Source organism: Sminthopsis crassicaudata, chromosome 2 (assembly GCF_048593235.1).
Source record: "Sminthopsis crassicaudata isolate SCR6 chromosome 2, ASM4859323v1, whole genome shotgun sequence".
Lineage (NCBI taxonomy): Eukaryota > Metazoa > Chordata > Mammalia > Dasyuromorphia > Dasyuridae > Sminthopsis > Sminthopsis crassicaudata.
The window spans coordinates 646826693-646939449 of NC_133618.1; the positions used below are offsets into that span (position 1 = coordinate 646826693).

A 112757-nucleotide genomic window follows, 5' to 3' on the forward strand; every position below is an offset into this window, starting at 1 on the left:
TCCCTTCCTTAAAGTTAATGGAACTTTACAGGAGAACACATGAGTGGGTGAGTGGAAATGGTTAAATAATAAATGAAAAGTTACAGATTTACAAATGTCTCAACAGCTGAGTTGAAGCTAGTGCTGTTCACTAAAGCATGGTACAAAAGCAAGATATTTCTAGGATGTTATTTCCAAGGTTCACTTCCCTACCACTAGCCTCTCCCATCCCCATTCCTGCTCTTGAAGTATTTTTCTTCAGGGTGTGATTCCTCCCGCTTGAGTCAAGACATTTAGAAAGTTTACCACTTCCTCAGATTTTTCCTCTCCTTGTTTCTTTGAGTTTCCTCTCCAGGCCTCCCTAGCTTCTAGGCAACCTTGTCCCAGGACTGCTTCCTCTCTTCTCAGCACTCCATCCTTCCCTTACTCTTTGCCCTAACTAGCTCTTCAGGATCACTGGAACCTGAACCATTCCTCCTACCTTCTATTATTTTCCCCAGATGCAAAAATTGTAAATTCCAACCCTGTGATGAACAAATATTGTAATTGGATTTGTCTGTCACTATAAGAGACAAATTGAATGTAACTTTATTTAGAGTAAAATTTAAGATATTTTTGAAACTTAGAATTTTGAAGAAATAAAAACTTGTATGCCCAAAGTTGGACCCCTACTTCTTCATAAGTTGCTTTATTTTAAAGATATATACAAAGCTGTTTCTCTGTTTTTAAAGCTATTACCCCATAATAAATAGGAGTGGAAGGGATGACAATTATGAGTTTGCTGCTTTAATGCTTTGCATACAGCTTAATAAAAATGAATATTTATAATTTGATGCTAAAAATCAGCTTTTAACTTTCAAAATATGCCAGGAGTGTTTTATATTCCTGGCATACACCCTTCCTTAAAGTTAGTGGAACTTTACAGGGGAACACATGAGTGGGTGAATGGAAATGGTTAAATAATAAATGAAAAGTTACAGAAATGAAAAGTTACTATACACCCAGAAATCATTCAAACATCTTTCTCCCTCTGGAGAAATCCAAGTCAGATAAAAGAATTATTCTGTCTCCCTAAACTGTAGAACATGGACAATACCTCAGGAAATAGCTTGATTGAGTTCAGCACAAGCTTTGGGTAATCTATACTAAGATTGCAGATTAATTTCGGTGGCCTTATTAGCTGAGAATTCTCAATTAAATTCACCAGACTAACCCAATGGCATCTTGCCAGGCCAAGAGATCTTTGAAAGGGGTCACATAGAAGGATTGTGGTTGTGAACCCTGCATAATTGCTCATCTTTCAACAAGTGACTTGAATTTCACAGGCATGCTGTGAACACACAGACCATGAACCTGACTTGTTTCTTGACTCCCATTCAATTTTGCTAACATCACATTGCCTCAGATATTTATAATTACATCTGGATTATTTCACTGATTACCTGGAAGACAATCATTATTATCTTATTTGAGCATGTTTTCACTAAAGGTTGATTGGATATTTAATTTTTTTCAAGATACTATGAGTTAACATTAAAGGGTCTGGTTTTTGGAGTCAGAGAATGTGTCTGAATCCTAGGTCAGAGGCTGATTATATGACCTTGGGTATGGCACAAACTCTTGGGCCTCAAATTTCCTCATTCATAAAAAAGATAATTGAACTCTAAGCTTTCTGCTAATTTTACATAAAAGTAAAGCATTGTTAGAAAAAGCCAGTTTGGTTATTAATATTATTTTGGTGAGTTCTTGGAATGTGATAAATAAATAGGATTCAGTATTTGGGATCCTTACCATTCTGTTAGAATGTTTATGAGGTTAGAACAAGGATTCTATGTGTTCTTTCTGATTTTTTCTGATTTGGAGGCACCATTCTTAGATTTGTGAAAATGGACATTCTGACTCTTCGACAGATAATTTCTTTTGAAACATATCATTTTAGGTTTTTTGCCCTCATTTTAATAATATATTTCCCCAACATTTTGAAATAGACATATTCCTTAAAAATATATTAATTAGAATAAAAAAAGGAAAAAAATTCCTTCTTGCATATTTCTAAAACTTCTTTGGTTCTAAGTATTTGAAACTTATTTTGTAATGTTTTTAAAAAGTTGTTAAAACATCAAATAATTTTTAAAATTATATATTAATATTGTTAATACAAATAAAAATTATATTTGTGGTTTCAAATAAACTTGATGACTACCATGATGGCAACTGCAGCTCTAAGTGAAGGAAACTAAAAAAGGAGTGCAGATGTTTTATTACACATTAAATAATACAAAACTTGTAGAAAAGCTGAAAAAGAGTTTTATTTTAGTCTATGAATGCAATCCTAATGGAACATGAAAAAGAAACAAAGTGATGTTACAGGTTTTCAATGAATTCTAATTCTAAAGACACTTATAAGTACCTTTTCCTTCCCCTCATTAATTCCTATATTAATTTAAACACTTTCCACCTTTAGATACAACAATTTCAAAATCAAGATTTACTGGTAGCTATTGAAATTTTAAAATAAAAATACGATTCTTAGTTTTCCCATTTATCTCCACAATTTATTATTATTTTAAAATGCTATTGCACTATGAAAATACATTCTGGCTCTCATTTTCATGCAACAAAGCCAATGGATAATAACTCCAATAGAAATATAACCTAGAAACAATACTTAGGCAATACAAAATATGTTTTTTATTTTTGTACCATTAAGAAATAGTTCTTTCAACATAGGGTAGTTTACCTCTCAGACCTGTGGAAGAGGAAGGAATTTATGACCAAAGAAGAACTAAAGATCATTATTGATCACAAAATAGAAAATTTTGATTATATCAAATTGAAAAGTTTTTTGTACAAACAAAACTAATGCAGACTAGATTAGAAGGGAAGCAATAAACTGGGAAAACATTTTTGTAGTCAAAGGTTCTGATAAAGGCCTCATTTCCAAAATATATAGAGAATTGACTCTAATTTATAAGAAATCAAGCCAATCTCCAATTGACAAATGGTCAAAGGATATGAACAGACAATTCTCAGATAAAGAAATTGAAACTATTTCTAGCCATATGAAAAGATGATTCAGAGAAATGCAAATTAAGACAACTCTGAGATACCACTTACATACCTGTCAGATTAACTAGAATAACAGGGAAAGATAATGCCGAATGTTGGAGGGGATGTGGGAAAACAGGGGCACTGATACATGAATACATCCAGCCATTCTGGAGAGTTATTTGGAACTATGCTCAAAAAGTTATCAAACTGTGCATACCCTTTGATCTAGCATTGCTACTACTGGGCTTATATTCCAAAGAGATCTTTAAGAAGGGAAAGGAACTTATATGTGCAAGAATGTTTGTGGGAGCCCTCTTTATAGTGGCCAGAAACTGGAAACTTAGTGGATGCCCATCAATTGGAGAATGGCTGAATAAATTGTGGTATATGAATGCTATGGAATATTATTGTTCTGTAAGAAATGACCAACATGATGATTTCAGAAAGGCCTGGAGAGACTTACATCAACTGATGCTGAATGAAATGAGAAGGACCAGGATATCGTTGTATACTTCAACAACAATACTATATGATGATCAATTCTGATGGATGTGGCCATCTTCAACAATGAGATGAACCAAATCAGTTCCAATAGAGCAGTAATAAATTGAACCAGCTATACCAGCAAAAGAACTCTGAAAAGTTAGTATGAGCCACTACATAAAATTGCCAATGCCTCTATTTTTGTCTGTCTACATTTTTGATTTCCTTCACAGGTTAATTGTACACTATTTCAAAGTCCGATTCTTTTTGTACAGCAAAATAAGTGTATGGACATGTATACATATGTTGTATTTAACATATACTTTAACATATTTAATATGTATTGGTCAACCTGCCATCTGGGAGAGGGGGTGGGGGGAAGGAGGAGAAAAATTGGAACGAACGGTTTTGCAATTGTCAATGCTGAAAAAAATTACCCATGCATATATCTTGTAAATAAAAAGCTATAATAATAAAAAAGAAAAAAAAATCATCTGAAAAAAGAAATAGTTCTTTCTAAATGGCACTTTTGTCTATTAGCATCAGCCTTTACTTTCCTTTTTTTTTTTTTTTTTTTTTTTTTTACAAAGATGTTGAATATGCAGGACAGTCTATATTCTGTGTTTTCAAATAATTTTTATCACTTCTAAAATTAAGATAACTTCATTAATTCCCATGATTGCTTCTTCAAAAGAATTTCTAAATGATGATTCAGGAAACTCAAGCCTTAATCATACTACATATTTTTCAACAAATATTACCTTCTCTTTATTTTAATCTTCCTTTGCAAGTACCACATTTCATCAGAAGTATCTGGGTGTGGCAAAGGAATAAAAAAAGTGAATCAGAGATATAGAATAGATATTTAATATGCAGTTTTAATAATTGTAGTAACCTTTTTAGTGATGTGAATATTTAAATTTTTACATAAAAATTCACTATTTTGTTAAAAAAAAGTTGGGAAAATTTCAAAGCAATCAGGCAAAATCTGGGTATAGACCAACAGACAGACAGACAGACACACACACATATATGTATGTATGTATGTATGTATTAAGCAACTGGGGTTAAGTGACTTGTTCAGGGTCACACAGCTAGGAAGTATTAAGTCTCTGAGGTCAAATTTGAACTCAGATCCTCCTGACTTCAGGTCTGGTGCTCTATCCACTGCACTAACTAGCTGCTCCTATACCAATATCTTTTAAAATAGTATTTTATTTTTCCCCAAAATAGATTACAAGATAATTTTTAACTTTCATTATTTACAAGATTTTGAGTTTCAAGTTTTTCTCCTTCCTTCTCTCCCCTTTCTACCAAAATGACAGGCAGTTTGATATCAGTTAAATATATGTATAGAGAAATATTACCATTTACTAAGATAAAGTCAAAATAAATGTATGATCTACACATAAAGGGTGATATCATAAACAGATTAGAAGAATACGAAACATGTGACCTGTCAAATTTATTGACAGAATTTATGAATAAATAAGAGATATATAGTATTGTGAGATATAAAATGAATAATTTTTATTACATTAAATTAAAAATTTTATACAAATAAAACCAATGTATCAAGATTAGGAAGAAGTCAGAAAATTGGGGGGAAATTTTATAGACAGTTTCTAAGGTAAAGGTCTCATTATTTCAAAATGTAAGGATTTTTTAGATTTGTGAGAATATGAATCATTCCCTAATTGATGAATACTCAAAAATATGAATAAACTGGTTTTTGAAGAAGATCAAAGCCATAGTCATATAAAATGTTCTAAATTGTTATTGATTAGAGAAATTCAAATTAAAACAACTTAAATTACCAACTCACACTTATATTATCTAAAATGCTAAAAAGGGAAAATGACAAATGTGGGAAGGATTATGGAAAAATTGGGATATCAGAACACTGTTGGTAGAACTATGAACTGATCCAAGCTTTTGGAGAACTATCTAGAATTATGCCCAAAGAGCTATAAAACTCTATTCTTTGAGTCAGGTGTATTTCCCAAAACAATCAGGGAAAAAGGAAAACATCATATATATGTGTGTGTGTGTGTGTGTGTGTGTGTGTGTGTGTGTGTGTGTGTGTGTGTGTATGACTGTATTTATAGCAGGCCTTTTTGTGGTGGCAAAAACTAGGAAACTGAGGGGGTGTCTATCAAGTGGGGATGATTAACCAAGTTGTGACATATGATTGTGATGGAATTCTCTCATGCTGTAGGAAATGATGAGCTGGTTGATTTTAGAGAAATGGGAAAAACTTGCATGAAATAATAGTAAAATGAGTAAAACTAAGAAATGTTACTTTAAGTAACAGCACTATTATTCATAGAGTAACTATGCAAGAATAAGCTATTCTGAGCTGTAACTACTTTACCATATAGTTGCCCCATGTTAAGTCTTAGAGCCTTGATTTCTCTATCTTTCTAATGCATAGGTTTGTCTAGAGAATTAAATTTGTCTAAAAGTGTAATATATTGCCTTAGCAGGTAATGAGTTTTTCATTTCTGGAAATCTTTAAACCAAAAATGAATGATCAGGTCAAGAATTATTTTTAGAGGGACAAGAAGGCCTTTAACATCTTTGCTGACTGTAATTTTATGGTTTGGTAAGTCTGTGAATGTGGGAAAAGCAAATAAAAACCTTGCCCTGCTGTCAGGAGATCTGATGATTGTTTGAAAGTCCAATTGGGTCAGAAAAAAGGTAAATAACCTTAATGGAGTACACCAAAGGGATAAAGTGAAGGGTAGTGAAAAGAAGAATGATTTAGTTACACTGGCAGTGGTCAATGGGAGCTGAGGTCAAATACAGGTGATTCAATAATAAAAAAAATGCTTAATTCCTTAAATATTCTAATCTCCTTGCTCAGAGGATTAATTCATAGAGAGATATCATGATATGGTGGAAAGGATTTTGGCTCAAGAAGTCAGAGGAAGTAAAATTAAATTTTGTAACTGATTTTTACTACCTGTGTGACAGTCACTTTAGCTTCCTGGGATTCAATTTCCTCATCTGAAGATGAAACAATAGAACTAGATACCCTCTGAGGTCCATTTTACTTCTATCTGGATCTGTAATCTATATAATAAAAGAAGATGCAAATTTGTTTATAATCTTCAAAAAAATGAAAAGGGGAGAGGTATAAGTCTTGAATTAGGTAAGCATTTTTCAGGTTTTCAGAAAAAAGAGGGGAGAGTTATATTATAGACACTTAAAACTAATGGTCCCCAAGGCTTATCAGAGAGCCAGAAATGCCCAGTTTTGAGGTTAATAATAATTGAAGGTCCCTACAAATAATGATATATGGCAATGAAAAGGGAGACATAATTTGAAGGTTTTTATTTTATTTTTTCAATAGCTTTCCATCATTTTTCTATGTAAAAATATTAATTATTGAAAGAAATTTCACTTTCATGCACATCATGACCCATTTTCAAGCACCACCAGATCAGAAGTAGACAAGTATTTTTAAAGTTCAATTCTCCAACAGTTGTTTCATGGTGGAATAAGTCCATAGTAGAGTCCAGAGAAGGTCAAATAATACAATCAGAGTTCCAGTCTTTGAGTTGAAAGTGATTTGAGCAATCATTTAATGCAATTTCTCACTGACTTCAGAAATCTTCCCTATACATCCTTCACAGGGGATCAGTCTCTATGTGAACACTTCCCCAGATAATTTCTCATGACAACCAAGAGAAGTTTGACGACTCTAATGATTAAAAACTCAACTTCGTATTGAGTTGAAATCTCTTTTCCTTCAATTAACTTTACAGAAATTGCTCTGTGGTTGATATGTTCTTAATGGGGATATTCCCATTTCTATCATGACCTCCTAACTTATTAGCTTCTCACTTTTCAATATAACAGACCTTACTTTCTGCCCTAAATGCAACCTATTCAACCACTCCCTATTCAGCCAATCTCTTAGTTTCCTTGAATCATATTAGTTTCTGTGTCTAGCTTTAACTCCATTGACAAACATTAGAGAGCCTGGTAGCTGTGAGCTGAACTGAAGAAAAATCAAAGCTACCTGTGTGAGCAATGTTCCTGCTCCAGCTATGCTATTAACATTTAGATTATAGACTCACAAAATTATTTTAAAGATAATCTAGTCTGAAATTTTGTAGATGAGGAAGATGGAATCTAGAGTGATTACATGATTTGTCCTGGGTAACAAAGGTAAAACATTGTAGATAGCAGATTTGGAACTTGGGTTGTATAACCTTCTATTCTATACTTTGTTTGCATTATGCTATCTCCAAGTACATTTTGATGAATCCTTGATGATCCAAAGGTGGTAGAAGAGACATAACAAGCCTGCCCTGGATCATTTTGGCTGAGATGTGTTTGAGAGATCAGAGTTAGTGCCACTTAGAAAGGTATGAGGAAAGAGTGGGTTAGAACCCAAGGAGAGAATGCTCTAGTACCATAGAGTGGACTGGATATCTTGAGGTGAGAGTCGCATATAGGGTTAGTTGTAAGTGAGTTGTCCTGAAGTGCATTTCAGTCCTTTAGATGCAGATCCCTGAGGGGTTTTTGAATGTGGAGAATATAGCTCCTGAGCCTTGTGCAAGTCAGTGACAGGAATTGAAATCAGTCTCACTAGAATATAGTTTAAATACTTTACCTCTTTGCTTTTTGAAAATTGAGAAAATATTTTGTTTGTCTCTAAATCTTTGGCACCTCTCTATTATCAATAATGTCAGAGATGGTAATCATAACTTTTTGTTTTCTCAATAACCTGACATTTAGTTCACCCAGGTCTGGTAACTTGAACATTTGATGACTAATTATTATTTATTTATTTATCTTAGATTTCATTTCCCTGTTAAAATTTTTTGTTTTATAATTCCTAGACTAAAGATTATTCTCCTTTGTAGATAAAACAAGGAAAATACAGCTTAGATACTTCTGACTTCTCTCTGTAGATGTATCTTTAATAACTATTTTTTTCTATTTATTTTATGATCATCCCTTTGCTTAAACTTCAGTCTAATCTTTTAAAACTGTTCTTTGCATTCAAATTTAATCTCAAATCTTAATGGATTATTCTTATGGAGCAGTACCATGTTATTTTTTTCTTTTAAATAATATTTTATTGCTAAATTGCACATAAAACAAAGTTTAGTATTCATTTTTAAAAGTTTTGAATTCCAAATTCTGCCTTTTGCTCCCTCTCCTCTTCCCTATTTGAGTTGGAAAGCAATGTAATAAAGACCATACTGTGCAATCATGTAAAATACATTTTCATGTTAGTAATTTTGAAGAAGAAAACTGAAACCCCCCCAAAAAAAAAGAGAAAAGAAAATGAAAAATAGTATGGTTTGGTCTGTTTTAGACACCACTAATTATTTCTCTGGATGCAGATAGGACTTTTTTATTATGAGTTCATTTGTATAGTCTCTCATCATTGCATTACTGAGCATAGCTAAGTCATTCATAGTTTTTCTTGTACAATATTGTTATTACTTTCTACAATGCTCTCTTTTTTTCTATTTGCTTCGTTCTGCAACAGCTCATATAAACCTTTCTGGGTTTTTCTGAAATTATACTGTTTATTATAAGAAATAATGATCATTTCTTATACCACAATTTGTTCAGCCATTCCCCAATTGATTGGGTTCCCTTCTATTTCTCATTCTTGACCACAAAAAGATCTGTTATAAATATTTATTTTTTGTAAAAATAAGACCTTCTACATACTTAAAAATATCTTTGGCATACAGACCTAGTCATTGCAGAACTATATTTTGTGTACAGTCATCTTTCCTTTATCTTTTATAATAACTCTTTGTGAGATAAAGACTAAATCTCTGATTTCATTTATCCAGTTCCTGTGCACTTCATCAAAATAATTATCCTGCTTTCCCATTTTCCTTTTTTTGAGTTGTGCTAGATCATTGAGCTCAGAAAAATCTGAATTAAAATCTTGCCTCACTCACTTATTACCTTGTAATTCTGGGGAATTTCCTCAATATCTCTCAGCTTCAGTTTCTTCATTAATATAATGAGATTAATAATAGCATTTGCCTCCTATTGTTGTTGTGAAGGGGAGATAATATGTGTAATGTGCTTTGTAAAGCACTATATATATATATATATGCTAGCTATTACTACTATTACCATTCACAACTTCAGAATTTTATTCATTTTGGTTTTTCTTTTCGTGATAGCTTCCCTTCTAGAGTTTTTAAATCATGTTATCTTCTTTAGAGTTCTCTGGGCTCTGATATTTGTTCTATCATAATCAAAGGTATTAGTTGCTGTTTGAGGGGCTTCCTTCTCTTCCTGCTGAATTCTAAGATGAAATGCTGGTGTCTCCCAAGCATCTCATTATTTTCCTTCAGCAACCAGATTTTCCCTTGTTGGTAAGAACCAGCTTTGAAAAGCAGCTATGATAATTGTTTCATTTCCTAAAAGGTATATTAAGTCAAAATAATGGAAGAATAAAATAGAATGTAACTTATTATGAATAAATGGAAATTAAATTAACTATCCAAATATAGGACTTGGACCTTTAACTAGGCAACAATTCATATGAAAAAGATTTGCAATTGTTGATGGACTACAATCTTGTTATGAAGCAATAATATTACTTGATTGCCAAAAAAAAATTGTTTCTATTTTAGATAGCCTAATAGAAACAATGTGATCAAGACATCATAGTAGTTGACATTTGTATAATCCTTGACACATATTATCTCATTTGAGCTTAACTCCTAGCTTGTGATATAGGGTTTAGAGTTATTATTATCTTCATTTTATAGATGAAGAAATTGAGACTCAAAGAAAATAAAGATTTGCCTGTGGTGATGAAGGTAATATTAAGCATCAGGAGTGAGTCTTCTGCTTTCAAATTTCAAACCTATTACATTATAGTATGGTATCTCTCCAAGTTAAAAAAGGGAAATTATAAGGGTCTTCCTATATCGGACCTGAATCTATTATATGTGGAACATTATGTTCAGATGTAGACAAAACAGTTTTAAGAAAGACCTTTTAAGCTTGAGAGTATGGGAAAAAATGGAAAGTATGATGAGGGGGTCTAAAAGCCATCCCAAATAAAATCAGCTCAAGATCCTTGGGATGTTGAGACTAGAAAAGAGAAAACTTAAGGGTAGTATATATTTTTGAACTGGTCATAATGATGTTGACCTTAGTATGTAGCAAAATTATAAAATACATTTTAAACAAATATTGAGAATCTAAAAACTAAAATAATGATTACTAGGAACCAACATGAATTTACTATGAATAGATACCAGGCTAATTTCATTTCCTTTTTGACAGCATAACTAAGCTTTTGCATTTGGAAAATATCAATATTTGAATTTCATCAAGCCTTGGACAAAGTCACTAATTGTAATGGGTTACCTTTCTGGAGGTCCTCCGGACGGGCCTTAGTCTCAGCAGAATAGTCACCACAAGGATTGAGAGGAATAATCTAAAGTTTTTATAGTTTCCTTCACAGTCTGTCTTCTTTATAGTCTGTGTCTGTCAGTCTGACCCAGTCTTGATCTTAGTGGAGGAGTGCAGGAGGCAGGAGAGTCACCAGAAGGATGGTCAAAGGTGAAATATCTCATTTCTAGTCCTTTCAGCTCCTAAATATCCTATTACAATTATATCATTGCAGACTATTAAATATGTGTGAACTAGAGAACCATTATATCACCATACTAAGTTTATATATGAACTAGAGAACCATCATCTCGTCATTTCCACTGAATTAACACCTTGTTGTAAGCATCCTTGTTTCAAGTATAATTCTCCAGAGTTCCAGCCCTCTACAACTAATGATTGCTTACATTTCTTATTCCCTGCAGTTATTTGGTCAAATTTCTCCTTTAAATAAATTCCTTACTTAGCTGCAATTAGATTTAATGTTTGGAAAGGGGACGAGGAACAAATGAATGATTTCTAGAATAGCAGTGAAAAAATTTGGAGAAATCTGTTCATGTAGAAAAGATATAGGAAGCTTGATATGTGTGCACAATATAACATTGCTGCAGAAATTACCATTTCTATCGTAGATAAGACATGGAGCAGGAGAAATAGCACCCTTACCTCGAGTGATTTTTTAAAAAGTTGTATGCAGGAGTTGTATGTAGTCAACAGTTATAAGTAGACGATAGGTTATATTTGCCTTGTATAGTTGAGAAGACAATGATTCATAGCTGGAAATTTTTTGGTGGAGGGGAAAAATTTGGATTCATTATAAGAAATAACTTTTGAAGAAGAGCTGGCTAGCAATAGAAAGAGCCTTAGAACATATGTAAGTAGCAAAGTTTCCACTTTAATTGAAGGTTATAAGAGTGTTTCTGCCTCTTTGGGATTATTTTCCATAGACCAGAATGTGACAATTACATTTAGACTTGGGAAAATCACTAGAAGGGTAATGTGTGGGGAAGAGTATATGACACAAATCTCATGAGCAAACACCTGAGCTCAGTCTTAAAGTTTTATTGTTTACCTTTTGCATATTTGTTGATGAGATCCTTCAGCATTCTCATTTCTTCACCATCATCATTCTGATGATGGTATTGATAGTCTTAATAGCATGCAACTTGACACTGTCCTTATTCTTTCCCTAAACACCATTTTTGTTAGTGACTTCAATTAATACTTTGAAAGTAGACTTATGAAATTGTGTATTATATAGGGCTGGGATGATTTTCTGATCCAGGGATTTTTAAACATTTTCAACTTGCAATCCTTTGTCATATAAGAAATTTTTATGTGATATAGGCTATATAGGTATATAAAATAGATATACAAATCAAACATTTACTGGTAATGATCATAAAAAATTACTTTTTAAGACAATTTTTGATAAACATGCAATTTTATCATTTATTAGAGACAAAAGTAAATTTCCATAGTAATGACATGGACATGTTTGTTTATTTTGACACAAGCAATTAAATCTTGGTGAGGTTTTTGATACGTATTTTTTACGATCTCACATTCAGTTATGTGATCCCATATAGGATCTCAACCCACAGTTTAAGAAGTTTTGCTCTAATCTATGTTATGACAAGGTAAACTTTGAAAAAAATCTCAATAGTCTACATAAAGAATCCAGTGCTGATCAAAAATATTTATTAAACACCTATAATAGGCAAGCACTGGGTATACAAAGAAAAATGCACTCTCAAGGAGTTTTATAGAGATTAGTATTGAGGCTTAAAGTGAAATCACAAAAAGGATGGTTAGAATGAGGGATATATAAACTGGGGAAGATAAGACATGGGGCAGGAGAAATAGCACCTTTACCTTGAGTGGTTTTTTTTAAAAAGTTGTATGCAGGAGTTGTATGTAGTCAACAATGATAAGTAAAAGATAGATTTTATTTGCCTTGTGTAGTTGAGAAGACAATGATCCATGGCTGGAAATTTATTGGTGGAGGGGACAAATTTGGATTCATTATAAGAAAGAACTTTTGAAGAAGAGCTGACTAGCAATAAAAAGAGTCTGCCTCAAAATGTATCACGATTTCTATCATTCCTATAAGAGTGATATGAGCACCCATTGTGGAGGGAATTTGCACTTTGTCCACTAGCTTTATTCATCTTTCAAATTTAGTCATTCTACAATTTCTTTGATCCATGGTATTTCTAAATATCATACAATAATATGCGATATTGAAATGTTTTCTCTTTAAAGTATTATCTTTTTCAATAAGCTGAACCTACAATGTTTAGAGTCTTAAAAGAAATGGATTTTCTACCTTTGGCCATAGCCCATCTTTGTAGCTTTTATAAGATTCTTTCTATTGGTGTCTTATGTATTTCCTTAAAACATAGTCCAAAAGTATTGGAGGGGATTCCCCTATCAAAGTCCTCTTTCATTATCTACAGGTCTTATATTTCAGCCTGGTGGGAACTTTTGTTTTAATTAAGTTTCTTGAGCATATAAGGTCAAGAAAATTAATGATGAATGTGTTTTAAGGAATCAAGGCAAAAGCCAAGTTTTGTACATATCTTATAAATGAATCAAAGTCCCTGCCCAGGAAATCCTTTAGTAGGATGTCAATAATATCAGAAAATGGAGTTGCCACTAAAAATGTATGGTACAGCCTAAAGTTCACAAACAACTGGATATTTTTCTGTACAAGATCTATCATTCCATGTGCCACTGATTTGGAGTTCAACACAGTCTTCATTTCCAGCGTTGTTGGGTTCTCCACGTCCCCAATTAGTATAGCTGACAATTTGTCCATTCTGATACCTGAAAGTGCCCTCAGTAACCTCATCACTTATGCCCAGGTAGATGTACTTGTTGAACTTTTCAGCCAATTCTTGTAGGGCTTTGTTTTCTTTGGCATTCCGAGGGGCTGCCAGCTGTGCATTCCTTTGCGAACATAATTTCTTTCCTTCTTCAAATGTTTCTTCAGTTGCTACTACCATATAAAATGTCTGGCCCACAATTTTTATGTCAGACAATGCCAAAACTGTAGAGGAGAAAGAAAGAGACATCCAGTCACATCTTGTTAGAACATAGAATTCCTGCTAATATCCAGAAAATTGGTAGACATTAAGCTTTAAACAAGGAGATCTTCAGGACACATAATAGTGGAAGGAGACTTGAAACATGAGTCCACATGTTTGTTGCCATACCTTTCAACCTAAGGATAGGAATTATAATTACGATCTCATCTGATGTTTTTATTGTCCACAGAATGTGTCTTGCCATAGTTTTCCAATGACTAAACAGATCCTTAAAATGTGGGATAGTAGTTCAAGCCATAGACATTCCAAACCTTTCAAAGATGTCCTTGGTGTTTGCAGATATTTGGAAGAAAGTCAGATATTTACCATCCATTGGAACTTGATGTTGTATGAGGAAGAGAAAAGACTGATCTAGACTGAGGAAAGAACACTGTACTTGGGAGGCAGGATAATTGTGCATGATCTTAGGCAAGTCAATGTACTTCTAAAGGCTTCAATTTTCCCAATGGTAAGAGGAAGGTAGCGGAATGAACCAGGGTTTTTAACCTTTTTGACCTCTTCATTTCAGAAGCAAAATCTCTGAGACTGAGATATATAAAAATGAATTGTTCAAAATCACCAACCTAGAGCATGTCTAAGGTCAAATTTTAATCAAAGTCTTTTTGACTTCAAGTCCAATACTTATACTCCAGAACATAGCAAAGCTTCCACTTTAATCGAAGGCTATAAGAGTGTTTCTGCCTCTTTAGGATTATTTTCCATAGACCAGAATGTAACTGTCACATTTAGACTTGGAAAAATCACTATAAGGGTAACATGTGGGGAAAAGTAGATGACACAAATCTCATGAGCAAACACCTTAGCTTAGTGTTAAAATTGTATTCTTTACCTTTTGTGTATTTGTTGATGAGATCCTTCAGCATCCTCATTTCTTCCTGCAATGCACTCACTTGAGCCTTAAGTTGAATCAATTCTAAATGATAAAAATGGTTTGTTATTTCCATTGGATTATATGTAATGCTTCTGAGAGACCAAGGATATTGGATTTCTTTTTGTCTAGTGAGAAAGACATAACCTGTTCACAGGGCAATTCAGTACCAGGACCACTCAACATTGGAACAGACTTGGCCCTGAAATAAAAGACTTAAGAAATTTGGAAATGTAAAAGAGGGAAGGATTCAATCTTTTTGTGTGTGTGTCAAGTGATGTGATTTTTCAGCTTGTGCAACAATACTAGATTTTTTTTACTTTGACCATGTCCTTATCCTAACACCATACTTTTAGAGGTTCTTCATTACTTACATGCTTAAGTCCTACTTTATTATTTTATCCTTCAAAGCTGTCTGCTATTGGTAAGTTGATAGCAGACAGCTTTGAAGGATAAAATAATCAATTTACCAACTCTTATCTAACCCATTCATCTACTTTCCCTTACACCTTTAACTCTGGTCAAATCAGTGTACACATTATTCTTTCATGGCTCTCTCCTTATCTTTATTGATACCTAAAAGGCATCTGCTTTCATTGCCCTTCCTCATTGTCCTTCCCATCCTTCAAGATCTAAAAACTTCAGAAAGACTTCTTGTAATTATTTCTATTTCTATTTTTTAATTTATGGAACAAATAATCATTTTATAATAGTATAACAAAAAAAAGATGAATGCACCCGAAACTGCAAATCTATTATGCCTAATTTCAATTTGTTATTCCTTTTATATACATACACACATGACTCACCTTGACTATCTCCTTTGTCTCCTTTTGGTCCTTTGGGTCCCAGAGGACCCTGATCTCCTTTGATCCCCATGGGGCCAGCTTTTCCAGGAGGACCTAGTATTCCTCTCTCTCCTTATCATCACAGTAATTTGAGAGAAAAGACAAGAATCAATAGTTGAGTTCTTTTTCCTCATAACTATGAGCAGGCTGAGCTTCTGCTTTGGAAATATACCCAAGGCTTATGAGGAGCCTGAAGAAACTGGCCCACTGTGATTGGGTTTTTAGGATCTAGGAATGTCTATGGAAAGCTGAGATAAATGAGCTTGTCCGATGAATCTTCAGTTGCTGTTGTTTTTTCTCAGAACACTGGGATCTCCATTCTCCATTCTTCCTTTAAAAGGTAAAGAAAGGAACCCTCCCCCCCAAAAAAACAAACAAACATATCTTCCCATGCTCTGGTAAAAGGAGGGAGAAAAAGCAGGAGTGGGAGATGCTGCTACTAAGTTCTTTGAGGCAGGGACCATGTCTTGTCAGTCTTTGTTACTTCACAGTTTTGGGCAAAATGTCTTACCCTGAGTAAATGTTCAGCAAATGACATTTCTATGGTGCATTAAAATTGCAAAGATTTCTACATACATCATCCTATCTGTGCCTCACAAGATCACGGTGTGGTAAGTACCAATGGTATCATTGCCCCAATTTATAAATGAGGAAAATGAGGCTCAGAGATTATTTTCTGTGCATGGTCTCAGATCTCAACTTTTAGGTACAGGATTGGGATCTAGAGGTTCCTTCTCTAACACTCTTTCTGCAATACCATTACTATAGTGAAGTCACTCAAGGAGATCTGATTTACATACCTTGGTCTCCTTTTTCTCCTTTTGGACCTTGGCTCCCATCTCGACCTGGTAACCCATTGCTTCCAGGCAAACCGCAGGGCATAATATTGCATGTGTTGGGTTTTGGTTCACATTCACATTCTTCAGAGGCCATAGTCAGTGATAATGCCAATATGAGAAATTGAAGAGTAGCAAGGAGGTGCATCTTCTCAGACTTGGAACTGAATGGAACAAAGAGGGAGTGCCATCATGCTAAGAAGAACCTCTCCTTTTCTTCATTTTCAGAGACCTTTCTGACTCATCCCACCTACAATCCAATTATAGTTATAGAGATGGCTCTTATTCCCAATATCAGAATTACCATTCCTTGACTTCTTGTGTCTTTATTGCCAGGGATTATGAGCAGAATTAAAGATTGTGTCTATGACATTCTTCTACCTCTTAAAAATTCCCCTCTCCTTCATTTTCCAGGTAACAAATAATAATCAAAAATAACAACTAGCATTTTATGGTAGCCAAATACTTTACAAATATTTTCTCATCTGATTCTCGTAAGTACTATTATTTTTGTCATTTTTACAGATGAGCAAACCAGGGCAAGCAGAAGTTAAGTGATTTACCTAAACTCACATAGTTAAGAAATGAGATCCTATGGAGCACAAGTCTTCTTGCCTTCAGGCCCAGCACTCTATCTACTGCACCACAAATAATAATTTTTATAACATATAACAAAAAAGATGATTGCACACTAAACTATAAATCTATTATATTTAATCTGCTATTCCTTTTAAATCTCTTTTTCTCTCTCTATATATGTATATATGTATATATATACATATATATATATATATATATATAATTTAAATTTATTTCTTTTCCTTTCTTCCCTCCCTGACCACTCCCTCACTTCCTTTGAGATGGCAACCATTAAAAACAAATACTTGTACATATATGTAAAAACATTCAGTACCTATTTCTATGCATTAGCTGCTTCTCTGGATGTAGATTACATCTTTTACAAGTCTTTTGTATTAAATTTGGACATTTATAATAATAAAATGACATGATATCAATGTTATTTTTAAAATAATATTGCCATTAATATATGCATTGTTCTCTTGGTTCTGCTCATTTTTCTTTTCATTTTTCCTTGTAAGTCTATACATATTACCTCCTCAGACAGACTTTCTGTGATTTCCTCTGCTGTTAATGTTTTCTCCTCAAATATTTCTTATATAATTTGTTTAATCTCTCTTTTGAACCTTTGTGTTTTCTATGCATTAGTGTACAAGTTGAAAGTATAAGAATCGGTGATACAAGTAGCAGTGTACAAGATCTTTGGAAGATCATATTCATATTAATGAATATTTAGAAAAAGAAATAAGGAACACAGAGCTCCAGGTCTATTTATGAGGAAAAATGAAGGACACAGGCAAAATACATTGTAAAAAGAATTAATTTGGAACCTTCTAATTCAAATAATAAGACATGGATGATGTGGGTACCCAGCCAATGAAACAGAAAACAGTGGGCTAAAAATTGTGGCAACCAGGACAGGTAAAGATTTTGTTCTGAGCCCCTCAGGAAATGTTGGATTATACTGAAAAAAAAGAACTGAGACATTGTGCAGGGCTGGTGAGACCAAGCACATGGACATCGAAACAAGGAAGTGTTAGGTTCCTTACTGGTGGTAAGTCAGTACTTAACAATTCTCTAACTCAGAATTCACACCTTTAGTTCACACCTTTAAAAGGAGTTTACACCTTTAGACTTCTGAAAGGAGTTTACACCTTTAAAGGAGTTTATACCTTTAAGGAGTTAGTTCATTGGTCCCTTAAGGAGACAGGATTCAGGAAGAGGGGGATTTGAGATTCTACTGTGGTGCTGATAATTGGACAAGAGCAGATTCACAAGTCTAAAGAAAAAGCCTACTCATGGACACTTCCAGGAAACCCACAATCCCACACTCTTAGAGTCAGAGTCTGATTCATTCCCAGTCTACCTTCGCTCTGGCTGGAGCCTCCAGAAGCCTCCCAAGAAACCTGAAGGATTGACAGAAAAGAAACTTCTTCCCAGAGAAGGATTATAATTGAGTGACGACAGAACACTACAAGTAAAGGGTGCCCTTATCGAGGAATCTAAATTCTATTCACAAGCTAGAACTTAATTAAATGTTTTGTGTGTGTGTGTGTGTGTGTGTGTGTGTGTGTGTGTGTGTGTGTGTGTGTTTTCTTGAGAAAGTGAATAGGCTATGACCAAATTTCTGGGGAAAAGGGAAAAGTTCACCCAAGAGCAGCTGTAACTATTTATTCCTAATGGGGCCTGTTCTTAATTAGTGGATTAAGTAACCTATTTAATGCTTAATATCTCTAGCACCTGATCTGGTTGCTTGAAGTGGGCTAGGGACCCTTTGAAAGAACCAAACCTGATTCTGATATTTCTAGAGGTCTTTTAAATAGGTGCTAAAGCCATTAGTTGGAGGAACTTGAAATTGAATTTCATCAGCATGGCAAGAGAAAAGAATGATTTCTCAATTGATACCTGATTAATATGTCGATGTAAACATGACTAGAAATTTTTAATGCAGTCTCCAAGGGAACTCTAATGAAGTTCCAAGGTTTTGTCCTTGAACTCTAGTGTTTGATGGATCTCTTCACTCTTTGGATAAAGGGATTGATAGAAAACTTTCAAAGTGCAAAGAAAACACACAATTGACAGGAAAAGAGAATGTATTGGATAACAGAGTCAGATCAAGCAGATCTTGTCGAAAAAAACATTGGTCTTCATCCATTAAAATGAAATGTTGTAGGGATAAACTATCTAAAACTAAAATGTTGTGAAGGATGGGCTGATTTGCCTCAGAAATCCTCATTAGGAGTTCTCTATACCACTGGAATTATAGATTCATTTCCTATTCAGAAATGTGATACCTGATTAAAGAAAAAAATCATCTCCATAGGACATCTTCATAGGAAAGAATAGGGGGCAGCTATGGCTGCCCAAAGAACCAATGCACACCTCGGCTGAATTAAGAAAGGACCAGTGTTGATTAAAAATGAGGGAATGGACAGTCTTACTGTTCTTTGTCACAATCAAACCAGAAGTAGAGTATCATATCCAGTTCTGAATGCTATGTTCTGAGAACCAGGAGAAAGAAGGATTCAAGAATATATGAAGCTAGGACCAGATGAAGGACCTAGAGAAGTTCATCCTGTAGAAGAGAACACTTAGCACATGTGAGGGTTTGTCAAGTGTGTGAGAGGCAAGTTTGCAGTAGAGAAGCTAAAATAATTCTACTTGGTGTCTGAGAGTAGAACTGGAATTTAAAGGGGTGGACATTGCAAAGGTGGAGACCTGGGATCAATTTAGGAACATACTTCTTAAAAACAGAAGCTATTTCAAAGGAGAAGGTTTTGCTTTGGATAATAATAGGGATCTCATCATTGAAGGTCTTTGGACAGAGGGCTGTAACAAGAAGAGGTAAGGTGACCTCTTTGGGATATCAGTATTCACATTGTAAGGCTATATACATTTGTGAACTAGATTGGGTCTTAGAAATGATATAGTACAGTCTCCTCAGTGTTTATATAAGTCATGTCTGACTTTTGCTTATTTGAGGTTTCTCCCAAAAAAAGACATGGGGAGGGGGGGGTTTTCTATTTCCTTCTTCAGTTCATTTTACAGATGAATAACTGAGACAGAAAGGTTTAAGTAACTTGTCCAGTGTCATTTAGCTAGTGTCCGAGGCTAGATTTGAACTTATGAAGATGAATCTTCCATTTCCAGTGCTCTCTCCCTTGCTTCATCTCACTGTACACAAGAATAAGTTGATGAGCAAAGTTCACTTAAAATCACACAGGCCATATATGAAAGGTAGATCAGGAATCAAATCCAGGTTTTCTGATTCAAAAACCAGTGTTCATTACTTAAGTTCAAGTGAAAAAAAAGAAAAAAAAAAGAATGAGAAAGGGGTGGGGAGAGGAACCTTTTGATTATCCCCAAGATTAGTCTAGATAATACCCTCAGAATTATTTTTTTATTAGAAGAGGTGTGTGTGTGTGTGTGTGTGTGTGTGTGTGTGCGTGCGCGTGTGCATTTGTGTGTGTGGTAGGGGAGACCTCACCAGCATATTTTCTTTCATATTGGTTATTTATTTGAAATTATATTCTTGGCCATCAAGCATCATGATAAAGTGGGGTTATCCTTGCTTAAGACTATGTTTATCTATGATTATTAATGATATGCTTTTTTGGCATTTTAAGAAAAGCAAATTTAAGGTCCTCACTGTGAACTTCTCAGATGACTGTGCACACAATCACTTTTCTGGTAAGTCTTATTAAGAGTCTTTAATTATTAGCTTCTTCATTTGTAAAATAGAATTAATGGTGCTTGGAAAAACTATCTCATAAGCTTGTTTTGAGGTGAACATTTTGTTTTTAAAGTTTTTTTAATTTATGGAATAATTCAAATATTTACATAACACAGTATAATAAAATGATTAACTATGAAACTGAAAATTTATTATGTATAATATCCTATTCCTTTTAAAATATAATAAAGTTTTCATAATTTTTTCCTTTTTTCCCTCCTCTTTTTGTCCTACATTTGGCTACTATTAGGTAAATATAGGTGTGCATATATACATATATATATATATATATATATATATATATATATATATATATATATATATATATATATATATATATATATATATAAAATGATCTATTATATACCAAATGAGTATATATGTAAAATTATTCTATACATACTTCTATCAGTTTTTTCTCTGGATATTGAAAGCATCTTTCTTCATATGTCCTTTACAATTAATTTAATAATTTACAGTTTACAATAATCTAATAACATATTTGCTTAAAGACATTTTAGAAGACATAAGTTCTTTTCTTTTTTCCCAACCATTTTTGGAAATAGACCTAGTAGTGGTATTGCTAAGTCAAAGGATATAAATTACATTTGTTGTTTTCCCTCTTAATCATTTTGGCAGTGTAAAATGGTATCTCAAGGTTGTTCTAATTTTTATTTCTCTAATTAATAATGATTTAGTGCATTTTTTCTTCTGACCATAAACTGTTGTGATTTCTTCATTGGCAAACTGCAGTTTCATATCCTTTGACTATCTATAGGAAAATGATTTTTTATTATAGATTTAATAAAGTTCTTTATATATTTAAGATATAAGAACTTTATCTTAGAAAATTTATAAATCCCTCCCTCATTTTTGTTTTCCTTCTGATCTTGGCTACATTTGTTATTTATTTGTACAAATACTTTGTAATATAATAAAATTACCCATTTCATACTTAACTTTGCTTTCTAGCTTTTTTATTCATATAGTGTTCACCTAACTATAAGTCAGATCAGTAATATATTTCATATTTTTAGAATTTTCTTGTAATTCTCTCTCTTTATATATAGGTCATCCATTATGACTTTTCTTGGTAAATGGTATAAGATATGGGTCTATACCCAGTTTCTATCATACTGTTTTCCAGTTTTCCATACAATTTAATTTGCAGAATAATGAATTCTTATCCCTAAATCTTGTTTTCACACTTGAGAAATATGTTAAAATAGTCCAGCACACCTGATTTATATCATAATGTATAATTAATCATAATGTATAATTTTTGCAATATGTTGTTGTAATCTTTTAGCTAAATTTTTGTTTGCAATTTTTACATTCGTATTCATCAATGAAATTGGTCAATAATTTTCTTTCTCTGATTTAACTCTTCCTGGTTTAGATATCAATATCATATTTGTGGGTCAGGACTTTGTAAAATATAAAGTGTCCTATGAAAACAACTCTTATCATGGTTAGTCTTGTTCTAATTTGGGAACTAAAAAAGCCTACTTTCTTATGAATGATTCTCCCTCTCAATTGGAGTAGCAACCTGCTTACCCTTCTATTTGTTTTGTTAATTTTTGCTTCCTTTTCCCCATCAATTTTCTTGACCATCATCAACCACTTAAGACACTTAGCAAAAAGGAAGATTTTTATGTTCTTTGTTGTCCTCCATTACCTAGAAAAGCTAGCTCCTGTTTTCCCTAGTTTTCCCAAGACCCATGTCTTAACTCTCCCGTTCCTGGAAAGGTAAGCACTATGTCAGACGCTTCTGGATCTCTGTTCTTCTGTTTCCACGTACTATCTCAGTCTTTGAAGTGTCAATCGCTTCCTGGTCTCCTGGCTAATATGGTCTTATTTAAAGCAATTTCTTTTCTCTTCAGTTCTTAGAGAATTGACTGTAGGCACTAAACAAAACAAACGTTTTTTTTTTTAATCTTGTCATCAAGATAACAATCACTGTGTTGTAGATTATATTTATTAAAGTAGCTCTAAAGTAAATGAGTTGAGAGAAACATCCTTTGGAAGTATTAAAAGAAAGACAGGAGGTATTAGTAGGAATGCTTGTACCTTGTGGCTTTTGGCATCCTTGTAGCAATGTGGTATCAGTCTTTAACCGGTAAAACCATGCTTGTCTTCTTTTATTCTGAGTTGACTTCCTGCCCTTTGACTCACTGTCACAGGAACTCAAAGTATTCTCTACTCAGCAAAAGCCCAGATGTCCAAGTGGCACCTATAACATTGATGGGCTATTGCTATCTTATTGAGTGAGCAGCAGAAATCCCAAAGCACAAAGGTCTTAAGCCATTCTTGGAAAGGAAGTTGGGTAATTGGTTCAGGGTCATCTTTAGATGATGAGATGCACTTTTGGGTGACATCCCTGAAGACGAACTTTGAGATATGGAATGGGGCATCTGGGTTCTGTTTGCTTTCTGTGGAATAAAATGGAGCAACAATAGCTCTGTGTTATCACTTGCAATAACTTCTGCTACTGCAGCAGCAGCATCAAAAGTTGCTTCTCTGTTTTCAGGTGATGTCTTCAATGATCAAAGAAAGATAATGTTTGATTAAGAGTTTTATTAGAGTTTACTGAGTAGGTGTGTTGCATGGTCAGATCTGAAATTTAGGAAAATTACTCTGGAGTGGAGAAAATTACTCTTGAAGTAGGGAGACAAATTAAAAGTCTATAGCAAGAGTCCACAATAAAATGATGAAAAGCCCCAGGGTAAAATGATGAAAACCCTGGATTAGGGTGATGGCTGTATAAGTGAAAATGGCAAATGTAAGATTTGTTGTGAAAGCAGAAAGGAACATATGGAACAATAGATTAAACACCTGAAATGAGTGTGGATAAGATTAAATTTTGCATATCTCCCAATAATAATAATATAAAGCTATAATTGTAGTTTTAGAATTGGAAGAGACTCAGTATTCATTGATTCTAACTGCCTCCTTTCAAGTGAGGAAATTCAGACTCAGATATAGCAAGTGATATAATTGCCAAGGTCACACAGGCAGTCAATAAACATTTATTAAATGTTTGCCTTGTGCCAGGCACCCTGCTAAGCACTGGGGATAAAAATAAAAGTGAGAAAAGACAGTCCCCATACTTAAAGAACTTAAAACCTGAAGGATAGTAATTGATAGAAATAGGATTTGAATTTAGGTTTTCTGATTCCAAACCCCAGCTTGCAGATTTGAAATCCCTTTTCTATTCTAAAGCCCTCATTTTAAATGTAGGATATAGTTGCTCTTCATATAGTTTGTTTATTTCACAAAATTTATTTTGTAAGTAAGTGAATATATTATTCAGAATCTTCTCTGCTCACACTTCTCTAAGGAAGGTCTTTGATACCTACCAGGCAAGAAATAAGACATTGGTACCAGGAGATTCACCATTTCTCCACCTCTAGATTGACCTGTAAAGTATTGCTACTTTAGGAGGAATATATTTTAAGTTTAATCTGTATGCCTCATCACTATCCCTTAATGGGAAATGAAACAAATTTCCAAAGGCTTAATTCCCTTCCCATCAATAGCCAGCCACACAAAGACATATATATAGTGAATAGCAACCCAAAACAACAATGAAAACATCAGTCCAATCTGACAAAAAAAAAGGAAGCCAGAAAAGTTGTACAGATTAGAATATGTCAGACAATGTGCTGAGTGAATTTCAAATTAAGCATAAAAATTCAAGAATCTCTGACCTCACCCAAGGGACAATTTCTGGAAGTTACTAATATAATAAACTGATCATGGATACATGACTGTAGTTCTCTCTCCTCTCCGAGGTGGCTTCTTCTCAGAGTCTTTTTCTCCTTCCAAAAACCACTTCATGAGGAGACTCTGAAATCTTCTGTGTTCTCTCTCTAGAACTCAGAAACACCAAACCTTGAACTCTAAAACAACCAAAATTTGAATTTAGCATGATATAAAGTGAAAGTTGGTGGAACCCTCTGCTGTCTTTCAGGGTACTATGGTTAAAACACTTTGAGGAAACAATGAAAAGGCATGGGCAATGTAGAAGAAGGGTACTGGAAGTATTCTGAGAAGAAGTGCTATAGCTGGCTTGGAGTAGGAAAGCAGAATGATTCTTTGGACAAAACTGTTTATAGGCTTGGGATAAAAATATGGGGAGTGAAGGATGGAGTCTTGAACCAATCAGCTGTGTCCTGGAATTAACTGCTGTCAACTATTTGATGACTTCTCTTTACTTTTTATTGTTGTAATTGTTGAATTATTTCAATTGTGTTTGACCCTTTCTGACCCCATTTGGGGTTTTTTTTTATAGAGATACTGGAGGGGTTTCCTATTTATTTGTCCAGCTTATTTTATGGATGAAAACATCCATAAAGGCAAATAGTTTCGATGACTCACCCATTGCTGCACAGCTAATAAATAATTTAAACTCAGTTCCTTTGATTTCAGGCCCAGTGATCTCTTTATTGTGCCACCTACCTCCTTTATTTTAGTTTTAACAGCTTTATTATGCCATCTGTCAAATGTATAGTTTTGTCCAAAAGATCTCAAAGAATTTTAAAATTAAAGATAAAAGTGGAATATGTTGCCTAAGGAGGTAATGAAAATTTCATTTCTGGAAATCTTTAAACTGAGAAAAGATGACCAGATATCGAGTATATTGTAATAAGGATGCTTTTTTTTCAGGGACAGGAAAGGGGCTGAAGTCCTTTCTGACTGAGGTTCTGTGATTTAGTAAGTCTGTGAACATGGGCAAAGCAAATAAAAACCTTGCTCTGCTGTCAGGAGATCTAATGATTATCTGAAAGTCCATCTGGACCAGAGCAAGAGTTAAATAAATTCAATCCAAAACACCAGGGGGTTAGGGTGAAGCTTAGGAAAGAGAAGAGTGATTTAGTTGCATTGATAGAGGTCAAGTAGATATTAAGATATTAAGAGAATACTTAGTTCCTTAAATATATTTCAATCTCCTTGCTCTGACGATTAGAGGGGTATCAAGACATGGAGTAAAGAATATTGGTTCAGGAAGTCAGAGGCCCAGAGTTTGAATTCTCTAGCTATGTGACCTTATGCCAGTCATTCAACTCCCTGAGCCTCAGTTTCCTTATCTGAAAAAAGTTGAACTAGATAACCTCTGAAGTTTATTTCACTTCCATCTAGACCTGTGATCTATAGAATTTAAAAATTGTAATTCATTCATAAGCTTCAAAAAATTAAGGAGAAAGAGAGATGTGTCCCAATTTTGGAATTATGCAAACATTGTCTAAGTTTTCAGAAAAAGAAGGGAGAGAAGTAGATCTCAGGAATTTAGAGACCAGTGGTATTTAGGGACTCCCTAAGGATTGCCTACAAATACCTGATTTTGAGGTCCCTGGTTAGAACATAAAATTGAATATCCCTACAAATAATGATCTATTGCAACAAAAAGGAGACATAAAGTGAATGTTACCTCGTTTTCAATATTTAAAATATTTTTCTTTTAAAAATATTAATCATGGAAGGAAAATCCAGTTTTCCTACAATTTCCAAGCCTCTTAAGTCTTTTGAAGCAGTACTAGACTTAAGATAGACAGCTATTGTTCAAGTTTCAATTCTCCAACACTGATTTCAGAGTGATGCAATGATCATTTTTTCAATTGGTGAATTTCAAGCTTCTTTTGAGGTTGAAGATTATCCTCAAATGGTTGACAGGGATGGAATATACTTCAAGGAAGAGAGGAGACCAAAGGGGCAGATTGAACTTCCAGATGAGGAAGCTGCTGTGGCATGGTAGGCTCAATCCAAAATTAAATAATAAATAGGGCACTCAGGCCAAATAATAGAATGTGTGCTTCTGAATCTTTTGGATGGAATCTTGATGCTGCTAACCCAAGACTTATAGCAAACCTGCCCTTTGTCTTTATGGTCAAATTGTATTTAACATATCATAATGAGTATGAAGTAGTACCATTTAGAAAGGTGTGAAGAAGAGCGGGTTAGAACCTGTGAAGAGAATGGCATGGCTATAAAGTACTCTAGTGTGGATTGTCAGAACCAGATCCACATGTGGAGTGCGAGACTTGAGTTTGAGTGGGGCATCAACTTTAGGTGGTTACCCCTGAAGTACATTTCAGTACTTTGGGTACAAATCCTTGAGGGATTTTTGAATGTAGAGAGCATGTTAATGAACCTGGTAGAAGTTAGTGCCAGGAATTGAAGTCTACTATTATATAGTTTAAATACTTTAGCCCCTTTTTCCTTTTGAAAATTGAGACAAAGGAGCAGCTAGGTAGTGCAGTGGATAGAGCATTAGTCCCGAAGTCAGGAGGACCTGAGTTCAAATTTGGCCTCAGACGCTTAACACTTCTTGGCTGTGTGACCCTGGGCAAGTCATTTAACCCCAATTGCCTCAGGGAAAAAATTGAGACAAAATTGTATTTGTCCTCTAGGTCTGTGACACTTCTCCATTCTCCAAAAATCTATCAAAGGTTTCTTTTAGTCTCTTGGTAATCGATATTTCTATTTTTTCAATACCTTGTCATTCATTTCACCCAGGTTTGGGAGCTTAAACTCATAAGGACCACTACATTAATTTCTTATTGATCTCCCTGTCAAAAATTGTTTTATTTTTCCTAGTCCAAAAATTCTTTTTGTGTAGATACAAGAAGAGATATACAAATGATGTCTTTCTGACTTCTCCCTATAGACTATTATGATTGATTTATTTACAATAACCATTGGTTTTATTTCTTCATTGATCATCCCTTGCCTCCACCCTAAATAAAAAAGCCCTTTTAATTTTTCTCAAAATTCATACTCAAGACAAATGCATTATCATTTTAAAAGGTGGTGTACACACTACACACCACTCGGATTGGCTAAAATGACAGGAAAAGATGATGAATATTGGAGGGGATGTGGGAAAACTGGGACACTGATACATTGTTGGTGGAGTTGTGAACTGACTCAACCATTCTGGAGAGCAATTTGGAATTATGCCCAATGTGCATACACTTTCATCCAGCAGTATCTCTACTTTGTATCCCAAAGAGATCATAAAGAAGGAAAAATACCCACATGTGCAAAAATGTTTTTGTACTCCTTTTTGTAGTGGCAAGAAACTGGAAACTGAGTAGATGCCCATCAGTTATGGAATGGCTGAATAAGTTATGATGTATGAATGATATGGAATATTATTGTTTTATAAGAAACGATCAATAGGATGATTTCAGAGAGGCCTGATTAGACTTACATGAACTGATGCTAAATGAAGTGAGTAGAATCAGGAGAACACTGCACATGGCAACAGCAAGATTATAAGATGATTAATTCTGATGTACATAGCTTGTTCCAAAGGTCTTGTGATAAAAAGAGCCATCTGTATCCAGAGAAGAGGACTGTGGGGACTGAGTATGGATCACAAAACAGTACTTTTACTTTTTGTTTGTTTTTTGTTTTGTTTTTTTGCATTTTGTTTTTTTTTCTTATTTTTTCCTTTTTAATCTGATTTTTGTGTGTGTGTGCAACATGATAATTGTGGAAATATGTGTAGAAGAATTGCATATGTTTAACCTATATTGTATTACTTGCCATCTAGAGGAGGGGGTGAGGGAAGGGAGGTAAAACTTTGGAACACAAGGTTTTGCAAGGCTGAATGTTGAAAATTATCTATGAATATGCTTTGAAAATAAAAATTTTAATAAAAAAAGAAAAAGAAAGGTGATGTACAGTCACCTTTTCCCCTGTCTTTTGTATTTATTCTTTGTAAAAATTAGGATTAGACCTGTGATTTCTTTCATATAGGAAACTTCCAGTCCCTGTGCACTACATCAAGATAATTTTCCTGTTTTCCCTTGTCTTCCTTGTTCAAATTATGCCATGGCTAGAGCATTGAGCTTGGGAGTCAAAAAGACCTGAGTTCAAATCCTGTCTCAGTTACTTACTATTTTGTGGCTCTGGATAAGTTTCTTAATATCTATCAGCATGACTTTCTTCATGCATATAATGTATTGTAACAAGACTATTGATCTCATAGGTTTGTTGTTAAGATCAAATAAGATAGTACATGCAAAGTGCTTTGTAAAATGTTATATAGTACTGTCATTACTATTATTATTTACATCTTAAGAATTATTTTTTACAGTAGTTTCCCTCTAGTGCTAACTTCCCTTTTAGAGTTTTTGTATCATGAGTTCTTCTTAAGACTCCTATGGATGCTCTCTCAAAATCTAAGGAACATATTAGCTGATGTTAGATGTGCCTCTCCTCCTTCTCTCTCTCTCTCTCTCTCTCTCTCTCTCTCTCTCTCTCTCTCTCTCTCTCTCTCTCTCTCTTTCTCTCTCTCTATATGTATATATATATATATATATATATATACATATATATGTATATATTTGCAATGATGCTGTTACTAGGTTACTAGGATGAATATTTTGAAAATAGGCTTATCAGCCATTCTCCAGTTGATAAATGGTCAAAGGATATGAACAGACAATTTTCAGATGATGAAATTGAAACTATATCCACTCATATGAAAGTGTTCCAAATCACTATTGATCAGAGAAATGCAAAATAACTCTGAGATACCACTACACACCTGTCAGATTGGCTAAGATGACAGGAAAAATAATGATGAATGTTGAAGGGGATGTGGGAAAACTGAGACACTGATACATTGTTGGTGGAGTTTTGAAAGAATCCAACCATTCTGGAGAGCAATCTGGAATTATGCCCCCAAAGTTATCAAACTGTGCATACCCTTTGATCCATCAGTACTACTACTGGGCTTATATCCCAAAGAAATACTAAAGAAGAGAAAGAGATCTGTATGTGCCAAAATGTTTGTGGCAGCGGTTTTTGTAGTGGCTAGAAACTGGAAAATGAATGGATGCCCCTCAATTGGAGAATGGTTGGATAAATTGTGGTATATGAATGTTATGGAATATTATTGTTCTGTAAGAAATGACCAGCAGGATGAATACAGAGAAGCTTGGAGAGACTTACATAAACTGATGCTGAGTGAAATGAGCAGAACCAGGAGATCATGATACATTTCAACAATGATACTATATGAGAATGTATTCTGATGGAAGTGGATATCTTCGACAAAGAGAAGATCTAATTCAGATGCAATTGATTAATGATGGACAGAATCAGCTACACCCAGAGAAGGAACATTGGGAAATGAGTGTAAACTGTTTGCATTTTTGTTTTTCTTTCCAGGCTATTTTTACCTTCTGAATCCAATTCTTCCTGTGCAACAAAAAATTGGGTTCTGCACACATATATTGTATCTAGGATATACTATAACATATTTAACATGTATGGAAATGCCTGCCATCTAGGGGAGGGGGTGGAAGGAAGGAGGGGAAAATTCAGAACAGAAGGGAGTGCAAGGGATAATGTTATAAAAATTATCCATGCATATGTAGTCACAAATGTTATAATTATAAAATTAATAAAAATAAAATAAAATAAAACAAAAAGAAAATAGGCTTATCAAATTGTAAGTTACATAGAGTTCAGATAGTTCTCAATTTTACCATATGACAAAAATTTGAAAAGATCTCAGCAGGTTTAAAGAAAGAATCAAAACAATCAGTTGATCAACAAGTATTTATTAAACTCCTAGTATGTGCAGGCACTAGGAATACCAAGGCAAATGTGCACTTAAGAAATTTATAGAGGGCAGAGCCAAGATGGTGGAAAGGCTTCTTTCTGAATTTCTTCCAGGACCTTCAACTAATTACCAAAATCAGCCTCTATATTAGTTCTAAACCAGCAGAATTTGTGAATTTTGGGAGTGCAGCAAATTAACAGTAGAAGTTAATTTCGAAGATCGCTAGAAAATGTCTATTTTGGTTGGACACAGAGGGAGGGAGGCCAGATGCAGGACACCAGCACATGCTGTGCAGACCTGGGGCAGTGCAGTCTCTGCAGGGCAGTGCAGACTCTTGGCGGTAGAGAATCTACAGGGAGGACTCTACCACAGGGCTGAGTACTCTGCCCTGTTTGCCAGCCAATGGATCAGCAGAGAAGTTATAAAATATCCAACACAAATGCAGAAGGTAAAAAGTGAACTCAGAAAGGTCAGAATCTCATGGGATCTGGTCACACCCACTCAGCACCAGGAATGAGTCAGCACTGACCCAGCACAGTGGCTGCCACTCTGTTGCCACTCTGCTGTTGCCTGGAAGGGAAGCTTGGAAAACTTTCCTTGCCCTAAAAGCAGACCCCAACTTTTAAAAATAATGAGTAAAAAGGTAAAGCGAACTCTAACTATAGACAGCTTCTATGATGAAAGAACAGATTTCAAACCCTGAGGAGACTAAAAAGCAGATTGGCTCCAGATGAAGCTCCAAAGGATGATATGATGTGGTCTCCATCACACAAGGCTCTCCTAGAAAAAATTAAAAAGGATCTCAAAAGAGAGCTAGAAGAAAAATGGGAAAGGTGGCAACTTTTCTTTCAATTAATTCTCTTAAAGACATAAAGTCAGCTAAATTTGTAATGAATCTTATTTAAGAGATCAAGACAAATGCCAAATCTTGCCCTTACCTCATAGATGAAGACAGAACCCCTACACAGGAAATTCTTTAAGAGGGTGTCAGCAACACCAGTCAACACAGTTACCCCTTTAAAACTTTGGTATGACCTAAAATCCACAAACAATTAGTCTTTTTTCTGTACATGATTTATCATTCCATTGACCATTGGTGTAGAGTTCAACACAGTTCTCATTCCTTCCACCATTGGGTTCACCATTTGCCCAATTTGTATAGCTGAGAGTTTGTCCATTCTGATACTGGAATGTACCTTCATTCTTCTCATCACTCATACCCAGATAGATGTTCTTGTTAAATTGTTCAGCCAGTTCTTGCAGGGCTCTGTTTTCCCTGGCATTCTTGGGGGCTGCCAATACACCACTCCTTTGTGAACATATTCTCTTTCCCTCTTCAAATGTCCCTTCAGATGTTGCTACTGCAAACCATTTATCGTCCACAGTTTTGGCACCAAGCAATATCATAACTATAGAGAAGGAAAGAAAAGTAAAAATATGTTGGAAATACCCTGTGTCCCAGAATTAAGGCCCCCAAAGCAGGCTCTGCACTGAGCTTGGCATAAAAGTAATCCAGTTCCTAATATGGAGGTACTTGTTCAATTAACATTAATTGGTGTCAGAAGTGGGATTGGACATGGAACAGGGCCAAATGGATTTTCATGTGTAAAAGTGGCCCTTAGTCTCAGAATCATTAAGCCAACTTCTTAGGATAAGGGGACTTCTGCATTGAAGCATCATTTTCCTCATTCTGAATTTAAACTTCTGTTTGTAACCTAACATTCCTGTCTCTTACCAGCTCTTATTTTTCTGTAGAATGACACACCTCATCTGGTGAGTTCTCTTTTCATTTGTTCCTGCTCCAATTTTGGCTCAGTCTTTGACTGAGCTTGTATTTCTTTGTGATGAAAACTCTGGAGTCCTCTTTCTTCATCCAGTTTATCCTCAATTACTCTGATAAGAATTTTTTACATGGCTAATTGGCTTAATTGCATGCCTTTACTTTTTTTCTGCATGGGTTTAGTAAATTTGTAAACTTATTTAAGTCTAATTGCTTATGCCTCTGAAATCCAGTTGAATATAGCATTATTTTGTTGTCATTTTATCTATTTTTTATATTTGTAAAATGTATGTCATTTTTTGTGCTTTGAGTTAGGTTTTGTTATCTTGAAAGATTAAAATGCAGCCAGCCAGAAAAACTTTCAACAGTTGTAGAGAAAATAATACTATGTATTTATTAATACACCAATACTGTCATCTCATCATGCCTGCCTAAGATGGAATAGTATATGTATATATACTTGCTTACATATATGTATATATATACACATATATATTTTAGAATGATGTACAATTACTTGAATGAATATTCTTGGAGCCCAGTCAGTTAATATCTCTAGAACAGAGCAGGGCCAGCCTTTGGCTGGCCCTGACCAACTATTTGCTTGGGAGAATCTAGGTGCCCCTGGCTGCATTTGCTATGGCAATATGAGAGGAGGGAAGTGGTTAGCTTTTACCTCTGATGAGCCCATTCTTATTTGTCAAACTTATTAGCTTAATTTTGAGCAAGTTATTTTATCTCTGTTTGCCTCTGTTTGTAATGATATGCACCTTCCATATTTATTGTTGTGGCACCAAAAATGATATAATATATCATTATATATATTATATATTCAGTATATATATTATATATTCAGTATAATATATAATAACTATAAAGTGCTTAACAAAGTGACTGGCATATGCTAGACTCTACATTATTATTATTTCTCTAGTTGAATGTAATTTTTTCCATGTCTAAACCACTCTAAAGTGACTTTAAAATGTCAAAGACAATAAAATCAATAGTTTTTAAATTTGATAATTTGGAAATTCAACTGATGTCATCTGAAATTTATTGTTTGTGTTATTATTGTATTTCTAAATTTATATTGTGAAATTTGAGAGATCATTGTAACCAAGAACGTGTTAGACAAAACTTCCCTTTTAATTTGGATGTTATTACATATGAAATGAGCTTTTAAAGCATGTGATAAAAATAAGATATTTGAAAATGCTAAATATTTAATGAGATATGTTTAGTTATAAAACAATTACTACTACTACTACTATTACTACTTACTATAGTCACAGATTTTCATTTGAAAATTTTGGCTATTTTAAAAGTGTATAAGTATGTTAAATATATTAAATATAATATATCATGTATGTATGATATACAACATAATAATATTAAATGTGATATATAATAAGTATATTAAAGATATAGTTTCAACATATTAATGGTACTGGATAACTACATGAAACATCCATGGCTATCCTTTCTACATGCTCTGTTCCCTTATGTTAATCCTGTGCTTCCATTAGATGGGACTTGATTTTAATGTTTAAATTTTCTTGATTACTTTGCTGACATGTAAGTCTCTCTTCTCAGAACTACCCCCTTGTGATCCCTCTAAGTAGCTTTATCTGTACCTGACTTAATGTAATTGTCCAGTTTGGAAATTGTGAGAAAATCTTTATTGCATTGCTTAAACTTATCCATGTATGGCTGTGAAACTATATCATCTGAGGAAAGCCCTGCTCCTGAGTGGACTGACCCAGAAGCAGCCAATATCCAGATGAGAAAGTTGTCCCAAGTTTCCAGAAGAGGGCTGAGTCTACTGTTCTCGCTTTATTTTTTATTTTTCTTTGTCTCTCTTTTTTGTTATGTGTTCAAATACCAAGCCCTGATTCAAGTACATTCTTGCCTCCTACCCTAATCTCTTTTCAAATAGTGGCTATTAATGAAATTGAAATACAATTTCCATATAGCTCTCACTAATACTAAGGGATTTAGCTGTACCTATTTCCCAGGATCATCCATCACATTTTCATCATCTTTGTTCCTTGTAAATGACAGGTATTGTACTCCTTTCCCCCTCATAGAACTCTGGTTCTATATTATGCAGGTTAGTCATGACTCCCAAGATTCGAGACAGTGACTCTTCCCATAAAACCTAAGAATGCCTGTATTATCCCACAAAATTTCAACCATGAGAACTGTCTCAATTGGGTTGTAGATCAATCACTTTCACATATATAAGTAGCCCCTAAGCTCAGCAATGTTACATTTTCCACTTAAGATGGATCGAGGAGTCTTTTGCCTGAAGACACTATTTTCCTCACTCTAAAATTAATTAAACATGTTTGTGTTCTGAATCTTCTATCTCTAGCCTATTCTGTTTGGTTTTGGTCACCTGCAGATTAGATGTAGGTTCCAGTGTCATTCACAGAAGAGAGATTCTAGTTACATCTTGTTAGAATATAGAATTCCTGCCAACATCCAGAAAATTGGTAGACATTCTGCTCTGGACACATAGAAGGAGACTCAAAACATGATTCCATATGATCCCTGTCATACCTTCCAACCTACCGACAGAAGTTATAGTCAGTATCTCATCTGTTTTTTGTCTCTTGCCTATAAAATGCATCCTAGTATGCTTTTGCAGTTAACAAACAAATCCTTAAAGTATGTTATACCAATTCAAGCCATAGATATTACTTCTTCTTGTACAAGCTTGGGAAGCAAAGTGCCTGTACTTAGTACTTTCAGGTATCTGGAAGAAAGTGGTTGTTTATCATTCACTGGTACTTGGTGTAGTATATGGAATGGAAAGGACTGGACTAGAAAAAAAAAGAACACTGGACTGGGAAGGTAGTCTAATTATGCATGATCTTAAGCAAGTCAATGCATTTCAAAGGCTTTAAATTTCTCATTGGTAAGGGGAAGATAACAGAACTGAGCCAGAATTTTTAACATTTTTGTGTATCATGGTCCCCTTATCTGAGAAAAGATGCATAAAATAAAATATTAAAGATTACAAAAGAAACTATACTATATACAGTTATCAAAATAATTTTCCTTATAAATTATTATAATAAAGGATTTTTTGGATCTCAGGTTAAGGAGCTTCTAGATTAGATGATCTCCAAAATGATTTATAAAATCATGGTTCTAGAATTTAGCTAATTCTTCAGAATTAGCTAAAACTTGTCAGAATTTGTGGCTTGAGGAGGGTACCAACAGGTCATCAGTACTGTATTTCCAACTATTCTTCTTCTTTCTTTCTTACTTCTCTGTGAATAAAGTTTTTACTACCTTTCTGCAGTTTTGTCTCAGAACCTCTAAAACTTTTGGTGAAACTATTCTCAAAAATCATAGAATCATTGCTGCATATCTAGAAATAACTGAAGCAGACAGTGTTACTTCCCTTATTTTCAATCCACAGGGTTTAAGACCTAAAGGTGTAAAAATATTGCTCAAAATCACAAAGATAGAAAACATTTAAGGTAGAATTTCAACTCAAGTCAAACAAGTCAAACATTTATACTGTAGGACATGGGTAAGTAGCAAAGCTTCCACTTTATTTGGAGACTATAACACTGAATGATTCTGCTTCTTTAGGACAATCTTCCATATAAAGAATGTGATTGTCACATTAAGGTTTGGGAAAATTATAAGGGCAATGTATAGAGAAAGATGAATGACACCTCAGCTCTCAGTCTTAAAAGTTTATTCCTTACCTTTTCTATATTTCTGCATGACATCCTGCAGTGTCTTCATTTCTCCTTGCAAAGCAGTTATTTGTGCCTTGAGTGGAATAAGTTCTGAATAACAAAAATAGTTTGTTATTTCCATTGGGAATTATTTAATGCTTCTGAGAGATTAAGGATATTGAATTTCCTTTTATCTAGTGAGAAAGACACATCCTGACTACTGGGGAGCTCAATACCAGAACCCATATTCCCCTCCAACAATGGAATATATCTGGCCCTGAAATAAAGGACAAGTAATTTGAGGAGGATAAAAGGATTCAATCTTTTCCCTTGTGTCAATTGATGGGATTTCTTCACAAGACAATTACACAGAATCTTCCAAAGGCCACATCAAGGTGGATCTCAGATATAACAAAAAACTACTTCTCCTTCCCATCTTCCATCCATTTTCTAATTATAGTTAATACCCTGGCCTGAGATTAATAAGGTTTCTTCCATGCATTTGCAATCCATTTTCTCTCTCTTTATTACCTACTCATTATTATATCTCTATCATTCTAGTTTAGGTCATGAGAAGTTGTAATTATCTACTAAACTTCTATCCTTTATATTTCTATCCTCTTTTCCTCAATTTTGTCATCCCTTCTTTTCCTCTTTCCCAGTCTGTGTTTCTACAGTCTCTACTAGGTTTTTTTTTCTATTTATTTTGATCATGGTCTTCTCCTAATACCATATCTTTAGAAATATCTCATTACCTACAGGTTTAGATCTTAATTCATTATTTTGTCCTTCAAAACTGTTTGCTATTAACTTATCAACTCTTTTTTAACTCATTCATCTGCTCTCCCTTGCACCTTCAACTCTGGCACATCAGTCTTCACATTATTTTTTTCATTGCTTCTTCTTTGCCTTTATTGATGGCCTAGAAAGGCATCTATTAAAATGCCCTCCAGATTCAAATTCTAGCACCTTTAAAGAGCTTTCTTATAGTTTTTATTAGTTTTATTTATTTTATTTTCAATTTATGTAACAAGCATTTATATAACATAGTATAACAAAAAAGATGATTGCCCAAATTATATGTATTTATATTTATGTGTATAAGTTATCATATAAATTACTTTCTTATTTTTCTTCCCTCCCAGTTTCCTTCCCCATCACCCTGGAGATGGCTACTATAGAAAACAAATATATATATATATATATATATATATATATATATATATATATAAATAATTTCATACACATTTTTGTCAGCTCTTTCTCTGTATCCACATAACACTTTCTTATGTCCTTTGTAGTAAAGTTGAGTATTTCTAAAAGTCAAAATGACTTAACTGACAGTTATTCTCAAAAAACATTGCTATTTCTGTATACAATGTTTTCTTGGTTCTGCTCATTTTTGTCTTCATTATTTCATAGAAGTATATGCATGTTTTTTCAGGAACACTGGGGTGATCATTTCTTATAGCACAGTATTATTCCTTCATTTACTACAATTTGCTCAGTCATCCCAATTGACAGGCATGTCTACAGTTTCCAGTACTTTGCTACCACATATTATTTCAGCCAAGCTACCTTACCATTTTTCTATATTTCCAAAGAAAACATTGCATATATCAAAGAGGTTATCAGTTATTTTGTTTCATTGTGTCACATATGTCAGCTCCACAGTTAGACTAAGATTTGAAGGAACTGAATCTTTGCCTACTAGAATAGACGCTGGATAAATACATATTGAACTATGTTGAGTAGTATAAAAATCATTTGCCTTTTAATTCTTCCTTTATACATATATATATACACATACACATATACATATATATATATATACACATACACATATACATATATATATATATATATATATATATATATATACATACATACACATACACACACACACAAACACACACATATATACTATTCCTTCCACTTGTCCCATTGTATCCCTGTTCTCTTCCAAGCCAAATATATAACTTACCTCCAACTTCTCCTTTTTCTCCTTTTGGTCCTTTGGGTCCCATAGAGCCCAGATCTCCTTTGATTCCTGTGGGGCCAACTTTTCCAGGACGACCTAGTCATCAGAAAAATTGGAGAGAAAAGGTGAAAATCAAGGCTTGGACCCCAGGAAAAAAAGACCTTTTCATGATCTCATGAGGGAGATAGCAGAAGTGTGAACCCCACTACCAAGTTTTTTTTTTTTTTGAGGCAGACACCTTATCTTATTAATCTTTATACTACACAGTTTTGTACACAATGTCTTGACTCAAGTAAATGTTTAGCAAATGATTGTTGAGTGGATGAAGATAATAATGATAAATGACATTTCTATGGTGTACTAAAAGTTGCAAAGAACTTTACATACATCATCTCATCTGTGCCTTACAAAGTCACTGTGAGGTAAGTACCAATGGTATCATTGTTCTCAATTTATAAATGAGGAAAATGAGATACAGAGAGGTTGGTTTTTGTTCATGATTACAAAGATAAACTTTCAAAGACAGATTTGGAATCCATTCAGAGATCTTTCTGCCTCTATGACTTCTACAATACTATTCCCACAGTAAAAACACTCAGGGAGTTTTGATTTACACACCTTGGTCTCCTTTTTCTCCTTTTGGACCCTGACTCCCATCTCGACCTGGTAATCCACAGGACACAATATTGCATGTGTTCTTTCTAAATTCACATTCAGATGTTCCTTCCTCAGAGGCCACAGTCAGTGATAATGCCAGAATGAAAAACTGGAAAATACCAAGGAGATGCATTTTCTCAGACCTGGAACTGAATGGAATAAAAAGAGAATGCCGTCATGTTGAGAATCTTCCTCATTTTCTTCATTTCCAAAGACTCTTTTAACTTATCCCAGATGCAATCCAGTTGAAACCATCTGTGTATTTCTGAGTCTTGGCTTGATTTACACAACTATCTGTTATTCCCCATGCAAGAATTCCCATTTTTTGATTTCTTGTGTCTCTATTGCCAGTAGGATTTGGGAGAATTAAAAATTTTATCTATGAAATACCTCTACCTCCTTAAAAACATTCCCCTCTCTTCCATCTTCCAAGTCACAAATAATAATACAAAAATAAAAACTAGTATTTATAGTATCTAAATATTTTACAAATATTTCATTTGATTCTCTCAGTAAGTCTAGAAAGTACTATTATCATTGTCATTTTACAGATTAGGAAACTGAGGCAAACAGAGGTTAAGTGATTTACCTAAAGTGATTCACACAGATAATAAGTGTCTGAGGTCATATGGAACACAAATTTTCTTGACATCAGGCCCAGAGCTCTAGTCATTGTGCCACCTAGTTGCCTAGAATTCTGCCTCAGACAAGCTTTCTGTGATTTCCGCAATTATTAATGCTTTCTCTTCAAATATTCCTTACACAATTTGTCTAATTTCTCTTTTGAATCCTTTGTACCTCACCTTGTCTTAAACAAATCAGCAAGTTGTACATAAAAGTCACAACTATACAGTTATCAGCATCAAGATCTTTCAAAGATCATTAAAAAGTAGGAAACGTTAAGGAAAATGTAAAAGAAATGAGAATCACAGAACTTCAGGTCTATTTATGGAAAAAAAAGTAACACACACAGGCAAAAGCCATTGAAAACCCATCAATTTGGAATCTTCTAGTTTAAATAATAAGGCATAAGAGATGTGGTACCCAGCCAATGAGTCAGAGAGCTATAGACTAAAAGCTATGATAATCAGGGCTAGTAGAGTTGTTGTGATAAGTGTCCAAGAAAATGTTGAACCATACTAAGAGAAAAATAACTGAGACATGGTGCAAAGGTGGTATAGCCTTGAAGAAAGGAAAAGGTACCCTTTGCCAATTGTCAATTGCCAGTTGGCCTCAGTTCTATTCACGATGCTAGAACTTTGTTAAATGTTAAATAGTGAGTTATTACTGTTGTTTTGAGAAGGTGACTAGGCTATGAATAAAACTTTGAGGAAAGTAAAGAATTCATTCTACAGGAACTATAACTATTACTTCATGAATAGGGCTCAGATGAAAGTCCCTTCTCAATTATTGAGTTAGATAAACTTATTTATGCTTAATAATTCTGACACCTAGGCATTTACAATTGTATGTGCCCCTTTGAAAGAAACAAACCTTATTTGATATTTCTAGAAAGGCCTTCTGAATTTCTAGAGGGGCCTTCTGGACTTCAAGCTCAGCATGAGATAAAAGTATACTGTGTCTGTCCAAAGAAACAGTACACACTTAGGCTATATTTAAAAAGACGTGGTGTTGATAAAGAATGAGGGAATGGACAGTCCTACTATTCTCTGCCATAGTCAGCTTAGAAATGTAGTATCATGTACAGTTCTGAATGCTCTGTTATAGCATGGCCAATGAGAATGAGGACAGGGAAGGGTTTAAGAATATGCAAAGCTAGGATCAGGTGAAGGGCCTAGAAATGTTTATCCTAGAGAAGAGAAAACTTAGAATATAAGAGGGCTTGTCTAGTGTTGCGAGGCATGTATGTAGTAGAGAAGCTAGAAGTATTCTATTTGATACAGAAAGTAGAACTGGGAGTAAAAAGGTGGAGATTGAAAAAAATGAAGACAAGGGGTTTTGGAGTGACATAATCCACAAATATTTTGAGTGTAAAAAATTATTAGCAGAAGATATTTTATTTTATTTTTTGCTGAGGCAATTGGGGTTAAGTGACTTGCCCAGGGTCACATAGCTAGGAAGTGTTTAGTGTCTGAGAATAAATTTGAACTCAGGTTCTCCTGACTTCAGGGCTGGTACTCTATCCATTGCATCACCTAGCTGCTCTAGAAGATATTTTAGAAGAACTTCAGGAAAGGTCTGTCTCAACCAGATCATGGAGAAGGGGGGTGTCACAGCCCAGCACAAGTGCAGTATAAGGCATGGAGACCCAGGGCAGAGCACCCTTCATATGTAGGGGAAATCTAATCAATGACACTTAGCCAAATTACAGCACCATTTGCTACTGCTACTTTGTCCTGATTCAGAAGGTGATAAATCAGCAGACTAGCTGTGAGATTTCCAACACAACTGCAGAAGGCAAATAGTTAGCATCTGAATGCAGCATAATAAGTGGGATTTGGCCATGCCCACCTAGTATGAGAAGAAAGACAACAACACTGGCCTCAGAGCAGCATGAAATGCCTGTCACCCTGTAGAGGAAGCTTGGGACAATCTCCCCTTTGCTCTAAAAGTAGACCTCAACCTTTAAAAATGAGCAAAAAAGAAAAAAAAAGAGCTCTGACCATAGATACTTTTTATGGAGATAATAAGGAAGAATAGACCTCAAACCTTAAGAACACTAAACATTTCCAGATGAGGCCTCAATGGGTCATATACGTTGATCTCCATCTCGAAAGGTTCTTTTGGAACAATTCAAAAAAGGATCTTAAAAGAGAATTAGAAGAAAAATGAGGAAAGGAAATGAGAGCTCTGGAAAAGGAAACACAGAAATTGTCTGAAGAAAATCATTCCTTAAAAATAATTTTGGTGAAATGGAAAAAGAAAACTCCTTGAAAAATAGAATTTGTAAAAGGGAAAAAAAATCCAATTAGCAAAACAACTCATGTAAAAGTTAAAAGTAAAGTAAAAGGTAGGGGCAGCTAGGTGGTGAAGTGATTAGAGCACCATCCTTGAAGTCAGGAGAACCTGAGTTCAAATCTGTCCTCAGACACTTAATACTCCTTAGCTGTGTGACTCTGGGTAAGTCACTTAAACCCAGTTGCCTCAGGGAAAAAAGTTTAATTGATCAAATGTAAGAGACATTAAAAAAACTAATTAAAAAAAATAATTCACAAAAAAAAATAGAATTGAACAAATGGAAGTGAGTGACTCAATGAGACATCAAGAATCAGTCAAACAAAACCAAAAATATGAAAAAATAGAATAAAAATGTAAAATAGCTCTTTAGAAAAACAAGTGACCTTGAAAATAGATCCAGAAAAGACAATCTAAGAATTATTGGACTACCTGAAAAACATGATGAAAAAGAGTCTAGAGAACATCTTTCAAGAATCATCAAAGAAAACTGTCCTGATGTCCTTGAAGAGAAGGTAAAGTAGCCATTTAAAGCATCCACTGATCACTTCCTGAAAGTGACCCTAAAATACAAACTCCAAGAAATATTTTAGCTATATTTCAGAATTATCAAATCATGGCTAAAATGCCTCAAGCAGCCAGGAAAAAAAATTCAAATATCAAGGAGCCACAATCAAGATTACCCAGGACTTAGAAGCTTTCACTTTGAAGGAATGAAAGATAGCCCAGAGGGCAAAGGAGATTGGACTGAAGCCAGAAATCTACTATCTAGCAAAGTTAAGCATTATCTTTCAGGGGAAAAGAGGGACATTCAATGAAATTGGGGATTTTTACTTACTTTTGATGAAAAGACCAGAGGTAAACAGAAAACTTGATATTCAAATACAGAACTCAAGAGATGTAGAAAAGGGTAAATAGGGAAGAAAAAACCCTATATTTTTCAAGCTTAAAATGTTTAACTCCCTATATGGAAAATGATATGTTTAACTCTTGAGAAATGTATTTTTGTTAGGGATATACTTAGAGGTTGTAGGTATAATTTGTCTTTACTGTAAAATATTAAAAAAAGAAACTGGCATGGAAAAGGGATTGTACTAGAAAAAGAGGAAAGAGGAGATAAAATGGGGTAAATTTTATCACATGAAGAGGCAAAAAGATCTATTATAGTTGAGGGAAGGAAGGGAGGAGCATGAGCATTGTGTGAATCTTAATCTCATAAAATTTGGCTCAAAGAGAGAATGTCAGAGATATTTAGTTAGAGAGAGAAATGTGTCTCATCTTTGGGAGGAAAAATGAAAAAAAAAGGAGGAGGATAATGGGAGGGAGAGCAGAATAGAAGAGGAAAGAACTAATAAAGGGGGAGGGGCTATAAAAGGGGAACACAGATTCAGGAAGGTGATAGAAACAAACCACTGGAGAGGAGGGAAAGGGGGAAAGGAAAGAGGAAAGCATATCTTGGGGAAATGCAGAGTTAGTAATTTTAACTGTGAATGTGAATGGGATGAGCTTTCCCATAAAACTGAAGCAGATAGAGTGGATTAGAAGCCAAAATCCTACAATATGTTATTTACAAGAAACATGTTTAAAGCAGAGTGATACATACAGAGTAAAAGTAAAAGGCTGAAGTATAATCTATTATGCTTCAACTGAAGTAAAAAAAAAAAAGGCAGGGGTAATGTTCTTAATCTCAGAGAAAGCAAAAACAAAAATAGATCTAATGAAAAGAGATAAGAAAGGAAACTAAATTTTGCTAAAGGGTACCAGAGATAATGAAGTAATATCAGTATTAAATATATATGTGCCACATGGTATAGCATCTAGATTCCTAGAAAAAAAAATTAAGAGAGCTGCAATAAAAAAATAGACAGCAAAATTATAGTAGTGAAAGATTGCTCTATCAGAATTAAATAAATTGAAACACAAAATAAACAAGAAAGAAGTTAAGAAGGTAAATACAATTTTAGAAAAGTTAAATATGATAGAAAATTGAGTGGGGCAGAAAGGAATATACTTTTTCTTGGCAGTACATGGAACCTAAACATAAATTGATCATGTATTAAAGAACCTCAAAATCAAATGCAGAAAGGCAGAAAAAAATGCATCTTTTCCAGATCATGATATAATAAAAAATTACAAGAAATAAAGGGCCAGAGAAAAATAGATAAAAAATTAATTGAAAACTAAATAATCTAATCCTAAAGAATGCATGTGTGAAACAACAAATCATAGACACAATCAATAAATTCATCCAAGAGTATGACAATAATGAGACAACATACCAAAATTTATGGGATGCAGCCAAAGCAGTTCTTAGGGGAAATTTTATTTCTCTAGATGCTTATTTGAATAAAATAGAGAAGGAAAATATCAATGAATTCAGCATGAAATTAAAAATGATAAAAAAGATCAAATTAATCCTCCCGATTAAATACCAAACTTGAAATTATGAAAATAAAAGGAGGAGATAAGTAAAACTGAAAGTAAGAAAACTATTAAACTAATCAACAAAACTAAGAGTTGGTTTTATGAAAAAAAAAAGCCAAATAGATAAACCTTTAGTTAATTTGATTTTAAAAAGAAAAAAAGAAAATCAAATTGTTAGTATCAAAAATGAAAAGAATGAACTTTACACCAATAAAGATGAAATTAAAGCAATATTTAGGAGCTATTTTGTCCAACCGAATGCCAATAAATCTGATAATCTAAATAAAATGGATGGATACTTACAAAAATATAGATTGTCCAGATTAACAGAGGAGGAAATAAATTACTTAAATAGTCCTACTTCAGAAAAAGAAATTGAACAATTTATTATTATTATTATTATTATTATTACTAATCAACTCCCTAAGAAAAACTCTGCAGAGCTGGGTGGATTTATAACTGAATTCTGCTAAACATTTAAAGAACAATTAGTTCCTTTTTAAAAATTTTTTAAATTAATTTTATAATTATAACACTTTTTGACAGTACATATGCAGTACATATTTTTTGACAGTACATATAAAAAAAGAATGCAAAAAAGACAATTAGTTCCAATATTATGAAACTATTTGGAAAAATAGGGAAGGAAAGAATTTTACCAAATTACTTTTATGACACAGATATGATGTGGGCACCTGCTAGGGTCAAAACAGAGAAAGAAAATTATAAACCAATTTCCCTAATGAATATTGAGGCAAAAATCTTAAAATATTAGCAAAAAGATTACAGCAAGTTATCACCAAGATAATATACCATGATCAAGTAGGATTTATAGCAGGAATATAGAGCTGGTGCAATATTAGGAAAACTATTACCACAATTCACCATATCAATTACCAAACTAACAGAAACCATATGATTATCTCAATGGACACAGAAAGAGCATTTGACAAAATCCAAAACCTGTTCCTATTAAAAAACATGAGAGAATAAAGGAATAAATGGAGTTTTTGTTAAAATGATCTATTTAAAACCATCAGCAAGCATCATATGTAATGGGGATAAACTAGAACCATTCCCAGTAAGATTAGGGACAACCACTGTCACCATTATTATTCAGTATTGTACTAGAAATGTTAGCTTTAATAATAAGAAAATAAAAGAATTAGAGGAGTTAATGAGGAAATACAATTATCATTTTTTTTGCAAATGATAAGATACTTAGAGAATCCACTAAAAAAAATACTAGAAACAATTAACAACTTTAGCAAAGTTGTAGGATACAAAATAAATTCCCATAAAAATTAGCATTTTTATATGTTATCAACAGAATCCAGCAGCAAGAAATAAAAGAGAAATTCCATTTGAAATAACTATAGATGATATAAAATATTTGGGAATTTACCTGCCATGACAAAGTCTGAAATTATATGAACACAATTACAAAACACTTTCTACTTAAATAAAATCAGATTTAAACAATTGGAAGAATATATACTTGTGGCATGGCTGAACAACAAAAATGACAATTCTAACTAAATTAATCTACTTATTCAGTGCCATAATGGTCAAACTGCCAAGAAATTACTTTACAGAACTAAAAAAATATAATAACAAAGTTCATTTGCAAGAGCAAAAGGTCAAGAATTCCAAGACAATTAATGATAAAAAAAAGCAAATAAAGGTGACCTACCTGTACCAGACCTAAAACTGTATTATAAAGCAGTAGTCACCAAAACCATTTGGTAATGGGTTAGAAATAGAATAGTTGATCAGTGGATCAGGTTATGTTCACAAGACACAATAGTTAATTACTATAGTAATCTAATGTTTGATAAATTCAAAGATCCCTTCTGAGATAAGAACTTCCTATTTGACAAAAATTGTTGGGAACATTGGAAAAGAATATGGCAAAAACTATACATTGACCAACACCTAACATCCTATATCAAGATAAGGATGGGTTCATGACTTAGACATAGAGTGATATTATAAGCAAATTAAAGGAACAAAGGATAGTTTACCTCTCAGATCTTTGGAGAAGGAAGGAATTGATGGCCAGAGAACTAGAGTACATTATCAAATGCAAAATAGATAATTTTGATTATATTAAACTAAAAAAGTTTTTGTACAAATAAAACCAATACATACAAGATTAGTAGGGAAGGAGAAACCTGGGGAAAATTTTTTTACATCCAGTGTTTCTGATAAAGGCCTCATTTCTAAAATTTATAGAGAATTGACTCAAATTTATAAGAATACAAGCCATTCTTGTAATGGGTGCAAGTAATACATGGTCAAAGAATATGAAGAGACAATTTTCAAGTGAAAAATTAAAACTATTTTTAGTCATTTGAAAAAATGTTCTAAATTAGAGAATGCAAATTAAGACAATTCTGAGGTATACCTACACAACTCTCAGATTGCTGAAAATTACAGGAAAAGATAATGATAAATGTTGCAAGGGACATGGGAAAACTGTGACACTAATACATTGTTGGTGGATTGATGCAACCATTCTGGAGAGCAATTTGGAACTATGTCCAAAAGGCTATTAAACTGTGCATATCATTTTGTCCAGCAGTTTTTCCACTGGGCCTATATCCCAAAAAGATTTTAAAAAAGGAAAAGCACCCACATGTCAAAAAAATGTTTGTAGCAGCCATTTTTGTAGTGGCAAGAAACTGGAAATTGAGTGGATGCCCATTAGTTAGAGAATGGGTGAATAAGCTATGGTATATAAATGTTATGGAATATTCTTGTTCTATAAGAAAGGATTAGTAAGATGATTTCAGAAAGTCCTGGAGCGACTTGAATGAACTGATGGTAAGTGAAGAAAGTAGAACTAAGAAAGCACTGTACACAGCAACAAGAAGAATATGTGATGATTAATTCTGACAGATGTGGCTCTTTTCAGTAATAAGGTGAATCAGGCCAATTCCATTAGGTTTGTGATAGAGAGAGCTATCTTCATCCAAAAGGAAGACCATGGTAACTGCATGTGGATCACAACAAAAAATTTTCACCTTTTTAATTGTCGTTTGCTTGGTTTTTTTGTTTTTGTTTTTGTTTTGTTTTGTTTTCTTTCTCATTTTTTTTCTTTTGATTGGATTTTTCTTGTGCAGCATGATAATTGTGAAACACGTATAGCAGAATTGCAGCTGTTTAACATATATTCAATTACTTACCATCTGAGGGAACGAGTGGAGAGAAAAGAGGGAGAAAAAATTTGGAACACAAGGTTTTTCAAGGATCTATGTTGAAAACTATCTTCACATATATTTTGAAAATAAAAAGCTATTTTAAAAATAAAATAAAATAAAATTTACCAAGCAAAACAAAACTGTACTCTTTGATCTAGTAGTGTCAGTACTGTCTCTGTATCCCAAAGAGTTCATAAAAGAAGGGGAAAGACCCACATGTGCAAAAATGTTTAAAGCAGCTCTTTTTGTAATGGTAAGGAATTGGAAATTAAGTAGATGCCCATCAGTTGGGGAATGGCTGAATAAATTACGGTATATGAATATGATGGAATATAATTCCTTTGGAAGAAATAATGAAAAGGAGGGCGGAACCAAGATGGTGGAGAAGCCACACCCGAGACTTTTTTTTAATTTTATAATTATAATTTTTTGACAGTATATATGCATGAGTAATTTTTTTATAACATTATCCCTTGTATTCATTTTTCCAGATTTTCCCTCCCTCCCTCTACTCCCTCCCCTAGATGACAGGCAATCTCATACATTTTACATGTATTACAGTATAACCTAGATATAATATATGTGTGTAAATCCAATTTTCTTGTTGCACGTTAAGTATTGGATTCCGAAGGTATAAGTAACCTGGGTAGATAGACAGTAGTGCTAATATTTTATATTCACTTCCCAGTGTTCCTTCTCTGGGTGTAGTTGTTTCTGTCCATCATTGATCAGTTGGAAGTGAGTTGGATCTTCTTTATGTTGAAGATATCCACTTCCATCAGAATACATCTTCATACAGTATTGTTGTTGAAGTGTATAGCAATCTTCTGGTTCTGCTCATTTCACTCAGCATCAGTTCATGCAAGTCTCTCCAACCCTTTCTGAATTCATCCTGCTGGTCATTTCTTACAGAGCAATAATATTCCATAGCCTTCATATACCATAATTTACCCAACCATTCTCCAATTGATGGACATCCATTCATCTTCCAGTTTCTAGCCACTACTAAAAGAGTTGCTACAAACATTTTGGCACACACAGGTCCCTTTCCCCTCTTTAGTATTTCTTTGGGATATAAGCCCAGTAGTAGCACTGCTGGATCAAAGGGTATGCACAGTTTGATAACTTTTTGGGCATAGTTCCAGATTGCTCTCCAGAATGGCCGGATTCTTTCACAACTCCACCAACAATGTATTAGTGTCCCAGTTTTCCCACATCCCCTCCAACATTCATCATTATTTGTTCCTGTCATCTTAGCCAATCTGACAGCATACCCAGACTTTGTAAGCTCTCTTATTCCTTCACTACCAACTATTTAATTCAGCCTCAAAAACAGTGCTTGGCTGGTAAAACCCACGAAGATTGGAAGTACAACAACTTACCAGTAGAAGAGAATCTGAAATATTGCCAGAAAAGGTTTGACCTGAGGTGGTGGGAGTAGACCAGCTCAGGGCAGTTACAGAATTGGGAGCGGGGGCGGCCTCTGTGATTGGAAGGTTTACACAGAGCTCTCTGCCATAGCCTGACTGCTTTGCTTTGGTGGCGGAGTAGTGAACCAGCAGAGAAGTTGGAGTCTAGGGTAGTGGGTACACTGAGGGATACCAGAGGCTGAGTGGACCTGGCTGCACCTACCCAGGACCAGAAGTGACTCAGCACAGACCAAAACACAGCTCTTTGTGCATTCTGCAGTGAGGGGCTCTTGTTGGGGAGCAGTCACATATAGCAGGGGCACAGCTTGGCCTGGGGTAGTGGAATTTCCCCAGCTCCACTGCACTCCCCAGGCAGAAATACTTTCGGTGCAGTGAGGGATAGGACGACTGTGGGCATTTGTAGGGGGGCAGTGATACTTTTGCTGCTTAACTTCTAGTCCCAAGATGGTCACTAATCCTCACAGTGGACTCCTTACAGGGCACTTACACAGCCTGCTCTATGGGGAGCTCTTCCTAGAGCCCTCCGGCAGCTCAGCCATTCCTTGCAGCCCATTGAGAGGACAGTTACTGTCCATATACCCATCCATCATCTGCAGAGGAAGCTGGTAACCTCCTTGCCCTGAAGGCAGACCCTGAAGGCTTTAAAAATGAGCAAAAAAATGAAGAAAACGATTGATAGCTTCTATACAGAAAAAGAGCGGGTTTCCAACCCTGAGGAGACTAACAGCAGACAACCTCCAGACAATACCCCAAATAATGCTCTCGTAGAAGAGAATATTAAAAATCTCACAAGAGAGTTAGAAGAAAAATGGGGAAAGGAAAGAGAAACAATGCAAGAGAGTAACAACCTCCTGAAATGTGAATTGGAAAAGGTAAATAATTCACGGGAAGTACAGGGAAACAGAATTAGGGAATTGGAAAAGATAAAGAATTCCCAAGAAAGTAGAATTTGTGAATTGGAAAAAGAAAATAACTCACTAAAAAACAAATTTAGTGAAATGGAAAAAAAATTCCATAGAGCAAAACAACTCATTTAAAAACTCAATTGAACATATGCAAAAAGAAGTAAAAGAGCTAATTAAGAAAATAACTCATTAAAAATCAGAACTGAACAAATAGAAATGAATGATTTATTGAGACACCAAGAATCAGTCAAGCAAAACCAAAAAAAATGAAAATCTGGAGAAAAATGTCAAATATTTACTTGCCAAAACAACAGACCTGGAAAATAGATCTAGGAGAGATAATCTGAGGATTATTGGACTTCCTGGAAATTGTGATGAAAAAAAAAGAGCCTATATATTATTTTACAGGAGATCATCAAAGAGAACTACCTGGAGATAATAGAACCAGAAGGTAAAATAGACATTGAAAGAATTCATCAAACACCTGAAAAAGACTCTTAAAAAAAACTCCACGGAACTTTGTGGCCAAATTTCAGAACTATCAGACTAAGGGAAAAAAGTACAAGCAGCCAGGAAAAACAATTCAAATACCAAGGTGCCACAATAAGGGACACTCAAGATCTGGCTGCCTCTACATTAAAGGATGGAAGGACCTGGAATCTGATATTCTGAAAGGCAAAAGAACTTGGAATACAGCCAAGAATAAACTACCCAGCTAAGATTAGCATTTTCTTCCATGGAAGAAGAAGTTCATTTAATGAAACAGATGAATTCTATATGTTTCTAAGGAAAAAACCAGATCTAAACAAAAAAATTTGATCTCTGATGATAGGACTCAAAGAGAAGCAGAAAAAGCTAAAAGGAACTCTTGAGAACCGTATTTCTGTTGTGGATATACATTAAGATTACATGTATAATTTGATTTTAATGATATAACAAAAAAAAGGGGAGAAGTAGAAATGGAAAAGGGGTAGTATCAGAAAAAGGGAAAAGGGGAGATAAAAAGAGGGAAACTGCATCCCACAAAGAGGCAAAGAAAACCTATCATATGTGAGGAATGTTAGAGAGGGGGAGAAACATTGTGTGAACCTTACTCTCATCAGAATTGGGTCAAAGAGAAAATAATTGACATATTGATTTTACAGAAAATTCTTTCTCACCTCATTAAAAAAGGGGAGAGGAAAAAGGAAAAGGAAAAGAGTAATAAGAAAAGGGAACAAGAAAGGGAAAGGGATTTAAAGGGAGGAGGGAGGGATACTAAAGAGGGAGGGCTGCATGATGCAATTGGGGCTCATAAGTTTAATACTGGGGAAGGGGCTAAGGGGGCAAGGGAAAAAGCATAATCTGGGGATAATATGATGGAAGGAAATACAGAATTAGTAATTTTAATTGTAAATGAGAATGGGATGAACTCTCCCATTAAGTGGATATGGATAGCAGACTGTATCAAAAGTCAGAACCCTACAATATGTTGTTTACAGGAAACACATTTAAAGTAGGGAGATACATACAGAGTAAAGGTAAAAGGCTGGAGCAAAATATATTATGCTTCAAGTGAAGTCAAAAAAGCAGGGGTAGCCATTCTTATCTCAGATCAAGCAAAAGCAAAAATTGATCTAATCAAAAGAGATAAGGAAGGAAACTCTGTCTTGCTAAAGGGGAAGCAATTTCAATGCTAAATATATATGCACCAAGTGGTATAGCATCTAACTTCCTAAAGGAGAAGTTGAGAGAGTTGCAAGAAAAAATAGACAACAAAACTATGGTAGTGGGAGATCTCAACCTTGCACTCTTAGAATTAGATAAATCAAACCACAAAACAAATAAGAAAGAAATTTAAGAGGTAAATCTAATATTAGGAAAATTAGGTATGATAGATCTTTGGAGAAAACTGAATGGTGGCAGAAAGGAATGTACTTTCTTCTCAACAGTTCATTGAACCTATACAAAAATTGACCATATATTAGGACATAAATATCTCAAAATCAAATGCAGGAAGGTAGAAATAGTAAAGGCTTTCTTTTCAGATCACGATGCAATAAAAACTACATTCAACAAAAAGTTAGGGTAAATAGATCAAAAAGTAATTGGAAAATAAATAAACTCATCTTAATGAAACAGATGAATTCTATATGTTTCTAAGGAAAAAAAAACAGATCTAAACAAAAAAACTGCAAATTATAGACACAATTAATAATTTCACTCAAGATAATGACAATGATGAGACATCATACCAAAATTTGTGGGATGCAACTAAAGCAGTAATAAGGGGAAATTTTATATATTTAGAGGCTTACTTGAAGAAAATAGAGAAGATCAATGAATTGGGCTTACAACTTAAAAAGCTAGAAAAAGACCAAATTAAAAACCCCCAATCAAATACTGAATTTGAAATTCTAAAATTAAAAGGAGAAATTAATAATATTGAAAATAAAAATACTATTGAACTAATAAATAAAACTAAGAGTTGGTTTTATGAAAAAAAACAATAAAATAGATAAATCTTTGATACATCTGATTAGAAAATGGAGAGAGGAAAATCAAATTGTTAGTCTTAAAAATGGAAAGGGGGAACTTTCCACCAATGAATAGGAAATTAGAGAAATAATGAGTTACTATGCCCAACTTTATGCCAATAAATTTGATAACCTAAGTGAAATAGCTGACTATCTCTAAAAATATCGGCTTTCCAGATTAACAGAGAGGGAAGTAAATTGCTTAAATAGTCCTATTTCAGAAAAAGAAATAGAACAAGCTACTAATCAACTCCCTAAGAAAAAATCTCCAGGACCAGATGGATTTACAGGTGAATTCTACCAAACATTCAAAGAACAATTAGCTCCAATGTTATCTAAACTATTTGAAAAAATAGGGAATGAAGGAGTCCTACCAAATTCTTTTTATGACACAGACATGGTACTGATACCCAAACCAGGTAGGTTGAAAATGGAGAAAGAAAACTATAGACCAATCTCCCTAATGAATATTGATGCTAAAATCTTAAATAAGATATTAGCAAAAATACTATAGAAAAATCATCCCCATGATCAAGTAGGTTTATACCAGGAATGCAGAGCTGGTTCAATATTAGGAAAACTATCAGTATAATTGGCCATATTAATAAACAAATTAACAAAAATCATATGATCATCTCAATAGATGCAGAAAAAGCATTTGATAAAATCCAACATCCATTTCTATTAAAAACACTTGAGAGTATAGTAATAAATGGACTTTTCCTTAAAATAATCAGTAGCATCTATTTAAAACCATCAATAAGCATCATATATAATGAGAAAGACTGCAGCCATTCCCATTAAAATCAGGGATGAAATAAGGTTGTCCACTATCACCATTACTATTCAATATTGTATTAGAAATGTTAGCTTTGGCAATAAGAGTAGAGAAAAAGATGAAAGGAATTAGAATAGATAATGAGGAAACCAAATTATCACTGTTTGCTGATGATATAATGGTATACTTAGAGAACACCAAAGATTCTACTAAAAAGCTATTAGAAATAATCCACACCTTTAGCAAAGTTGCAGGATTCAAAATAAATCCACATAAATCATCAGCATTCTTATATGTCACTAACAAAATCCAACAGTTAGAGTTACAAAGAGAAATTCCATTTAAAGTGACTACCAATAATATAAAATATTTAGGAATCAATCTGCCAAGGGAAAATCAGAAACTATATGAGCAAAACTACAAAACACTTTACACACAAATTAAGTCTGCTCTAACCAATTAGAAAAATATTATATGCTCTTGGATAGGATGAGCAAATATAATAAAGATGACAATACTACCTAAACTAATCTATTTATTTAGTGCTATTCCAATCAGACTCCCAAAAAACTATTTTAATGTCCTAGAAAAAATAACAACGAAGTTCATGTGGAAAAACAAAAGGTCAAGAATTTCAAGGGAATTAATGAAAAAAAAATCAAATGAAGGTGGCCTAGCTGTACCAGATCTATAAAGTAGAGGTTACCAAAACCATTTGGTATTGACTAAAAAATAAACTAGTTGATCAGTGGAATATATTAGGTCCAAAGGACAAAATAACTAATAACTCTAATAATGTAGTGTCTGATAAAACCAAGGACCCCAGCCTTTGGGATAAGACAACGTTTGACAAAAATTGCTGGGAAAATTGGAAATTAATATGGCAGAAACTAGACATTGACCCACACTTAACACCGTACACCAAGGTCAGGTCAAAATGGGTTCATGACATAGGACTAAAGAATGAGATTACAAATAAATTAGAGGAACATAGAGTAGTTTACCTCTCAGACCTGTGGAAAAGGAATGAATTTATTTCCAAAGAAGAACTAGAGATCATTACTGATCACAAAGTAGAAAACTTTGATTATATCAAATTGAAAAGTTTTTGTACAAACAAAACTTATGCAGATAATATTAGAAGGAAAACAATAAACTGGGGAAACATTTTTATGGTCAAAGGTTCTGATAAAGGCCTCATTTCAAAAATATATAGAGAATTGACTCTAATTTATAAGAAATCAAGCCAATCTCCAATTGATAAATGGTCCAATGACATGAACAGACAATTCTCAGATGAAGAAATTGAAACTATTTCTAGTTATATGAAAAGATTCTCCAATTCATTATTAATCAGAGAAATGCTAACTAAGACAACTCTGAAGTACCACTATACACCTGTCAGATTGGCTAGAATGACAGGGAAAGATAATGCAGAATGTTGGAGGGGATGTGGGAAAACTGGGGCACTGATACATTGTTGGTGGAATTGTGAATACATCCAGCCATTCTGGAGAGCTGTAACGTTCTGTTTTCTCCAGAAACTGCCAATCGCTCTCTGGGAGGAGAACTGCTGTGTCAACTCAAATCTCTCGGACAGATTCTTCTTCCTGTAGAGAACCAACTTCCCTTCCTGCAGAGAGCAGCCTCAAGTCTGGTCTAGAGCAGACTCACTTTTCCTCCAGAGCTGCCCTCTTTTATCCTCCCAGAGAATGGGCGTGGGATAATGCAAGGGCTTCTGGGAAGAATTACTTCAACTAATGAACTTGCTCCTCCTAAGCATGCAAGCTCTTCCCCAGAAATTCACAAGTAAAACTCCCAGTCATGGCCGGAACTAGAGAATTGTCAAGTACCAACTTAGCACTTAGTAAGAACCTAAAATCTCATTATCTCATTAGCACTTAGTAAGAACCTAACAGAGAGCAATTTGGAACTATGCTCAAAAAGTTATCAAACTGTGCATATCCTTTGACCCAGCAGTGTTACTACTGGGCTTATATCCCAAAGAGATTTTGAGAAAGGAAAGAGACCTGCATGTGCAAGAATGTTTGTGGCAGTCCTCTTTGTGGTGGCCAGAAACTGGAAACTATGTGGATGCCCATCAGTTGGAGATTGGCCAAATAAATTGTGGTATATGAATATTATGGAATATTATTGTTCTGTAAGAAATGACCAACAGGATGATTTCAGAGAGACTTGGAGAGACTTACATGAACTGCTTCTGAGTGAAATGAGACCAGGAGATTGTTGTATACTTCAACTACAATAGTATATGATAATCAATTCTGATGGATGTGGCCATTTTCTTTTTTTTTTTTTTTTTTTTTCTTTTTTTCCTGAGGCTGGGGTTAAGTGACTTGCCCATGGTCACACAGTTAGGATGTGTTAAGAGTCTGTCTGAGATCAGATTTGAACTCGGGTCCTCCTGAATTCAAGGCTGGTGCTCTATCCACTGCACCACCTATCTGTCCCCCGATGTGGCCATTTTCAACAATGAAATGAACAAAATCAGTTCCAATAGAGCAGTAATGAACTAAGCCAGCTACACCCAGCAAAAGAACTCTAGGAAATGATTATGAACCACTACATAGATATGCCAATTCCTCTAATTTTGTCCACCTGCATTTTGGATTTCCTTCACAGGCTAATTGTACACTATTTCAAAGTCCGATTCTTTTTGTACAACAAAACAACTGTCTGGGCATGTATACATATACATGATTATGTGATAATCAACTATGATAGACTTAGCTCTTAGAAATATGATTTTCAGGACAGTTGCACTTAACTAGGGATGGAAAATCCCATCCACATCCAGAGAGAAAGTTATAGAGACTGAATATGGATTAAAGCATGCTATTTTCACCTTTTTTGTTGTTGTTTTGTTTGTTTTTTTCTTATGGTTTTTACCTTTCTGGTCTGCTTTTTTTTTGCACAACATGACAAATATGGAAATATGTTTTGAAGGATTGTAGATGTTTAACTTATATTGCATTGCTTTCTGCCTTGGGAAGAGGGGAGGGAGGGAGAAAAATTTGGAACAAAAAAATCTTACACAGATGAATGTTGAAAATTATCTTTACATGTATTTGGAAAAACTATTATTGAGGGAAAAAAGAAGCTATCTCAAAGCAGAAGGGTCTGCTTTTGGGAGGGCTGCAGGGTTCTTATCTTTGGAGGTGTTTGGACATAGGAGTGTAACAAGAAGAGGTGACTAAGGTTCTCTGGGATGTCGGCTGTTCACATAGTAGGAGGATACATTTGAGAGCTAGATTGAAACTTTGAGATGAAATAGTACAATTTCCTCACTGTTCATTTCAGTTATGTTTTATTTTCTCTGACTCCATTTGGGTTTTCTCAGAAAGACATTGGAGTAGTTTGCTATTTCCTTTTAAAGATTATTTTATAGATGAAGAACTGAGGCAAACACATTAAAGTGACTTATTCTAGATCATTTAGCTACTGTCTGAGACTGGACTGGAATTCATGAATATGAATCTTTCAGTAATACACCCCTTGCTGAACCTTCCTATGATCTATCTTTTTGCTCTGCCTCAATGTTCAAAAGATACATTAGCAAACAGAATTCTTGAGTCATTTAAGTTCACATAGCTTATGATTGGCAGAGTTAGGAGTAAAAACTTTCTTTCAAAATTAGACTCTATCAGAGAAATGCTTCACTTTTTTTTACAATTACTTTTGCTAACTTATTTGCTCTTATTTATTCTATTCTCTTTCTCCTTTCACCCTGTCTCTTCTCAAAAGTCAAACCCTGGTTTTCTGATTCAAAAGTCAGTGTTCATTATTTAGGCTCAAGTGAAAAAAAAAAGAAAGAGAATAAGAAAAGAGGGAAAATTATTTGCTGTACACATGAAGATTAATGCCCTTTAGGATTCTTTTTTTTGTCTTGAGGACTCTCTCTCTCTCTCTCTCTCTCTCTCTCTCTCTCTCTCTCTCTCTCTCTCTCTCTCTCTCTCTCTCTCTCTCTCTCATATGTGGTGGGGGAGGCCTTGCTAATTTGTTTTCTTTTATATTTGTTATTGGTTTGAAGTTACATTCTTGGCCATCAAACACCATGACATAGTACATTTATTCTTGCTTAAGACTATGTTTATCTATGATAAATCCTTGAAATGTTTGTTTTTTTTTTCCCCGTGGGGTGAGAAAAACAGACAAAGTCTACTCTGAGAACTTCCCAGATGATTATACATGTAATCACTTTCCTGATATGCTGAATTAAGCCTGATTAGGAATTTTTAATTCTGTTTTTGTATCTGTAAAATAGAACTAAGATGTTTTGGATGAACTACCATGTAAGCTTTCTTTAAGGTATGTTCTTAAAAATATATATATATATATATATGTACATGAAACTACAAAACTATTACATATCACTTGCTATGTCTTTTAAATATATGATAAGGTTTTCATATATATAATTTTTCCCTTTCCCCCTCTTTCCCTTACCCTAGAGAAGACTAACATTAGATACTAATAGGGATATGTATATGTAAAATTATTCTATATATAATTCTATTCACACTTCACATCTTTCTCAGATGATATCAATCCTCACATGTCCTTTATAATTAATTTGAATATTTATAGTAGTCATAGTGATGCATTCACTCAAAGTCATTCTTTTTTCTCTTAATTTTTCCAATTGCATGTAAAAATAATTTTCAACATTCATTTATTATGAGATTTTTAAGGTTCCAAATTTTTTTCTTCCTTCTTCCTATACTCTCTCCCCAAGAGAGAAAGAAAAAAAAAATGAAAATAGTATGCTTTGATCTGCATTCAGAATCCATTTTTTCTCTGTTTCTGAAAAGTATTTTCCATGAGTCTTTTGGAATTGTCTTTGATCATTGCATTGCTGAGAAGTGTTAAGGTCAAAGTCATTCTTACAACAATGTTGCTGTTCATATATATAATTTTCTATTGGTTTTATTCATTTTGTTCTTCATTATTTCATGCAAGTCTTTCTATATTTTTTGCAAATCATTTATTTTATCTTTTCTTATAACACAATAGTATTTCATTACAATAATATATCACAACTTATTCATCTATTTATAGGTATCCCTGCAATTTCCAGTTCTTTGCCACCACAAAGAGAGCTGCTCTAAATATTTAAGAACATATAAAAAGCTTTTTTCTTTTTCTCCTAATCATCCTTGGAAATAGACATAATAGAGGTATTTCAGGATCAAAGGATATAGGCAGTTTAATAATTCTTTGGGCATAATTCCAGATTGTTCTCTACAATGGATGGTTGGTTCACTTCACAATTCAAACAGCAAGGGATTAGTGTAACGATTTTTCTACATTCCTTCCAGTATTTGTGGTTTGCCTCTTCAATCATTTTAGCTAATTTGGTATGTGTAAAATGATATTAAACTTTGTTTTAATTTCCATTTCACTAATCAATAATGATCTAAAGCATTTCTTCATATGACTATAAATATTTTTGATTTCTTCATTGAAAAAATACATTTTTCATATCCTTTGGCCTTGTATCAATTAGGAAATGATTCATATTCTTATAGACTTGACAAAGTTTTTATATATTTGATATATGAGAATTTTATCTAAAAACTCTCTAAATAGAGCAGTAATGAACTGAACCAGCTACACCCAGCAAAAGAACTCTAGGAGATGACTATGAACCACTACATAGAATTCCCAATCACTATATTTTTGTCCCCTTGCATTTTTTATTTCCTTCACAGGCTAATTATGCACTATTTCAAAGTCTGATTCTTTTTGTACAGCAAAACAACTGTTTGATCATGTATACATATATTGTATTTAATTGATACTCTGACATATTTAACATGTATTCTTCAACCTGCCATCTGCAGGGGGAAGGAGGGGAAAAATTAGAACAAAAGATTTGGCAATTGTAAAATTGCATATATCTGGTAAATGAAAACTATTAAAAAACTCTCTATATCCCCCAATATTTTGCTTTACTTCTCATCTTAGCAACATTTTACTTGTACAAAAATTTTGCAATTAGATGCAATAAAAATTATCCATTTTACACTTAGCTTTTCTCTCTAGTTCTTGTGTTATGTGATTATTCATCTATCTATAAATATGATTAGTAATATGTTACATGTTCTTCTAATTTTCTTGTATTTTCTCTTTTTATGTTTAAATCATGTGTCCATTTTGACCATAACTTGGGAAAAGGTGTAAAATATTGTTTTATATCCAATTTTAGCCATATCATTTCCCAATTTTTCAAACAAATTTTTACCAAATTATACATTGTTATTCCAAAATATTGTCTTAATATTTTAAAATATGTTAAACTGTTCCTGGATACCTGATATAAATCCAACTTAATGCACAAATTTTGCAATATGTTATTGTAATCTTTTAGATAAAATTTCATTTTTCTCATCATCCAAAGAGGAAGGTTTTAATGTTCTTTGTTGTTTTCCATTTTCTAGAAACCTTAGCTCATGTTTTCTCCCAGTTTCCCTCCATTCGTGCCTTAACCCTACTGATCCTGGAAAGAGAAGCCTTTTAGCAGAGCCTTCCTGATCTCTATTCTTCTGCCTCCACCTACTGGTGGAGTTCTTGAAGCAGTAGTCTCTCCCTGCTGCCCTGGAAATGACTGGCAAAATTTTAAAGCAACTTCTATGAACCTCAGTTCTCACAGAATTTACATATATATATATATATATATATATATATATATATATATATATACATATATACAAAACAAACAAAAATAAAATAAACATTTTACTTTTATCTTGTTGCCAAGATAGTAATCATGTGCTGTATATGATGGTATTTGTTAAAGCAGCTCTCAGCTGCATAAGTTGAGAACAATATCCTTAGGAAGCATTAAAGAAAGACAGGAAGTATCAGTAGGAATGCTTGTACCTTGTGGCTTTTGGCATCCTTGTAGCAATGTGGTATCCGTCCTTAGCTGGTGAAACCGCACTTGCCTTCTTTTATTCTGGCAGTTGACTTCCTGCCCTTTGACTCACTGTCACAGGAACTCAAAGTATTCTCCACCCAAAGAAAGTCCAGATGTCCAAGTGGCACCTTAGCATTGATGGACTATTACTCTCTCATTGAGTGAGCAGCAGAAATCTCAGAGCATAAAAGTCCCAGATCATTCTTGGAAAGGAAGTTGAGTGATTTGCTCAGTCACTTGTGGATGCTGAGTTGTAGTTTTGGGTGCCATCCCTGCATATGGATATTGGGAAGGGACATTTGGGTTCTATTTGCTTCTGTGGAGCAAGATTGGGCAATGATAGTTTCTTTTATGCTATCACCTACAATAGCTGTAGCCACTACAGCAGCAGTATCTGAAAGCTGCTTCTCTTCTTTAGATGATCTCTTTAATGGCTAGATAAAGGGGATGCTGGAGTAGGAATTTATTAGAATTTACTGGGTATGTTGCATGGTCAAATCTGAGCTTTAGGAAAATCATTCTGGAATAGAGACAGACTTGAAGTAGGGAGATCAATTAGAAGGCTATAGAAAGAGTGCATGGGAAAGAGTGCACTGAAGACCTTAAAATAGGATGGTGGCTGTGTGAGAGATATTGTAAAAACAGAAGGGAACAGATGGAACAATAGACTAGGGAATTATAGGGAATGAGTGCAAAAGAGATTAACTTTGCATATCTTCCAGTAATAATAACTATGGAATGAAAGAATTATAGCTTTAGAATTGCAAGAGACCTTAATAGTCATTGACTTCAACCTCCTCATTTCAGGTGAGGAAATTCAGGCTCACTAAACATTTATTAAGTGTTTGATTTTTGCCAGGAATCTTGCTAAGCAATGGGGACACAAATAAAAGGGAGAAGAGATAGTTCTCACACTCAAAGAATTCAAAATCTGAAGGACAGAAATTGATAGAAGTTGGATTTGAATGTAAGGTCTCTGATTCCAAACAACAGCTGGCAGATCTGAAAGCTCTCTTATTTAAACCCTTCATTTTATATATAGGATGTGGTTATTGTTCATGTAGGTTGTTTCTATCTACAAGATTTGCTTTATAGCAAAGTGATAGATCCTCCAGAATCTTCTCTGTCCACCCATCTCCAAAGTCAGCCTTTGATTCCTATCAGGCAAGAAAAATCACTTCAATTCCAGGAGGCTTACCTCTTGTCCACTTCTTAAAAAAAGGGGTATTATGTTTGAACTATAGTTGACCTAAGTATTACTAATAATTTTGTACTCACCATCACTATTCCTTGATTTATTTCCAAAGGCTTGTTTCCCTTCCCACCAATTGTCAGTTACACAAAAACACATCACAGTGTATAGCAAAATATCAAGAACAACAACAAAAACATTTATCCAATATGATAGAAAAGAAAAGGCAGAAAAGTTGTATAGATTAGAATATATCAAACAATAACCTCAGCTTAAGCATAAGAAAGCAAGAATCTCTGACCTCCATCAAGGGGCAATTCCTGGAAGTCACCAGTATGATAAATTGGGCATGGGGACATGATTGAGGTGCTCTCTCTTTTCCAAGGTGGCTTCCTTTCAGACTCTTTTTCCTCCTCCAGAGACCACTCTAAGAGACTCTAAAATCTTCTGTGTTCTTTCTCTCTAGAATCCAGAACACTAGAGCTCTCTTCTCCTAAGCTCTTACCAGCACTGTCTATTATGCAAGTATGTAGCATCAGTTATTCTGCATCATTGGGAATAATTTTATTCAAATGGGCCTTAATCCTGAGTTACATACAGAGGCCAAGAAATGTTAAGAGGGTCTGCCAAGGTAACAAAGGGGACAGAGATGGGATTTAGAACTAAGTCCCCTGACTCAATTCATCCTTTCTGTTCATCTAAACACTTTCATAATGGTCCTACTACTATATTTATATTTATAAAACACTTTACAATTTCAGAGGGATTTTATCCCAGAAAGCCTGGATCAGAGTTTGAGTGATTTTTTGAAGGTCTCATGACTAGTTAGTAAAGGAATCAGAACTTCATTTCAGTATAATTTAAAGCCAAAATTGGAACCCTCTGCTGTCTTTCAGGGTACTTTACTTAAAATACTTTAAGGAAGCAATGAAGAAGGAATGAAGCAATGGAAAAGAAGGATTCTTGGAGTATTCTGGAAAGGAAAGTAGGCTTGGAGTAGAAAAGCAGAATGACTCTTTGGACCAAAGTGCTAACAAGTTTGGGAAAAAAAGAAAGGGGATGAGGGACAGAATCTTGAGACAGGTTCTAGAATTAACTCTGTCACTTACTATTTGATGACATCTTTTTACTTCTTATTGTAATTGAGAAATTTCATTTGTATTTGACCCTTCATGACTCTGTTTGGGATTTTCTTGGCAGAAATGCTGAAATGGTTTTCCATTTACTTGTCCAGCTCATTTTATGGATGAAGAAACTGAGGCAAATAGAGTTACAGTGACTCGCCCAATTTTATACAACTAGTAGATGATTTGAATTCAGTTCTTTTGATTCAAGGCCCAATACTCTCTTTATTGTACTACCAATCAGCCAATTTCTCTTTTAAGGCCTTATTGCTCATTCTGTTAAATGTTTAGTTTTGTTCAAAAGATCTCCAAGGATTTTTCTATTTCAAAATTTTAAGAACTAAAGCTGCCTAAAAGTGTAATAATACATTGCCTCAGGAAGTTATGAGGTTTTCATTGCTGAAAATCATTAAACTAAGAATGGATAATCAGGTATCAAATGTATCATAGTAAGGATTCATTTTTTAAGGGATAGGAAGCCTCTGAGGTCCTTTCTGACTAGGATTTTATGTTTTGGCAAGGCTGTAAATGTGGGCAAGGCAAATAAAAACTTTGTCTTGCTGTCAGGAGATCTGATGATTGCCTGAAAGTCCATCTGGGCAAAAAGAAGTAAATAAATTCAATTTAGTACACTAAAAGGATAAGGTGAAGGATAGGAAAGAACATAATGGTTACATCAGTAGACACCAAGGGAATTTGAGGTCAAATACAGGGGATTAGGTAGTAAAAGAACATTTAGTTCCTTAAATATATTACAATTTCCTTGCTCAAAGGATTATTTGACAGAGAGGCATCAACATATGAAGGAAAAAAATATTGGCTCAAGAAGTCAGAAGCCCAGAGTTTAAATTCTCTAGCTGTGTGATCTTGTTCCAATCATTCTGCTTCCTGGGCCTCAGTTTCCTTATTTGAAAATTAAAAAAAAAAGTTGAACTTGTTAGCCCCTGAAGTTCATGTCATTTCTATCTAAACCTATGATCTATGTAACAAAAGATTGTGTAAATTTGTTTATAAGCACTGAAAAAAATAAGTAAAAAGAAAGAGCTGTCTTAGTTTGGAGTTGGGCAAATCTTTTTCAAATTTTAAGGGGAAAAAACAAATAGAGAGGTAGATCTCAGAGTTAATGGCAACTGTCTGGAGACAACGGTTCTCTACAGGAAGAAGAATCTGTCTGAGAGATTTGAGTTGACACAGCAGATCTCCTCCCAGAGAGCGATCGGCAGTTCTGGAGACAACAGCACATTACATATTACATATAGTGGTCCTCAGAGGCTATTAAAGACACAGAAATAACTGATGTTGAGATCCTTGGCTAAAATAAATAATTGAAGGTAACCACAAATAAAGCTCTATAGCAATAAAAAGAAGACATAAATTGAATGTTTTTATTTTATTTTTAATACTTTTCCACCATTGCTCTATATAAAAACTTAATTATTGAAGGAAAATCTGGCTTTCATACTATATCATAGTATTTAAATGTTTTGAAGACTAAAGATAGGCAGCAACCCTTCTCCCATGGTGAAATGATGAGATCATTTTTAGCTGTGAATTTCAGACATTTTTAGAGATTGATGACCAGTTTCAATTAGGTGACAGAGAGAATATGTATGTCAAGAAAGGGTGAGGAAACAGAGTGGACTTTCAGGAAAAGAAAGCTAATGTAGAATGGTGAAGATAGTCCAGAGTCAATAGTAACATGCAGAGAAGATCAAATAATAGAATCAGAACCTCAAATCTTTTGGATGGAAACTTAATGCTAGTGATCCAATAATAGTAGAAGAGATATGGCAAGTCTGCCCTGCATAATTATGATCTGTGGTACCCATTTTCAATAATGTGCCAGCAATCACATGCAAATCATATCTTTCTATTTTGGTATTCAGTTCACCCAGGTCTGGTAACATGAACTCATGAAGACCTTGAGGGGATCCATTATTATTTTCTTATTTATCTTAGATTTTGTCTCTCCATTTAGAATTTTTGGTTTATTCTTTCTAATTGATTCTTCTCCTTTTGCAAATTCAATAAGGAAAATACAAATTAGGTGCTTCTGACTTTGTAATCTGTTATCATCGATGTAGCTGTAACAATCATTAATTCCATTTCTTTTTTAATCATTCCTTTTGCTCCAACTTAGTTAAAATGCAACTTTTTTAAACCTATGTTATTTCCAGCATGATGCCAAAACAGGCAAACTTAACATATTTTCTTTTCTTTTTTTTTAATGCTATCCCATCCTCTGAGCTGTCACCTACAATGTTTAGAGGCCCAAATGAAATGGTCTTTCCCTCTTCCTGCATAGCATACCTTTGCAGTTCCTATCAGATTCTTTCTACTGGTTTCTTGTATTTGCAATCTTTTCTTTTTTTGCTGAGTCAATTGGGATTAAATGACTTGCTTCACAGAGTAGAAAGTATTAAGTATCTAAGGCTGGATTTGAACTCAGCCCTCTTGACTTCATCTAGCTACCCTTGCATTCTTTTTTTTTTTAAAGCATTCTGACTCTACTACTCCACTGGGTACATTGTTTGAATGCCAAATGAATGCTTTTATGAGAACATACACAGGGCAAGTGCTCACATAGTGATCAGAAAAAGTGATTCAAAGATACTCCTAAAGCATCTCAACTTTAGAATTAATTGTATGATATGGGAGACATTGGTACAGGACCATCATCAGAGAAGGTACTATGCTCTAGGAATTGAATTAACCCAAAAGAAATGATAGATGTGCAACATTAGAGAAGCTACACCAAATGTTCAAAGGGACTATTTGTGTCTGACCTGTGGCCGATAACTCCAAGCTCTAATTATCTGATCAGCCACAGTTGGACACCCTGCAACTCAACTCTAACATAGTGATGTCATTTTGATTCTCCCAGCCATGTTCTCTTTCTTTATCTATAGATTTTGTTCTCTAGTGGGATCTTTCCTTGACGTATGTCTCTCTTTCAGGGTACAAGGTCAGGCAAATGTGTGATCAGTGCTCTTTAAATAATCAAGACAAGTGGCAAGCTTTGTACTTATATATGAAATCATAGCTCCTGCCCAGGAAATCCTTTATGAGGAGGTCAGCAAGACAAGGGTCCCTCAAAAACTTATGGTACCGCCTCAAGTTGACAAACTATACAGGATCTATCATTTCATTGGTCATTGGTGTGGAATTCACCATAATCTTAATTTCCAGCATTGCTGAATTCTCCCAATTGGTATAGTTGACAGTGTGCCCATTCTAGTGCCAGGAAGACTGATATTTTGTATTGTTTTACCAGTTTTTCAGAACTCAGTTCTCCTTAGCATTACAGGGTATTAGTAGTAGGTCACCATTTTGTAAACACATACTTTCTTCTTCAAATGTACATTCAAATGCTACTTTGACAACCAATTTCCCCTCCACAATTTTGATACTGGACAACATCAAAGCAGTAGAGAAAAAAGAAGATACATCCTATTCATTCTCTTTAGGAGACAGATTCCTTGTCAGTATAGAATTTGGTAGACATTGGATGTTGAATGATAAGACTTACAGGACACACAGGACAGAAGTAGATGCAGAACATGATTATACAACATCCATGCCATGTCTCCCCAACCTAAGGAAAGGAGTTATAATCAAGAACATATCTGTTTTTTCCTGCTGCCCCTGTCTGCTAGCATAGGTTTGCAATAACCAAATAGATCCTCAAAGTGTAGGATACCAGTTTGAGCCACAGATGTTCTTTCCTCTTGTTCAAAGCTGGGAACCAAAGGTGTACCCTGAAATGCCTGCACTCACTCCATGGTATTTCCATATTTTTGGAAAAAGCTGAGGCACCTATAATCCATTTGAATCTGGTGTTGGTGAAGTGGCAGGATTGCACTAAATTGGGGAAATAGCACAGGACTGGAGAGTCAGACTGCTTGGACGTGAGTGATTCACTTCATTTCTAGGGGCTTCAATTTATTCATTGCTAAAGGGAGGGCATCACAGTTGGAACAAGATTCTTAATCATTTTGGTATGCCATGGTCCCCTTCTAAGAGTAATATTTTTAAATGCATAAAATAAAATATAAAATGTTACAAAAAACTAAGTTTTTGAATAATTATAAAATATTTTTTTCTTGTGGATTATTGTAAATTTTCCCCCCTGGATCTCTGGTTAAGGAATTTCTGTATTAGATGATCCTGAAATCACCTGCAAAATAATAATTCTGAAACTTAGCTAATTCTTTGGATTTCTAACTTGTAGAAAAACTTGTCAGGATCAGGGGCTTGGGGAGGGGACTAAAAATATAATGAAATTGGACTTCCAACTATTCCTCCTTTTTTTTATAAATTTCTGAGTGAATTTAGTGTTTGTAGTCTATATCTCTGTATTTTTGTCCTTTAACTTCTAGAAATTTTGGTAAAAATGCTTCCTAGAGATCATAGAATCATAGATTCAGATTTAGAAAGGCAGTCACTGAAAATTCAACCCCTTTATTTTTCTAAAGAATCTGAGGCCCAGAGTACTTAAAACTGAATCACTCAAGACCAGTTGCTGTTCATGTTATTCAGTAATGTCTGATTCTCCATGACCTTATTTTAGCAAAGATACTAGAGTTGTTTGACATTTTCTTCTCCAGTTCTTTTTCAAAATGAAGAAATTAAGGTATACAGAGTTACATGTGTTGTCCATGATCACATGGGTCCTAAGTATCCAAGGTCAGATTTGAATTTAGATTCTGCTAACTCCAGTACTAGCTGTCTAAGCCTAAAATCACACAGTTCAAAAATGTCCAAAATAGAATTTGAACACAAGTTTTCCTTACTTTAAATCTAGCCACTTTCTACTTCAGGACATGGGCGACTAGCAGAGCTTTTGATTAATACAAGGGTATAAGAGCAGTTCTGCTTCTTTAATATAGAACTCCATAGATTAGAATGTGACTTTCAATGTCTGGTGTGATAATATCTGAACCTAGGAAATCCTAGAAGGGTAATGCATGTTGAAGAGTAGAAGTAAAATTACATTCTTTAGCTTTTCTATATTTATTGATAAGATCCTATAGTATCCTCATTTCTTCTTGCAAAGCATTCATTTGAACTTTGAGACAAATCAATCCTAAATGACAGAAATAGTTTTTCATTTTATTATGTCAGAAGTATCTTGTGATACTTCTGAGAAACCAAGGTTGTCTGATTCCTTTTTCTCTAGTGACAAAGTTACATCCCATCCATAGGGGAACTTGATACCAAGATCTCTGCTCTACCAAGAATGAAGCAGAATTAGCCTTGAAGCATTCAGACCTGAGTCATTGAGAAGTATTGAAAAGGAGGGAAGGAATAAATTTTGTGCCTTATGTTAATGATAAGATTTCTTGAAAGTTAACTTCATGGATATCTGAATGACTACATTAACTTGGTAATGAGTGTCAGAGATGATAAAAATACTGCATTTTCTTTCTATGACCCCTCCATTTTCTAATCTTTTTTATCTCATGTCCCAAGATTATTAGAAGTTCTTCCATTTATTTGCAATTTATTCCTTTTCCTTTGTTATATCCCTTACCATTCTTAAACCTAAACCACTCTAGCTTAGGCTAAAGAAAATTATCTATAACTAGCCTTTTGTTGCTTTCCTTTCTTCTTCAAATTTTTCTTCCTTTGTCTTTCCTTGCCTTATATTTCCTCCTCTTTGCTTTCCGTTCTTCCCCTTCCCCTCACTCCAGTTTGTGCAACAATAACAGATTTTCTTCCTGCTTCTGATGCTTTACTTTCACATGTCCTTCTCCTAAAAAGTGACTCTTTTAGTGATTTCTCTATCCTTTAATGCCTTTGTTGTTGATTTATCCATCCTTCATTTTAACTCATTTATCTTCTCTCCTGTGTATTTTCTACTCTGGTCAGACCCATCTTCCCATAAACTTTGGCTTGAATCATAGATTCAGATTTAGAAAGGCAGTCACTGAATTCAACCCCTTTATTTTTCTAAAGAATCTGAGGCCCAGAGTACTTAAAACTGAATCACTCAAGACCAGTTGCTGTTTGTGTTATTCAGTAATGTCTGACTCTCCATGACCTTATTTTAGCAAAGATACTAGAGTTGTTTGACATTTTCTTCTCCAGTTCTTTTTCAAAATGAAGAAATTAAGGTATACAGGGTTACATGTGTTGCCCAGGATCACATGGGTCCTAAGTATCCAAGGTCAGATTTGATTTTAGGTTCTGCTAACTGCAGTACTAGCTGTCTAAGCCTAAAATCACACAGTTCAAAAATGCATGAGGTCACAGAAGGGTAGGGGCTTGCTGGCTGTGATCACTTTCAGGAGGAGATAATCCCTATTTTTGATTCCAGGTTGCAGGAATGAACTGAAGCTTGGAGCAACAGGAAGCACTACAGGAGTAAGCACATTTGCCATGATAGTGTTGCTGACAGCCCTTGTCACAATTCATAGTGGAAATGAATACTTGAAATCAGCTGCCCAGATAGAGCTTAGGAAATAACAGCAAGGAAAAAAAACCCTGACACTTGAGGTATTATTTCCCACACCTTGCAACTAGAGCTCAACTCTAAAACAAAATAACCAACAAATTTCACTAAAATGAGTATACAAAAGAGAAAGAAATTGAATATAGGTAGCTACTATGTTGATAGAAATTATCTCAGTTCAAATTCAGATTTGAATTGTTGAAGTTGAAATAGTTACATCTATTTCAAAGAAAAATTAAAATGGTCACAAATTCCAAAGGAGTGCTTAGAAGAGCTTAAAAAGCACAAATAAGCTGGGGGGCGGAGCCAAGATGGCGGAGAAGATACACGCCACTGTGTAAGCTCCTTTCTTCCCTCACAACCAACTAGATTTAATCAGCCTCAGAGATAGTGCTGGACTGATAGAATCCACAAGGACTGGAAGCAGGACTCACCAGCTGAAGAGAATCTGGAGTTTCAGCAGGAAAGGACAGCTTCCCAGGGAAGGAAGAAGAGAGGCCAGTGCAGACGGTGGGGTAGTGGCACACTGCGCCGGTCGCACTGGGGAGGGCTCTGGGATCAGAGAATCCACTGAGATAAAAGAATCGGGCACAGGCTGTTAGCTCTTCTCTACTTATAATACAGCAGTTCAGAAGAGAAATCTAAACTACATTAAAATTTAAAACCACATTGGATCTTCCCGGATCCCGGGGGTGACTCAGCAGATCTCGGCACTGGGGGTGTGGCCAACATAGGCAATCCAGGCTTTCGCCTCAGGGTAGTTAAGAGATTGAAAAGTGGGCGGGGCAGTAACTCATAGTGCCTGGCTTCAGCTGGAGGCTGTGGAACGGAAGTCCCAGAGAAGCGGAACCTTTGAACTAGGGACCGTGGTTTCTGGCAGACACTTCCAGTTTGAGCACAGGGGCTTTTCACGTCACCTACTGCAGACATCATGCCCCACCGGGACGCATAGGCTAGGCTTTGAGTTGCCTTTACTGTTCAATCTCAACCTCAGGGAAGCTGCTAAAACACAGCGCCCTCAAGGCACAGCAGTGCTGATCACCTCTGAGTCACTTCCAGGGAGGGGGTGGGGAACTCTCTCCCAGAGCTCTCTCTTAGCTCAGGCGCAGGGGCCGCTGCATCCATCTGGTCTGGGAGGAAGCTGGTAAAGAAATAAATAAATAATTTCCTACCCCAGGGACAGACCCCAAAAGATTTTTTAAGTATGAACAAAAAGCAAAAAAAACCCCATTGACTCATTCTACACAGAGAAAGAGCGGGTATCCAACCCCGAGGAAGTTAACAGCAGAGAGTCAGCAGATAACAACCTAAAGGGGAACGATTCCTGCCCCCCATCACATAACTCTCTCCATGAAGAGACTATTAAAAAGTTAAGAGAGTTTGAAGAAAAATGGGGAAAGGAAAGGGAAGCTATGATAGAGAATAACAATGTCCTGAAATTGGAGTTGGAAAAAATAAAGAATTCACAGGAGATGCAGGGAAACAAATTTAGTGAATTAGAAAAGGTAAAAAAATCACAGGAAAGTAGGATTTCTGAATTGGAGAAGATAAAAAAGTCTCAAGAAAATAGGATTTCTGAATTGGAGAAGATAAAAAAGTCCCAAGAAAATAGGATTTCTGAATTGGAAAAAGAAAATAATTCTCAAAAAAAATTAGGGAAATGGAAAAAATTTCAATAGAGCAAAATAACTCATTTAAAAACAAAATTGGGCATTTACAAAAAGAACTAAAAACTGTGAATGAAGAAAATAACTCCTTAAAATTCAGGATGGAACAAATAGAAATGAAATTCATTGAGAACCCAAGAATCAGTCAAACAAAACAAAAAAAAAATGAAAATCTGGAGAATAACGTCAAATACTTACTGGGAAAATCTATAGACCTGGAGAATAGATCTAGGAGAGATAATCTGCGGATCATTGGATTTCCCAAAAACTATGACCAAAAAAAGAGCCTAGATTCTATTTTACAGGAAATTATCAAAGAGAACTGTCCAGAGATAATAGAAACAGAGGGGAAAGTAGATGTTGAAAGAATTCATCGAACTCCTTCTGAAATAGACCCTAAAAAAAGAACACCACGGAATATTGTGGCTAAGCTGCAGAATTACCACACAAAGGAGAAAATCCTGCAAGCAGCTATAAAAAAAACAATTTAAATACCAAGGTGCCACAATAAGGGTCACACAAGATCTGGCTGCCTCCACATTAAAAGATAGAAGGGCATGGAACCTGATATTCCGAAAGGCAAAAGATCAAGGATTGCAACCAAGAACAAACTACCCAGCTAAGTTTAGCATCTTTTTCCATGGAAGAAGATAGTCATTCAATGAAATAGAGGAATTCCATACGTTTCTAAGAAAAAAACCAGACTTAAACAAAAAATTTGATCTACATCCACAAGACTGAAGAGAAACAGAAAAAGGTACACAGAACCCTTGAGAACTATATCTCTGTTGTGGGTATATAGAAAGTACACATGGATAATTTAATTTTACTGATATAAAAGAAAAAAAAAGGAGGGGGTGTAGTAAAGGGAAGGGGGTAGTATCATAAAAAGGGAAGGGAGTGATAAAAAGAGGGAAACTACATCCCAGGAAGAGGCATAGAAAATACACCATATCTGAGGGAATTTAGAGAGGGGGAGAATCATTGTGTAAATCTTACTCATCAGAAGAGGCTCAAAGAGTAAATAATTGTTATATTTGTTTTTCAGAGAATTCTCTCTCACCTCATTAAAAGGGGAGAGGAAAAGGGAAAAGGAAAAGGAGAATAAGGGAAGGGACGTGGAGGGAGGGGGGAAGGATACTAAAAAAAAGGGAGGGCTGTGTGTCGCAAGGGGGTCTATAAATTGAATATTGGGGAAGGGGTTCAGGGGGGTCAAGGGAAAAAGCATAATCTGGGGATAATATGATGGCAGGAAATACAGAATTAGTAATTTTAACTGTAAATGTAAATGGGATGAACGATCCCATCAAAAGGAGACGGATAGCAGATTGGATCAAAAAGCAGAACCCTACAATATGTTGTCTACAGGAAACACACTTAAAGCAGGGAGATACATACAGAGTAAAGGTAAAAGGTTGGAACAGAGCCTATTATGCTTCAGGTAAAGCCAAAAAAGCAGGGGTAGCTATCCTTATCTCAGATCAAGCAAAAGCAGAAGTAGATCTCGTTAAAAAAGATAAGGAAGGAAACTATATCCTGCTGAAAGGTAGCATAAATAATGAAGCCATATCAATACTAAACATATATGCACCAAGTGGTATAGCATCTAACTTTCTAAAGGAAAAGTTAAGAGAGTTGCAAGAACAAATAGACAGTAAAACTATAATAGTGGGAGATCTCAACCTTGCACTCTCAGATTTAGACAAATCAAACCACAAAACAAACAAGAAAGAAATTAAAAAAGTAAATAGAACATTAGAAAAACTAGGTATGATAGACCTTTGGAGAAAACTGAATGGCAATAGAAAGGAATATACTTTCTTCTCAGCAGTTCATGGATCCTATACAAAAATTGACCATATATTAGGACATAAAGATCTCAAAATTAAATGTAGGAAGGCAGAAATAATAAATGCCTTCTTCTCAGACCACAATGCAATAAAAGCTACATTCAGTAAAAAGTTAGGGGTAATTAGACCAAAAAGTAATTGGAAACTGAATAATCTCATCTTAAAGAATGACTGGGTGAAAGAGCAAATTATAGAAACAATTAATAATTTCACCCAAGATAATGACAGTGATGAGACATCATACCAAAATCTGTGGGATGCAGCTAAAGCAGTAATAAGGGGAAATTTTATATCTTTAGAGGCTTATTTGAAGAAAATAGAGAAAGAGAAGATTAACAAATTGGGCTTGCAACTTAAAAGACTAGAAAAAGACCAAATCAAAAACCCCCAACCAAAAATTAAACTTGAAATACAAAATTAAAAGGAGAAATCAATAATATTGAAAGTAAAAAAACTATTGAATTAATAAATAAAACCAAGAGTTGGTTTTATGAAAAAGCCAATAAAATAGACAAACCTTTGGTGAATCTGATCAGAAAAAAGAAAGAGGAAAATCAAATTGTTAGTCTTACAAATGAAAAAGGGGATCTTTCCACCAATGAAGAGGAAATTAGAGAAATAATAAGGAGTTACTTTGCCCAACTTTATGCCAATAAATTTGATAACTTAAGTGAAATGGATGATTTCCTCCAAAAATATAGGCTCCCTAGATTAACAGAGGAGGAAATAAATTGCTTAAATAGTCCCATTTCAGAAAAAGAAATTGAAGAAGCTATTAATCAACTTCCTAGGAAAAAATCCCCTGGACCAGATGGATTTACATGTGAATTCTACCAAACATTTAAAGAACAAATAGCCCCAATGCTATATAAACTATTTGAAAAAATAGGGAATGAAGGAGTCCTACCAAACTCCTTTTATGACACAGACATGGTACTGATACCTAAACCAGGTCGATCGAAAACTGAGAAAGAAAATTATAGACCAATTTCCTTAATGAATATTGATGCTAAAATCTTAAATAAGATATTAGCAAAAAGACTTCAGAAAATCATCCCCAGGATAATACACTATGATCAAGTAGGATTCATATCAGGAATGCAGAGCTGGTTTAATATTAGGAAAACTATTAGTATAATTGACCATATTAATAAACAAATTAATAAAAACCATATGATCATCTCAATAGATGCAGAAAAAGCATTTGATAAAATCCAACATCCATTCCTACTAAAAACGCTTGAGAGTATAGGAATAAATGGACTATTCCTTAAAATAATAAGGAGCATATATTTAAAACCTTCAGTAAACATCATATGTAATGATGATAAACTAGAAGATCAGGAGTGAAACAATGTTGCCCACTATCACCATTATTATTCAATATAGTACTAGAAACGCTAGCCTCGGCAATAAGAGCCGAGAAAGAGATTCAAGGAATTAGAGTAGGAAATGAGGAAATCAAACTATCACTCTTTGCAGATGACATGATGTTATACTTAGAGAACCCCAAAGACTCTGCTAAAAAGCTATTAGAAATCATTCAGAATTTTAGCAAAGTGGCAGGATACAAAATAAATCCACATAAATCCTCAGCATTCTTATATATCGCCAACAAAATGCAACAGCAAGAGATACAAAGAGAAATTCCATTCCAAACAAATGTTGAGAATATAAAGTATTTGGGAATCCATCTACCAAAGAAAAGTCAGGAATTATATGAGCAAAATTACAAAACACTTGCCACAAAAATAAAGTCAGATTTAAATAATTGGAAAGACATTCAGTGCTCTTGGATAGGCCGAGCGAATATAATAAAGATGACAATACTCCCCAAACTAATCTATTTATTTAGTGCTATACCAATCAGACTCCCAAGAAACTATTTTAATGACCTAGAAAAAATAACAACAAAATTCATATGGAAGAATAAAAGGTCGAGAATTGCAAGGGAACTAATGAAAAAAAAGTCAGAGGAAGGTGGTCTAAATGTACCTGATCTAAAGCTATATTATATAGCAGCAGTCACCAAAACCATTTGGTACTGGCTAAGAAATAGAGCGGTAGATCAGTGGAACAGATTAGATATGAAGGACAAAAAAGGGTACATCTATAGCAATCTCATCTTTGACAAACCCAAAGATACCAACATTAGGGACAAAAATTCATTATTTGGAAGGAACTGTTGGGAAAACTGGAAATTAGTATGGCAGAAATTAGATATGGACCCACACTTAACACCATATATCAAGATAAGATCAAAATGGGTCCATGATTTAGGCATAAAGAATGAGATCATAAATAGATTAGAGGAACAGGGAATAGTCTACCTCTCAGACCTGTGGAGGAGGAAGGAATTTATGACCAGAGGAGAATTAGAGATCATTATTGATCACAAAATAGAAGATTTTGATTACATCAAACTAAAAAGTTTCTGTACAAACAATACTAATGCAAACAAGATTAGAAGGGAAGTAACAAATTGGGAAAATATTTTTAAAAGGAAAGGTTCTGACAAAGGTCTCATTTCCAAAATATATAGAGAACTGACCCTGATTTATAGGAAACCAAACCATTGATAAATGGTCAAGGGATATGAACAGACAGTTCTCAGATGATGAAATTGAAACTATTTCCACTCATATGAAAGAGTGTTCCAAATCACTACTGATCAGAGAAATGCAAATTAAGACAACTCTGAGATACCACTACACACCTGTCAGATTGGCTAAGATGACAGGAACAAATAATGATGAATGTTGGAGGGGATGTGGGAAAACTGGGACACTGATACATTGTTGGTGGAGTTGTGAAAGAATCCAGCCATTCTGGAGAGCAATTTGGAACTATGCCCAAAAAGTTATCAAACTGTGCATACCCTTTGACCCAGCATTGCTGTTATTGGGATTATATCCCAAAGAAATACTAAAGAGTGGAAAGGGACCTGTATGTGCCAAAATGTTTGTGGCAGCTCTTTTTGTTGTAGCTAGAAACTGGAAGTTGAATGGATGTCCATCGATTGGAGAATGGTTGGGTAAATTGTGGTATATGAAGGTTATATAATATTATTGCTCTGTAAGAAATAACCAGCAGGAGGAATACAGAGAGGCTTGGAGAAACTTAAATCAACTGTTGCTGAGTGAAATGAGCAGAACCAGAAGATCACTATACACTTCAACAACAATACTGTATGAGGATGTATTCTGATGGAAGTGGAAATCTTCAACATAAAGAAGATCCAACTCACTTCCAGTTGATCAATGATGGACAGAAATAACTACACCAAGAGAAGGAACACTGGGAAGTGAATGTAAATTGTTAGCACTACTGTCTATCTACCCAGGTTACTTATACCTTCGGAAGCTAATAATTAATGTGCAACAAGAAAATGATATTTACACACACATATTGTATCTAGGTTATATTGTAACACATGTAAAATGTATGGGATTGCCTGTCATCGGGGGGAGGGAGTGGAGGGAGGGAGGGGATAATTTGGAAAAATGAATAAAAAAAAATAAAAAAGAAAAAAAAAAGGAAAAAAAAAGCACAAATAAGTGAGGATGAAGAAAAATGAGGGAGAAATATGAGTAACATAATAAAATTATGAAAAAGTCAACCAATTGGAAGAAAAAAATTCAAAAACTAGTGGAAGAAAGTAATTTCTTAAATATTAAAATTGGGAAAGGGAAGCTAGTAACTTTATAAGACACAAAGAAATAATAAAACCACATCAAAAGAATGAAAAAGTAAATAAATGAGAATATAAAACATCTCATTAGAAAAACAACTGATCTGGAAAACAAAACAAGAAGATGCAATATATGGTTTGTTGTATTTCATTAAATTAATGATTTTTAATAGTGTCTAAAATAGAGTTCATTAAAAATAATTATTTTTAAAAGTGTCTGAAAAGTTTCTATACTTCAATAAACTATTAAAGAAAATTGCCCACAATTTTGGAACTAGAAGATAAAACAGAAATTGAAAAAAAAAAAATCCACCAATTACCAATTAAAAAAGAACCCAAAATGAAAACTCACAGGAACATTATATGTAAATTTTGAAGATCCCAGGTCACTGGCAACTAGAAGTAAATAATTTAAATGCTGTGAAACTACAGCCAGGATATCACAAGATTTAGCAATTTTTACATTAAAATACCAAAGGGTATGGAATATTCTAAATATTCTAAAGACCAAAGGAGCTAGGTTTGCAATCAAGAATAACTTATCCAGAAAATGGGAAAAAATGGATATTGCCATGTATTCATATGGAAAATACCAGAATTGAATGCAAAAAATGACCTACAAGAATCAGGACAAACATAAAAAGTTAAACATGAAACATTAGTTCTAAGGGATTTAACTTTATTAATTTAATCAGATCAAATTTACTTCTCATATGAAAAAATTGTCTATAATTCTTTTTTTTTTTATGATTTCAAATTTTATATGATTATTATTATACACGTCTAGAGCTCTATACCCAGTGCTGCATCCATCTTTACTGACTGTGCTGTTCTTTTTTTTTTTTTTTTTTTTTTAATTTTAAATTTTTTTATTTTATTTTATAATTATAACATTTTTTGACAGTACATATGCATGGGTAATTTTTTACAACATTATCCCTTGCACTTACTTCTATTCAGATTTTTTCCCTTCCTCCCCCAACCCCCTCCCCCAGATGGCAAGCAGTCTTATATATGTTAAATATATTACAGTATAATTTAGGTACAATATATGTGTGTAGAACCGAATTTTTTGTTGCACAGGAAGAATTGGATTCAGAAGGTAAAAATAACAGTTTACATTCATTTCCCAGTCCTTTTCTGGATGTAGCTGGTTCTGTCCATCATTAATCAGTTGGAATTGGATTAGCTCTTCTCTATGTTGAAGAAATCCACTTCCATCAGCATACATCCTCGTACAGTATCATTGTTGAAGTGTATAATGATCTTCTGGTTCTGCTCGTTTCACTCAGCATCAGTTGATGTAAGTCTCTCCAAGCCTCTCTGTATTTCTCCTGTTGGTCATTTCTTATAGAACAGTAATATTCCATAACATTCATATACCATAGTTTACCCAACCATTCTCCAATTGATGGACATCCATTCATCTTCCAGCTTCTAGCCACTATGAAAAGGGCTGCCACAAACATTTTGGCACATACAGGACCCTTTCCCTTCTCTAGTAGTTCCTTGGGGTATAAGCCCAGTAGTAGTATGGCTGGGTCAAAGGGTATGCACATTTTGATAACTTTTTGGGCATAATTCCAGATTGCTCTCCAAAATGGTTGGATTCTTTCACAACTCCACCAACAATGCATCAGTGTCCCAGTTTTCCCACAACCCCTCCAACATTCATCGTTATTTGTTCCTGTCATTTTAGCCAATCTGACAGGTGTGTAATGATACCTCAGAGTTGTCTTAATTTGCATTTCTCTGATCAATAGTGATTTGTATAATTCTTAAAAATGTTATTTTTACTATGATAGTTTGAAAGAACTACTAGTATATTCACCTTGTTGTTGGTTTGTTTTTCTTTCTTTCTTGTGTTTTTTCTCTTTTGATCTGATTTTTCTTGTGAAGCATGACAAATATGAAAATATGTTTGGAAGAATTGCACATGTTTCATTAATCTCAGATTGCTTGCTCTTTTGGGGAGAGTGATGGAGGGAGAGGGGGAGAAAAATTTGGAACACAAGATTTTATAAAAGTGAATGCTAAAAACTATCTTTGCATGTATTTAGAAAAATAAAATACTATTTAAAAAGACTGCTAGTTGTTACTATTTGGGGGAAGATGAGAATGTTATTATTGAATTCCTGGGGAAAAGGAGAGTTTCCTGCACAGAAGCTTTAACTATTGCTTCATGAATAGGGCTTGGATGAAAACTCCTTCTCAGTTATTGCAATGAATAAATCTATTTTAATTTAATTTAATTTAATATCCTGGCACTCTGGATGTTTGCAGTAGCCTGGGGAACATTTAAAAGAAACAAACTTGTCCGAGATCACAAGATGGTGGAGAAGAGATAGAACACTGCCTGACGTGTCCACAATTTCCCTCAGAATCAACATTGGATAAATTCTAAAAAGATTTTGCAGTGAAAAACCCACAAACATTTGAAGTTTAATAATTGTCCTGCTAAAGATTTCTTGGAAGAACTTTAGGAAAGGTCTGTCTCAATGGAGCAGTGGGGAATGTGGCTATGGCGAGGGGAGGTCTGGCAGTCCAGTAAAAGCTCTTAGTTAAAATATAGCAGTATTGGTTATTCTGTTCTGGTTTAGAAGGTCAGACCAGGAGAGCAGCTTTGAGATCTCCAACCCAACCACAGATGGCAAATTGTGATTCCCTGAACACCAGTATAACTTAGTGCAGTGAGGAAGCTTACAGCTGCGTCAGTCAGTGAACACAATCAGTAAGAAGCTCCTACAGCCCTTGAGAGGAAGATCAAACAATCTTCCCTGTGCCTTAAAGCAGACCTTAATCTTTAAAAATGAGCAAAAAAGCAAAAATGATCATAGAGAGCTCTATGGGACAAGGAAGGTCTAACCTGACCAGAATACAAACCCAGAAGAGTACAGCCAAGATAAAATGCCTGCAAATAAAGTCTCAAAGGGAAATATGATCTGGTCTCTAGTACAAAATGCTCTTTTAGAAGAGTTCAAAAAGGATCTCAAAAGAGAGATAGAAGAAAAATGTGAAGAAGCAATGTGAGCACTGTAGGAACTAGTCACTTTACCAATTGTTTTGTTTTTCTAAAAATTGGTTTTATGAAAAAAACCCAACAAAATAGATAAATTATTGTTTAATTTCATTAGAAAAAGGAAAGAAGAAAACCAAATTATCAGTATTAAAAATGAAAAGAATAAATGTACTACCAATGAAGAGGAAATTAAAACAATAATTAGAAGTAATTTTGAACAATTGTATGCCAATGAATCTGATAAAGTAAAATGGATGAATACTTACAAAAATATAGATTGCCCAGATTAATAGAGGAGGAAATAAATTACTTAAATAGTCCCATTTTGGGAAAAAAAGAAAAAGAATAAACCATTAATGAACTCCTTGAGAAAAAATCTTCAGGGCCAGATAGATTTACAAGTGAATTCTACCAAATGTTTAAAGAACAATTAATTCTAATATTACATAAACTATTCAGAAAAATAGAGGAGCAAGGAGTCCTAAAAAATTAATTCTATGACAGAGAAAAAGGGTAAAAACAGAGAAAGAAAATTATAGATCAATTCCCCTAATAAATATAGATGCAAAAATCCTAAATAAAATATTAGCAAAGAGATTATATCAACTTATAACCAAGATAATACACTATGACCAAGTAGAATTTATGCCAAGAATATAGGGCTGGTTCAATATCAGAAAAACCATTAGCATAATTGACTATATCAATAACAAAATTAATGGAAATCATATGATTATATCAATAGATGCAGAAAAAACATTTGACAAAATCCAACATTCATCCCAACCCAAACACTAGAATTCAAAGAAATAAATGGAGTTTTCCTTAAAACGACAAGTAGCATCTATCTAAAACCATCAGCAAGCATTATTATATGTGATGAGAATAAACTAGAAGCATTCCCAATAAGATCAGGTTGTCCCTTAACACAACAACTGTTCAATATTGTACCAGAAAGGTTATTTTTAGCAATAAGAGAATAAAAACAAATGAAAGGAATTAGCATAGGCAATGAAAAAACAAAATTATCACTCCTTGCAGATGATATGATGGTATACTTAGATAATCCTAGAGAATCATTTAAAAAGCTATTAGAAATATGTAACAACTTTAGCAAAATTGTAGCATATAAAATAAACCCATAGAAGTCATGGACATTTTTATATGTTACAGAGTCTAGCAGCTGGATATAGAAAGAAAAATCTCATTTAAAACACCGTAGGTAATATAAAATATTTGGGAGTCTACCTGCCAAGGCAAGGCTAGTAATTATATGAACACAATAATAAAGCACTTTCACACAAATAAAGTTAGATCTAAACAATTGAAAGAATATCAAGTGCTCATTGGTATACCGGTCAAGCTAATATAATAAAAAATGACAATTCTACCTAAATTAACCCATGTATTCAATGCCAAACTAATTAAACTGCCAAGAAATTACTTTATATCTAGAAAAAATAACAAACTTCATCTAGAAGAACAAAAGATCAAGAATTTCAAGGGAATTAATGAAAAATGCAAAGGCATGTGGAACTAGTTGTATCTAAATTATATTATATTATTATATTATGTATAATTATATTATAAAGTGGCAGTCATAAAAGCCATTTGGTATTGGCTAAGAAATAGAGTAATGGATCAGTAGAATAGGTTAGGTTCACAAGATGCAATAATCAATTACTATAGTAATCTACTGTTTGATGAATCCAAAGACTCCAACTTCTGAAATAAGAATTCCCTATCTGACAGAAATTGCTAAGAAAAATGGAAAATAGTATGAGGGAAACTAGGCATGAACCAACCATCAAATAACATCCTGTACCAAGATAAGGTCAAAATGGGTTCATGATTTAAACATAAACAATAATATTATAAACAAATTAGGAGCACAAGGGATAGTTTACATCTCAGATCTGTGCAGAAGGGGAGAATTTATGGTTAAAGAAGAACTAGAGAACATTATGAAATGCAAAATGTATATTTTTAATTACATTAAATGAAAAAAGTCTTATCAAACAATACCAATGAAGCCAAGATTATAAGGGAAGCAAAAAGCTAGGGAAATTTCTTTTATAATTACATAATTTTACATTCTGATAAAGGCCTCATTTCCAAAACATAGAGATAATTGACTCAAATTTATAATATGAATAATACATAAATAATAAATAATATAAATATAAATACATTTTTGAAATGGATAGAAATGATAAATAGTCAAATAACATAAACAGAAAATTTTCTGACAAAAAAAACTAAAGCCATTTCTAGTCATGTGAAAAATGCTCTATATCATTATTGATTAGAGAAATGCAAATTAAGACAACTCTGGGGTACCATTTTACACCTTTCAGACTGTCTAGTATGACAGGACAAGATAATGACAAAAGGATATGTGAGGAAACTGAAACACTAATGGATTGTTGATGGAGTTGTGAATTGATACAACCATTGTGGAGAGCAATTTGAAACTATGCCTAAAGGGATATCAAACTGTACAAACTAATCCAGCAGTATCTACATTGGGTCTGTATTCCAAAGAAATCATAAAAAATGGAAAAGGACATACATATACAAAAATGTTTGTGGCAAACCTTTTTGTAGTAGCAAAGAACTGAAAATTGAGTAGATGCCCATCAATTAGGAAAATGCTTAATAAATTATGGCATATGAATGTAATGGAATATTTTTGTTCTTTGAGAAATGACAAACAGGCTGTTTCCAGAAAAATCTGGAATATAGTATGTACTGATGCTAAGTAAATTGAGTAGAACCAAGAAAACATTAAATACAACAGCAAAATTATGTGATGAACAACTGTGATGGACTTAGCTCTTTTTCAAGAATGAGGTGACTCAAAGCAATTTTAATAGATTTGTAATGGAAAGAGCCATCCATACCCTGAAAGAGAACTATGGAAATTGAAATTGGATTAAAGCTACTATTTTCACCTTTGATGTTGATTTTTTGCTTGTGTTTTTTCTCATTTTTTTTAAAATTTTTCACTTTTTGAGCTGATTTTTCTTGTGCCACATGATAAATATGGAAATATGTTTAGAAGAATTGCCTGTTTAACCTATATTGTATTGCTTACTGTCTATGTAAGGAGTGGAGGGGAGGGAAGGAAAAAAATTGAAACATAGTTTTGCAAGGGTGAATGCTGAAAACTATCTTTTAAGATATTTGGAAAAAAACATTAAAAAAACAAACAAACCAGAGAAGCTTTTTGAATAGTTACTGAAGCCATAAAGTTTATTATTAGTGGAAAGAATCCAAGACTGAATTTTATCTGCATAGTGAGTTAGTTTGTTCTACTATTGATATGTGATTTATAGGGTGATATGGATATACTCATAGGTCTCTAATGGAGTATTCAAAGATTCTGTCCCTGTTGTCCACTATTTATTGGGTTGCTCCAAACCTTGGATAAAAGTATTGGTAGAATGCTTCCAATAAAAAAAAAACAGAACTGAGAAGGAAAGATAATGTATTGGGTGACCAAGTCAGGATCTCTAAACAGATATTGGCAAAATAGAACATTGGGTTTCATCTATTAAAATGAAATTTCATAAGGATAATCATCTTATGCTAATAAATTGTGGAGGTGTTTCTCTGCCTTAGAAGAACCTCACTAGAGGCAGGAGACAAGATGAGGCAGGGACCACTTTTCCCTAAACCCCTCCAAATTCCTTTAAATAATGATTCTAAATAAATTTTATAACAGTAGAATATACAAAAAGATGGAGTGAAAATTTTCCAATCAAACATAACTTAGAAGGTCATCAGGAGAGATCTGAGGCTCCAGGGTGGGAGTCCAGTACACAGGCCTGGAACAGGCCATCCCAGTGCAACCTCAGCATTGGACCCAGTCTCAGTGCCAGCAATGCAGGAAAGGACCTTGGGGCCTCTGGATCAGCAGCAGTACTGGTGGTTTCCAGACCTTTCAGCCTAGAGACATCAAAGATAGTTTTCAAGGTCAGAAGGAAAGATTTATCTTACTTAGGATGAAAGGACATTGGGAAACCAGCAAACCAAGAGTGGGCATGGGTGGAGATGGCAGGAGTACTTTCTGGATGATGATTTACCCTCTGGTTCTAAAATGTAATTATTTTAGGCAAGAGAAAGCAAAGAAAAGGTGAAGAAAAACTTTATACAGTGGAGTGAAAAAGGGGAAGAGGAAGAAGATTTTGTGAACCTTGCTTTCATTAGAATTGGTTCAAAAAAGAAATTACATATATATATATACTCAATTTAAATATAGTACTGGAGGAAAGTTGAAGGGAAAGGAGATATGAGAATGGGAAAGGTGATAGAAGAGAGGGCAAATTGGACAAACAGGTCATCAGTAGCAAACATTTTTGAGAAGGATCAGGTTGAAAGGAGAGAGAATAAAACAAATAGGAGGGAAATACAGTTGGCAGTAGTAATTGGGGAAATGATTTTGAAGCAAGTTTCTTTGATAAAGGTCTCATTTCTCAAATGTATAATGAACTGAATAAAATTTATTTTAAAAAATGAGCTATTCCCCAATTGATAAATGATCAGAAGAGTTGAACCACATCCAAAAGAATATAAAATCAAGCATATCATTTGATCTAACAATACCACTACTAGGCATTAATCCCCAAGGAGATTTTTTAAAAGGTAAAGAACCTATATGTACAAAAATATTTATAGTAGCTCTTTTGTCAGGGCAAAGAATCAAAAATTGAAGGGATACTCATCAGTTGGAGAATGGCTGAATAAAGTGTGGTAGGTGATTGTCATGGAATATTATTGTTCTATGGGAAATGATGAGCAGGATGCTCTCAGAAAAACCTGGAAAGTCTTCCATGAACTCAAGAAGAGTGAAAGTCATAGCAATTTTTGGGTTGATCAGCTGTGAATTATTTTGCTATTCTCAGCAATATGATTCACAACTACTCTGAAGGAAATATGATGAAGCATTATGTCTGAATACAGATTATAGCTTTTTTTTTTGCTTTATTTTTCTTCAGGATTTTTTGGGGAATATCTATATTTTCATTTGCAACATATGTTTATGGAAATGTTTTGCATAACTACACATGTATATTCTTATTAAGGGGTCATGGAGAGAAAGGGAAAGAATCTTAAACTCAAAGTTTTAAAAATAAAAGTAAAAATTATTTTTACAAATAATTGGGGTAACTAAAATGTTAAATAAATATGAAAAATATAAATGCAAAAAAGAAGTTCCTCATTAGGGCCTCTTTATATTATTGGAAACATTGATATAATCTTATTCTTGATTTAAAAAATCTTTATAAGAAAATATTGGGATAACTTTTGTTAGATGGCAATTTGTCCAAGAAAGACCTGGGAATGTTAGTGGACATCAAGTTTAGCATGAGCTAAAAGTGTGCTATATCTGTCTTAAAGATCAATGCATGCCCAGGCTGAATTAAGAGAGATTAAGTGTTGACTGAGAATGAGAGAATGTACAATTTTGCTTCTCTCTGCCATAGTTAGACTAGAAGTGAAGTATCATGTTCAGCAACAGTATGTGGGCCTAGGACCATCCTGGAAAAAAGAATGGAGAAACTGATAGGAGTTGTGTAGTGTCTGAAAGGCAAGTATATGAAAGAGAAGCTAGAAGTGTTCTACTTGGTATCAGGAAGTAGAACTGGGAAAAAAGAAATGGCTATTGCAAAGATGGATACCTGGGCTTAATTTAGGAATAAAGTTCTAAGAAAATGAAACTATTTCAAAACAGAAGGGTCTTCTTTGGGGGACAGCAAGGTTTCCACTACTCAAGGTCTTCAGACAAGACAAGAATAGATGAGGTGATCTCTTTTCTGAGATGTTGCATGTTTATATAGTAAGGCTACATCCTTGAGAGCTAGAATAGAATTTAGAGATGACATAGTACAGTCTTCTCAGTGTTCATCTTACTCATGACTGATTTTCTTTGACCCCATTTGGGGTTTTCTTGGCAAAGATACTGGAGGAATTTTTAATTTCCTTCTCCAATTCATTTTAAGATGAGAAGGTGAGAAAAATAGATTTGAGTAATTCGTCTAGGGTCATTTACCTGGTGTCTGAGATTGTATTTGAAGCTTAGTGATCTATCCTTTGCTCCACCTTACTGTAAAAAGAGTAAGTTGGTGAGCAGAGTTCATTTAAGATCACTTAGCCTATGAGTGTCAGAGTCAGGAATCAAACCCAAGTTTTCTGACTCAAAAGTTAATGCTCATTATTTAAACTCATGTGAAAAAAGAAAAAAAGAATGAGAAAAGGGGAAAAACCTATTTAGTATATATACCTAGTATATATACCTAGTTAGAGAATCTAGATAATAGCCTCAGAATTATATTTTATTGAGAAGAGGAGTGTGTGTGTGTGTGTGTGTGTGTGTGTGTGTGTGTGTGTGTGTGTGTGTGTGTGTGTGTGTTGGGGAGATCTCTCTAATATGCTTTCTTTCATGCTGGTATTTGATTTGAAATGACATCATCAAAGAACATAATATAATAGGGTCATTCTCACTGAAGACTGTATTTACTTATGATTCTCCATGAAAATTTTTTTGTGTGTTGAAAAAAAAAATAGACTCAAGGTCTACATTGAGAACTTGCCAGATGATTGCACACACTGTTGCTTTCCTCAAAAGACAAATTATTCCTGATCAAAAATCTTTAATTCTCAGCATCTTCATTGGAAAAATAGACCTAAGTGTGTTTGGATAAAGTACTTCAGGACTTTATAAACTGTAAAATATCTTCCAAAGAAAACTCTTTATGATTAATCCTGCCCTAGCTTAGGAACTAAAAAAGCCTACTTTCTCATGAAAGGTGCTCTCTCTTAACTGCAGTAGCAGTATTCAAAACTTAGTTACCTTTTTTTTTGCTCTTTCTCATAATTTTTCTTGACCATCATCTATTTGCTTTGTAGTCTTTCATTTTGTAGAAACCTTAACTCATTTTTTCTTTAATTTCCCAAGACCCATGCCTTAATGTTCTAGCTCCTGAAAAATTAAACTCTGTGGTAGACTCTTTCACATCTCTCTCTACCTACTAACTGAGCCCTTGAAATGTCAATCTCCCCCTGGTTCCCTGGGGAAGTTAAAATAACTTCTACTCTCCTCAGTTCTCAGATAATTGACCAAGGGAATTAAACATAACAAACACCTGCTCTTATCAAGATAGCCATCACTGTGCTGTGTATGATGACATTTATTAAAGCAGCTTTCAACTGGATGAATTGGGAACAATATCCTTAGGAAGCATTAATAAAAGGAAGTATTTGAAGAAAGTCACGTACCTTTTGTCTTCTGGGGTTCTTCTAGCAAAGTGACATCAGTCCTTAGCTGTTGTATCCAAGATTGTCTTCTTATATTCTGATAGGAATTGATTTCCTGCCCTTTGACTTTCTATCATAGAAATTCAAAGTAATCTCTACCTAGAGAAAACTCAGTTGTCCAAGTGGCAGATAGTACATTGCTGAGCTAACCCCCTTTCACTGAGGGAGCAGTTGAAATCCTGGAGCACAAAGTTCCTAGACCATTCTTGGAAATGAAATTGGGTAATTAGTTCAAGGTTACCTGAGGATACTGAGATGCAGCTTTGGTTGCCATTCCTGTAGATGAATTCTGGGATGGGGAATCTGGGTTCTGTTTGCTTTTTGTGGCTTAACATAGGGCAACACACTTGACTTATCATGTAAAAGTGTCTCTGAGAGTTCAGGATGTTCTGGCAGTTGTGTGCTGGAGGTAGATACAACCCGATAGTGAGAATCCATTGTTAAATTTTTAGTGTGACTATTGCTACATAGAAAATCAGCAAATATTACAGATTATGATTTGATACATAGTTTTGATGATGGTCTATATTTAAGAAAGTAATGGAAAAGGTATTATTAATGCAAATTAAACTTAAAAGTATGTCAGCATGCACACTTTTTTTTTGAGAGCTAATGGTTAAACATTTACCAGCATACTTCTGCTCTGTAGGAAGTATCTGAAGTTTGCAAAAAATCACATGAAACCCCTTATTTTCTTTTGTATTTCCAATAGCTTTTTTTTTCAGTAGAAAATCTATGGAATTCTGATACCTTGGACACTGCCCATTTAAAATGTAGTTTTTAATCCCCCAAATTTATGAGCTGGGTATAGGAAGAGTTAATGAAGGCCTTCAGTAACTGTAACTTCAGTAATAAGATGGCCATCCAGGCATTCAAGAACTTCTATAATTGGGCTCCATTCTAGTTTTCTCTTTTTATTACTTCTCCTCCAAGTAACCTTTCTGTTCTGTTTAGTTTAATTTTTTACTGCTCCTTGAATATTCCAGACTTAATCCTCATTGCTTTGACATCCTCTTCTTCACTTCAAATCCTTCCTATGTCAACTCAGAACTCCGGAAGCCTTCCTATATATTATATTATTCCCTTCTAGTATTACCATTTGAGCCAATTCAATTAAATTAAAAAAAAACACTCTTTAAACACCAACTATGGGACACTGTGGTAGGTACCAGGATAAAACAAAAATAAGATAGTTTTTTTTTTCCCCTTCAAGGAGTTTACTTGCTATTGGGACATACACTACTGTGTATGTAAGTGTTGGGAAGAGTGCAACATAAGGAAAATAATTAGCATTTAAGCAGCAGAAATAATAGACATTACCATCTGCCCTTCTACTATGCCTTTCAGATGCCCAAGTATTGATTCTACAATGCACCTTAAAGAATCTTGAGTCTTTCCTGCCCTCCAACTACACCTTGATGATGTTCATGTCTTTTCATTCAGCATACCACCAAAACTTCCTAGATATGTTGTCTTTCTCACACACAATGTGAACTGATTGAGAGCAGCAACAGTTCCTATTTTCTATTTGTAACCCAAGCACTTTGTATAGTGATAGGCACATAGTAAACATTTAATAAAAACTTTTTCATTCCTGCAGCAATAGATGTTCAGCAAGCTATTGTTTAGTATAAGGTTTTGTTGAATGAATGAATTTAGGGGCAGATATTTATTAAATGTTTTCTGTATGTCAAACAGTGTGTGAAGTGTTAGAGACAGAAAATAGAAAAGAAAGACACTATCCTCAAGTGGGTTACATTCTGATTTGGAGATAAACCATATTTCAGAAGTGATAGTGTAAGATGAAGACATGCAGAATCATGTGATTTTTACAAAGAACAGTTCTGGTACAGTCATCTTCACATGGTATTTAGTGAATGATTGTTAAGCTTGAAGGTTTAGGGTTTAGCTCTCAGATTTTTAGGAAGTCAGATTTTGAGTTTCAAGTATGGTGGAGTCCACACCATCTACTCTTTCCCATTTTAGAACATAGTGGAATTTCCTAGAATCATAATTTAAAAAGCCAGAGCTAGCACAAAGCATTAATATTTTTGTTTATTAGTCATGAATAATACAGTGGCATTCTACCTGATGATCTTCTAGGGTTCCCAGGCAGTCCTCCTCTCCATCTCGATCCTGGAGCCAATGTCACCCATAACCCTTTTTTACCTCATACCAGATAAAGCAGAGCTTTTTCTACCATTGGCTCAAAATTGACAAATGATAAGACGTGACTCCTCACATCTTTTGTCATTCCACTTGCCATTGGTATATGTTTCAATGCAGTCTTCTTTATCCTGATCATTGTTAGGTTCTCCTGGGGCCCAGTTGGAATAGCCCAGTGGTTCTCCTGTTGGATAGATGAACTTGCCTTCTGTCTGTGAGTCAGTCATACCAAGGAAGGCTGCCTTATTGTATATTGTGACAATCTCCTGAATAGCTGCGTTCTCTGCTGCATTCCTGGGGGAGGCTACTTCTCCACCAGCTTGACGACATGATTGCAATGCTTTCTTAAAGTTGCCCTCAAAGCCACTGGTCTTGAATATGTTCACCCCAACTGCTCGGCCATTTGGGAATAATTCAGCTAGGACAAAAGCACAGGAGAGCCTGAGACATATGAACAGAGAGACTAGTTACTTCTGGAGATGGAGAGACTAGACATATTCAGTCCTTCCTTGGAGAAATGATTTATGCAAGGTCACATCTGCAATAAGCATCAGAGTTGGGACAACCTCTGACTCCCAAACCAGCATCTTTCTACTATATTATGAAATGACTCGTTTTGCATTTTTGCCTGCATTTTGCTGAACAGACTGTCCTATATAACTTAATATGTCTGCTAGTAACACATATGACATTCAATAATACATTTGGCTCTTTTAGTGTAGTGGCAACTCCTGGACTGATAGTTCTTCCATGAAGTTCTTCTGGTTTGATGTGCCTAATCACTGATTTAAGAAAATCATAAATGATTTATTTTTCTGAACATTATAATATCTTAGGTTTGGAAGGGGCCCTTAAAGTCATTTACTTCACCCTCTTCACATTACAAATGGGGAGAATGGCTCAAGGTCAGAAAACTAATAAATGGCAAAATTGGGATTTAAATCTAAACTTGGTCTTTCCAGTATACTTTAATCACTTGTAGTCACTTAAATTTTTTCTTAAAATTCATTTCCTTTTATTCATGCAGCTCTCTTCAAATACTGACCATAAAATGCAGTAATCAGTGAAAATAATGAAATTAAGATTGAACAAAGACTGAGTGGAGACTTGGAGAGCTTTTAGAAGCATTTAAAAGTCTAACTGTTATTTTCCCCTAAGCATGGATCTTGGTGGGGAGAGAAGCCCTGAACTGGGGAAACTCATAGTCAAAATTAATATCTCTTTTCTGCCTTGCTGGTTCTACAGGTTCCAAAGCCAGGTAGTAGCAAAAGGATGGAAAAATACTGTCATTCTGGCTTCCAGCCTACTCTAAAAGTTGAATTATTTCTCCAGCAAGCAGTTTTATGATTTTAAAAATCAGCTGAAGCTCTGAAAACCTTCATTAGAGTGAGTTGAGTAGACCAGATTCTTACTCTTTGTCATGGAACTAAATCAAGGTCCCAGCACTTTCTGGCAAGACCAAGATGTTCTCATCTACTCTGGGTAGGCTCATCATCTCAGCTTTTAAGTATCTAGTCAGAGGCTTTTTCCCTTAGGCTTGTAACAACATACAAGGGCATTACCATAACTCCATGCTACCGAAGGAAAACTTTGAGACAATCTTCTTCTCCCTGTGCCATTTCACTTCATTTGAAATCCTTCCTATCCTTTAAGTCACAAATTGTTATCACTAAGAGAATATACAAACTTCACATTTAAAAATTAATTCATAAATGATGAGGATTCTGGGATCCCTGATACCAATGTGGCACAGTGGACAAAGGATGCTGAAGGTGGAGACAGAGGACCTGAGCTTGTCTTTAGCTCACTATCTGTGTAATCTTGGGCTAATCAATTATGCTCTTGAGGTCTCAGTTTCCTTATTTTTAAAATGTGGGCATTAAATCACATTAAATTGAATTAATTTGATTAGATCTAAGTTATCTTTAAGGACCCTAGGGGAGCAAGGTGACATGGTGGATAGAATACCTGCAGTCTTCAAATTAGAAAGCTCTGAGTTCAAATGAGGCTTCAAATACTTACTAATTGTGTGATCCTGGGCAAGTCACTTAACCTTTTTACTCCAGACTCCTTATCTATAAAATGAGCTAGAGAAGGAAATAACATATCTTTGCCAAGAAATGGGGTCAGAGACAGATATGACAGAATAAGGACAAGGGTCTTTCCCTCTCTAAATCTAGGATTCTAAGCAAGTTTCTTCTTTTCCTTCAACAAATTTTCTACTCAATCCTTCAAAAGGATTTATTAAACTCTTCTCCTCATCATTAGGCAGGAGATCAGTCTTGGTTCTGAGAATGAAGTTTTAATAGCAAGAAACCAGATTTAGAATACCCAGTAAAAGCAATCTGTGCATAAGGAACCAGGAAGGAATAGAAACTGGAAAAAGCCTTGCCCCCACTGCAGATCACCTACCTTTCTGGTACTTGGAGAAACTTGTTTGGAGAATTTTCATCTGTTCCTGTAAGGTCAGTACTTGCTGCTTCAAAGCATTGATTTCTGCATGAGGAGAGAGGTTTTTGGAAAAATCTCAGTTTAGCACAGGTTGAATTTTGAGTAGAACCCAGGGCATCAGTTGCAGTGAGTAGAGGGGAGTGCAACTTTCTATTATCACCAAAGGATTAAGAAGCCCTAGATTAGGGCAAACTTCAGCTATTATCCAAATGGTACAATCAGGCTTTCTGTAGATATGAAAACTCTGACTTCTGCACAAGATTTCATGGTAACATTTGTGAAGATGTCCTATTTCCTAAAGTTATTTGGATATGGAATCCTTGGACTATATTATGAACATGCATAATTTCTTTCATATAAGAATTACATATAAATCTGCTTAGAGTGGGATATAATACTTCTGGGATAAAACAATGGTAGGAGAGAGACCCTGGCAAAAATTGTCATATTTAATGACTATCTTTGATATGTGCTTAATTTCACATCCATCATTTAAGAAGATAAGAATTCACTAATATGGAAACTTTTTCATAAAACCTCAATTCATATCATTGTTCACCCCTCTTTCATATTAAGAGATGATCTTTGTTAAAGCAAAGCCTTTTAGCTGCATAAATGATTCTGTTCCTTCTCATCTTCACCAGATTGCCCCCTCTCTAATACTCACTTTCTCACTTACCTTCAATCTCTCCATGTTTACTGACTGCTTCATTACATGCCCGTCCTTAAAAAAATCTCCACTTGATTGGTCCATCCCCACTATCATTCCAAATCTCTTCTACCTTTTATGAGAGTTCTTGAGAAGGCTGTCTACAACAGGTGTCTTCACTTTTGTTCCTCTCACTTTCTTCTTAACTCTTGATGATCTAGTTTCTGACCTCATCATTCAACCAAAACTGCTCCCTCAAAAGTTAGCAATGATTTATTAATTTCCTAGTCAAAAACCATTTCTCAGTCATCATGTTTTTCAATCTTTCTGTGGCCTTTGAATCACTTTCTTCTTTAACACACTATATAGATTTTTGGAACTTTAATCTCTAGTGATTCTCCTTGTATCTAATACTTTTAGCTCCTTTGCTAGATTTTCATTCAGATCACACCTTCTAAACTTGGACCTCTATGAGAGTAGCTGGATGATTCAATGGATGGTGTGCTGTTCCTGATGTCAGGAGTTCAAACACTTATTATAGCTTTGTGACTGGGCTCTGTTTGTCTCTGTTTCCTCGCCTGTAAAATGAACTGAAAGAGGAAATGGCAAACTAATTCAGTTTCTTTATTAATAAGACCCAAATAGGGGTCGCAGAGTTAAGCACGACTGAAAAAAACCCACAAAACAGGCCTTTGTTTTGTTCCTCCACTTTTCTCTTTCTATACTTCTTCATTTGATGATAGTATCAGCTCCCTTGGATTCAATAATCTCTATGCTGATTCTTGTATCAGTAATTGGTCACTTCAAGGACAAATCAGTTGAGGTTGGAAGGTCAGGTGACAATCAAAACAGACAGTTCTGTCTCAATTCAAGAAACGGAGATTTCAAGATCAAGTTGATTCAAAATCAAGAAATGAAAGCAGTTAAAGATCAAGGAGCATTCAAGAGCCTGGTTATTATTAATATTAACTTCAAGAACAGAATAGAAAGGTTCTTGGTTAACTGACAATAGTATAGAAAATGAACTTGACTGCAGCTTGACAGGTGACAGGTTACCTATGTGGACTAAAGATCAAAATCAATACCACATTAGGAAAAAAAAGTATAAAAGAGAGAGAAAGAGGATGAAAGATTACAGGATCTCTACCTCATTCATTCAAGCTTTTGTCTTTGGGGAAAATGGAAATGGATAAAAGTAACGACATTTCCTCTGGTTGCTATTATTTTTAGAAGAATCATTGAATTTAGAACCCATATATTTTCCAAGGCAGAGAGGGGGAAAATGGAGCCAAAGAGCTCAGCTATTGTCTCAGGTAGCAAACTTAAATGACAAGTAGAAAAAATGTTAGTCAAAGACAACATCTATTAAGAATACGTGCTCATTTATAAAGAACATTAGAGAGGAGGAGGATGGCAGATACAAGATGTATCACCTCTAACTACAAGAAAGAGCAGTGGAGGGGAAAATGAACTCCAGGAAAGTTTGCCATCAAGCACAACTGAGCTAGATTCAATAAACTTTACAATTCAACAAGCAATTATAAAATTCCTATTGTATGCCAGGCTACCAGAATCCAAAGACAAAAAGAAAACATTTCTTGACTTTGAAAAACTTGCAAGCTAAATAAAAAATAGTTTTGAGGATGTATTAAAGCACTAGCAATTAGAGAATTGGGATACTTTACACATATTGTTTCCTAAACATCTCCTTGAATGAGGATAGAGAATGAAGTATCCTCAAGGCATAAGCATCAGCTGTAGGAGGTGATAGAAACAAGAGATGAAATGACTGAGGCCAGTTTAGCCTCACGAAAGGACAGTAAGATGGAATATTTCTGGTAGGGTCTTCTATGTACTAGGTCCTTAGGCACCTAATACACACAGAGTAGGCTGGAGCCAGACAATATAGAGTTTTAAAGACCAAGCTGGAGTCTACAGTAGAGACAAGGAAGACTTGGTAAAATTTTTGTTTTGTTTTGTTCAGGAAAGTGACATGGATAGATCTCTGTTTTGAAAGCATTTATAAATGAAGCTAAAAAGAGAATAATAAATATATTTCAAGCAATCAATCAATGAACATTTAATAAGTGTGTATTCAGATCATATGGCCAACTGCTAGGGATACAAAGACAGAAATGATAGAGTGCCTGCTCTCAAGGAGCTTACATTCTATAAGTGGAGATAACATGTATATACACAAAATATGCAACATGAAATCTAATTAATTTGATTGGATATGTCAACTAGGAGAGATATAAAGGGAAAATAAAGTACATGAAGGACAGACTCCACAAATCACAGAGACTGTAAATGTCTGGTCATGTCTGAGCAATAGCATTAAGGTTATCTTGGTTGGACTATAGATTGTATGAGAAGGAAGAATAAATTTTTAAAAAGTTGAAAATGTAGTTTGTGGTGAGACTGTGCAGGGTCCTACATGTCATTAATATTTATATTTGATCCTCAAATGAGCTATTGTGAAGCACAAGCACATATTAATTATCTACTACATTCTAGGCATTTTGCTATATTTGTGGGAATAAAAAATATCAAAAACATTCTACCCATCAAGAACTTACATTTCTAGTAGGGGGGGGTAGAGGAGGAGAGATTTAAATTTTAATAGAAAAACATGGTTACATCTGTTCTTTAGGACAATTACCTTCATAGCTTTGTGTAGGATGGATCAGAAAGAGAGAATTTAGAAAGATATTGAAATAATTCATGTGAGAGGTAAGAAAGGCCAAGCCAATGTGGTAGCCATCTGAATGCCAAGAAGGGGCAGCAATATATGAAATGCTATGACAATCAAATCAAGTTGACCTCAAAATTAACTGGGAATATGGGATGAGTGAACAGGAGGAGTAAAACAAAATGAAGAATCTGTTAGCATTTCTGTAGTGATGTATACTTACCATTAATGACAAGAGAGTAGAGATTATTTTATTCTTAATAGTTCTCTTCCAAGTGCTTAGCATAGAGCCTGGCACACAGTAGGCTCTTAATAAATGCTAATTGATTGATAGACTGGAAAACAGATTGAACAACAATTTGCTCAAATACCGTGATCATGAGCTTGTATTTGGTTTCACAGACAACAGAGAATTATTTATCATCATCATTAACGACATGAGAGTAGAGACTGTTTCATTCTTTTTCATTTATAATCTCCAGTACCTAACAGTAGTTGGCATAAAGTAGGTTCTCAACAACTGCTTATTATTTGATTGATGGAACCCCCACATCTGGACTCTAACACCTCCCCAACCATTGTGAAATGTGACAACATGCCTGTCACTTGTAAAAATGAACTTTGAAAAGAGCAATTAAAACTTGTTATAAATGCCTAGAAGACATCTGTGATAAAGGAGGTGATGAACAAATGATATTTAAGATATTGAAGAGTGGAATGTATCAGAAATAGAAAGTATCAAGAGCTATATACTAAGATTGTTTATGAGAATGGTCTACATGCATACCCTGAGGATATCCTTGAAGAAAATGGGAGAAGAGAATAAATATCATTCAATATTTTGAATTCATCATTTCCTTAGCTCTACAATTCATTGTGAAATACAAGCATAGTAGATACTCAAATGTGTATTTATTTTTTAAAAGATGTGTAATTCAGGAGGACAAAATTACACCTTAGAATCTCTTCTCTAACATTACATATGTTGAGGTTTCATGATAGAAGTGACCACAATGTTCTTCAGTGTTTTCCAGAGAATTATGAAAGTATTAACTAGAAGGTATATTCTCTGCAAAAGTGTTTGCTAGAGTGAACTGCATAAGATCTAAGGAGAGATTGTCTAGAAGAGGAATTGTATTTTTTCTTGTCACTAAGATTTGCAACCTCTGAGAAATCCTCAATTCCTCACTGTCCTCACTCCACATATTCAATCAGTTGTCAAATCTTCTCAATTCTGACTCTTTCTTGATGACTTGACTTTGATGTCTCCTGTGCCTGCTTTGTTCAACCTCTAAGATTTAAGAAAATATGGAGCAAGAGAAAGCTACCTCTCCTTCAGCTGCTTGGCTGGCTTACCAGTAAGACCACTTTCTCCTTTGGCTCCCTTCTCCCCAGGTAATCCTCTATCACCTTTTGGCCCAGATGAGCCTTTTGGTCCTGAAGGGCCTGGAAGACCAGAAATTCCAACTGGCCCTAATGTGGAATGACAAGAAAGAGATTGAGAATGAGTCAGTTTATAGCACTTGGATGTCTGCAGAATGTTCCCCACTTTGGTCAAAAATTGAATAACCTTGAACCTTCCAAACTCCCTTGACTCAAATGTTACACAAAAGGAACTTCAGAGCTTAGGGTGCCAGAAAACAAATAGTTTTTGCAGATTTCCTGGTCCTGTTTCCCATCACTCACTCACCAGCTGCTCCAGCATTTCCAGGAGGTCCTCTTTCACCTGGTACTCCTTTCTCTCCCTTAGAGCCTGCTGGGCCTATTGGGCCCATGGGACCTTGTACCCCTTGTTTTCCTGCTGCTCCTGAGGATAGAAAAAAACATCTCCTCATCACTTAGGGTTATTTTGGTCATTGCTTTCTCATCTTTTTAATTGGTGTCATTGTACAGAATGTGGAATGGAGAGAGACTAAACAATAGCTTGGTTTTGCCATTGAACCAGGATTATCATTACCTTTCAGATCTGGCAAGAGAATTGCTTGTAGAAGACAGCAGTTATATAGCAGAAAAAAATTGGGTTTGAACTCAGAAGCAAATGTCCTGCATTTGAATTCTAATGCTTCCATTTGCTTGTTGTGTGAATCTGGGTGAGTCCCTTTTCCTTCTGGGGTTTCAATTTCCCCATCAGTAAAATGAGAGAGCAGTATGTCCTAGATGGCTTCTGAAATCCATCCACATCTAAACCCAGGATTCTCCCAGAAGCCCTTCCTTTTTAGTTCTTCTGTATGCCTATTACCACCCATTCTCTGAACATTTGGCTAGGGTTCATATCTGTTCTAATTTAAGTACAACTTCTTTGAGTATATTCTTCTAAGCAGACTTTAATTTTCCTTAGGGGCAGGGATAGTGTCTGATTCTTCTCTTGTAATCTGAAATGTGATCATAGTATTATGGACATAGAACTTGAAGGAACATGACAAATCATCCAATTCATCCTCCTTTTTTTCTAGATGAGGGCACTAAGGTTCACAGCAATGTCATGGGTCATGTGTCAGTATTACACAAATAGTAAATGTTAGAGTCAGGATGGGGACTACAAAACCAGCACTCCTTCCACTGCACCATGGTGAATGGTTGTGGGATTCCCTTGCAGCATTCAATAGAGGTGTGGACATTCAGCTGACTCTGTAAATATTGCTGGAATAAATGAATGAAAAAAATGCTTAAAAGTGTCAGTTATGCCCCTGAGATCCTGGGTGGGTATTAACAAAGATGATGGTATCTTTTGTCCCATTCAGGCAAAACTATTGCCTAAAAGAAAGATGCTCAGCTATCAGCTTTTTTGACAGGATATCTGGAGGATTTAAAAGGCCATTTGGTTCAATATCTCACTTTTACAGATGAAAAAATTAAGGCTAATAGGGCCAAAAATGAAATGATGTGTCCCAAATCTCAGCACTAATTAGGTATGGAGCTCAGTCCAATTTCTAATTTTGACTTCTTTCCACTGCCAAATCCTTCAGATGACTTTTATTCACTGTTATCTCAGGGCATTGCCATAGACTAAATGTCAACACTTCTTTAGCCTAGCTCCAGCACCTACCTTTGGCTCCGCATTCTCCCTTGGGTCCCTGTTCACCTTGAGGTCCCACACTCCCCTGTTGTCCAGGGGGACCAATTTTTCCTGGAGGACCAGCCACACCTGGAGCACCAGGGAGTCCTGGAGGAAAAACAAATAATATCATTGTGAATAGTGCGAGACAAGACAAGGCAAGCACAAGCAAGATGAACTGTAGCTAAGGTTCCATTTTGTGCACATTTGAAGATAAAAAGTGGTTTGGCTAACAACATAGAAGGAGCAATATAGGGGAAATCAATAATATTTCATAGAAAATTTTTTGTTTTTCATTTTTTTCTAGTCATGTCCAACTTTTCATCACTCCATTTGAGTTGCCAAAGACATTGGAGTGGTGTACCATTTTCTTCTCTAGCTCATTTTATAGATGAGCAAACTGATGCAAACAGGGATAAGTGACTTCCCCAGGTTCACAAAGTAAATATTTGTAAAAGGCAGGATTTTAGCTTTAGCTCAGGTTTTTTAACTCAGGTATTTTCCATAAATACTGTATCAGATTGTCATATATATGTATATGTATATACACACATATATATATATCTTGATATGTATGAATTTATATATAATACAAATATGCAAACATAACTATATGTCTATTTAGGTATATGAATTTATGTCAATTTTTAAAAATTCTATATAATACGATGTGATATATAACTAATAAACAAAATGTATATGCCAGATTCCAAACTCACATTTATTTAGATTTTAACTCCTATTATCTAATTTAATCTTCACAATAATCTTTTTAGATAAAAAGCAAACATGTTATTATCCCTATTTGATACATAACAAGCCTGAGTGTCATGAAGGTGATGTTACAAATGTCAAAGAATCATGGAATCATAGAGAGACTTTAGTAATCATCAAGTCTGCCCTTCTTCATTTATGGTTAGAAAATTGAGAATCAGAGCTAAAGTTTAAGCTCAAACTCATTAATTAGTAAAAGAACAAGGACACAACATCAGATCTTATTTTCACTGAAAAATATAGAATCTTTTCCTATCCTTCCAATCTGACACTTACCTTTTCCTCCAGTGTCTCCCTTTGGGCCTGGATCCCCCACAGTTCCATTTTCCCCTTTGGGTCCAATGGGACCAATTTCTCCAATTAATCCTGATGGACCTCTAGGTCCTGGCAATCCTATTCCAAAAAATGAAATAAAATTAATGAGAGGCAGTATAAAGGAAAGAGAAACTCTTTTGTAGAATATATTAGCTAAAACCCCATCATGTTAGGGGAGCTTTCAGTTTCCTTTTTCCTAAAACGCACACATTTTTAAACTAAAACAGTGGCTAAAAAAGGCTGCCAAAACAGACCATTATTAAAAATGTTTTTATTGATTATCTAGTATAAGGATGTCTTGTGGCCTGTGGCCTGAGAAATCATTTGCTAAGGAATGCTAGATACAACAACCTTACATTACTTGACTTCTGTAAGTTGATAATTTTGCATGGCCTGTGAATGATGTTATAAATCTCCAAATGACCCTTGGCAGAAAAAAAGGATCCCCTCCCCTAACCTAATACATGCAGAACACTGTGTTATTTATACATGGCTCCAACTCTCCATGAACTTATAGGACTTTTGTGGACATGAGCAAATGTATTAGGCCATAGGAAAAGTATAGCATATGGAAATCAGAGGGCCTGGCTTTAAATCCCTTTTCTGCTTATTAATCACTGTGTCATCTTGGACAAGACCCTCAGTTTATACATCTCAAAAGCATAGAATTGGGAATAGAGGATCTCTAAGGTAAAAGCTTCCAGGTATAACTTTAGTATTGTAAGATAATATAGCTGATAATATATCTGTGAACACAGGATATAGAGGAGGAAATGGAACTTATTTGCCATCTGGCCCAAATGAGATGCAGATACTTTTTGTATACAATCATTGAAATAATTTGTTTTGCTTGACTATACATATGTGCTATAAGAAATTTGTTTTTCTTTTCTTTTTTTCCCAATAGGGAGCAAGATGAGATAAAAATAAAATAGATTTCTGTTATTATTTTTTAATAGAGAGGCAAAGAATTCTTTAAACATGAAATTTTATTAAAAAAAAACAACAATACACTTTTAATAATGCTTTGACCAGTTCTCATTTTGTTTAAAGCTCAGTCCCATTCCTTTGTTTCTTTTAAATTTATGTCTTGCACCATCAATAAGACATTCACATAGAAACTTTGGGCCATTTCAATTTCAATTTTCATTCTATTTATTCAAGTAGGGCTGAAGTTAAGGGAACTGATTGATTGCTGAGAAATTAAAATTAAAGGACTTTTTTGTTAGCCCTGAAATTAATATTTGCCTAAATTCAAATCTTAATCAAGACATTTAATACAGCAAGGGAGAGAGAAACTCTGTCAACAGAATGTAGGTGTCTTCTAGAAAGATAAACCCAAAGGTACTTCTCTACCTGGATCTCCCTTTTCTCCTCTAGGACCTTCTCTTCCATCTCTCCCGTCTCTTCCAGGCAATCCATTTTCCACAGGACCACACATAACGAGGGCACAAGCATCTGGGGCTGCTCTCTTGGAGAAAGGTGTCCTTCCTACAGCATGGGTATCCAGGGTATGTATAAAGAGGACCAATGCAGAGAGGTAAAGTAGCAACATGGTTCCCAATTCTGAGCTAGAGAGGGAGTGAGAGGGTTAATTCAATTCATTATCTATTCTAGGATGGGAGGAAGAAACAACCAGAGTTGCAGCTTTTGGCCAGAGATTCTATTCTTTCTTTTTATTAAGGATTATGATCGCTCATTTGAATCATCTGATCAATAAGGGCTTACAGGAAAAATTTACACATATTAACATTTAAATAAAATGAGATGTTTCTCACTTCAACCAAGCAACTATGTATCATACAACCTAACATTGTGAGAACCGTGTGTATCCACCCACATTTGTTTTCCTTAATATCTGCCTCAATGTTAAGGTTTCTATAGTAGAGAGAAAGAAAGAAATGAAACTAGATTCTGATGCATTCTTCCCAGTCTGCTTTAGTCACATCACCACCAACAACCTGCTCTGTACCCCTAGATTCTTTCATTAGGACACATTTTTGTCTTTTTTTGTTGAGTTCTTGACCTACTTTTGGTACTCTGTCTATCCTATCTATTTGCATATATCTATCTTTCCTATCTGCCCATCCTTCTAGCTTTTGTTTTTCTATCTAAATTATAATAAGTTGTCTATCCAACTTCACTACATATTCTTCTTCTACTCAGTTTTTTTCTGGGTTGCTAATTAGACTGAACTTCTGAGTGATAGAATATCTCATTAATGAGATTTTGCAGGTTCTAGATCTTGATACAAATAGAATAATGTTGATTGCAAGGAGCAAAATATGGAGGACACATCTATAATAATACTTATATTATTATTTCCTAATTATCTCTTATTCCTAATCCTGATTCCTATTGTTTCCTACATAGTACAATTAAATGACTTATACCCAAAATCACTAGAAGAGTTTATAGCAAAGCTAGAATTAGAAACCTCATTTTCTTGTTCCCAGTCGAGTTCTCCCTATTATGACATGCTGTCTTTCAATTTTTTCCTCTATTATAAGTAACACACAAGTAGAGGTTGATGATGTGGGAATGTTCAATCTTGTGGGTGATTACCAGATTATATTGAATCATAAATTTAGAGTTGGAATGCACCTTGGAGATCATTGAATTAACTACCTCACTACCCTTTTTAGAGGAAATAAGACCTAGAGAGAGTAATAATATTCCCTGAGTTATTGAATTAGCAAATATCTAAGTGAAAATTTTACCCCAGGTCTTCCTGATTTAATCTCTAACACGCTATCCATATCCACATATATAGTATGTGTGTATGTATATGTATATACATACACATATACTTACACACATATATATACATACATATATATGAAAAATAATATATGAATGGTTATATAAAATTATGATATATGATTAAAATTTAGATATGTCCACACATGTAGAATCATATATGTATGAAATATGTAAATATATATTTTATATATACATATATGTAAATAGAGAAGATCATAGAATGGAATAAAGAACTTTCTTTTCAATTTCCTAAAGTTAAATTAAATATATCTATATAATCTATAGATCTATTCATATATATTACACATGTATGTGTGTACATTTGTATTTATGTGTGTGTATCTGTCTATCTCCCTACTAGCTAGTTATATATCTTAGATATGCAAAGAAACTATGAGTTGGATTTGTGACTGAACACAAAAAAGAGAATGTGGAAAATAATGTATTTCTTGTAATAATCATAAACTTCTTCCTGAAACAGACTCATCTTTTTAAAAATGATACCAATATTCTTCTAATGATCTTGTGTTATTGTAAGTCATAGAATACTATAGTCTCTGAATAATTGAAATTGAAAATAATGTAGAGGCAATGGAAGCCTATTTATTGGAAATTTACATGCTAAAGGGTAAAGGGATAACACAAGAAAAAGTGTATAAAAATATCATTGAAAAAGAAAGACCCTAAGAAGAGAACTTGGCAAGACATGCAACATACTGGGGGGACCACCTCTCCTAACCTGAAAATTTAAAGAGATGCACAAAGAACAGGTAAGCATGGCTGACTTATGCTCTGCATCTCTGGAAGGATTATAGACTCAATGAAATCATAGCTACATTATTTCATTTGTTGCTCAAATAATTTATTGAAGTATAAGAATAAACTGAGTCCCAGAAAAAATAAGTGATAAATTCACAGTCATACAGCTCTTAAGTGATGGAAATTAGATTTAAACACAGATGTCTCTGATCTCTGAATTCAGCACTCTGCCATGGGGTTAAAAAAGTTGGCCTCTAAAACACTGTAATCCTATTATTTCTTATCTTTTTTTAACTAGGTCTTTGAAGTTTGACATTTTTGCTAATTCAACACTGAATCTAATGTTAAAATAGATAATTTTTACAAGTATTCTAGGGTCTATGTTTAATATGTTATCTTTTCCCACCTAATGCTTAGGGCTTTCTGGTATGATATACATTGGCTTGAGGACACATTATAATTAACACAAGTTTAGCTTGATTCTATGGGCTGATTGGTCTACTTTCTCTGTGCGTGGGAGAAGGGTATCCCATGACATGGTCTTTGTTCCATAGAAGAACTTGAAAAATATCAGGAAGTTGAAACAGCAAAGGGACTAAGAGCAGGTAAAGTAGCCATACTAAAAGCTTCTGGCTGGTTTTACAAGCTGGTGTATCACAGCATAGACATCTAAGTACAAGCCCAATATAGATCTGTTTCAAGCATGCATAATAATAATAATAATAATAATAATAATATCTAACATTTACATATCACTTTAAAGTTTATAAAATAATTTACAAATATATTATTTGCTTTTCACAGCAATCCTAAAAGGTAAATGCTATGATTATCCCCATTTTACAGATAATGAAACTGAAAATGATAGAGGTTAAGAGCCTAGGGTTATGTAACCCTAGACCACCTCTTCAGAGAGAATTTGAACTCCATTCTGGCTCCAAGTAAAGCATGCCATCCATTATGGCATCTTTTGGACCTCAAATCTACCCATCCTATAAGGCAAATTGTACATGTACTAAATTACTGATCTCCAAGCCATAAAGGCAGGTGGTAGCAGTTGATCATCACTCTGTGCCTTCTGGACCAAGCAAAGGGAACAAAACCAAATATGGATCCATAAATCCTTACCTCCACCAACTACCCTGAGTCTAGAGGATCCAGAAGCCAGGTTGGGGGAGCCAGGCAGTGAGGTGATGGACAGAGAGCTGAAGAAAAGATTGGAATAGAGGCACATTAAACTCCTCTAGTTTCCCAGAAGCACTCACAAAACAGGTTTTAAGAGAAGCTGTTTTCTCATTTATATTTTATCTCTTGACCTTAGCTTTCATTGCTCAACCTTTCTGGTAACTTACCTCAAGGAAGTTTCAAGGTTTACTTTTTTATGAACAAGTTCATTTTCCATGGCTCAACATACATAATAAATGTGTCTTGTGAAACTTGAGTAAGCAAGATTTTAAGGGAAATCATTGCCTAGCAGACTTAAAAAAAAAAAAAAAAAAAAAGCAGAGGGAGCAAGTACAGCAAAAATAATAGCAGCCCTGTTCCCCTGGCTCTTCTGAAAAGTCTTCTCCTACCCTGATCACCAGGTTGCTCCAATTCTTTGTTATAAGCATGAATAACTTTATTTAGACCTAGGTAATCTCAGGCCACTCCCCTCATTCATATCTCTAAACCAAGGGTCACTTAAGGAAGTGAGAAGGTGATATAAATAGATTGTATAGTTTCAGAAAAAGGAAATCTTATCTCAGATACATTTTGCAATATGAGATAAGTTTCATTTCAATTCATTCCAACTGGTTGAGTATTCCTAAGTACTAAGAACACTGGGCATAGGAGAAATGTTTTAAAGAGGAAGTCTTAGATGTTTGGCTGCAAGTCAAGGATTAAATGCCACAATCTTCAAAGAATTAAAGTTTTTGGTCAAAGTGCAGCAGAGAGGTACAGGGTAGAAGTGTATTGTCTGCAACATTTTATAAATGAAGAATTAAGTGGGAGAAGCAGAGTAAAGGAAATGTCTAACTAGAAAAAAACTATGGGGCAGGCATGGGGTAGAATCATATCTGACACATTGGCCAAGCATTTCATTGATATCCATGTGATCTAGAAAAAAATCTCCCTCATGTTAGTTGGACTCTTTATGAAGGATTAATAGGAAAATATTGACATGAATCCTACAGGATGGTCAAACATAGTCGCAATTTGCTTCACTGAAGCATATATGTGCACTAAAAAAATTACAAATACAGGGAAACATCAAAGAAGACATCATCTTTGTCTTCATGGAATTTTGTTGTTGTTGTTTAGTCATTTCAGTTGTATCTGATTCTTTGTCACCTCCTCTGGCCAAACTGAGACCAGACAATGTCTGTCTTTAAATATTTTTCTTAGAACTGATTTTAATACTCCTGATGTGTTATAATCTGGGATTTTCACCCATGGTTCTAGGAATTATGCTATATCGCTACAATTTAAGAATCAATTGATTTATTTCACCTACTGTTACTCTATGACCTCAATTTTAATTCAGTCCACTAAAACTCCAACTTCTTTCCCAACATTCACAAATGCCACATTGTACTTACTTCTATAGGTGTTTCTATAAAAGTAAGTGAAAAACTTCATACTTATCCTCATTTAATTTTAATTCTTGGCCAGTTTTTGTTCTGCCTTCTACTTCTGTCATTCTATGATTCTGAAGTTGAATCTAGTTTGGTTTTTTTGCAATTTATTGGGTCATAAATTTAGAACTAAAAATAGCTTTAGAGATAATTTTATCCAACTCTATTTTTTAAGAATGAGGAAACTGAGGACCATAGAAATTATACCACTTGCCCAAGGGGGTATAATTCATCTGACTTCAAGTATCCTTTTGCAAATACTCCATGCTATTTCTCAACTTTCCAACTATAGTTGCTTCCTTCTAAACAGATTAAATATAATTCTTCCTTGGCAAGATCATTGAAGATAGCTATCATGTGCCCCCTAAGTCTTCTTTTTTGTTTTCCAACTAAACATTTTCAGTTTTTTCAATTTATTTTAAATAAGGCAGCTTATAGTTCTTTCTCCATTTTAGTTACCACACTCTGAACACACTCAAGTTTGATAATGTCTATTTTAAAATGTTATAACTAGAACATCATTCAATATTTCAGATAAGATATACTCAGGGCTGAACCATTGGATTGTTATCTCTACAAGGTAGTCCAGACATTTTCCCTCAGTACTATGTATTATATTAGCTCATTTCTTGCATTAAAATTCCAGCAGAAATTAAATTTTTCTTTTTATCCATAGATTGTTTGAGGTTTTTCTAGTACTAATGAAACCCCTTTCAAAGTATCTACTCATTTAATAGTTGTATCAAAAAAAGGAAATTAAGTTAGTCTGGCACAACAAATCCTTGGCTTTTTATAATTATCTCTTCACTTTCTAGATATTCACTAACAATCCTTTAATGACCTATTCTAGGACTTTTTCAGGCATCAGAGTCAAACTCATTGATCCATTGTTTCCAGTTTCTGTACTCATTCTTTTTTTTTTTTTTAAATAGAACATTGTCCTTTCTTCAATTTTATGGGTTTTTTTCCCCATGAATTTTCAAATATGTGTTACTATATCTGCCAATTTTTTTCAAGATCAGAGGATGTGGCCAAATGACTTGAATTTAGTAAGGGGAGCTAGATGCTCTCTTAAAGATGCTCTCTTAATCAAACCCTTATGTTATCTTTGGCTTTCACAGAGGACTAGCACCTCTGGCATCAAGACTTGCCAACCCCTGTTCAGGATTCCTCATCATCCTTCACTGTGTACCTTTCACCCCTGACTCTCCCTTTTGTTTCCAAAAGTTGTAGCATGTGCAGCAGATACAACATCTTAGCAGATGGGCCAAACCAGGTTGACCTGTGAAGACTTCCCCTAGTGTAGATGAATACAGTATGAACCAATGGCTACAAATGTGGCAGAAACAGGAACTGTCGAGGACTTAGAGCTTGGTCATCCTCTATGTCATGAACCAGAGCCAGTGGTCCTGACATTTGTCTTATCATTGTACTTTGATGAGTGAAAGAGAGAATAAGGCTGATGACTTCATGCAACTCTACCTTACTTAAATCAATTCATGGGTAAGCTATCACCCCATGATGTGATTGGTGTTCTTTGAAAATGAAGGATGAACAACTTATCTTAAGTATTTACTCTTCACAAATAATTTTAATTCTATAAACTCTAATAAAAAGATAATTCTTCTTTGCAGAGAAAATAGAGAAATAAAATAAGAATTAATGACATGATTTTGCCTTGGCCATTCTTCCTGCTTGCAGTGCACTCCTCCCCTTACTTTCATCTCACAGAGTCCTTTCCTTATTTCCTTTAAGATGCAGCTACAGCAACATTTTTGACTACATAAAGCCTTTCATGACCTCCTATCTGCTAATGTCCCCTCTCTCAAACCACTTAATATTTGACTTTGTATATACTTGTTTGTTAACATTTTGTTAATGCTATGTATATTTTATCAGTACTTTATTATTTCTTTTTACTGAATGCCTATCAGACTGCACAACACTTAATGTATATTTAAAAATAATATTTGATTGATTCATTTTCTTTATTCTAAACTTCAGAAAGAATTATCTCTTTCTTCTGTTCCTATTATTTTCACCTCTTGGCAACTTATCACTCCTTATTAGTGAAAATCAAATGCAAAGCACAGTTCTCCTTGGTGTCTCCTCTACTTTTTAAAGGATAAATTATCACTAAGATAACTCAGAAAGTTATTAGCTGCTCTAACAGAGACCAAGATCGGAGCAGATATCTGGGTAATTGAAGCCTTTCATCACTATTGTGCCTCTATGCCTGACTTGTGATCTATTTCATAAGCTCATTTCCTGCCTTTTCTCTCCCTGAGGTCTATATTCTACTCTATTGACCAAAATCATTTCTGTTGCTTCTGTTCTTTCATTTTGATAATCTTTATCATATTTCCCTCCTCTGGTTATTGTATTTCATTACATGAATATGCCTTTTTAATATATAATGCTGCCTCCACTGTAACATTTTTTTTACTCTCCCAGTTTATTCTAAATGTCATTATAGGGATTCATTGTCATAGTTCAGACATGACTTTCTTCATATTTGCCCCCAGTGAGATCTATGAGTTAAATTTTGCTCCTGTACCTTAAGACTTTCCTTCCTCTTATTGTGTATAGACACTCACTTGAGATCATGATTTTTAGTACTGATTCTTCATGTCTTCATTTTTGTCTCCTGTGAATTTATGTCTAGGTTGCCTCAATTTACTTATCTCTAAAATGGGGGAAGAAGTGGAGTTGGACTTTCAATATGTTTTACTTTTAAGGTACCTTCTGCACTATGAGTCTAGGATTATATGGGTCTCTTTGCTATCATTTGTTTATTACATGCCACTTTCTGTCCCCTTCTTACTAGACCAGGACATTAGAAATAGCATAATTAGGGTATTTGTGGTTCAGAGGTTGGGGGTCATAAGGAGACAAATAGGAGTAGAAAATAGATCAATTCAATGATGAACAGAAACAACTACACCCAGAGAAGGAACACTGGGAATTGAATGTAAACTGTTTGCACTACTGTCTTTCTACCCAGGTTATTTATACCTTCGGAATCCAATTCTTACCATGCAACAAGAAAATTGGATTTACACACATATTTTGTATCTAGGTTATACTGTAACACATTTAATATGTATAACATTGCCTGTCATCTAGGGGAGGGAGTAGAGGGGAGGGAGGAGAAAATTTGGAAAAATGAATACAAGGGATAATATAAAAAATTACTCATACATATATACTGTCAAAAATATAATTATAAAATTAATTAAAAAAAAAAGAAAATCAGATCAATTAAAAATGTAGCTCCATTGGAGACAGCAGCCATTGAAGATTATATTTATTTCTACAGAATATTTTGATAGTTTACTTAACTATGGCCAGCAAATGGAAAATAAAAGCAATTTATTTTCATTCTTACCACGTTAAAGAATTTAATACAATCAGATTTCCAACTGAGAACACTTCCATGGGCAGTTATAGAAGTCTTACATCAGAGAGAAAGAAATCAGTGTCCTTAGGATGCTGTGAAATCTCCCTGGAAAATCCTGAAAACAATTCCCAGAATTGTAGAGTAGGAAATCTTATAAGCAGTATTATCCAGCTTTATATCCAGAACCAAAGACAATAGAGAGGGATGGAACATTGGTGCTCCTGAGGCAGTGTGGAATGTGGACAGGGTTGGACTGAATACTATGGAAAACCTGGGTTTTAATTTCACCTTGTATGCTTATTAATTTTGTGACTAGGGAATCATAAAATCATATAGCTCTAGGTGGGGAAAAGATTAGAGGCCATCTATGAATTCATTTACTTTAAAGATGAGGAAACTGAGGCATCTGGAAGTTGTTACTTGACCTGAATAAAGTAGAAATTGAATCCACAGGAGAAGATTACAGCTGCCCTGGGAAAGTTTTCACTTTCATTGTAGAATATGAGTTGCAATTTTGTGGGATGAGAGTGGGAATGAGTATGAGTTCTTCCCAGGTCTCTAAGTATTGTCTGCTCTTTGGAAACTTATAAGGAAAGGCAGATATGTAGAGGGTGTTTCTTCCCTGAAATATCAGCAACACTTTTGTATTTGTATTCTTATTGCCCAGCACAGTGCCTGATATATAGTAGAAGCTTAATAAATATGCATTGATTGACTGACTCATCTAAAGTTTCAAGTTAGGACCAGTTTCAATCATCAGTAAGGGTCTCATATATTGATATTCCTTAGTCCCATCTTTTGTTGAAACATAGTTATTGAACAAATCTACAAGTCCCAACAAAACCTTCCTCAATTGTCTCATACTAGCATCAAAATGAGTGCTGGTTCTGGAAGGCTGTATCAGCTAAAGGAAAGTTCTGGCTTGTCCTACCAAGTGTGAGAGCCTGTCATCCAAGGAACAGCCTAGCCTGGTCAGAAAGGCTTACCACCAATAAGGCTAGCCCCCAAGTGATGAATTTTGTTTGAGCTAAAGCACCTTACAAAGCCACCAAGAATCTATAATTGTAATAGAAAGATTGAGCTCTTTCTTGTCAGAGGGAATGGAATCTATCTTTGAAGATCTGAAGTCTATATATACATAGTACCATGGGGACAGCAAAAATAGGAAGCATTATCTTCCACAAAGGACTTACAGCCTAGACAGAGGAACAAATGTGATTTAGAACCAATTCAGTGCTAAAGAAGTAGGTGCTGATTAAAACTGTTATGGGAGATCAAATGAGTGTAGGATAAATTAGTTATAGATCAGAAAAGATTGGGGAAGAGTGGAATCTTAATCAACAAATAGAAGTTAAATTAGGAGAGGAAAAAAAGGGATATACGCTAGATGTTATCAGCCCATGTTGTCCTGACAAAAAAAATAATAGAAGAGATAGGATCTCAACGTGAAGACAGCATAACTATTTAGATTCGGTTTTGTTTGCATTTTTGTTCTCCCCTCTCCCTCCAAATGAGAATGGTAGAATCTTCAACTATAGAATAATGTATTTCATCTTTATTCCTAGAAAAGTCATTATAAAATGGAATTTTTTATGAGCCTTCAAAAAGAAAAGCAATGATCACTAAGAACCAACATGCTTTCATCAAGAGTATCTTATGCCAGAATAACTTTATTTCATTCTTAAAAAGAGATTTATTACACTGAAAACCACTAGTAAATGTTTGTTAGATAAGGAAATGCAATGGACACAGCAAGCTTCACTTTTAGAAAACCATTTGGCAAAGTCTATCATGTTATTTGTAAGAACAATGAAGAGGATTGGGATAGACACATAAGAGTCATATGATTTCTCCACTAATTAATTGGCTAGATCCAGAGTGTGGTCATTAATAACTTAGTGTTAACTTGGGAGTGTATCTCCAATGATCTGTGCCAAAGAAGACTGGCTAACATTTTGATGGACCAAAGCATAAATGATATATATGCCAGATTGTCAGGGAACATGAAGTTGAAATGCATAGATAATACCTCACAAAATCCCTAGAGTATCCTGGAACCCATAGGGACATTGTAAGAAGCCTGGCCACAAGAGAGTAAGAGGTGAGGCCTTTAAGAGGAGAAAACAATGAGAGAAGAATTAGCAGCTCTTTCAAAGACAATCCTGAATCATTGTTTCTTATTACCTCATTGGGTGTAAAGTAATTGCTACCAGAAAAATTTCATTTAGACTTGAACAGTTTGAATATTCTCTTGAGGAGGAAATAGAATTAGGAGAAGAAGTAATGAACATTTCAGAAACTTTTAAACATGGCTTCAGCTGTCATCTTTCCAGACAATTTAAATTACACTTATTTAAAGGACATTATAGGAAATATAGGGATTATAGTCAAAGACCTCTTGAGCTTTCTTCTAGCTTGAGAGATCTTCAGCATGACCGTTGTCCTCAAGCATTTGAAGGACAATCAAATAGAAGAGTGTTTAGATTTGTTTGGTGTTATCCAGAAATGTGGAATTGAGAGTAATGGATATAAGTGGAAAAGAAAAAAACATTTTAGCTCAATGTAAAGATAAATTTCTATTTTAAAATAATATTTTCTTTCCCCTCAGTTATATGTAATTGTTTTAAACATTTGCTTCTTTGGTAAAGTTTTTTAAATTAATTTTTATTTTATTTATTTTATTTTTACAAAAAATTTATGAATAGGTAATTTTTCATCATTGACAATTGCAAAGCCTTTTGTTTCAACTTTTCCCCTCCCTCCCCCCACCCTTTCCCCCAGATGGCGGGTTAACCAATACATGTTAATGTTAAAAGATAAATTAAATACAATATGTATACATGTCCAAATAGTTGTTTTGCTATACAAAAAGAATCGGACTTTGAAACAGTGTACAATTAGCCTGTGAAGGAAGTAAAAATGTAGGCAGACAAAAATATAGGGATTGGGAATTCTATGTAGTGGTTAATAGTCAACTCCCAGAGTTCTTTCACTGGGTGTAGCTAGTTTGGTTCATTATTGCTCTATTGGTACTGATTTGATTCATCTCATTGTTGGAGAGGGCCACGTCCATCAGAATCGATCATCATATAGTATTGTTGTTGAAGTGTATAATAATCTCCTGGCCTGCTCATTTCACTCAGCAGCAGTTCATGTAAGTCTCTCCAGGCCTTTCTGAAATCATCCTGTTGGTCATTTCTTACAGAACAATAATATTCCATAATATTCATATACCACAATTTATTCAGCCATTCTCCAATTGATAGACATCCACTCAGTTTCCAGTTTCTGGCCACTACAAAGTGGGCTGCCACAAACATTCTTGCACATACAGATTCCTTTCCCTTCTTTAAAATCTCTTTGGGATATAAGCCCTTTGGTAAAGTTTTGAGTTCCAAATTCTATCATGCCCTACTGCATTTCCCTCCCTCTCTGAGATGGTAGCAATCTGATATATTATATATGTGCAATTATGTCATTGTGTGCAAGAACATTTGAATAAAACAAAAAAGTAATTGAAAAATAGGATGTTTCAGTTTGCAGTCAGACCACATCATTTTTTCTCCCTCTGGAGACAGATGCATTTTTAAATCATAATTCTTTTGGGATTATTTTAGATTACTGAGAATAGTGAAGTCATTCACAGTTCTTCATTATATAATATTGCTGTCACTGGGTACAGTGCTCTCCTGGTTGTGCTCACTTCACTTTTTATAAAGATTAACTTCTTTAAAATTAGAGCAGAGGTTCTTAACCTGATAACTATGAACTTAAAATAATAATAATAAAATAAAAAATTTATAAGTTCATTTAAAATTTCCTTTGTAATTCTATTTATTTTATTTTATACATTTAAAAATATTATCCTGAGTAGGAGTCCATTGGCTTCATCAAATTGCCAAAGGATCCTTAAGACATAAAAAAGATTCACAACCCCTGGTCACTTGACAAAGCTACTTTGGGAGGCACTCCATCATTAAAGATATTCAGCAAAAGTACTGAAGCCAACAAAGGTCAGATGACTACTTGTCAAGGATATTAGTCCACCAAAAACTAGAACCTTAGGCATTAGAACTAACTGAGAAGGTAGAGAACATATCTAATTCCCACTCTGTATAACAGGTGCTCAAATAACTTGCCTATGCCCATATAAATTGTAAGTGACAGGAATCACACCTAGATTTTCTGACTTCAAAGCTAGTGGTCCATCATTTAGGTTCGGCTTAAAGAAAGAAAAAGGGGGAAAAAGAGTCTATTTTAAAATTTTTTACCTGTTTATCAGATGGGGTTTTTTGAACTCTTGATTTGTCACTACATTGATCAGTGTTCCAAAGTTTTAGGAAGATGTTTCTCTTGATAAGTAGGGAACATGAAGTTAGAATGCATAGAGGTAATACCTCACAAAATCCCCAGAGTATCCTGCAACCCTGAGGGACATTGTAGGAAGCCTGGCCCCAAGAGATTTAGAGCTGAAGCCTTTAAGAGGAGAAAACAGTGAAAGAAGAGTTAGCAGCTCTTTCAAAGACAATCCTGAATCACTGTTTCTTATTACCTCATTAGGTGTAAAATAATTGCTACCAGAAAGATTTCATTTAGACTTGAACAGTTTGAATTGCATTGTTCTCTTAAATCTGTTCACTTCACTATGATCAATTTAAAGAGATGTTCTCAACTTTCTCTAAAACTTTCTAGTTTTTCATTTTTTAAATGTCACAATAAAAAATATTTTCCATTTATCACAATTTGTTTAGCCATTCTCCAATAAGTGGACAGTCCATTAATTACTAGTTTAGGGGCTACTATATAAATAGTTTCAACAAATATTTTTGTTCTCTTCATCTTTTTTGATCTCCTTGTGATGTATACCTAACTGAATCAAATAATATTCACAGTGTATTAACATGTTGAGCATAATTTAAAATTTTCCAGAATAGCAGGATAAATTTCATAGCTTCACCACATTATATGCATTATATACCTATTTTATTTCAGTCACTCCAATATTTGTGGTTATTCTCTTTTGCCCTATTTGCCAACATGAAGGATGTGAGACAGAAACTCAGAATTGCATTAATTTGAGCTTCTCTAATTACTGATGATTTGGAGGA

General features: G+C 34.5%; 3 protein-coding genes across 7 annotated transcripts; all 3 read right to left on the minus strand.

The window, feature by feature from the left end:
• Positions 1-12333: 12333 nt before the first annotated feature.
• LOC141558861 (mannose-binding protein-like) lies at positions 12334-23158 on the minus strand. Its single transcript, XM_074296677.1, has 5 exons — positions 22953-23158; positions 16535-16734; positions 15696-15806; positions 14848-14931; positions 12334-13960 (listed from the first exon to the last, which is right to left on the minus strand). Exons 1-5 carry the CDS (start codon positions 22967-22969, stop codon positions 13587-13589), a joined length of 786 nt encoding a protein of 261 aa, XP_074152778.1. The 5' UTR covers positions 22970-23158; the 3' UTR covers positions 12334-13586.
• Positions 23159-30444: 7286 nt separating this feature from the next.
• LOC141558862 (pulmonary surfactant-associated protein D-like) lies at positions 30445-86209 on the minus strand. 4 transcript variants are annotated; one of them, XM_074296678.1, is made up of 8 exons: positions 85969-86129; positions 82462-82638; positions 68895-69030; positions 59654-59962; positions 38540-38727; positions 37925-38017; positions 35968-36051; positions 30445-31871 (listed from the first exon to the last, which is right to left on the minus strand). In XM_074296678.1, the coding sequence occupies exons 4-8, from the start codon at positions 59668-59670 to the stop codon at positions 31498-31500; spliced, it is 756 nt and encodes a 251-aa protein (XP_074152779.1). In that variant the 5' UTR covers positions 59671-59962; positions 68895-69030; positions 82462-82638; positions 85969-86129; the 3' UTR covers positions 30445-31497. The 4 variants fall into 4 exon arrangements, with proteins under 4 accessions (XP_074152779.1, XP_074152782.1, XP_074152780.1 ...); XM_074296681.1 differs by lacking the exons at positions 59654-59962; positions 82462-82638 and having other exon boundaries at positions 85969-86168; XM_074296679.1 differs by lacking the exons at positions 68895-69030; positions 82462-82638 and having other exon boundaries at positions 59654-59818; positions 85969-86127.
• Positions 86210-88039: 1830 nt separating this feature from the next.
• On the minus strand, positions 88040-103249 carry LOC141558864 (uncharacterized). Of its 2 annotated transcripts, XM_074296682.1 has the most exons (9): positions 102984-103249; positions 102760-102836; positions 99466-99680; positions 98071-98187; positions 97012-97128; positions 95656-95772; positions 95322-95438; positions 90586-90669; positions 88040-88591 (listed from the first exon to the last, which is right to left on the minus strand). In XM_074296682.1, the coding sequence occupies exons 3-9, from the start codon at positions 99662-99664 to the stop codon at positions 88215-88217; spliced, it is 1128 nt and encodes a 375-aa protein (XP_074152783.1). In that variant the 5' UTR covers positions 99665-99680; positions 102760-102836; positions 102984-103249; the 3' UTR covers positions 88040-88214. The 2 variants fall into 2 exon arrangements, with proteins under 2 accessions (XP_074152783.1, XP_074152784.1); XM_074296683.1 differs by lacking the exon at positions 102984-103249 and having other exon boundaries at positions 99466-99675; positions 102760-102888.
• Positions 103250-112757: the final 9508 nt, after the last annotated feature.

What these genes read in the sequence shown, in the direction of transcription:
- LOC141558861 (XM_074296677.1), bottom strand. An exon ending in AGGAGAAAAAGGAGACCAAG is followed by an intron (nt 15,807 to 16,534) that starts GTATGTAAATCA and finishes TGTGATGATAAG; the next exon opens with GAGAGAGAGGAATACTAGGT. An exon ending in CATCAACAAATACACAAAAG is followed by an intron (nt 13,961 to 14,847) that starts GTAAAGAATACA and finishes TCTCCTCTACAG; the next exon opens with TTTTGGCATTGTCTGACATA.
- LOC141558862 (XM_074296678.1), bottom strand. An exon ending in AGAAAAAGGAGAAGTTGGAG is followed by an intron (nt 36,052 to 37,924) that starts GTAAGTTATATA and finishes TTTGTTATTCAG; the next exon opens with AACTTATTCCACTCAAGGCA. An exon ending in CATGCAGAAATATAGAAAAG is followed by an intron (nt 31,872 to 35,967) that starts GTAAGGAATAAA and finishes CCTTCTCTATAG; the next exon opens with TTATGATATTGCTTGGTGCC.
- LOC141558864 (XM_074296683.1), bottom strand. Translation starts at nt 102,865, where the DNA reads ATGTGCCTCTATTCCAATCTTTTCTTCAGCTCTCTGTCCATCACCTCA. An exon ending in AGGAGAAAAGGGAGATCCAG is followed by an intron (nt 98,188 to 99,465) that starts GTAGAGAAGTAC and finishes TTTTTGGAATAG; the next exon opens with GATTGCCAGGACCTAGAGGT. An exon ending in GGGAGAATGCGGAGCCAAAG is followed by an intron (nt 95,773 to 97,011) that starts GTAGGTGCTGGA and finishes TTCTATCCTCAG; the next exon opens with GAGCAGCAGGAAAACAAGGG.